The sequence below is a fragment of the Equus przewalskii genome, chromosome 25 (genome assembly GCF_037783145.1).
Source record: "Equus przewalskii isolate Varuska chromosome 25, EquPr2, whole genome shotgun sequence".
NCBI lineage: Eukaryota > Metazoa > Chordata > Mammalia > Perissodactyla > Equidae > Equus > Equus przewalskii.
In genome coordinates, this window is record NC_091855.1 from 43,263,329 (window position 1) to 43,378,158 (window position 114,830).

At 44.6% G+C, this 114,830-nt stretch overlaps 2 protein-coding genes across 3 annotated transcripts; one reads left to right on the top strand and one right to left on the bottom strand.

The window, feature by feature from the left end:
- Positions 1-9,046: 9,046 nt before the first annotated feature.
- On the bottom strand, positions 9,047-59,258 carry HSP90AA1 (heat shock protein 90 alpha family class A member 1). 2 transcript variants are annotated; one of them, XM_070593304.1, is made up of 11 exons: positions 59,004-59,258; positions 13,875-14,036; positions 13,417-13,783; positions 12,924-13,057; positions 12,288-12,608; positions 11,913-12,078; positions 11,536-11,726; positions 11,279-11,426; positions 10,815-11,083; positions 10,138-10,471; positions 9,047-9,859 (listed from the first exon to the last, which is right to left on the bottom strand). In XM_070593304.1, exons 2-11 carry the CDS (start codon positions 14,034-14,036, stop codon positions 9,750-9,752), a joined length of 2,202 nt encoding a protein of 733 aa, XP_070449405.1. In that variant the 5' UTR covers positions 59,004-59,258; the 3' UTR covers positions 9,047-9,749. The 2 variants fall into 2 exon arrangements, with proteins under 2 accessions (XP_070449405.1, XP_070449404.1); XM_070593303.1 differs by lacking the exon at positions 59,004-59,258 and adding an exon at positions 14,622-14,878.
- Positions 59,194-113,292, top strand: WDR20 (WD repeat domain 20). Its single transcript, XM_070593305.1, is given in 6 exon segments — positions 59,194-59,604; positions 94,359-94,541; positions 97,224-97,263; positions 97,266-97,312; positions 106,923-108,182; positions 110,812-113,292. Coding segments are annotated over 6 exon segments (1,845 nt in total). The 5' UTR covers positions 59,194-59,355; the 3' UTR covers positions 110,878-113,292.
- The last annotated feature ends 1,538 nt before the right edge of the window (positions 113,293-114,830 follow it).

A 114,830-nucleotide genomic window follows, 5' to 3' on the forward strand; every position in this document is an offset into this window, starting at 1 on the left:
CGGTTTTCTATCATGTCATGTACAAATAGAGATAATTTTTACTCCTTCCTGTCTAATCAGGATGGCTTTTTTTCTTCATCTTGACTAACTGCCCTGGCTCGAACCTCCTGGACAGTGTTGAATAGAAGTGACAAGAATGAACATCCTGTCTTGGCTTTAATTGCGCATTTAATTGTTGTACCAAGTCCCTTGAGTATATTTGGAAAGGAAAAGATGAAATGCGCACAGATGAACTGATATGATAAAATCCAGGAATTGCTTCAGAAAGCCTGGGGGAAGGGCGGGCATTACACGGGGTGTGGATGTCCCGACAGGCCATGACCGGTTGGCTGGGGACAATGATGGGCACACGGGGTTCTATACTATTCTTTCTGCTTTTGTGTACCTTTGAAATTCGCATAATGGAAAATGAAAAAGTAAAATAAGGAAAATGGAGAGCCAAAAAGAAAGAGCTAAGGAAATAAAAGGTAGGATATTGAGGGAAATGAAAGGTCCATTGAGGAATTGGAGCCCCAGACAAGAATGCTGGAGTGCCTGCTACCAACCGGGTGGAACGCCTTTCCCAGACCCAGCCACGCTCCCCCCGTCCCATAATGCCCCATGATGCCTGGTGATGCCCCATGATGCCCCATGCTTTAGGCTAAGACATTGTTTTGTCCCTTACGTCTCTTTTCACCTACAACTGCCTTGTTTTATTTTAATTGCACTGATTTGGGGAAGAGGCCAAGCCAAATATCCTGCAGAATCTTCTGGATTTGTCCAGCTGCTTCCTCAAGCTTGTTTAGCTTGTCCCTCTATCCCCTTCCCTTGTATTTCCTATGCACTAGAATTACCAGGATATTCTCCTGTTTGGGGACACCTGGGCTATTTTCAAATTTTCCGTTCTACAGTCTTGCAGAGAACATTGTTGCACATTCTCCTCGGGCAAGTGGGCAAGACTTTCTCTAGTCTGCGCCAGGAAGGGGAAGTCCTTCATGAGATGTGTCAAACTGCCCCCCAGAGGAAGTGTATCAACTCACATCCCACCAGGGGGACGCAAGAGTTCCCGTTTGCCAGACTCTAGCCAAAATTTGTATTGTCAGACTTAGATTTCTGCCCTTCTGATAGGTGTAATTGTATCTCCTTGTGCTTGGTTTCTCTTTCATGAGCACCAGTGAGGCTGGGCATCTTCTCAAAGTTCTGCTCACTTTCAGGCCATAGGCTTTAGGGACTGCTTACAGGTGGTACAAATCAGTTTTATCAAAAGGAGAAGTGCAAAATAGCATAATTTTCTACATCCACAGTGAATGGTATTCAAGTGTGAAATTTTTTATTGGTTTCATCCATTCAACTATTTAAAAAGTGGGTAGTAGAGGCCAGCCCGGTGGTGTAGTGGTTAAGTTTGCACGCTGTGCTTTGGCAGCCTGGGTTTTGCAGGTTTCAATTCCAGGTGTGGACTTACACGCAGCCCATCAGGCCATGCTGTGGTGGCGTCCCACATTCAAAAAATAGAGGAAGACTGGCACAGATGTTAGTTCAGGGACAATTTTCCTCAGCAAAAAGAGGAAGACTGGCAACAGATTTAGCTCAGGGCCAATCTTCCTCACCCCACCACCTCCTCAAAAAAAGTGGGTAGCTGATTTATCATTTTTTTCTTTCTGATTTGTTAGAGTTTTTTTTTAATCTGGAATTTAAAAAAACAACCACAGTGCTTCTTTTTGGACCACATTTCTAGCTCTAGAACTTTCGCTGGTCAAGTGTTGAGGCCCTAAGGTGCTGTCATAAGAAGATGACGTCTGTTCCAAGCAGACAGATACACTTGGCAGACAATGTGCTCAGCTAGTTGGCTCTGCAATTTCATCGTGGAATCTTTGTTCAGATTTTGATGGTGCTATTAATATACCATGACTCACGAAAAGCCCTGCTTCCTGGAATGTTCTTCCCAGGGAGGTGAAACGATGTTCCTTCCTATGGAAGAATAATCTGTAATCACACTTTCAAATGTTTGAGCAGATCTTGAAGGCTTAGAAAAGGGAACAAAAGCTTCCTAAATGATACAAAATTATTATTATTATTATTGTTATTGAGGAAGTTTAGCCCTGAGCTAACATCCGCTGCCAATCCTCCTCTTTTTTGCTGAGGAAGATTGGCCCTTAGCTAACATCCACATCCATCTTCTTCTATTTTATATGTGCGACTTCTGCCACAGCATGGCTTGATAAGTGGTGCGTAGGTCCCCACCTGGGATCCGAACGGGCGAACCCCAGGCTGCTGAAGTGGAGTGCACAAACTTAACCACTAAGCCACTGGGCCGGCTCAATACAAAATTATTTAAACAAATTTCCATCCCCACAGGAAGGGGAAAAATATCAGTTGTATGTACCAGGTACTCATTCAATCCACAAATATGTATCAGGTGCACCGGGCTGGCAGCGAGCAAACCAGACACATGCCTTCCTTCAGGGGGAGAGGCAGCAGAGAGGCAGGAAGACGGACCATAAACTTGTCACTGCTGGACAATGGTGAGAAACGTCATGCAGAAAGGGAGAGGACGCAGGGAGTGTAGCCTGGGCTTTTCTGAAGAAAGCAACATGTAAACTGAGGCCAGACAGTGAGAGGATTTGGCCTGGTGCAGAGGGCATGAAGACCATCCCAGGCAAGTTACTGCCTAATGGGTACCGGGTTTCTGTTTGGGATGTAAAAAGAGTTTTGGAACTAGATAGTGGTGATGGTTGCATCTTTTTGTTTTTTGTTTTGTTTTGTTTTTTTGAGGAAGTTTAGCCCTGAGCTAACTGCTGTCAATCTCCCTCTTTTTGCTGAGGAAGACTGGCCCTGAGCGAACATTCGTGCCCATCTTCCTCTACTTTATACGTGGGACACCTACCACAGCATGGCCTGCCAAGCGGTGCCATGTCCGCACCCGGGATCTGAACCGGCGAACCCCGGGCCGCCAAAGCCGAACGTGCGACACTTAACCGCTGCACCACTGGGCCAGCCCTGCACAACATTTTGAATGTGGTTCATGCCACTAAACTATACACTTAAAATGGTAAATTTGGGGCCTGGTGGCGCAGTGGTTAAGTGCACACGTTCCGCTTCAGCGGCCCGGGGTTCACTGGTTTGGATCTGGGGTGTGGACACGGCACCGCTTGGCACGCCATGCTGTGGCAGGTGTCCCACATATAAAGCAGAGGAAGATGGGCACGGATGTTAGCTCAGGGCCAGTCTTCCTCAGCAAAAAGAGGAGAATTGGTGGCAGATGTTAGCTCAGGACTAATATTCCTCAAAAAAAAAAAAAAAAAGGTAAATTGGATGTTATGTATATTTTACCATGATTAAAAAACAAAGAGAGAGACCATCCCAGGCAGAGGTGCTCTGGCACGAGGAGGCCTTGTGAGGGGCATCTGTCAGTTCTGAGTTGCCAACCTGTGTTCTAAGGTCACCCCTACCTCAGGAGGCCAGATGGGAGGCAAAAGGAATGAAAGGACTGGAGAGTTGGTTTCCCAGCCTTCCTTGCAGCTGGGACACAGCTGTATGACATAGATTCAGCCAGTCACACGCTTTGAATGGGGAAGCTGGTGGGAGAAGCCAGGGTCCATGGACATTCAATCTGGGGACTGGAAGATAGCTTCCGTTCATGGTTTCACCTCTTGCCATGTGACCGCTCTGAGCTTCAGTTTCCTCCTCTGTCAAAAGGGATTGATAATGTGACCTTCCTCAGAAGACGCCAAACTAAAATGAGATCCCATAATGATCACCGTTGAAGCTGGCTGATGTGTATGTGGCTCATAAAACAATTCCCTTCTTTGTGTGTGTGTTAAAAGATCCATAACATGAAATTTATCATTTAAACCACTTTTCAGTGTTCAGCTGAGTGGCGTTAACTACATTTACACTGTTGGGCAGCCATCACCACCATCTGTCTCCAGAACTTTTTCATCTTCCCAAAAGAAAACTCTGTCTTCGTTGAACAGTAACTCCCCATTGTCCCTCCCTGCAGCCCTGGCCCCTGCCACTCTTTCTGTCTCTGTGGAGTTGGCCACTCTAGGGACCTCATATAAGTGGAATCATTTGTCCTTCTGTGACTTATTTTACTCAGCATAACGTCTTCGAGCTTCATCCATGTTGAGCATGTCAGAACTTCCTTCCTTCCTAATACTGAATAAGATTCCATCGTGTGAATATACCACATGTAGTCTATCCTTTCATTTGTCAGTGAAAACTTGGGTTATCTCTACCTTCTGGCTGTTGTAAATAATGCTGCTATGAACATGGGGACACAGACATCTTTCAAGTCCATGGTTTCACTTCTTCTGAGTAAATATACACAAGTGGGATTGCTGGATCATGTGGTGATTCTGTTTAATTTTTTGAGGGACCACTATAATCCTTCTGCAATTTTTAAATAACAGCTTTATTGAGATATGAATCATATGCTATACAATTCATCCATTTAAAGAGTACAGGTCGGGGCCAGCCCTGGGGTGTAGTGGTTAAGTTCGCATGTTCTGCTTCAGCAGCCCAGTTCACAGGTTCAGATCCTGGGTGTGGACTTACACACCACTCATCAAGCCAGGCTGTGGTGGCGTCCCACATACAAAATAGAGGAAGACTGGCACAGATGTTAGCTCAGGGACAATCTTCCTCACCAAAAAGTAAGTAAACAAGTAAATAAATAAAAGAATACAGGTCAGTGATTTTTAGTGTAACCACAGTAACTCAACCATCACCACAACCAATTTTAGAGCACTGTGATCACCTCAAAAAGAAACTCTATTCTCGTGATTAAGTGGTCATTGCCCATCCCCTGTCCCCGCAGCCAATGGCAACCACACATCTACTTTCTGTCTCTATCTATTTGCCTATTCTGGACATTTCATATAAATGGGATCATACAGTAAATATGTGGCCTTTTGTGACTGGCTTCTTTCACTTGGCATAATGTTTTCAAGGTTTGTCCATATTGGAGTATGAATCAGTACTTCATTCCTCTTTTTTTTTGAGGAAGATTAGTCCCAAGCTAACATCTGCTGCCAATCCTCCTCTTTTTGCTGAGGAAGACTGGCCCTGAGCTAACATCTATGCCCATCTTCCTCTACTTTATGTGAGACGCCTGCCACAGCATGGCTTGCCAAGCGGTGCCATGTCTGCACCTGGGATCTGAACCGGTGAACCCCGGGCTGCCGAAGCAGAACACGCGAACTTAACCGCTGTGCCACCAGGCCAGCCCCGGTACTTCATTCCTTTCTCTGGCAATACTACAATATTCCAAATACTATCCCATGGTGTGGATTGCCACGTTGTGTTTATCTGTTCATCTGTTGATGGACATTTGGGTTGTTTCCACCTTTTGGCTTTTATGAATGCTGCTGCTATGAAAATGTCTGTACACCTTTTTGGGGACATGCGTGTCGTTTGTCTTGAGTAGGTACCTAGAGTGGAATCGCTGGATCCTGGGTAACTCCGTTCAACTTCTCGAGGAACTGCCAGCCTATTTTCCACAGTGGCACCATTTCACATTCCCGCCAACAGTGTCTGAAGGTTCCAATTTCTCCACATCCTCGTCAACACTTATTATTTGTCTCCCTCTACTTTTGCATGTGTTTTGGAAATCTCCAAAATAAATGTTAAAAAAATAAAAGAAGAAATGAGAAACTGTAAGTTACAGTGTTTGTAAACTGTCAAGTACTTAGTCTAACTTACTAACAAACATTTGAGTACCTGCCACGTGCCAGACACTGTTACAAACGTTTGGTGAACAAACATCTCTATTCTCAACACTCAGGACAGGTCATCCCGGCTCCTCCTAAACTGTCTTTGCAAGCAGAGCCGAGGGGAGGGCGGACATCCGTCCTTAGACCCCAGCCCGGGGGTGCAGGGGAGATGGCCTGCGGAAGCTGATGTGCACATGTCCTCGTACTGGCCTCCCTCAGTCCAGATGGCCCCCCGTCCACCCCCCTGGGGCTTGCTTTTCCCATCTGTAAGATGAGATGGCGTGGGCCACAATGGAATAAGGGGGCACCTGGCATGAAGATGAGACAATTTCATGGAACAAGATGGTGGAACTGACTTAGAAATTGCCTCAGTATTCCTGATACTAAGGACATTTCTCAAGGGGTGGGCACAGGCTCCAGTATTTTGAAGAGGCCACCCACAGCAGACCATGGGCTACTGCCTCCCCACCAGGTAAGTTTGCAGAGCAGAGGCCCAATCCAGCTCAGAGGCTGTGGCTAACACTCAAGGCACATGGAGTTTTTTTTTTTTTTTTTTGAGGAAGACTAGCACTGAGCTGTCTACTGCCACTCTTCCTCTTTTTGCTGAGGAAGACTGGCCTTGAGCTAACACCCATGCCCATCTTCCTCTACTTTCTATGTGGGATGCCTACCACAGCACGGCTTGCCAAGCGGGGCCATGTCCACACCCAGGATCCGAACTGGCGAACCCTGGGCCACCGAAGTGGAACATGCGCACTTAACCGCTGCGCCACCGGGCTGGCCCCAGGCACATGGAGTTAACAATTTCCACCCTCCAGCTTCCTCCGTTGTCACTCACACTGCCCACATGTCCCTTCCCAAGACCCAGCACGTCCTGGCTGGCAACGCCCTCTCCCTCGTCCTGGGAAGCCTCCCCACTTCCCTCTTTGGTGGACTCAGGTCAGCAGCCAAGCTTCCCCAAACCCTGCCCGCCAGCAGCGAGCCCCTCCACAGCCTTCACTGTGGCTACTGTTGCTTCATTTTGCTCTGCCAACCTTCCCCAATGAGGCCGATTTCATCTGTGTGGCCCCACTGAACTGTACTGGGCTGCCTCTTAGTAGGTGTGCAATAAAAACGTGATGACTATATGCCTGGTAGGAATTACTACAAGTTCAGAGGACCAAGAGACAATGAGGGCAGTGGTCTAGGAAAGCTTCCTGGAGGAGGCGAGGCTTAGGCTAGGGCTTCAGGGTATCACACTGAAGAAGAACATATGTGGTGGAAGTGACTCTGTGTAAGGGAAGTTCACAGGACAGGGAAGAAAGGTCTCTCGGAGCAGACATCAGAGTCCTCGGGAGTAAATGCTATCGATTGGTGAGCACTTGTTAAATGCCAGGTACCTGCTAAGCCCACCACCTAGAAAACGTCAGACCTGCAATTATACAAATGCAGTGACGAGGTGCAGGAGGTGCACCGACTCCCACCAGGACTCGCGGCCCCAGGCCACCCACTGATCCACCTTCTGAGAGTCTTGCCTGTTCTAGTTTTACGACGACGAAATCAGACAGCACATAGCCTTGCGTCTGGCTTCCTAACACGAAGCTTCTGAGGAGAACCCACACATTGGATGAGCTGTCTTCCAACAGCGAGCCTTGCGTCTCCCCTTTATCTAGGTCTCTGATTTCTGTCAGCAACGTTTTCTAGTTCAGTGTACAGGGCTTGCAAAACCTTTAGTCACACTCACTTTTAGTGTGATCGTGAATGAATTTCTACAGATTTCATTCACGATTGTGTGTTGCTAACACAAACCCTATTGGTTTTCTACACTGATCTCAAGTTCACTATCTCCCACCCTCCTCGGCAGGACAGGACTAGACTACGGAAGGTGTGAAGCAGCACTGGTCTCTCAGTAGGCCACGGACTCCCGGAGCCGTGGGAGGACACCCCGAGCACGGTGTTCACGCGTGTTCCAGCCCAACTTCTCAGCCACTGCCCTGGGCATCCCTCTTCTTGGTGGTCTTCTCTAGCCTAGGGGTTACTGGGTGACAGTTCCAGATACACAGTAAGGACCCTTCTGTTTGCCATAAATGCTTTCCCAGCTACGCGGGCAGGCCGTGTTCAGTCAGGAGATGGTTCATAGGGAGGTCGTCAGTTTGTTGGGTCCCTCAAACGCCTGTTCTTGATTGGAATAGAATCTTCAATGTCCTTACTAGACACTGGAAACATGAAAGAAAATCCCCCTTTGTCTTCTTGCCATTCAATCCCTAGTTCTACCAGGCAAACAGCACACTTCCTCCCAGTGGGGAATGTCTTTCAGAAAGCAGCACAAGAGGAGAAAGACAATTCGCAGTGAAACTTGGATTCAAATGTTGACACCTCAATTTAATTCCTCTCACTTGTCTAAGGGGACTAACAACTCTGCCTCAGAGGATTTTTGGGATTAAATGTGTCCGGCATTTACGAGGCACTCAGCACCTACTGAGCACCAGGGTACTCACCCTTTATGGTACATAGGATCCCAAGTCCTCTCCCTGCCCTCCCATTAAGCCGTCAGGCTCAGGATCCAGACCCTGTATGGACATACCATCCACTTTAAAAATCACCTGGGGCTGGCCTGGTGGTGTACTGGTTAAGTTCTGTGAACTCTGCTTTAGCAGCCCAGGGTTTGCAGATTCAGATCCTGGGTGTGGATCCAGCACTGCCGTCACGCCACGCTGTGGTGGCGTCCCACATAAAACAGAGACAGGCACAGGTGGCAGCTGAGGGCCAATCTTCCTCATACACAAAACCACAATTTTAGGATCGGAAGGCTGATTTAGCCGTCACTGCGCCTGGCAGGGTCCTTGCCTATTCAGCTGTTTATCTTGTAAGGCCTAGGCTCACCCTCCCCCATCAGCTGTTACCTACTGCTCACAGCAACCACCTCCAACATCGCCTTGCCTGAGCAGGAACAAGGAAAGATGATTCCACGTGGGATAGCACTAAGTAGATATGGTATTGAACTGCGAGATGGAATGCCAAGATATCACAGAATTCTACTTAGAGCATAACGCACGCTTTACAAATACCATCCAAAAGCAGCTTGACACGAAAATCCTACGGGAACGATGGACGGTTGTCTATTAGTACATGTAACGTGGATATAGGGAACGCACGTTGTCTGACACACCCATTCTCATCATCTTCTAGAACCTGCTTATCACCACCCCACCTGCGTGCACCCTGGGAAGGGCACATTGAGACTTAGGGCAGTCAAAGTTAACCACCTCCGTCCCTGAACCTCATACTAGGCAACATGTGTCTGCCTAACATTTTTACATTCTGGGGCCACCCTGTCATCTGTAACCCCTTCCCCCAAAGACAACATTTCCACATTTTCTTTTTTATTTCGTCTGTATTTGTTACAATCTTTTAAAGCAGGATGTGACTTGGGCACCACACTGCCATTCACAAAACTTGCCGAGTCACTTTCCGACAGCTTCACCACAAGCCCAGGGCAGCTCACACTTGTGCTACTACTCTACACAGTACTCTTCTTTGGAAAACAAGCCCTATGGGTAGTTAACTCACATCAAGTTGGTTCAGCTTAACATACTAATTTCTAGAGGCCTTGCACATGCAATTGGTAACTACCGGGGATGGAAAGTTTAAAAAGTAGATTCTAGAAGACGAAATTGTTTTAACAAATATTTTTCTTTTAAACATCAGTCTATCTCAGAACACCTAAATGACAAAAGATTTGGTGTACTAATAAGGAATCTGCCTGATTAAGCTCAACATTTCAGACCACCAAGTTAACATCAGGTTACACACATCTTACAACAAACGTTACCTTATCTGTTAAAATAAGCCAACATCAAACTAGAAAAGAAAAACTAGCTCTGCTTTAGTGCCTAAAGAATCACAGTTTCACACTGAGAAGCACAAAGAATCTTATCCCCTTATGTAGTTATTGCCATGCCATACAGATTTTTAAAATCTTAACAAAAATAAAGAACAGAATCCTTGAAAATATATTATCAGAGGGAATGGAGAGAGAGTACTGAACACGCGTACAAGGAATTCGTCAGGCAGAGCTTAATCCACTTCCTCCATGCGTGACGTGTCGTCATCTCCTTCAAGGGGCGGCATCTCCTCAGTTACAGCAGCACTGCTGTCGTCAGCGGTGGGGTCATCTTCATCAATACCTTTTAAGAAATAAAACCCTTGTATTAGATTTCTTGAGGGGCAGCTAATTACCCTAACATTGCTGGTTTACAGCCACTTTCAAAGCTGAGCAATCCCAGGGTATGTGGATCTCAAATTTTTAGCCCTTATTATCAGAAGGCTTGTTTACCCCTTTGACACATGACTTGAATGTTTCTGGGGGACATAACCCAATCTTGTTCAAAGAGCTGAGCACCCCTTTCAACAGTCACATGTTTAAGGTTCTTTTCCTGGTAACATGGTACTGTACAAGGCTTACCAAGACCAAGTTTGATCATCCTGTAGATCCTGTTAGCATGTGTCTGGGGATCTTCCAGACTGAAGCCGGAAGACAGGAGTGCAGTTTCGTAGAGCAGGATGACCAGATCCTTCACAGACTTGTCATTCTTGTCAGCCTCTGCCTTCTGCCGTAAAGTCTCGATGATGGAATGGTCAGGGTTAATCTCCAGGTGTTTCTTTGCAGCCATGTAACCCATTGTTGAGTTGTCTCTTAGGGCTTGAGCCTTCATGATTCTTTCCATGTTTGCTGTCCAGCCATATGTACTTGTGACAATGCAGCATGGGGATGTCACCAATCGGTTTGACACAACCACCTATGATCAAATCATTAAGTGATGACTAGGCCTAGAAAGTTTCTACTATTTTAAGACTTTTCAGCACCACCTGAATCAGGTTTACTATGAACTGAAATCGAAAGAACCCAAGTCCTCAGGGATCAGAGATACTACTTCCGAATTTAAGTATGCAAACACTTTCCAGATCTGTAACGATCTCAGGAGCTTTGTGTGCACCACAAAACTGAAAGGCTGAAGTTTTCCATTTGAGACGCTATGAGGAGAAAGGGACTGTACATGTCGAGTCTGGAGAAACACCTAACAACAGAGCTGCTAAAAGAGTTAACTAGGAAATGGAGGTGAAAACAGTGTGTTTACATACCTTTTCTACTTTTTTCTCCAAAACGTCCTTCATGATCTTGCAGAGGTTTTCAAATTTTGTTTTTTTCTCCTCCTGTTTCTTTTTCTCTTCTTCATCTTCTGGAAGTTCCAAGCCCTCCTTGGTGACTGACACTAAAGTCTTCCCCTCGAATTCCTTCAGCTGTTGCACGCAGTACTCGTCGATCGGCTCGATCATGTAGATCACCTCTAGGCCGTGCTTCCGGAGGCGCTCCACGAACGCCGAGTTAGCCACCTGGTCCTTGGTCTCACCTGAGACAGTGCAAAGTTACAGGAAGTGCTTTCACTTCAACTTTTCCTGTCGAGTCAGATCTAACCAGATACAGGCTAGCTCTCGTTAACTACCTTGCCAACGCCAACACTTAACTTATATAGCCAGAAAACACACCCACAGTTCCTATAAGGTTATAAGAAAGCAATATGATTGTAACATGTACTGTCCGTTACCTGTGATATAATAGATGTGTTTCTGGTTTTCCTTCATTCTTGTGCAATAGTCCTTAAGAGAAACCATCTCGTCACCAGAAGCAGATGTGTAGTATCTTAATAGCTCTGAAAGCTTCTTGCGGTTTTGAGAGTCTTCATGGATTCCAAGCTGAAAGATAACATGACTTTTAGGAAGACTACTTCTGCATTAAAAATCATTTGAAATTGAGAAGCCAATCTGACTACCCCTACTAATGGTCAAATGTGTCTATACCAACCTTAATGTTTTTAGAAAACTGCTCATAAAACTTTTTGTAGTTCTCTTTATCTTCTGCCAGTTCAGTGAAGAGTTCTAAGCATTTTTTGACCAAGTTCTTTCTGATAACTTTCAAAATCTTGCTTTGTTGCAACATCTCACGGGAAATATTTAGAGGAAGATCCTCAGAGTCCACCACACCTCTAATGAAATCTGAAAAAACAAAGACCAAATGCACTCAAAGTCCTTCTAAAGACAAAAATCGACAAACAGGTAAACCCCCAAAATCGAAGACAGATGATTCCCCCCCCCGATATGCTTCAATTAAGAATCTGGAGTTGACAGAATCAATTTCTTTAGCCAGAGCCAGTGCCCACTTTTACACCCAGCAGTACTCACTCAGGTATTCAGGAATTAGCTCCTCGCAGTTGTCCATGATGAAAACTCTGCGAACGTACAACTTAATGTTGTTCTTTTTCTTTCTGTTCTCAAACAGATCAAAGGGAGCACGTCTTGGGACAAAAAGAAGGGCTCTGAATTCCAATTGTCCTTCAACTGAAAAGTGCTGCAATAAAACACACACACGCTAAGTCATAATCACCAGACTGCAAGCACCTTTCACTGAAAGCTGCTTAACCTGACAGATCAGCACACTCTGGGAGAATGAAGAGTAACCGGATGAAAAAGCTGCCAGCGACACCCCTCACATTTAGCAACTTGAGATACACAACCTGCAGAGGCAGACTAGCCTTCCGGCACTCAGCAGTCGCTCACCTTCACTGCCAAGTGATCTTCCCAGTCATTGGTCAAGCTCTTGTAGAATTCGCCATATTCTTCGTTAGTAATATCATCAGGATTTCTGGTCCAAATAGGCTTTGTTTTGTTCAATTCTTCCTGATCAATGTACTTCTCCTTGATTTTCTTCTTCTTCTTCTTGTCACCATCTTTCTTTTCTTCTTCTTCTTCATCAGAGCCAACATCTTCTATTTCAGGCTTGTCGTCGGACTCCTTTTCTTCTTTTTCTTTTTCCTCCTCTTTGTCTTCCTTTTCTTCAGCCTCATCATCACTGACTTCTTTATCACGTTCCTTCTCCACCTTCAAAAGACATGAAATCACATCACCTCTGCATTCTAGAACTAAAAAAAGCTCAGTGGTGTGGGCACACTTACACTCTTACACTAAAGCCTAAATTAAGTCAGCCAAGCTAAGAGACATTAATTAGCCAGGAAGCTTCTCATCAATATTTGATGGCTCTAAGTAAACCAGCTTTGGGTACCCTGAGAGACTAAAAATTTAGACTAGTCCAATAAATACACACTTGTGTCTTCTCCTCATCAACAAATCCAAAGACTAAGGATTTCAGTTAAGTCACTTAACAGTTTTCTACATATAGGATACTTAGAAACTTACAAAAAGAGTAATGGGATAGCCAATAAACTGAGAGTGCTTCTTCACAATCTCTTTTATTCTTCTTTCCTCCAAGTACTCAGTTTGGTCTTCTTTCAGATGCAGGATAACCTTTGTTCCACGACCCATAGGTTCACCTAAAAAGGAAGTAGGGAAATTGACTCAAATCCAATCTCAATGTCCAAACCAAGGGGAAAAAAGTATAATCAATTCAGCTCTCCACACCACACCTAACCGTTTCTGACCAAGTCTAGGAAGCACGGTCTACCATTACTACAGAAGAGAAGACTTCCAGAGTAGCTAACTGCTCCGCCCACGATCGATCACCACAAGGTCATGCTGTTACTCTACCACGTGCGCACTAGCTTGCTCCCTAACATGTCGGGCAAACACAAGTTTCCGCAAGTTTCACAGCATCTTCAGGGGTCCAGCGCCTACAGCACCCCACCCTCCACGTGAGTGAGCGGCCCAGGAAATTCTGCGATCAGGTGCCTACCCGTGTCAGTCCTAACGGTGAAGGATCCGCCCGCGGAGGACTCCCAGGCGTACTGCTCATCGTCGTTATGTTTGGTGATCACCGTCACCTTCTCAGCAACCAGATAAGCAGAATAAAACCCGACACCAAACTGGCCGATCATGGAGATATCTGCACCAGCCTGCAAAGCTTCCATGAACGCTTTGGTCCCAGACTTGGCGATAGTACCAAGGTTATTGATCAAATCGGCCTTGGTCATTCCGATGCCGGTGTCCACGATGGTGAGCGTTCGGTCTTGCTTGTTGGGAATGAGGTTGATGTGCAGCTCCTTCCCAGAGTCTAATTTGCTGGGATCCGTCAAGCTCTCATATCTGATTTTGTCCAAAGCCTATTACGAAACGCACATTGTTAAGCAGAGCCCCTCGGCGGTAAATCAATACCGAAACCAAAACCCAAACCTACATTAGCGACAGACTTACATCTGACGAATTCGAAATAAGCTCCCTCAGAAAAATCTCTTTATTTGAGTAGAAAGTGTTGATGATCAATGACATCAACTGGGCGATCTCCGCCTGGAAGGCGAACGTCTCCACCTCCTCCTCCTCCATCGGCTGGTCTTGGGTATGGGTTTCCTCGGGCATCTGGAAAGGACACCGCGCCACGTTAGTGACCGCAGGACGGCGACAGCGGCACGACACGACCCAACCGCGTCCCGCAAGTATTTTTAGAGCGGCATTTAAGAAAACCGAAAGCAGCAGGCCGGCTGACAAAGGGATGACCTCATTTCGCGCCGCGATCATCCGAGGAGCGTGCGCGCGCCTCGAGGCGGCCTCAGGCCGGCAACCCGGCCGCCCCGCCGCCCCGGGGACCGGCCGCTCCGCCATGACGCCGACGCCCCCTCCCCGCGGGCCGGCCGCAGGCGGCCTGGGCGAGACGCCTTCCCGGCGGCCAGGACGCTCCGCCGCCCCGGGCGGGCCCCCGCGCCGCCCCCGGCCCCTGCGCCCCTCCGGCGCATCCGGGACGCCCGCTCCCGGGGAGGGAGGGTCGGGGCCGCCGCAGGCCCGAGGCCTGCCGGGGGTGGGGGGGGAGGAGGACGACCATGGCTGCCCCCACGCTGCGGGCCGGGGTCTCCGAGGGCTGGCCCGGACCCTAGCCGCCCACGGACTATGCCGGGCCGCCCCCTGAACCCCACTTCCCCCCCAAGAGCCCCCCCACCGCCCCCTCACCTCGGCTAAGGGACCGCACGGGCTCCGCGACGACGCAGCACCAGGACGCAGGAGCAACTGGCGCGCCGCCCCCGCGCCTCCCTTATATAGAGGCGGGCCCGCCCAGCGCGCGGCGCCTTTTCCAGAAGCCTCCCGAACCTTCCGGAAGCACCCTCCCCAACCGCCGCCGCGGCCGCGCGCCTGCGCCTGCGCCCTGGCCGCCGCCCGCCCCTCCCGCGGGCGCGCGCGGACCCCACGCAGGAACGGCCCGAGCGCCCGTCCCCCAACGGCCGCCGCGCGCGCCGCCGCGCCCGCCTCTCCGCGCATGCGCGGCCCGGAATTCTCGGGAAAGTCTTACGTATTTGTGGCGTCCAGCCTTATCCCCGCCCCGGCTGTCCGAGTTGCCAGCCCCGCCGGCGCGGACCGGCTCAATGGCGCTCCTGGTGGCCCGTCGCCGTGCAGGCCTGGGGAGTGCGGCCGCGGGCTGAGTGCCCCTGCTCGTGTTTTTATGAAATCCGCAAAAGTCAACTTCTTATAAAGCAAATCTTTTTTTTAAAGATTTTATTTTTCCTTTTTTTCCCCAAAGTCCCCCGGGGTACATAGTTAAGTATTCTCAGTTGTGGGTCCTTCCAGTTGTGGCATGTGGGACGCCGCCTCAGCATGGCCTGATGGGCGGTGCCGTGTCCGCGCCCACGATCTGAACTGGCCCAGACCCTGGGCCGTGGAAGTGGGGTGCGCGAGCTTAACCGGTCGGCCACAGGGCTGCCCCCCAACTTCTAATTTTTGGAGAGTGCCCGTGTTGTGTAAGCTTGGGTCCCCCAGCACCAGGGCCCGCGGGAGCAGTGCTAGGAACCAGGGCCAGCGAGCCGGGCCAGGGCCGGGGTTAGAGCTGTGAGGCCGTGTTGAGGGGTCTGGTGCTCCATTCACACGTAGCCCCAGAGGCTCAGGGCCGGGTTTAGGGGTACGGGGAGGGGCATCTGTTCCCCTGGGACAGCGGTTATGGCTTCAGAGCCCTGGAATTTGGGCAACAGGTCCCGGCCAGAGCCTCGTTACGCAGAGGCCCAGGGCACGTGGCCCAGTTAGCAGGTGCAGACGTGCCCGGCCACGTCGGGGTGTAAGCGAGGTGTGACTGGGGCATGTGGATGGGGAGGCGAGGCCGACCCCTGGTTTCTGCCTTCGTGAGAAGGGCGACCTCCCTGGGAGGTAGGGGTCGTGTTTGGCGAAGGGGAGCCCCCAGGCCCTCATGGGGCTCCAGGGGGCTGGTTCTCAGGCTAAGGTGGGGCAGACAGTGAGCAGCGCCAGCAGGTACTTCCAAGGGCCTGCCCCCAACCTCCGCCACCCCGAACGCTGGCCACTGCCTACACTTCAGGGCTGGTCCTGTGCTTATGGCCCACCGTATGCAGAAGGAAATGCTGAAATGGACACTTACACAGTCTCGAATTCTCCAAACCCATGTGCAATCCCTTGGGGATTTCTGTTTACCTTTGGTTTACGTAAAACTGCATCCTTCACACTGAGGGGCCCTTAGTCTGGAGTTCTGAGATTTGGTGAACAAATGCGTGTTCACCCAGGTACAACCATCATGATTTTGTAAAGTCCGTCTTTTGTACTTACTATTTTACGTAACATGAGGGCTCTATATGAAGTAGCTAATTCAAGGGTTGGGTGATTAACTTTCCCCCAAAGCCAACTTCTAAATGAGAATTCTAAAAGCGTTTCCAACAATGCCAGATGAAGTTGTAAAACTCTTGAAGGGATAGCGGTCCTTAGACATCGCCCAGCTCCACAGCCAGGGTATTTCACGTTTGAGGAAACTGAGGCCCAGCGCGTAGAGAACCCCTGCCCCGCCCACGGCCTCGCCCTCGGAAACCGGCCACCTCTTCTCGGCTCCTTTGTCTCTAGCTCCTCCCGCCGTTGCCCCTCCCCTCTCCTCCCTTCACTCTAGGCCCTCGGGAGCAATCTGGAAGCTCCTTACGGTGTAAACAAGCTTGACTGAACGCTCCCTCCACTTCCTTGTCTCCAGGGAAACCCAGCTTTTCCAGGAAGGAGGTTTTCGAACTGGGGCTTGAGACCCATTGGGACTGTGTCAAATAACGCAGGGCGTCCTGACTAGCGTTAAAATAGGGAAAATTGAATGGGAACTAGAAGCCATGCGGTAAGGGTAGATGGGGGTTCTTATGCATCTGTTGGGGCACGTTGTACACTGTTCTTCTGACCCCAGCTGTGTCTGCACGCCTGGGCCCGGGTTTTCCCTGCAGCCTGGGCTGGGCTGGGGGTGGAGGGTGGGGGCTGGCGGAGGAAGGGGAGGGGCAGTAGTGCTCTGGTTCCTTTTCGCCACCATCGCTGTCAGGTCTCCACCGCTGCGAGCGCCTCCTCCACTTGTAGCCCACCAGCCACCCTCCCGTTTTCCTGACTTGGAGGCCTGGCCCACTTCTTCCTTTCTACCCACTTTTGCCGTTGCCCAGGAGGTTTAAGATTCCTTGTAGATGAGCTATTCAAAGCCCCAGCTGTGAAATTCTCACTTTCTAGGGCCTTCACCTCCCCTGTTCCCCCGAGAACTTGCCCCAAGGCCACTCCTGGAACCTTTGTTTTTTTGGGAAGCTCTACCTATAATAGCCCTCAGTTATTTCAAATCCTCCTGTCCTCCAGCTCTCCCCTGCCTGCCTGCTTCAGTTACTAAATACAAGGAGGTGTTTGGTCCTGTCCCCTTTGACCTCTGGGTAACATTCCCCACTAACCACCACTGCTCTCCTGGAGACCATCAGGGTGCTGTGGTTTCCCTCGGGGCCCTGGCTGCTGCTTCTCTGTCTCCTCTACTGGCTCGTGCTCTCTCCCTGGCCTGTTGCTGGAGCTCCTGGAAGAGTACCTATGTGCAGATGATTCACAGCAAAGCCCCAGCCAGGACGCGTACCTCCAGACCTGGTGGCTGAGATCACACCCCCGGCCCCCCCACCACCCCCAGCATCCCCCCATTGTGACTATCCCACCACCTTCTAGAGCCCCCCTGCCCCCCAGCATCCCCACAGGGGATCTGGCATGAGCCTTGCTGCTTCTGCCTGGTAAAGACTTCTTGAATCCATCCACTTCTCAGTCCTCATCCTGCACCCCCTCCCCCAGTCCCTCGCAGCTGCCCACACACCCATCAGCTCACCTGCAAGACCTCCATGGCACCTGACTGCTTTCCGATTCTGCTCGGGTCTGCCTCCCCCTGTGAGCTTTGAGAACACAGATCTTACCCTGTCAGTCCCCTCGTCCACACACTCCTGAAACCCTTGCTAACACCCCATCACTGCTAGGAGAAAGGCGGTTCCTTAACCAGGCCTGCCAGGCCCTGCAGGGTGCCCGTACCTGCCCTTTCCCCTCGGTTCCCACCGTGCTCCCTGTCACTCTCCTATTTTTTTTTTATTTTTTATTTTTTTTAAAGATTGGCACCTGAGCTAACAACTGTTGCCAATCTTCTTTTTTTTTTCCTGCTTTTTTCCCCAAATACCCCCAGTACATAGTTGTATATTTTAGTTGTGGGTCCTTCTAGTTGTGGCATGTGGGATGCCGCCTCAGCATGGCCTGACAAGCGGTGCCATGGCCCTGCCCAGGGTCTGAACTGGTGAAACCCTGGGCCACCGAAGTGGGACTTAACCACTTGGCCACAGGGCAGGCCCAACACTCTCCTCTTTAAATCACACACCATGATTTACTGCTACAGGGCTGTGCAAATGCTGTTCCTTCGGCCTGGGACACTATTCTCTCTCTTTTTCTCTAATTCATGTCCTAGTGGAGCTTCAGCTCACAAATTTCCTCAGGGACCTCTTCCCACCAGGCCCAAGTGGATCCCCGGATATAAACAGGCTCTCAGAATGTGGGCACCTCTCCCTCCGGATGTGAGCCACACATGCTCATCCGCGGCATTGAGCCCTTCAAACCCTGCTCTCCCACTCCCACCTCTCTTCCTTTTCTACTTAGCCTCCTCCTGCTTCCTCAACTCTGTACTTCTAATATATCTCCAAGTTCTGCAGATTTAGCTCCTAAGTATTTGTTGAACTCGTCCCAAAGTGATCTTGCTGTCAGGGGAATCTGACCATTTTCCTCCTCCATCTGAAACCTTTCAGTGTCCTATTAAGCTGGGATGCAAGGCATGGACTCTGGGTCCAGGGCCTGGATTCAAATCCCAGCTCTGCCACAGCCTGCCTTTGTGACCCAGCAAGTCAATTCCTCTCTCTGTGCCTCCCGTTCAGCATCTGTAAAATGGGTATGATAATGTCTTCCTTATACGGTTGTTATGAGGCTTAAATGAGCTCATTCTGGTTTTGGAACTTTCCCGGGACAGGGCCTGGCACACAGTAACTGCTATGAACATGTTTATTAAAGTAAATAAATAACTTTCTGATTTCCCTTTTGATTTCTTCTTTGACCCACGGATAATTTATTGGTGTGTTAGTTTCCAAATATGTGGAGGCTTTCCAGATATCTTTTTGTTATAGATTTCTAACATTTAATTCCATCGTGGTTAGAAAACATACTTTGCATGATTTGAAATTTGAAATCCTTTCAAATTTATCGAGACTTGTTTTATTGCCCTGAATATAATCTATCATGGTAAATGTTCTATATGCAAAATAATTACACTGAAGGAAAGGTGCCAGTTACTTATATAAAATCTTAGAAAATGCAAATGAATTTATAGTGACAGAGGTGGATTGGTGGTTGCCTGTGGGGGGCGGGGCCGACGGGAGCAGAAGGGAGGGGTGCAGAGGGGCACGTGGAAACTTTGGGCGACGAGTCTGTTCACTGTCTCGAGGGCAGTGATGGTCTCACAGGTATAAACGTGTGTCGAAACATACCAAGTTGTACTTTAAACGTGTGCAGCTCATTGCATGTCAGTTATACCTCATAAGCTGTTTTTAAAAGCGGTGATGTTTAGGGGCCAGCCTGGTGGCACAGAGGTTAAGTTTCACGCTCTACTTTGGCGGCCTGGGGTTTGCCAGTTCGGATCTTGGGTGCGGACCTACGCACCACTTGGCGCGCCATGCTGTGGCAGGTGTCCCACATATAAAGTAGAGGAAGATGGGCATGGATGTTCACTCAGGGCCAGTCTTCCTCAGCAAAAAGAGGAAGATTGGCAGCAGATGTTAGCTCAGGGCTAATCTTCCTCAAAAACTAAAATAAAATAAAAAAAATTAAAACATCGATGTTTAGCAAAGAGCTTGGAGAAATATTCAGAATCAAATTATAACTATATAGCAAGTGGTGCATACTTTGGAAAGAGGCACAGTTGACTCCAAGGAGGATGGTGTGCAGCTGGGTTGTGACTGAGCAAGCTACTCCGCCTCTCTGTGGTTCGGCCTTCTCATCTTCACAGTAGGGATGATAAGAGGAAGGCGGTGGGAGGATGCCATGAACTAATCCCAGTGAAGCTCTTAGTGCCTGGCACACAGTGAGCGCTCAGAGGATGGACTCGCCGTTGTTCTCCTGACAGAGAATAGGAAATAGGGTGACTTGTGCTGGCAGCCATCGAACCACCATGATGCTATCCTGTACTCGTGTCCATCTGCTGTTTTTGGGCTCCCTGCCTGAGGGGAAGGCGGAGGGCGAAGAGCCGGGCCCCAAAGGAAATGATGGACTCTGCGCGAGGGAAAGTGGAGTGACGTGGCCAGGCCCCTATTTCTGGCCATATGTGTTTTAGAGTTGCTCCAAAAGTGGATTTCCACAGAGCAAACCAGTTTTCCCACTGACTAACTGTAAAACTGGGGATACTTAAGTACCAAAATTGTTCTTCATGTGGCAAGTTTTAACCCATCCTTTGAGTCTCAGCTTGGGCGGCCGCTCCTGGAAGTCGAGGATGGGGTGGTCACTTCCTCATCAGCTTGCCACACGCTGTCACCAGAAGGGAGTACAGTGAGCACTCCCCCCCTTCTCTCCCACTGTTGTCAGCACTGAGTATGGCTGAAAAAAAGTTTGGCCATTTTGATAAGGGAAATGGTCTCATTGTTTAATGAGCACCATTCATGTAATGCCTGTTGACTGAAAGCCAGTGTCCAGGCCCCAGGACACAAGGGCATGAAATCAGGCCACTGCCCTCATGGTGGAGACAGATGTGAAGCCAACACCACACAAATACATGGACTTATAAACTGAGGAGTGCTGGGAGGGCGTGGGGCACTACTCCAGTTGGGTCTCCTGGAAGCTCCTCTGAGAGCTGAGGAGGGTCGGTGTTAGCCATTGGTGCCATGCCGGGTGGGGTGTGTGTAGGGAAGGGCATCTGGGACAAGGAACAGTGTTTGCAAAGGGAAAATCTAGAAGGAATACTAGGAGTCAGTTGGGAAGAGTGAGAAGGTGATGCAGAAAGGAAATAGAGGCTGGAAGATGCCTTTGGTGTGATGGGGGCTGGGGAACACAGAGCCTGCATGGGGCAGTGGGTAGGCAGCAGAGCTGAAGCAAGCAGCAGGTAGGTGCCAGATGGTGCAGTGCACTGGGCCAGGGGACTCGAAATGTGGCCCGAGGATCCTAGGAGGCATCGGAGGCCTTCCCAGGAGCCCCAGTCAGACCTGTGTCCACTCTGGCCGTGGAGCGGATGAAGGTGGAGACTAGTGAGACCCAAGGAGGGCCCATAGCTGCAGAGTTGGCGGGTGGAGAGGGGGCAGGCTTGGGAGAGACCAAGGAGAGTGAGAGAACAGGCTGGGTGAGGTGAAGGAGCCCTGCAGATCCTGTGTGGGTGGGGCTGCGGTCACCATGGGGCAGCAGGTGACCGGTTCAGTGTCACCCGTGTTGGGTCTAAATGTCTGTGGGGCATCCAAGTGGTTGGGCGTCCAGTAAACGGGTGCTGTGGATGTGAGCAAGGACACGATGGACGCACTTAGGCATAGGACGTCCTGAGGACAATGGCAGTCTCAGTACAGCCCAAGAGCTGGGAACTGAGAGGGAACTGGGGACAGGAGGCTGTGCCTGCCAGGGGTGTCCAGTGTGCCGTGGGAGAGGGGGTGGGGGACTCTCCCACTGCCCCTTCCAGCCCCCTCTAGTCTCTTTCTTGCGGAAGCCCCCATCTGTGTTTTCTGCACCTGCTCTGAGTTGGTGGTCACTGTCATTTCCCTTGAACTCACCTTCAAACCTTCTGAGTCATCTTTGACTCATCCCTCAGCCCCCACGTTCTGACAGCTGCAAGTCTGGTAAATTTTTCCTTTAAAATGTCCTTTCTCTCCATGCTCAGGGTACCACCCCAATCCAGGCCCTCGGCCCCCATGTCTTGGCCACCTTCAGCTGGCTCTTGCTGGATTTATCTGTTCTGCATACCTGTTTTCATCTGCCCACCTCCCAGTGCAGAAGTGCCCCAGGGCTCCTGGGAGCAGGCCAGCAGTCCCTCTCTAGGCATTCAAACCCCAGGGCCCAGCTGACCAGCTCACTCCACCTCTGGGCCCCTCGCTCCTGCTCCTCTGACCACTCACTCTGTGACGGCAACCCACATTCTCCCCATCTCCACGCCTGACCTCTCAGACCTGGAACTCAGGCTGGGGACACCCACATGTCACCCAGGCCCTGCTGGCCCTGCCCACAAGCACACTGACTGTTTGAGGAGGAGGCACCAGTGTCGGCCCTAACCAAATGACCTGGAATATAGCTGAGAAATGCATACAGAGGGAGGAAGAACCAATCATGAAAGTGTAGTGGGGGCGGGGGGTGGGCGCACTGTGTTCGGGTTTTGATCTAGCCTCCCTCCTCCCCTCTCTCAGCCCCCTCCCAGCCTCCACGGGCAGTGGGACTGATCCCACTACGTGCACATCAGGGCCGATCCCCCTCAGATGAAACTTTTTCACGACACCCTTTCATTCATGCACTGACCAAAGATTATTGCAGCAACCCAAGAACTTTACCGTCTGGCCCTGATCTTCTCTGCCTTCTCTGTCCACTCTCAGTTGTTCCCCAAACGCACCTAGAACCTCAGGGCAGTTCCTCCTCCTGGAGCATTCTTCTCCTCTTCTCCAGGCCGACCTTGTCTACCAGGCTCAGCTCAGCTCGGAAATCACCTCTGGCCAAATTCTCTCTAGGTGCCTCCTTCACAGCAATTAGCCCATGGGCTGAATTGATATCAGACTTTGTCTTTCTCATCTCATCTATATCCCTCAAACCCGGCTCAAGACCCGGCACATGGCAGGCAGCCATCTAGGAGCAGAATGAAGACCTGAGTAGTGTTTGAAGGCGCCAGACTGGACATTCAGCCCAAAGGCAGTGGTTAACCTTTGGCACCATCTACTGGCCAGTGGGTTGGTTGTGTTTGGGGCCTCCAACTGGCAATAGCTTTTATTTATTTATTTTTTTAAAGATTTTATTTTTCCTTTTTCTCCTCAAAGCCCCCCAGTACATAGTTGTGTATTTTTTTTTTTTTAAGGAAGATTAGCCCTGAGCTAACAACTGCTGCCAATCTTCCTCTTTTTGCTGAGGAAGATTGGCCCTGAGCTCACATCCAGGCCCATCTTCCTCTACTTTATATGTGGGACGTCTACCACAGCATGGCTTGCCAAGTGGTGCCATGTCCGTACCCGAGATCTGAACTGGCGAACTCCAAGTCACTGAAGCGGAACGTGGGCACTTAACCGCTGCGCCACCGGGCCGGCCCCATAGTTGTGTATTTTTTGTTGTGGGTCCTTCCAATTGTGGCATGTGGGATGCTGCCTCAGTGTGGCTTGATGAGCGGTGCCACGTCCGTGCCCAGGATTCGAACCCGTGAAACCCTGGGCCGCTGAAGCTGAGCCCTCTTAATCACTCAGCCACAGGGCCGGCCCCAAGGCAATAGCTTTGATGTTTAGGAATTTCATGTTTTCCTTATTTCTAATGAACTGGAGAATTAGGAAAGAGAGAATTATGTGAGATCCAGTCTAGATCACTATTATAATGTCTCACCCTGAAAAGTTCCTGGCAAAGCTTCCAGCCTTGCACTGAGTCGGAATGAAACTAGGAGAACGGGAGACGATTTTTTGAAATTAAGAAAAAATTATATATACACACACATATATATTACTTATATAATGTATAAAATTATATAATGTATATAATATATAAAATTATATATAATAAACATATCATATATATGTATAATATATATATGTATTTCACTACTAAAACCCCACACGCATGAGGAAAAACTGGAGGATAAAAAAAGCAAAATTCAAATTGTCTCACTGTTAAGATAGAGGGTTAGGGGTGTATCCAGCCCTTCCTGTTCTTCTCCTAAACTTTGCTAGGGTCTCTTGGGATCTCAGGGTGGTGGCCATGAAGCTGGGGGCCGGTGGAGCCAGCTCTGCCCTCCCTGCTCCCTTCTTTGTCTCTGCCAACACAAGCAAGAGGCCTCTAGGCCGAGACCCACCCAAATGCAGCCTCTTGTTCAGCCAGTGGAAGAACAGGCCCAGCTGGCCCCGACAGGTGCCCAGAGGAGCTTCGGTGCTCAGATACCCTGGAGATGGGGTGAGGTGGGTCAGAAACTGAAACTGATAGGGTGGGGGTGATGAGCAGGTGTGGTGTCCCTGGCTGGCCCAGGAGCTGACAGTTCCTTCTCATCTGCCCTGAACCAGGGCTCAGCTGTCAGTTAGGACTCTGCCCGTGTGGCCAGTTGACCATGTGATGGACACCTTGGTCTGGCCACCCTGCCACGAATGGAGTTGTCATTTTGGCGCTGACTCCATTATCAGCTTTTCAGCTGGGCCTCCCAGGTCCTCAGCCCTCTCCACCTCACCTCCAAACCCTGCAGTAAATCCTGCCAGTTCTCGCCTTTGTGCCCATGAGATTGCTCCTGCCTTTCCTTTCTAGTCCTGCCTGGAAAATGCCCACTCCTCCTTTAAGAGCCACATCAACATTACCCGCTCCCTGCCATCCCAGGGAGAGGTGGTGTCTGCATCTTCGTCCCTCTTTTGTTGTTCCTCTGTTGACTTTGGGGCAAGTCTTGTCTCTTTAAGCCTCGGTTTCCTCATTTGGAAATGGGGGTAGGGATAGTTGGACAAGGTTCCATCTGTCTTGATGTGGTTCTAAATTCTTTTACTTGAGGACAAATCAACTAGGGTAGAAGTGCATTATGAAATAGAACTGAGCCATGAGTGAGCTACTGGAAACCTCCACACTTTGCAAACACCCTGGCCCTTCTCTGAAGTTAGGGCAGACAAGCACTGTGTAAATGTTTTACTTTAATGACTGTGTACCAGTGAATATGTTGTGGCAAATCAGAATGGCAAGTTCATAGTTCAACTTGCTAATGGATATAGAAGAACCAATTTTAATTTCTCAGCTCCTTCACAATGCAGTATTCAGAGCAGCACTACAGCCCCAGACAACAGGCCGCCTGTAAATTCAGAACCCTTTCAACAACTTCACATTTCATTAAAAAATACAGGATAAGTAACTCCACCCAACACTGCATTTCAGTCAACATTCAATCTTGTTATCCAGATTAAAACAACTAGGGAATTAAACCCAGCAAGTGCATGAAGGGGCTGGTGAGGAATAACGTGCTGTATGAATCTCGGGGTTATCCTGATGGGTGAGGGGCTGGGCTCTTCACAGTGACTGCTGTGCCTGCCACCCAGCCGTGGATCCCCGGCCTGTGCTTCAGTTCTCACAGGGACCTTGGTGTTCCTGTTGTGAATGGTATCTCTTCTAATATCTATTTTTTTAAATCTATAAATGAAATGATCATTTTAAAATTCCCCCCTTAAAACAGAAGAGTTGGCGAGCCTCCCAACTTGCTTCCTTTTTGAAGGAGGGCAGCAGCAGGCAGGGGGTCAGGCTCACAGTGGATTCTCTCGGGATTCAGATCTACTGTGTATTTCAACCAAAAAGTGTGGGGATAATGTTCGCAGCCGTGTACTGGCCACCCTGCTTAATGTTCTTAATATTACCAGTAATGTGCAAGCGCTCTGGTGTGTCCTTAAATGATGGATGTGTTTGAACTTTGCTGTGGATATTCTAGTAATGTTTCCTAGTTTCACTGGGTATTAAACTCTTCAATTTTAGCAGATACAGCCAAATTGTTTTTATTTGTTTTTGAGGAAGATTAGCCCTGAGCTAACATCTGCTGCCAATCCTCCTCTTTTTGCTGAGGAAGACTGGCCCTGAGCTAACATCGTGCCCATCTTCCTCTACTTTACATGTGGGACGCCTGCCACAGCATGGCCTGACAAGCGGTGCATAGGTCCTTGCCCGGGATCTGAACCCTGGGCCACTGAAGCAGAACGTGTGAACTTAACCGCTGTGCCACCAGGCTGGCCCTGCCAAATTATTTTTAAAACGGTGTTATCAATTGGTACTCCCTGCAGAGAATGAGTCCCTCTTGCTTCATGTTGTCACTAACATTCGGTATGACATATTAAAATTTTTTTCCAATCTGGTGGGTGTGCAATAGTATCTCATTGTGATTTTAATGTGCATCTCCTTGATTAGTAATCATATCTTTTCATGTCTTTGCTGGTCATGGGTTTGAATCCCTGCTCCATCCTTAGGCTCTGTGACCTGGGGGAGATATAACTTGTGTGTGCCTCAGTTTCCTCACCTATAAAGTTCCTCTCTAGAGAAACTGACCAGCTTCAAAGACCTATAGACTTTAACATTTGGATAGAGGGGTCCTCCAAGAAACTGTTGGGTCCTTACCTACAATCACAAAAGTTCCATCAGTATTTTAGCACCTCCCTTTCTTGTTCAAACTACCATGTGCCAGGCCCTGCACCGGCTGGGGGCCGTGCATACAGAGATGATCAAGGAGAGGCAGCCACTGCCTGTCTGTCCTCTTCCCAGCATCCACAGTGAGGTCCACTCCTCTCTCCTGCTGCTTTCTCCTCCCTCATTCTTTTGTTCTGTGGCTGCATGAGATACACGTGTCCAGTCTTTACTGCTGTATGTGGGACCCGGAAGGAGTAGAGGTGAATGCAAATGTCTAACCCACCCACCGTGTCTAATCAGAGGCCAGAGGGACACTCCCAAGGCACCAAGTGTGACTGTCCCTCCACAGCTCAACCCTTTCTGTGCTTCATTTTGACCTTAGGGTCACGTCCAAACCCTGCAGCACAGCCTGCCTGGGCCCTGCTTACATTTCCCCGCTCATCTCCTGCCACCAACACTCTCCCACGGTCCGGTCACTCCAAACTCCTCCTGCCCCCTCCCACCTGAGTTCTTTCACGCTTTTGCTTACATTTTCCTCCACAAGCACGTGCTCAAGGTGCAGCTTGGGAGCAACCTCTTTGGGGACCCTGGGAATTGATGTCTTTCTCCTCTTTTCTCCCACAGCACTTTTTCATGCCTGCATTAGAGCCCTGTATCTTGACTATGGGCCAGGTGCACTCCTTGCAGGGACCTAGTACCCTCTTGACCTTGCTGGGGCCTGCAGTGGGCCCTGAGGAGATGCTTGTGTGATGAAGGAAGAATGGGCAGACAAGGGAGTGAGCAGTAAGGTAACGATGTTGTTTGCTATCCTGTGACCCTCACCAAGGCTGGGCTGGATCGCAGGTTAACCTTAACTAGAAACATTTAGGATACTAATTTTAAACCTCAGTCTGCTTACCATTAGCAATATAAACATTATAAATAATACAGATGGTTGCTGATGCTCGTAGAGCTCTTCCCTGCGCCTCAGCTCCGGCTGAAGCCCAATGACACAGTGACGCAGAATGCGGAGACCTGCAGGACTGTTTCCAGAGACAGACTGAAGCGGTGGGTCCAGACACATACATTTGACACTTGGGGCACACCCTTTTTTGGGTACGAGTGAACAAGTGCCCTGCTGGCAACACACACACAGTCTTCCGGACTTCCACACCAAACACAACAGAGCCATGAAATCATGTTGGCAAAGGTGGGGCAGATCCCAGTGAGGGTGGTGCCAGGACTTCAGGCATTAGTAAGAAAAGTGTTCGAGCCCAAACAACGGTAACAACAACCGGAAGCCTACCTTGGGATCGTGGCCAGCAATCACCCAGACACAAGCTGGCGGTAGAAGGAACGATACTGGCTTGAAGAAAGGGCTGCAAGAAGCTTTGTGGGAGGGAACCCTCCTGCATCAGGCAGAAACACATTTAACATACATGTACTGAGCACCTGCCATGTGCCAGACCCTGTGGTGGCACAGGATGAAGTCGACCCACCCCAGCAGGACATGCCCGGCTTCCTTAGACTTTCCTTGTAACTGTCAAGCAGATTAAAACACATGCCATCTTCCCTTCCTGCTTGGAGAGCCACCTTGGGGCTCTGAATGAGGATCTGAAAGGTGGACAGAGTCAGAGTCAAAGGCAGCCGGGTGACTTCAAGGACGTGGCTCATCCCCGACTCCTCCGTGACTGAGGAAGGCGGCGCTTCTGCAGCCAGTGGGGTGCTTTCTCCTGGACTGGGCTGGAGGGCCCACAGCAAAAACCAGAAGTTAGTGCTTATTCTGCCAGGCTCTGTGCAGAACTCTCTTCCAAGGATGCGGGTGAGATGATCTGAAGGGTCTAAAGTTCTGGTTGGGTTCCAAAGGAAGTGGCTCGGGGGTAAGCACCCTGGAAAGCCCCATCGGAAGGCGTCTCACTGGGGCATGACAGGTTGGCTCTTTGTGTGAAATGGATTTCCCTCCAGCCTGGAACTGGTGTTGGTTCTTCTCTCAGCACCGGATTGGGTGGGTAACTTGATTTTAGGGGCCAAGTTGTATGAAAAACAAGGCTGTTTGCTCATTGGAATCACATGAGGGCATGGCTGATGAGGACCAGGGCATATGCGCATAGCAGTGGGCACAATTCCTGCATAGTTAGATGGCTGTGTGTGCATGTGTGGACTTCAGTACATGACATGCATCAATGACTCGAGTCCACCGTGAATGACAAACTTCTCTACTCTGTTGATGGACCCTGGTACCAAAAAACCTGGGCTCACATTGAGGCTCTGTCACATAGTTGTCTTGTGAGAATTTCTCCTCATCAGTCAAATGGGAATAATGATACCTACTTCCTGCAATTATTTTGGGGATTAAATTAGATGAGGTATGAGAAAAACCCTGTACATAATAAGAACTCAAGAAGTGGGAGTTGATTTTGAATTGTTAATGTGCCAGCCTTGGTTTGGTCTGAGGTTCATCCTAGTTTCAGAAGCAACCCAATTACAAACAACCTCTTAGGAGGGGCTATCGTTTCTCATCATGAAGGAAGTTGTTCCTGTGAACAAGCCTCTGTAACAAGGTGGGGTTTTCCCAAAGGGAGTGAAAAGCCACCTGGATTAGGAAATGGAGCTGAGCTCGGGACTAGGAAAGGAAGGTATGGCTTCTGCTCTGGGGATCCGAGGAGGGAATTCTGGGCAAGGGCTGGCTCTTGGCCTTAGGGGAAAGGATGGCATGTGCATGGGCCAAAAGAACTGTCGGGGTCCCAGGGAAATTGTGTGGGGTGTGAGTGGGCCCCAGGCTGAGCACAGCCTGGTGGAGTGTGGCCTGCTGGAGTGGTGCCTTTGCCACATCCTGAGGAATCACTGCTCAGAGAGAGCTGTGACGACAGAGCCTCACTTAGCAGCCCTGAACAGTTCTAAAGTCTGCAGCACGCTGTGTCCCACTTCTGCAATAGCTTTGGCAAATGGGTCCTCCCACCATTCACAGGCTGTGAGGGTTTCAGTGACAGTGGTGAGGCAGCGGAGGAAATGAGACTGGCAGGACAGCAGCCTGGAGGACGGCCACCTACCCGCGTGTGGATGCTGCTGTTTCTGTCTGCCCAGCATTCCTTCCTCCCCCTTTCCTCCTGGTGTCAGTACCTTTGTTCCTTTAGAGCATGCTCCTTACCCATCCTAACCTGTGACTCTGGCTGTGGTGATTGGTTCAGGATAGGATCAGACTGAAATTGGACCAATCAGACTCCTTCCCTGGGATTTTTCTAACTTAAGAGTTGGTGGGAAATAGTTTACTTTCCTTTCTAGACTCAAGGTTATGAGGATGTGAGCCTGGAGCTATCGAGGCCATAAGTCTGGTGTCACAGGGAATGAAGCCACCAGGGAGAATCAGAGATGAGAGATGGACTATGAGAAGCTTTCAAAATCCAGGCATGGAAGCCAAGCTCCTTCCCCTACACCTCCCATGGTTTAGCTGCGGGGGCCAATAATCCTTTTTTCATTTAGGCTACTGAGACTTGGGTTCCTACTACTTAGAACCAAAGGAGTTCTGACTCCCACACCAGGTAAGCATCCTTCGGCATTCCTAGGAATTTGTTGTTGAGTAGGTGGGGGAAGACCTCAAAGAAGAATGAATTTCCTTTCTTAGGTAGAGTTCAGAGTGTCTTACAAATTGAAGAGATGGAACCTTATTTGCTAGTGAGGCAGGACTCCTGGGTCATATAAGAAAAGGACCTAATTAATGCTATTTACATTCAGTGGCGGACACTCTTGGTTGTCTGTTCAGTCATTTCCAACAGCCTCTCCCACTATGAAGCCTGGAAAGCTGAACCAACACTGTACTTGCTTTCCAGCCTCTAAGAAGTCACAGGGGCACGTGACCCACTCCTGGCCAGTAAGACATAAGCAGACGTCTGTTAGTGGTGGGAGTGGGGATGGAGGGGTGTGGTTTCATGATTTGGTATTTTTTCTTTTAAGTGGCCTTAAAGAATTTTTGGAAGTTGGCGGAGATATAAAAATAATGAAAAAGTTAAAAATGGGTTTTTTATCATAAAAATGTCTTTCTTTCCTTTCTGGATTAAAATAAAGAAAGTATTTCAAACATTCCAAAATAATTTATAAGGTAGATGAAAGAATAGAGAATAGTCATCGCTAAAGGCCTGAGGTTCCTTCTAAGAGGAAAGAGATTTCATTCAACACACACTGATCTAGGTCTGGAGATTCAAGGATCCACAAGACCCAGTTCCTGGTCTCGGGAGCTCACCACTGGGGAGACAGACAAGAATAGGTAACTGTATACCCTGACATAAGTGTAATGATAAAAATAGGCTCAGGGTGTTATGGGAGCACAGTGATGGGCCAGAGAAGGCTTCCGATGGCAAATGACACCTGAGCTGAGTCTAAGGAAGAGTCGGGTCAGGGTGGAGGGAGGTCATGTGGGATGGAGGGGACTGCAAGTGCAAAGGTGTAAAAGGTGAGAGGCAGTGTGGCAAGAACACGGCGTGGAGCTGTGCAGGCAGAGGGCCTACGGAAGAGGCAGGGCTGCATCTAGAAGGCTTGGGAGGATGGTCTCTATCCCACAGCAGAGAGCACGGAGCAGGGAAGGCCATTCAGAGATCCGTGTCCCAGGGAGATCTTGGTGGCTTGGTGGAATTGGCATTTGACAGTCACAGCCTGGGCACAGGGAGACAATTGGAAAGCTGCTGCAGGGTCTAGGTGGAGAAGGGGAGAGTTTGGTGAAGAGGTGCCGGGCGTATGAGTCACTTACATCACATGCGTGCGCTGGTGCGAGCCGAGTCTGGCTTCTCCAGGTCCTCGTTCACAAACAGACCTCCCGATCAATGATTCTTGACCTCTCAAAGCATCTGCTCACATGACTATTCACTTGCTCCTGGAAGTTTTTTGCTATTTTCATAGCAATGGATATCAAAATTAATGCTAATCAAAGTGTTTCATTAGCTTTTGACTTTCGGTGAGCAGAAAAGAGGCACCGTTTAAGCAAGAACCTTTTGTTCTGTCAGCTAATATCAAGTAGGGAGCTTCTTTAAAAAGAAACCCTGATTATACAATCATGAATAATCATGATGAAGATGAAAAGAGAGAAGCAGTAGTGGAGACCAGCGTGCTAAGCCGAGTTCCCTGTTGAGCTAATTTTTTGAGAGCCTGGACAAAACAGATGGAGGAAAGCATAATCAGAGAGGGCTCCTGGAAAATGACACAATCCTGAAAACCAATGTCAGGAAGACTGTGCTGTGGTTGGCCAGAAATCCTAAGGAAAACGAAAAAAAGGTCTTTAAAGTCATTCTTGGAGCAAGAACAAAGAAGGGATAGATCCACTGCTCAGGGGACAGTACAAAGTAGAGTGATACTGAGAGAAGGCAGAAATACCTTCAGAGACAGAAGAGCTGCTGCCACACACTGTGGTTTCAGCACAGTACAGGCCATTGCTCCTGATAAGCTCAGCCCCTAGGAGGACCTGGGACGGGGACTCTGGAAACTACAGTGATGCAGATGGGGGCAGGGGAAGAATCAGTCATGGTACACTCTCATATTTCCACGTGGAAGACTTCAGCTTCAAGAACCACAAGGAATTCTCAACCTTTTGGCAGTATCAGCTTCCTGTGGCTGCTGTAACAAGTGATCACAAACTGAGGGGCTTAAAACAATAGAAACTTATTCTCTCCCAGTTCTGGAAGCCAGGAGTCCAAGATCAAGGTGTTGGCAGGACCTGGCTCCCTCCAAAGACTCTCGGGGAGGATCCTTCCTGGCCTCTTCCAGCTTCCGGTGGCTACAGGTGTTCCCTGGCTTGTGGAGGCATTACCCCAATATCTGCCTCCTCTACATGGCCTCCTCCTCTGTCTGCGTGTCTCTCCTCTGTGTGTCTCTTTAAGGACACCTGTCATTGGATTTAGGGTCCACCTGGCTAATCCAGGATGATCTCATCTTGAGATCCTTAATTACATCTGCAAAGATCCTTTTTCCAAATAAGGTCACATTCACAGGTTTCAGGGATTAGGCTGTGGGCATATTTTTGGAGGGTCACCAATCCATTACAGGATCATAAACCACTTTGAGAATCTGATGAGAGCTAATGAACCATGAATTGTGTCAAGTTCCTGGAAGCAGAGTCTGAGACAGGGGTTCTTGTACAAGTGATTTATGGAGGAAGTGTTCTAGGGAAAAAGGGAGTGAGGGAAGCAGGCTGGGGCAGGGGAGAAAAGCTAAGCAAGAAGTGGTCTCATCAGGAGATGAGCTTAGCTTGATCTCATGAGATGCCTGGAGCATGAATTGCAAGAGAGAGTTGCTCCCACCTCGAGGCAGGAGGGCAGCCTTTGTACCCCCAAGCCAGTCAATGTCCCCCGGTGGGGGGCAGGTATAGCCTCTCTGCTAGGGGCTTCCTTTTGGCCAAGGAGAATTCATCCAAGAAGGGGGCAGCTGTTAGTTATCAGCCAACACACACAGCAGCCCTGAGGGGGTGACTCACAATATCTACAGCAGACTTTCTAGAGAAATCACACACACACACACACATCACATTCAATTTCAGGGACTTCACAGATCCTCAGAAGCCCTGGAGTGAAGGTTAAGGACCTATGACTGCTGGCCTAACACTTGTGGTCCCTCATCCCACCTTGCACCTTTCCCTCCTCTCTTAGAAGAAATGATTAGTAATGTTTGGGAGGAGGATTGAGCACCCTCAAATCAATCTTATTTTGATCGCCTACGTGCAGACAGCATGCATTCTGGGCTATCCTCTGCCCTAAGGAGGGGCCGCCATTGTCCCACCAGACAGGGTGGGTGAAATGAACTCAGAATCTGAATTAAAAGGGGAGTCCCTTTGGCCACATATGTATAACCCTTCTTTCTAATCAGCTTTTCAGTAAGAAAGCTAATAGCTTAATCTCCACCTGTCCACGTCTTATGTCTCTCAAGTAGTTCTGAACTCAGGCAGGGAAGAGAGAGGATATTTACAAACTTCCTAAGACCCCAAAATCATCTCATAAAAGACAGTGCTGCTCCAACTATGATCTGTGGACTGGCCACCAATTCACAAACTCTTTCCTGACTGCTTGCCCCAGGATATAATCAACATAAAGCTTGGTACAAAAAAATAAGTCAGCTGAACTCAACAGTATGCGCAGTGATGGCGATGACTTGCACTCTGTTGCAAGCTCACCTCCTTGCAGACCGGCACTTTGAGCAACACTGACATAAGTAACTGGTGACAAACCTGGATGGTTGAACCCAGACGGACTAATAAGACAGGTGGAAAATATTTGAAGGGCTCTCATCTGAAACAGGGAAGATAGGACAATGAGCATAAGTTAAAAAGAGGCAATATTTGACCCAAAATAATGTAATGGGAACACAAATTATTAATGGCTAAGGGTTCAGAGCCTTCACCATTGCTGCCATGTTGCCAGCTTGGATCCTGCAGGCTGGATCAAGGCAATGGAGAGGCATGGCTTGGGCAAGCAAGGACTGCATGGGGAGGGACCGAGAGGTACTTGTGGGGAAGAATAGCACAGAAAGAAGGGGAGCTGGTTGAAAGAGAGGTCCTGTGGGCTACTCCTGGATGTGCGTTCTTGGTTGGGAGTTGAGTGGGGGGTTGGTATGTTTTGGAGGGCAGCTGCCATTCATGGGGGGAGAAATTAAGCAGACGTGGATCTACCATGAAGGGTCCCTCACTTGCACAGGCCCCTTAGAAGGTCCTTCTGCATGAAGCAGTGTGCTCATGTTTTTGTAAATTTTGAAACATTAAGCTATTTCACCACTTAACAAATAGTTAAAAGACCACTGTCTCTTTCTGCTCCATTTCCACGGCCACCCTTCTCTTCCTGTCAGATGGCTACATTTGGCTTGGGTTTAGTGGGCTGTGTTGATGTGGTTCAGTCGCTTCTCTGTGTAGTCAAGGTGTCGCTAGCTTGCCCAGCGAGTCAAAGGTGCAGGGCCAGAGGTTTCAAGGAGATGTGAATGTGTCCTGCTGTGACTGCAGACAGAAGCATGTGAGAAGTGGGGGAGAAGCAAGGTTTAAAATACACAAAGCCAGGAGTCAGCTGGTGGAAAATTCTTCCAGTTACCAGAGGTGTGAGAAGTAAGTGGAGGATTCAGTTCTCATCAATGCCTAATCAAAACAGAGATCTCTTCTGGTAGGAATATACTCAATAATGCAGTGAACAAACACATCCCGCATCTTTTTCTTTTTTCCTAGGAATTACATGAAATAGACTTGATCGGATTCCTGTGTCCTTTGCAAGAACCAGTAGCAATACTGCAAATGGCCAAATATATCTGTGTTTCGTGAAGTCATGTGTTTTCTATATCCCAGTCTACGGGAGTACAAATTTGCGTATCTGATGCATCTTATCCTGATGAAGTCTGGCATGCAACACTGTCCCAGAAGCAGCGAAACAGCCTCAGAAACAAGTGTTCCTGTGACAAAGCTCCCACGCATTTTCATCAGTGAGTCAACGTATGAAGCATAAGAACAATTTGATTACAATAATGTGGCGCAACACAACATACAGCTTGTTGTTCAAACACATTTGAATTGTTATTTTTGTGTCCATGTCAGATTAGTTTTTTGTATATTCATTCCAAATTATTGATCACACCAAAATTCACGTATGATGAGGAGGTAACAGTGGAAGCAAAACACATAAAAGTGAGAGAAAGAAGATGGACAGAAAGTTTAAAACATTAAAAATTATCTCTATATCATAATGGACACTGAAAATTCTTACTGTCAAAATCATGAAGAAAAAGAATGATAATAGCCAAGAAAAACAGATAATGAAACTTAGCACAGCAGATAAAGAAGATTGTAAGACTCAGGAACACCCCCAGACAGGAAACCAGAAGCAGAAGGAAGATGATATAAGAAAGAAAAAGTCTGTATGTTCAACAGATATACACAAAGGTCAGCAGGAGCTACCTTTTGATGAATTTGTTGACTTCAATAAATATCATAATGTTTCATTACAGCCTGTTACAATGAGCAATCATATTTTTAAATTTGGCAGTTATACCTTTTAATTTCCAAAAGCTCTTCCTTATACCTAGGTTTTTGACCTAAGCGATTATGTGGGTGATGGTGCTATCATTTATGGAGATGCAAAGGATGGGGAAGAAAAAATTTAGGAGTATAAATCAAGCGTTCTGTGTTGTTTTACACCTGGAAAAGGAACTGGTAGCATAATTGAATTGTACATCATTTATACACTCCTGGGTCGTCAAACAGTGCACTATCTTTCTATGCCTTTCAATACCTTTTATACTTCTACTGTCTTAAAGCTATCTCTGGAAGACGTGAGCTGTGCTGCTTACACCCCCTTCAAGAAAGGACTAGCTGCCCAGATGCAAGAAGTGTAGTGAGGGGCCGGCCCCAGGGCCAAGTGGTTAAGTTCATGCGTTCCGCTTTGTGGGGTCCAGGGTTTTGCTGGTTCAGATCCTGGGCACAGACATGGCACCGCTCATCAGGCCATGTTGAGGCAGCATCCCACATGCCACAACTAGAAGGATCCACAACTAAAATATACAACTATGTACTGGGGGGATTTGGGGAGAAAAAGCAATACAAAAAAATAAATTAAAAAAAAAAAGGAAGTGTAGTGAGCTGGCAGGCTCCAGCTGTTATCTCCTTCAGGGTCCATCTCAGCTTTCAAACTGAGGTCATGCTCTTTCAGGGGCATCTCTCAGCCATTGACTGACAGGGCATGGTGGCTAAGAGCACTGTTTTCCAGGCGGTCCCTAGTCATTGACCTAGCTGGCAGCAGCACAAGGGTCTAGCCATCTCCCCCGATGCAGGACTCCTCTATCAAGCAGTCTTGGCTCTGGAGCTCCCTGTTGGGCTGGCAGAGACTTTGCCAGGTCTGCACTGTCTTCTGATGATGCCCTCTTTCCTTCACAGGTGTTATTCTTCAATAAACCTTTTGTACTCATTACTCCATCTCAGTATCTGCTTCCTGGAGAACCGAATCTGTGACACTATCTATAAAAGACCAAAATACAATCTCAGTTTTTAGCTCTGTGCCATGTGTTAGTACGACCAAAGGAAAGATTAACTTGGAGTATACATTAGTCAGTTATTGACATGATCATGCTGGGTAACAAACAATCACAGAAGCTCAGAAGGATACAACAATAAGCATTTATTTCTTGCCCAGGCATATGAGTTAGTGGGGGCAGCTCTGCTTCAGGCTGCAGGTCTATGGAGACAGCTGTGTTCCACATGTCTCACTCTGGGACCTGGGCTGAAGTTATCACAGGGAAGCTCTTTCCATGGCAGAGTACTGGAGTGTAAGAGAGCAAGCCCAAATGCCCATGCACAAGCACATTTCGAGCCTCTGCTCACAACACGTTCACTAGCATTGACCAAAGCAAGTCACCTGGCCCAATCTGAAATGAAAGGGGTAAAGAAGAACTTGGCCATCTTGAGGCCATTGCAGAAGGTTTGGACGTATATGAGTACAACAGGGACCAATAATTCACCTACTGCCAGTAATGGTTATATCAAGTTGGTATAAGACTTGACATAACCTTACATAGTCAGCTCATACTTTCAGGTTACATATCCATTGTGTAAGACTGTTAATGCTTACTTGCAGGGTTTTCTCAGGGTTTACGGCATATATAGGGAGATCTGGATAACTGAAGATTTCTGGGGGAGTCCTGAAGATTACTCAGATTAAAATGTTTTCTGCATGTGCAAAGGCAAAAATCTAATGCTCCTCTATTATCAATGTCATACAAAGACTGAGAATGCTGCCTAGTTCACTGAAATCTGACTGACATTTTTGGTGGAATATATACTGTGAATCTGTATTGCTGGTAAGTAGCTGCTTCAGAATATATATATTTAAATCACTTTATTGAGGCGTGTTTGACATAACAGAACGCTGCACTTATTTAATGTACACAACCTGATGAGTTTGTTTCAGGATCCTGATGCACATTTTTCTAATGGTAGGCTTAATCTATTGTCACTGTGAAAAAGGCAGACCTTTAAGCTCCCATCTTCTAATGTTCCTGGATCTGATCTGCTACATGGATCACAAACTCCTTTCTTGAATCCTTGTTCTCCAAATTTATAGATTAGGGTTATTAGTATATAACAGAATTTCAGAACTTGTTATTGGTTTCATAAACCTAAAATTATTTTTAAATTAATTTTTTCAAAGTAATATATACATAGTTTAAAGACAAAATTGGTCTAAAAAGCTTATAATGAAAAAAAGCAGTCTCCTGTCCCACGACTCCCCTTTCCTCTACCCTGCTACACACAGGCAACCACTTTCAACTCTTAGCAGTTTCCAAATAACGGGCCTATACAGCTATTTTAAACATTACAAATTACCAGTAGACACTACTGCCTTCCTGTTACGGTGGAGACTTAGCTCTTTCCCCACCGGCCCTGGTTCCGCCTCCCTACCTCATCACTAGAGTGTACGATGAAGTTTGCTTAAATCAATCATCAGTGTTTGCTTTATTAAGGATACGTAAGAATTGTTCAATGATCAGCCAAGAACCACTACATGCTCCCCCCTTTTTGGAAAACTTTTAGTTATTCTGTTAATAATTGCCTTGTATTTATATTTGAATTGTTTTTTTTTTAAAGATTGGCACCTGAGCTAACATCTGTTGCCAATCTTGTTTTTTTCCCTTTTCTTCTCCCCAAAGCCCCCCCAAGTACATAGTTGTCTATTCTAGTTGTAGGTCTTTTTGGGTCTGCTACGTGGGATGCCATCTCAGCATGGCCTGGTGAGCGGTACAAGGTCCGCGCCCAGGATCCGAACAAGTGAAACCCTGGGCTGCTGAAGTGGAGCATGCGAACTTAACCACTCGGCCACTCGGCCGGCCCCTGCACTGTTTTTGTTTTATAAAAAATTTTCCTGGGGCTGGCCTGGTGGCGCAGCAGTTAAGTTTGCACATCCCGCTTGGACAGCCCAGGGTTTGCCAGTTCGGATCCCCTGTGCGGACCCATGTACCATTTGTTAAGCCAGGCTGTGGTAGGCGTCCCACAAATAAAGTAGAGGAAGATGGGCATGGATGTTAGCTCAGGGCCAGTCTTCCTCAGCAAAAAGAGGAGGATTGGCAGCAGATGTTAGCTCAGGCCTAATCTTCCTCAATAAAAAAAAAGAAAGAAAAAATTTTCTTAAAGTCTCCAACAGATCCTTCAAACACCTATCAAGATAATATTTTCAAAACACTTAAATGCAGCGGATCACCCGTTCACTTCCTGGAATCCTCCCTTCCGCAGCCCTTCATCCTTCTGCTCCAGCCTAGGCCTGCCGCACATCCTGGGGATTCCTTTCACTGACTTTCCTCAACTAGAATCCTTATTTTCTAGATCCCAGGTCTGTCTCCTTCTTGGTTTAGCCCTAGTTTTGAGACGCACATTCTCTAGGGGGGACATGGCAAATACTGGCAAAGGTGGGTGTGTCTACTGGTGCAGCTGCTCTGGAGAGGCATCTGGTGGTTTCAGTCAAATGAAGAACACGTGAGCCCTCTGACCCAGCAAGGCTGCTCCTGAGCACACACCGAAGGGAAAGGCTCACATGGATCCGTAAGACGCACACATGAGGACGTTCACTGTAATGCTGTTTGTGCATTCATGTGCATGAAGGCTTCTGATTTCTGTAGATAACGTTAGACCCTATTGCTTCACTGAATTCTCAGCAGTTTTTTTAGGTTGATTCTCTCGGGTTTTCTAAGTGTTTGATCATATCATCAACAAGTAGGAAGAGTTTCACTTCCTCTTTTCTAATATTTATACATCTAATTTCTTCCTCTTATCTGATTGCTTTAGTTAATACCTTCAGTACTATGTTAAACGGTAGCAGAGACAATGGCCATTCTTGTCTTGACTTTAGTAGGGCTATGGGCATCACACTTCATTTAACTTTTATTAGATAATTGGATTTTCTCCTTTTTTATTGAGGTGTAACATATAAAGTATGAAAATCCTGAGTGTAGAGATTGATATAATTTTATATATGTACGCACACAGATAAAAATATAGAATTTCCAGCACCCGAGAAGACTCCGTACGTCCTCTCTCAATCATTATCTCCTTCAAAGATAACCACTAGTCTGATGCCGCTGATTAGTTCTGTCTGTTTTCGAACTTCATATAAATGGAATTACACATTAGGTACTCTTGTGTCTGGCTACTTCCATTCAACATTATGCCTGTGGGATTCATCCATGTTGTTGTGTGTAGCAGTAGTTATTTTTCATTGCTATGTAGTGTTCCACAGAAATGTATGAATATACCACAATCTATTTAACCATTCTACTGCTGATAGACATTTGGGTTGTTTCCAGTTTTTGGCTATTACAAGTAAAGCTATTAGGAACATTTTTGTATATATTTTTTGATGAACATAGTATGTATTTCAGTTAGATATAGACCCAAGAGTGGAATTGCTGGGTCATAGGGTATATGTGTTTTAGCTTGTATTTGTGCTTAGTTTTAGATCCTGCAAAACCATTTTCCAAAGTGGCTGTACCAGTTTACATTTTCAGCTGCTCCATTTCCTCACCAACACTTGGTTTTTCAGTACTTTTAATTTTAGCCATTCTGGTGGGAGTGCAAGAGTACTATTGTGCTTTAATTTTGTGTTTCTCTGATGAGTGATGACATTGAGCACCTTTCCATATGATTATTGGCCATTTGAATGTTATCTTTTGTGAAGTGTCTGTTCCAGTCTTTTGCCCATTTTAGAAACTGGGTTGTCTTTTTCTTGTTGATTTGCTCTGTGCATGTACATTTTCCATAGATAAGGTAAAATTATACTTCAGCAAGTTTACATCAACTTACATTCCTATTGAAACTTATGAAGATGCTAGTTTTGCCATGCACTCTCCAGTGTTGCATATTATCAAACTTTTTAATGTTTGCCAATATGGCAAGGGTCAAATACTATTTCATTATTACCGTATTTTTAACTTTTTTAAAAATGATTCATACACACATATTTACATATAAAAGAGTGTATGTAAAATATATACGTATGATTAAAAGAATAAGAATAAAATCACTACCAGTGGACTCATCACTCAGGTTAGGAAACAGAACGTTACCAGATCTTAGAAGTTCCCTGTGTTCCTCTCCCTGAGGTAGCTACCACCCTGTCCTTTGTGTTATCATTTTGTACGTAATGAATTTCTTGCCCTCCCTTCTAGCCCCTGCCACCTGAATTAACTGAGAGCATTCATTTCATTCCATAGAAATATTCTGCTCTGCCCTACTCCTGAACTAAGCAGCAGAAAATACAGGAACTCCCCCTCATCTTGACACTATTCCTGAGAGACATGCTGAACCTGACCCACACTGTAGTCCAGCCAGGTGCTCCACCTGTGCTGACTCATATGTTTCCCAGCATACTTTCATGAACTTGCTGTGTAAGGTTGCCCAAGGCCACTCCCAGGTTCGGTGACCCGCTGGGAGGACTCACCGAACTCAGCATGTAGTTGTACTCACAGCTTTGCTTTATTACAGCAAAAGGACACAAAGCAAAATCAGCAAAGGAAAAAGGTGATGGGCAAAATCTAGAGGAAACCAGGCGTGAGCCAGGAGTCCTCTCCCATTGGAGTCACACAGGACATGCTTAATTCCTCCAGCATTGAATTCATGACAACGCATGTGAAGTGTGTCAACCAGGGAAGCTCCTTAGAGACTTAGCACCCAGGGTTTTTACTGGAGGCTCGTCACATAGGTACCCACTGCTTAGCACGTACCAAACTTCCAGAGTCCCAGAAGGAAAGCCGGTCTCAACATTAACCATATTGTCTGCACAGTTTATGCACAAAGCGTCACTCTTATCATTTAGAGAACAGCAGGAGCCCTCTTGAAATCCAGGTTCCCAGATGGCAGCCAAGGTCCAACCTTGCAAGCAGACCTTTCTAAGGAGAGCAGTCTTGGGCCTGCTTGTGAACTCTTTTTTGCAGTGGCCCACTGATCTTACCAGAAGGGGCTCCTGTAAACAACTTAGGAAGCTGAAGCCAGACTATGATGTAGAACCTCTATTTAGTTTGTTTTCCTGGAAACCTTCAATCAGATAGTGGTAATAGTGCCCTTTCCTTACACAGCTAAGTATTTGCTTGCCATTTAGTTTTTGTTTTATTTACTGAAAGATATTGTTGAGAGGTGCACACCAAGGTGGTAAAACCACAAAGGAAAGTGAGGGAATGTGTGGTGGATTTTGTCTACCAAAACCCATTCTCCCCTTCTCCCACAGTAACAGGGTTGTAATGGGGCACATGACTGTCCAGATGGACTGTATTTCTCACCCTCCCCGGAGGTTAAGTATGGCCATGTGACTGTGACTCGCCTTTGGAGCCTAAGGACAAGCGATGTGCTGCTCCTGGGTCTGGGTCTCAGACTGCAGGGTGCCTTCCCCATCATTTCTTTCCCATCCCTGCTGGCTGGCATCCAGAAGTGCCAGTGACAGAGCTTCAACCACACAGATAGTGAAATGTCCTAGCGACCGTGGAAAACAAAGATGTACAGAATCAGGATCCCTGAAGGACCACACAGAGCAAGAGCTGCCCCACCGACACGGACTGTTCATTCAGACTGGGAAAAAGTCTTCATTTCTTCATGTGAAATCAAATATCTTTGTTACAGCACTTCTCTTTTTCTTCCACGATTCCTCTTTGTCTTGTTGCTCTTTCTGGGAGATTTTCTCAACTTTCTTTTCCAAGTTCTAGGGTTTTTATTCCTGCTATCATGTTTTTAATATCCAAGAGATCTTTATTTCTTACAAAAATGTCATCCTGTTTTTGTTTCATGGATGCACTATCCACTTACCTGAGAATATTGGCATTTGTTTTGAAATTTTCATCTCTCTGCATAGCCTGTTTTCTCCAACATTGCTTTTTTTCTGTTCATTTGTTTTGATCTCTAAAACTCACATTTAGAAGCTTTTCGCAGATGTATGGATAAGCCTTGGTTATCTGCTTATGATTAAAAGCCAGGGACTAAAAAGCTGTTTGGAAGATCTGAGCATATGGCTTTCAGGATTTTCAGACTTTGGGGTTCACTGTAGGGTAATGTGCATGGGCCATTTGTTGGGGAAACTTTTATGCCTATATTTTGGGAATTGTCAGATTTTCCAGAAAAGAATCTTCTAAAATTTCTGCATGGAAAAGTTGGTTGTCAGTGTTCTGGGGGCCCAGTGGGGAGAAAAGGATGAGGATCCCAGTGTTCAGGAATCACATGCTCACTTAATTCTCATTTTCAAGATACTACTTGTGACGTTAATTTGGTTTTGTATCCCCTGTACAGAAACTGTTTTGCCTTTTCCAGAGAAAAAACCTTCAGACTTCTGCTAGGATGGGGCATCTGGATTTGCAAGGATATATGTAGGATAAACTCCAAGAAGTGGGATTGCTGGATAGAAGAGTTTTAGATTTGTATTAGTTATTGCCAAATTCTTCTCCATTGAGCTTGTACCAATTTATACCACCACCAGCAATATATGAGAGTGTCTGTTTCTTCCTATCTTGTAAAGTCAGCAAACTTTCTGACTTTGGAAAAAAAGGTGGAAAATACTTTATGCTATTTTAATTTACATTTTTCTGAAGTTTCTCAGCTTTTCATGGTTGAGAGACATGTTTCCATTTTTTCCCTCTTAAGTGTTTGCTCACATCCTTGACCCACTGGGTTGTTAGTCTTTTTTATTATTATTGATTTCTAGGAGCTCTTTACTTTTGCCAGTTTCTTTCTTTTTTTTTTTTTTTAAGATTTTGTTTTTCCCTTTTCTCCCCAAAGCCCCCTGGTACATAGTTGTGTATTTTAAGTTGTGGGTCCTTCTAGTTGTGCCATGTGGGATGCTGCCTCAGCATGGCCTGATGAACGGTGCCATGTCTGCACCCAGGATTTGAACTGGTGAAACCCTGGCCCACTGAAGTAGACAGCGTGAACTTAACCACTTGGCCATGGGGCTAGCCCCTCCAGTTTCTTCTTTGTTGATTTTGCTTACAGTGAGTGGTTTATGAGAAAGGAAAGTTGTGGGGGTTTTTTTGAACAAAGCAAACATTTTTATTTTCTATGCTGCAAAGGTGTTTCAGAGATTTCTACAAAGGCAGGAGCAGGGCAGCTGGGCAGGGAGCTTTCAGTGAGGCTTGGGCAACAGCTGTGGGAGTGAGCCAGGGCCTCCCACTCCACAGGCAGCCTGCTGGGCCTTCCTTCCCTGACCGGACATGGCTGACTGCTCAGGAGGGAGAACGAAGGAGGCAACCCCAGCCTCCAGTGTGCCTGTCCCCGGCCCCAGGTGCTTAGTGGAAACTTGGGCCTAGCCTGAGCTCCACTGCATCTGAGTTTGGGGGTGTTGAAGACGGGAGGCAGACTAGTAGAAGACTGCTGATGCTGAAATTACATTTCTGTGTTTTTTCTTTTGTTTTGTTTTGGAGGGAGCAGTCCCTGCAACGCCCCTTCTCAGGCTGGGGAGGGACCACGATGACATCATAGTAGTTGGGACTATAGCAGCTACAGGTACTGGGGGGAAAACTTTTTTTTTTTTATTGATATCATAATAGTTTACAACATTGTGAAATTTCAGTTGTACATTATTTGTCCGTCACCATATAAATGCTCCCCTTCACCCTTTGTGCCCACTCCAGCCTCCTTCCCCTGGTAACCGTTTAACTGTTCCCTTTGTCCGTGTATTTATCTATCTTCCATATATGAGTGAAATCACATGGTGTTTCTCTTTCTCTGTCTGGCTTATTTTGCTTAACATAATACTCTCAAGGTCCACCCGTATTGTTGCAAATGGGACGATTTTGTCTTTTTTATGGCTGAGTAGTATTCCATTGTGTATATATACCACATCTTCTTTATCTGTTCATCAGTCGTTGGGCACTTGGGTTGCTTCCACGTCTTGGCTATTAGGAATAATGCTGCAATGAACATAGGGGTGCATAAGTCACTTTGAATTGTTGATTTCAAGTTCTTTGGATAGATATCCAGTTGTGGGATAGCTGGGGGAACACATTTTTTAACATGGTCAAATTTCTTCTATGGCTTCTGAGTCTTGTGTCATATTGAGGAAGACCTTCTACATTCTGAGGTTATTAAAAATGTCTCCTCTCATTGCTTCTATTATTTTTTTTTTTTGAGGGAGTTTAGCCCTTAGCTAACTGCTGCCAATCCTCCTCTTTTTGCTGAGGAAGACTGGCCCTGAGCTAACATCCATGTCCATCTTCCTCTACTTTATATGTGGGACACCTGCCACAGCATGGCTTGCCAAGCGGTGCCATGTCTGCACCTGGGATTGGAACCAGTGAACCCCGGGCTGCCAAAGTGGAACGTGTGCACTTAACTGCTGCGCCACCAGGCTGGCCCCAATATTTTTTCTTTTTTATATTTTAATCTTTCATCCATTTGGAATTTTTTTCCCCAGATAGCTACCCAGGTGTCCTAATCCTATTTACTAAAGATTCATCTTTTACTTACAGATTTTAAATAACATTTTAAAAAGCATATACAAAATTCTTATGTGTATTTGGGTTTATTTCTGGAATTCTTTTTTTTTTCCTTTTTAAAGATTTTTTTTCTTTTTAAAGATTTTTTATTTTTTTCCTTTTTCTCCCCAAAGCCCCCCAGTACATAGTTGTATATTCTTCGTTGTGGGTCCTTCTAGTTGTGGCATGTGGGATGCTGCCTCAGCGTGGTTTGATGAGCAGTGCCATGTCCGCGCCCAAGATTTGAACCAACGAAACACTGAGCCGCCTGCAGCGGAGCGCATGAACTTAACCACTCAGCCACGGGGCCAGCCCCTGGAATTCTTGTTCTAGTCTGTTGATCAGTCTACTCATGTGCCTGTGCTACACTGTTTTATTTATCATAGTTTTGTCATATCTTTTAATATTTGATAGAGCCAATTACCCATTTATTCTTCTTTTTGGATTTTTCATGGCTCTTTTTGCTTTTTCCATTTAAAGTTGGAAATCATCTTGTCTAGCTTCCAAACACAGTTTGGAATTGAATGGAATCATTAAGTTTATAGGTTAATTTAGGAAGAACTAATACCTTTATGATGTTGAGTCTTTCTATTCAAAAACATGGTGCTTTTTTCCACTTGTGTAGCTGTTCCTCTAAGCCCTGTAGCATTTGACAGTTTTTACCACAGAGATCTTGCAGTTCTTATTAAGTATATTCCTAGGTCTTCTAGCTTATTCACAGCTATTATAAGTGGAGCCTTCCATATATCTGCTAGCTAGTTGTAGCTTGTCTATATATTTTGATTTCTGCACAGTAATTTTGCAGCTAGCCACCTTTCTGAGTTCTCTTATTGTAAGTTTCTCCGTTCATTCTGTTGCATTTTCCAAGCAAACGGTATCATTTGTAAATAATGAAAATTTTACCTTTCCCCCCAATCTACATGATTTTCATATCTAAAATTCACTTTTCTTAAGATATCCTAATTACCCATAGCATCTGTATTCATTTTGTAGGGCTGCTACAAAATGTACCAACTTGTACAAAATGTAGCAAGTACCACAAATTGGGTATCTTAAACAGATATTTACTGTCTCACAGTTCTAGAAGCCAGAAGTCTGAAATCGTGGTGAAGGCAAGCCCACGTTCTCTGAATCTTCTTGGGGAGAATCCTTCCTTGCCTCTTCCTAGCTTCTGGTGGGGTGCTGGCTGGCAGTCTGAGTGCTCCTCAGCTCTTCAATCACTGCCTCTACCTCCTATGGTGTTCTCTCCTCATGAGTCTGTGTGTGTCTCTTTCTGCTTATAAGGACATCAGTCACACTGAATTAGGGCCTACCCTAATGATGTCATCTTAATTTAAGTACATTTGCAAAGACCATATTTCCAAACAAGATTACATTCACAGGTAGTGGGGGTTAGAACTTTAACATATCTTTGGGGGGGGGGGGGGTGGGACACAAGTCAATCCATAGCAGCAATGAAATGTTTTCCTCTTCTTTATGCATCTTGAAGACTAGAATTTACAGCAGGAATCTGTGGAATTATTTTTCTGTTTTGAGGAAGTATCTATGAAACATTTAAAGTTATACATAAAATTTGGTATGTGTATGCATTAGGTCAGGGAATAGGATTCAGAGCTTTCACGAGGTCTTCAGAGGGGTCTTTTAGCTCTTAAAAACTTACACCTTGCTTACGCAGATCAAAAAGATAATAAGCATTATTAAATCAAGTTCAAAAAGAATAATTATAAGTCTATTAGCTTTATTAGACTATAGATGATAATGAAAATCATCTACATTAATGACTTTTGTTTGGTTACCATATATTTATATAGTGTATTACCATTTACAAAGAGCTTTTATATACATTTTGTCTTTCAAGCCTTTTCACATACATAAGAAGTATATAACACTTAAATTTTAGGCACAAGAAAATAGATTAAGAGAGGTTACTCTCTGAGTGAAAAAGTAAGTAATGAAGTCAGTTCTCAGACTCAGGGCTTAAAAAAACCCTCTACGTAAATATAAGTTTACCCTTTCAGAAATGGGATCATATTACACATACTCACCTGCAACTTATTGTTTTTCACTTAATATATTTTGGACATCTTTCCATGTTAGTACTTATGGGTTTATGTATTTATTTCTTAAACAGCTGCAACATATGGCATTTCCTTAATCTATTTATCTAATTCCTTACTGATGGGTATGTACGTAACTTCCAGTTTTTCACTATTAAGAACAACACTTCAGTGAAAATCCTTATGTGAATAAACTTGGTACATTTGTGAGGGTAAACTCCTAGAACTGGAGTTATTGAGTCAAATCACATAGCTACAATAAATATTTTGACAGTGATTAACAAATTGCCCTCTAAATAATAGCAATTTACACTCCTACCAATGGGGGGAAAAGCGCCTGTTTCTTAATACTTTTGCCAACACAAAAATCTATGGCAACACTATTATCAATTTTATATTGGTAATTGATATTTTCCAATGCAATAGTAAAAAAATTTTGTTTTAATTTGCATTTCTTTCATTATTAGAAGAGCTGAGCATCTTGGAGTGGGGAAGTTCTTTCTAGACATAACAGGAAACTCAGAAGTTACAAACAAAAAGTCTGATGAATGTAGCTTTTGTGAATTGCTTGCTTATGTTGTCTATTTTTTTCTACTGGGTTTCTTTTCCTTTCTAATTGATTTAAAGAAGTGTTTTTATTTTTAGAGATGTTATCCCCTTACCATATGTGTTACAAACATTTTTTCCAAGTTTGTTGTCTTTTTCTTTTTCTTCTTTCTTTTTCCAAGAACACTAGCCCTGAGCTAACATCTGCTGCCAAGCTTCCTTTTTTTTTTGCTGAAGAAGACTGGCCCTGAGCTAACATCCATGCCCATCTTCCTCTACTTATGTGGGACGCCTGCCACAGCATGGCTTGACAAGCAATGTATAGGTCTGCCACTGGGATCTGAACCGCCAATCCCTGGGCCACCGAAGTGGAATGTGCAAACTTAACCACCGCGCCACCAGGCTGTCCCCCTGTTGTCTTTTTAAATGGTCTTTTGTGCCACGCAAGATATAGAATAAAAATATCCTGTGGCTTCTTTGTTTTGGGCTATGTTTAGAAAAGCCTTCCCCATTTCAAGGTTACAAATACATTTATTCAAGCTGTTTCTTTTTGGACTCTTACAGTTAATTTTTATATTTAAATCTTTGATCCATCTGGAGTTTATTTTGGAATGCAGAAGGAAGTAGGACTTCATATTTATTATTATAAATGGCTAGTTGGTTGTTCTAATACCTATTATTCAATTAACCCTGCCATCTTTATCATTTGCTCATTTTTATTGGGGTCTAATTCTGTATTCTACTGTATTCCACTGATGTTTTAATTAAAGAAGTTTTATAATACATATTAATATTTGGGAGGCACATCCTCCCCCTACATTATTCTGCTTTTCATAATTTTCCATGGTGCTTTTTTTTTTTGAGGAGGAAGATTAGCCCTGAGTAACATCTGCCACCAATCCTCCCCTTTTTACTGAGGAAGACTGACCCTGAGCTAACAGCTGTGCCCATCTTCCTCTACTTTATATGTGGGACGCCTGCCACAGCATGGCTTGATAAATGGTGCATAGCTCCACACCCAGGATCTGAACCGACCATCCCCAGGCTGCCGAAGCAGAATGCGTGAACTTAACTGCTGCGCCACCAGGCCAGCCACATCCATAGTGATTCTTAAATATATTCTTCCAAATGAAATTTAGAATAATTTCGACAAGTTCTAAAGAAAATTCTGTTGATTTGGATTGCATTCAGTTTACACATTGATTCAGAAAGAACTGGTATTTTTACAATGCTGAGTCTTCTTACCCAAGAACAAGGTGTTTTAATGACTTTATTTAGTTTCTTCATAGAGTTTTATAGTATTCTTGAAGTAGTTTCTGAAAACTTTCTTTTTTTTGTTTTTTTTAAAGATTTTATTTTTTTCCTTTTTTTCCCCAAGGTCCCCCGGTACATAGTTGTATATTCTTAGTTGTGGGTCCTTCTAGTTGTGGCATGTGGGACGCTGCCTCAGCATGGCTCGATGAGTGGTGCCCTGTCTGCGCCCAGGATTCAAACTGACGAAACACTGGGCCGCCTACAGCGGAGCGCTTGAACTTAACCACTCGGCCACGGGGCCGGCCCCTGAAAACTTTCTAAGTATATTCAGAGACATTGTGCAGCTCAACCCCAAGGGGCACCATTTACACTGTGGTCAGTGAAATTAAGGGCCCCTACTTCTCTGTGTGATGGGTACTAGCAACCACGAGTTTATTCCAATATTTAATTTGGTTATTGTGACTGTGATATTTTCTTTTGTTATATTTAGATTAGTTACTATGTTGACATGAGAAAGTTACTGATGCTTGAATATTAATTTTATAACCTGCTACCCTATTATACTCTCTTATTGTTTCTTAAGAGTTTTTCAGTTGATCCTCTTAGCTTTTCCAACTTATAGTCACAGATAAATAATGGTAATTTATTTTGAACATTTACCTACTGCACCGGCTAGCACTTGCAACAGAACATTAAACAACGAGATCATGAGTAGAACTCATGTCACATCTTTTGACTTTAAGTCCGATGCTCTTTTTTAGGTAAATATTCAATCCACTAAACAGTTACTGAGCACCAATTACCTATAAAGCATTCTTCTATATGAGAAAGACATGGTAACAAGAAAAATAAATAGTTCAATGCCCAAGTTTATAATCTTTTCTTAGTCAAAAAACAGATCTAGAACCACAATAAATATTCAGCTGATAATTCTTATGCTCTTAAAACCTCTCCAGGAAATTCAGTATTCTATCCTACTATATCGAAATGTGACCCTAAAGAAAGATTATTCTCCAAGGACAGGAGGGTTTTTGTTTTCTTGGGGAGAGGGGAGTGGACCGAGCTGGGGCGAAGGCAGTGACTGGACAATGGGTACGCTTAATAGATATTTACCTGAAAGCCAAATATATAAAATAAACAAGGGGCTGAACACCACTCCCTGCCCTCACCCCCACTCCCCCCCGAAAACAGCTAGAAGCAGAGCTATGTGACAGCGCAAGCGATGTGACCTACAGCAGAGTTTAACCTCAGGGGTGAGGTATGAGAAAAAGCAGGAATGAGCATGTTTTCAAGCATGTGAACTGCAGTCATGTGTAGCTACAATCTAGTGAGATGAGACAGCAATGTAATAAATGTCATAATAAAGTTAAGTATTAACACAAAGTGCTAAAAGTGAGAGAATGTTTCTCAAAAGAGGTGAGTCATTCATTTGGCAAATATATTTGCGCGCCTACTGCATGTCAGGCCCCAATCTAGATACAAATGCTGAATAAAGACAGGGTCCCTGTTCTCAAACAGCTTCCCGTCCACTGGGGGAGGCGGATGTTAGTCACGTGAACATAAATACGTGTGCGTATATGCTATTAGAAATTGTGACAAGTGCTATGAAGGAAATACCAACACTGAGAAAATAACGAGGTGACATAACTCAGATGTGGGGTGTCCGGGAAAGGCTCTCTGAGGAAGCAGCCTTTCTGAAGGAACCTGAGGGAGGAAGAGGCAGAGTAAGGGGCATACCAGGCAGAGGCGACTTTCAGTTTTGGATTAGAGGACAAGGCAGCATTCTCTCCCCTCTGATGAACACGGGGGACAGAGAATCCGGCTCATGCAAAGGCACGGAAGCACGGGGTGACAGGTGTGAGGAACTGGAGCACGGTAAGGGAGCAAAAACGGGAACACCAGGGAGAAAAAGAAAAAAACGACACAGATATGAGGAAGGCGGAAAAGGAGAGAACGAGAAATTCGGTACGTGTTGAGCGTTCACTACATGCTTCCTGATATACTGAGGATTCTTCTAATTCTAAAGAGTAAAAAGGATGGTTCCTCCTCAGTAAACTCAGAGTCTGACCGGATTGATAACAGAAACATTCTCCTTTTAAGATCATCTTTCGGAGAATCCTCCCGACCCTGTCCTAGACTAGATCTTAGTATTACAACCCGTATTTTTACTTTCCCAGACAGTAACTCTTATAATGGACTTTTAAATTAACAAATGCATCTTACTTCCTGTCACAGGCCTCCAACCACTACTTGACAGAAGCCTCGGGCTAGAAATCACTCAGCTTTACTGGCTGCTTCTCAACAGCCCAATAATGTTGATGAGGCTCTCCAGAAGGTAATGAGAAGTATTTTTCCTTATGCATAAGCAGCACATTAATTTTTTCTTTACATACAGCATACCAACTCTTTTTTTCAATTTCCTTTTCTCTCTTTCCTGTTTCAGGTTCTCAGATAGAAAAAGCTGAAACTGTTCCTGAGGCTATTAAGTTGGAATGCCCTTGCTCTAATCTCTAAAGAGTCAAACCCACGAGGCTTACTGGGCTGCTTGGACCGGCAGTGACTGAACCTCTAACTGGAGGAGCCGAACAATGAAAAACAAAGCTGGCACAAGTCCTGGCTACGAAAAGCGATGTCCTAATTTGGGTGCAGTTCTAAGAATACTCTAAGTAATAATCCAGCTGGCTCTGTGTCTATGAGTGACAGAGCATCACAGCCTTGTGATAACGGATTCTCTCATTTCTCCCTAGATTTTTTCCCTTATTACCATGGTTTGGAACCCACATAGAGTCTTAGACAATTAAAACAGCACACATGAGTGTGTTTATATGAGGAGGTGGGAGACAGCTGTGAGTCTTTTAAGGGTGGGGCCGGAGGGATTGGGCAATAGGCAGAGGTATTTATTTTTAAGTGGAAAAAGAGAGCAAGTCTCTCGATACCACCAGCCCACTGCCAAACTCAGGCAGAACCGACCACCGTTTCTTCTTGGCTGCTACCATTCCTTGCTCAGCATGTCAGCTGCGTGGAAGGAGGCAGTAGAGGCTGTGCGGTGTGGGAGCGTGCCCAGGAGACAGGGTAAATCGCTGCTGGAGCATGGGGTCCCAGAGGAGACAGGAGGGACTGACTGCAACAGCATGGGAGAGAAATTAGTTTTGAAAAGAAGAGATACTGTTCCTTTGATTCTAGAAGAAAAGAGTAATAACGGCTTCAGACAGAGATAAAAATGCAGGTATAATTTGGAAATTGAGGGAGGTTCATGCCTAACGGCAGAGATTCCCAAACTTCCTTGGTTCTTAGAGCCCTTAGCGTCTCAGTAATAAGTCGAAACAACCTAATAACTATCTGTTCGAAAAATAAATTGGGCACTGTACAGAGTCTGCTCTAGTTTTAACAGCACATACAATTCATCCATTTAAAGCGTATAATTCAGTAATTTTTAGTATATGCAGAACTGTGCAACTATCACCACAATCAATATCAGAACATTTTCATCACCCCAAAAAGAAACCCCATACCTATTAGCAGTCACTCCTCTCCCATCTCTAATAGGCAACCACCAACGTATTTTCTGTCTCTATAGATCGGCCTGTTCTTGACATTTCACATACAATCATGCACCGCTTATGTTCTGAGAAACGCATCATTAGGCAAGTTCGTCGTGTGAATGCCTTAAGAGTGAACTTACACAACCCTACACGGTATAGCCTACTACACACCTAGACTATACGGAACTAATCTTACGGGACCACTGTCAAATATGGGGCCAGTTGTTGACCAAAGTGTTGTTATTTGGCACTTGAATGTAAATGGAATCATACAATATGTGGCCTTTTTTATTTGCCTTCTTTCACTTGGGATAACATTTTCAAGGTTTATTCACATTGTAGAATGCAACAGTACGTCATTCTTTTTTTTAATGGTTGAATAATATTCGATCGTGTGGCTATACCACATTTACTTTATCCATTCATCAGTTAAGGGACATCTGGGTTGTTTCTACTTTTTGGCTATTATGACTAATGCTGCTACGAACATTTGTCTCCAAGTTTTTGAGCGGACATATTTTCACTTCTCTTGGGTATGTAACTAAGAGTGGAACTGCTGAGTCATATGGCAACTGTTTAAACTTTTGAGGAATGCCAGACTATTTTCCAAAGTGGCTACACTATTTTACATTCCTACCAGCAATATATGAGGGTTTGAATTTCTCCACATAGACACTACTCGTTATCATCTATCTCTTTTTGTGTGTGTGAGGAATATTGGCCCTGAGCTAATATCTATTGCCAATCTTCCTCTTTTGGGTTGAAGATTTGCACTGAGCTAACATCTGTGCCAATCTTCCTCTATTTTGTATGTGGGATGCTGCTAGAGCATGACTTGATGAACAGTGTTTAGGTCTGCACCCGGGGATCGGAACCCATGAACCCCGGGCTGCTGAAGCAGGCTGCGTCAACTTAACTGCTATGCAACCAGGCTGGCCCCTATTATGTCTTTTTGATTACAGCCATCCTAGTGAGTGTGAAGTAGCATCTCATTGTGGCTTTGATTTGCATTTCTTTGATGACATTGATGGTAAACATCTTTTCATGTGCTTATTAGCTATTTGCATATCTTTTTTGGAGAAATGTCTATTCAGATCCTTTGCCCATTTTACAATTAGGTTATTTCTTTCTTGAGTTGTAGGAGTTCTTTACATATTCTACATCCAAGTACCTTATCAGATATATGATTTACAAATATTTTCTCCCATTCTGTGGGTTGTCTTTTCTAGTTTTGAATTTTAAAAACACCTTTGGGGGCTGGCCCTGTGGCTGAATGGTTAAGTTCTCCCACTCTGCTTCAGCGGCCCAGGGTTTCGCCGGTTCGAATCCTGGGCACGGACATGGCACTGCTCATCAAGCCACACTGTGGCGGCATCCCACATGCCACAATTGGAAGGATCCACAACTGAAAATACACAACTATGTACTGGGGGGCTTTGGGGAGAAAAAGGAAAAATAAAATCTTAAAAAAAAAGCAACCCTTTAAATTTTAAAAAATACATGTTTTCTTCACTTGAATTGCTATTCTTCCCCTTTTAGTAATGTATATTTTAAAAATGAGTACAGGGGCTGGCCCTGTGGCATAGTGTTCAAGTTTGTGTGCTCTGCTTTGGCAGCCCAGGTTCGGTTCCTGGGCTCGGAGCTACACTGCTCTGTTAGTGGCCATGCTGTGCTGGCAGCCCACAGACTAAAAAATAGAACAAGATTGGCATGGATGTTAGCTCAGGGTGAATCTTCCTCAGCAAAAAAAACCTCCCAAAAAACAAAAAAACACACTTTAAAAACCACTTACATTTCAGGGTATGTGTGAAATATTAAGTATCGCATCCATTTAATAATGGCTATTTAAGAAAGAATAAGATGTTTTGTATAAGATAAATTTCTATCTAAAAACACCCTAATTTAGCAATCCTGGTGGTGTATCAGTTTTACCATTCTGCAAATTTGAGGCAGAAAGCAGGAGTGCTGTATTATGGACACAATGTCATATGATGTTTTCATATCCCATAACGGTCTTAAAAGGAAGGACCGAGTCATAATGTAATAGAATAAGCTCATCCAACAAGATAAATCTGAGAGATTGGTTACTTTACATAGTCAGTAAAGATTTCAAATGTGGTTCCTAAAGACACCCGTCTATGCCTATTTCTCTTTATGAGGTCACTGCGGCAAACACTCGCTCTCCTCAAATTTTTTTTAAAAAACATGCTTTTCAGCATCTTAATGGATTAATCTTCGAAAATGGAAAACAATGTTTGGCCTACAGTGAATACTCTAGATGAATTAAGTTGCAAAACGAAGGTATGCTCTAAGGCATCCACAAATATTCCTCTTCTCCTCTGCAACTTCCTGGATTGTCCCACTGTTCACACTCACTCCCTTGGTCGGGTATCCAGGCTTTAAATACCACCTATCAGCTAATGACTGCCAAATACTTGTGGGCAGCTCACATCTCTCTCCTGATTTGATTATTCAACGTGCCTCCTGGACATTTCTCACACCCAACATGTTCAAAACTGAACTGCTGATCTTCCTTTCAAAATCTGCTCTCCCCAGCTTTCTCATCTCAGGTAACGGCATTTCCATCCTCCAATTGCTTATGCCTACTTTAGTCTTTCTTGACTCCTCCACTTCTCCCACAAGTCACATCTGATCCACTGGGAAATCCTATTGGCTTGGCCTTCTGAATATATCTAGGGTTCTCTCACCCCTCTCAATATCAACCATGACCACCCCTGGTCCCAGCCTCCACTGTCTCTGGCCTGGATTACCACAGTTAGCCTCCAAAGTGGCCTGCCTCTGCCACTCTGGCTTCCCTTAGTCTACTCTCAAACCAGCAAACAAATGGGCTCTGCAATGGCTTCTCTGCTCACTCTGCCCCAGCCAGCCAGGCCATTTTGCTATTTCTTGAACATGCTAGGCACACTCCTGCCTTGGGGGCTCTGCCATGACTTTTTCCTCTGCTTGGTCAGCTCTTTCCCCAGATCTTGCCATGGCCCACTCCCTCACCTCTTTCAAGTCTTTGCTGAAGTGTCACCTTCTCAATGAGGCCTACCTTGACTGCCATATTTTAAACTGCAAATTACCCAACAGACGCCCAATCCCCCTTATTTTCTTTTTTAAAGATTGGCACCTGAGCTAACAACTGTTGCCAATCTTTTTTTTTTTTCTCCCGCTTTTTCTCCCCAAATCCCCCTAGCACATAGTTGTATATTTTAGTTGTGGGTCCTTCTAGTTGTGGCATGTGGGATGCCACCTCAGCGTGGCCTGACAAGCAGTGCCACGTCTGCGTCCAGGATCTGAACTGGCGAAACCCTGGGCCGCCGCAGCGGAGTGTGCGAACTTAACCACTCAGCCACGGGGCTGGCCCCCAATCCCCCTTATCTCGCTCTGCTGCTTTTTCCTAGCACAATCACTACAGTACACAATTTACCTGTTTGTGTTTATTGTTTATCCTGTCTTCTCCTTGCAAGAATATCAACTCCGCAAGTGAGGGATTTTTGTTTACTGATGCATCCTAAAAGCTAGAACAGAGTGGCACATGTGGGTATTCAAATAAATGTTGGAGGATACAAAGAATTCTAATAAGGTCCCTCATATCCTTGAGTATGCATGCAATCTGGTTGAAAGGGAGCATGTACATACTAAAAGGTAAATATCAATACAAGATAATTAGCATTTGCTGAAAAATACCAAAAGAAGATAATGCTTTTAGGATATTATGCATGTCAAATAAAAGCTCAGGGAAGTGCCACAGAAGTTTGGAGAAGTAATTTTTCCATTTTGGGGGAAGGTAGTCACACCTCTTTGAATATCTGATGAAAGGTATAGACTTGGATGATATAGTGAACATGTACACAAAATTTTGAACACAATTACAAGGAGTTCCAACACTCCCTGAAGTCAGCCATGAACCTGAATTTGAGAACCCTTGGTTTCAAGTATGGTTTTATCACCCAAGGCGTGGGAAAGGCTTGGTGAAGATGGGGCTTAAACTAGTTCTTGAAGAACAGGCTTCGAAGGAGAAAGAGGAGGAATGTCTTTTCAAGCAAGAGGAAGAGCTAAGGGTGAAGGGAGAACAGTTTGACCGGAACGGAGGATTTATGCAATACGTAAGAACAGGCTGAGGACTGCTTGGTGTATAACTTAATATGGATACTGCAAGTCATTGAAAGTTTTTGGGCAAGAGAATGTAAGATCCAAAGCACTGTTTTAAGAAAATTAATCTGGTAGTTGTTTATAGGAAGAAAGTTGAGAAAAAAGTGAAATTAATAAAATCATTCATGAAGCCATTATATAGTGCTTCAAGTTTGAAGAAACGGGAAGGGAACTGATAAGGTTTAGAGACTGATGAATTTGAGGTATGAATCTATTTTTGTTTTTGTAATGCAGATCTGCTGGTGATGAATTTTTTCAGCTTTTGTTTGTCTGAATTCATACTTTTTGCTGTTATAGAATTCTAGGTCAACAGTTTTTTCTTTCACTTCTTCTAAATAAGTTGTTCTATTGTTTTCTTTTTTTTAAAAGATTGGCACCTGAGCTAACAACTGTTGCCAAGCTTTTTCTTTCTGCTTTTTTTTTTTCTTCCCCAAATCCCCCCCAGTACATAGTTGTATATTTTAGTTGTGGGTCCTTCTAGTTGTGGCATGTGGGACGCCACTTCAACATGGCCTAATGAGCGGTGTCATGTCCTCGCCCAGGATCCAAACCCTGGGCTGCTGAAGCAGAGCGCATGAACTTAGCCACTTGGCCATGGGGCCGGCCCATGTTCCATTGTTTTCAATCAGAAGTCTGAGGTCATCTTTGTTTCTCTGTATGTAACATGTCTTTTTTCTCTGGCTGCTTTTAAGATTTTCTTTTTATTACTGATTTTGAGAAATCTGATTATGATGTCCCTTGGTGTACTTTTCATGTTTCTTGTCCTTGAGGTTTGTTGAGCTTCTTGGATCTTTGAGTTTACAGTCTTCCTCAAATCTGGAATGTTTTTGGCCATTATTTCTTCAAATAGTTCTCCCACACTCTCTCTCCTTTGAGGGCCTCCAGTTACCCCTTTATTAGCCATCTTGAATTGTCCCACAGCTTTTTTTTTTTGTTTTTTTGCTGAGGAAGATTGCCTCTGAGCTAACATCTGTTGCCAATCTTCCTCTATTTTATATGTGGGTTGCTGCCACAGCATGGCTGACAGGTGGTGTAGGTACGTACCTGGGATCCAAAGCCGTGAACCTGGGCTGCTGAAGTGGAGCACACTAAAGTTAACCACTACGCCATGGGGCCAGTCCCTTTGAATACATTTAGAAATGCCTGGTTTGAAACTGAAAATCAGAAATGAACTTTAGGTCAGGCTCAGTTATATAAATTTGGGTGTTATTTATTGAATCCTTGAGTGTGGAGGGAAAAAAACTACAAGAGAAAAAGTATTAAGAATAGAGATTATTTAAAGGCTTTGGATGGGACAAAGTAAACAGCCTATCATTATTGTGATCACAATAAAATATGCTGAATTTATACAGAATAAACCTTAATAGAATGCCCGAGGCATACAGGTATTATGGGTAATTTAAAGTTGTGGTTAATTGAGGGCTAATAAAATATTTTTGTTTTAATTTTTGCTTGCTGAGTTTTTTTTCTCCAGAAAGTATTATTATGCTTTCTTCCCCGCTGACAACTAGGAAACACAGCTGAATTATTTTTAGGTGATTCAGGATGTCACTATCCTTCAAGCTGATCATTATAAATACATATTTTCAATGTAAAATAACAGTTATAGGAAATTGGGGTAAATCCATGGTGACCATATAACACATCCTGGTATTTTAAACGACTTCTGATATCTATTTGCCTTTTAGGGATAGGCAGATAACATCAAGACAACTGTAACAAAAAACTTTAATTATTTTAAGGATCTATGAATTAAGTAGGATTCTCCTCCAGTGGTTTTCTGCCAACATGTATAAAACATACAGGATGTTAGTGTCAAATGCATTATTACATCACTGGCACAGTTTCCACTGGCATCTACTTCTTTCTAATACATAGACACTTATGATTCAGACTCCTCTTACTTTAGAGCGTACCTCCATCCACTTCTTTTGTGAGCCTCCAGCTATGATCAGAACTTAAAGGAATAGCTCATTCTTGGTGCAACAAATGTTGGTTTTCCCCTCCTGGAATTCTATCACAATGTTTCTGTCACTTTAGACACCTTCTTATTCTAGTGCAACATGCCAAGAAACCCAGGTATAAAATGGTGATGGTTTAACCTTACTTCAACACGCGGGCCGGTCCTTACACATCCAGACCTAGTACAGTATATGCACACAACTATGCCTGGTAAACAATTTCGCAGATTTCACTTGAGCCTTTTTTTTTTTTTTCTAATCAATGGCCTCTAACTTTGTCAAGAGCTCAAACTATTGAGCAAGACAAGTGAATCCTGCTGAGATTCACTCTCCGGTTCCCAAAGCCATTCCCTGCCCCGCCCCTCCCCTTTTCTCTAAACACCTGGTAAAGACAAACAAGAAACAGAAGTGCCAACAAACCTACTTTCCTTAAAATTAGCCAACGCTCACTATAGACAGGTATTCAGTCAGATACGCGACTCGCAAATACATATGCTACACACCCCTCTTCCACACCCCGCCTAAAAAATCGACGGTGAGGCGGAAAATTGGGGTTCTTCGGTACCGTCTCAGAAACCGACTCGGGGGACGCAGAGGGGCTTCCCGACCCGGGCATCCGGACGGTGGTGCAGGGAGGCCGAGGGGAGGTCCCGGGGGCGGGGAACCGCCCTCTCCCGAAGGCAGAACCCTGGGGCTCCGGCGCTCCACTCGCAGTACCCCACGTGCTCGCCCGAATGGGGTGGCGGCCACGGCCACTCTCTCCGCTCCCTAGTGTCCCGGGGTCCCTCAGGGCAGAGCCAGAGGCAGCTGATGAGGCCGCCCCGAACTCACCTCGGCGCTCCGCACCGCAGCCCCGCCGCGGCGTCCCCTTTCCCTCTCGGCCTGGTAGCCCACCTTCAGGCCGCGCGGGGATCACTGGCGCCGCAGCGGGGCCGCCCCGAGGCCTCGCCCGGGGGAGGAGCCTGCGGACGCCCCTCCACGCGGAGCGCGCCAGGTGAGCACGCGTGCGCAGTCGGGCCGTAAACAAGCCCGCCCCGTCCCCTCGGCCGGCCCCCGCCGGGCCGGCTCGCGGGTGGGAGGGGCCAGGAAGAAGAGGCGGGGGGGGAGAGCGAGAGCCCGGGACAGCGCCTGCGCGGTGGGCGTGATCCGGGCACTTAGGGCAGGATGAACGCTGCTTTCCAAGATGGCGACGGAGGGAGGAGGGAAGGAGATGAACGAGATTAAGACCCAATTCACCACCCGGGAAGGTCTGTACAAGCTGCTGCCGCACTCAGAGTACAGCCGGCCCAACCGGGTGCCCTTCAACTCGCAGGGATCCAACCCTGTCCGCGTCTCCTTCGTAAACCTCAACGACCAGTCTGGCAACGGCGACCGCCTCTGCTTCAATGTGGGCCGGGAGCTCTACTTCTATATCTACAAGGGGGTCCGCAAGGTACCGACCCGGGCGTCACCGGGGCCCGCCAGCGGCGCTGGCAGAGGCCGGGAGCAGGGCGGTGACAGCGGGGGCCAGGGTGACCGATGGGGGTGGCCGTCGCTCTTACTTTTGAGTGGGCCGGTAACTCCACTGGGGTGCTCCTGAGGAAGGGGGATTCAGGAGTGAGGAGGGTGGTGGCGGTGATGTTTCGAAGGGGTGGGGGCGGTGGGAAGGGACCGTGGAGTGCGGGGTTCCGGCTGGGAGGCCCTGGCAGGGGCTGGCTGCTTCGTCTCCGGCAGGGTCCTTCAGGCTCTGACACGGCCAGGGAGCGGGCCTGCGAGTCCCCGGAAGAGGTGGGGTGGCCGTCTTGTCTGCGGAGACAGCCTCGCCTCCCGGGAGGGTTGAGAGTCTCGCTCTGGGTTGGAGAACAGGGGCGCGGGGCGGCTTGGGAAGGTCTATAAGGCGGAACCGGGGCTGGGAAGCGGAGGACCTGAGACTAGGTCAGAAAGGACCTGGTCGGCACCAAGGGCTACTCCACCTGCTGCCGCACTGACACTTCTAGGAGCCTCTCCTCTGGTCTTAACACTTTCTATTTCCAAAAACATCCGAGGGAGAATGGCTGTCACTGTTTCCGCCGAGGGAACCTTCTCCTGAGAGATTGTTAAAGAGGGTCATCTTGTCCCTTATAGTATGGGAAGGGCTGTGTGCTACAGTTGGGAGGTCGAAATGATGCTTTCACTGATCTAAGCTGGTTTCAGAGAGGGGTTTTCTGTGAGCGTGCCCAGGTCAGTCTTGTCCAACAAGTCTGACTGTGTCCCGAACAGGGAGGGATATGCCTTAAAAGCTGCTTTACAAGAACCATCCTTCTTTGCGGGCGACTTAACAGCAATTCTGTGAAGCATGTAATCATCCTTTAAAAATATCTCTTTAAAAGCAGCAATTTGTTAGAGTTTTCTTTCGTTGGCTACGTAACTTAGTTCTCATTGAGAACTGCTTACTTTTGAGATAAGTGGTCCTTGACTTGACTGTTGGAAGAGTCAGGAAATTAATGCACCCCACAGCACCTGGGCATGGGAAGAGGCGGTAACAAATTAACTTATAAATGTCTGATTAGTGTGAAAATAGTTGTATGTAGTGAAGAGTGAACATTCTCTAGGATTTCATATATCCAGTTCCAGTAGAGTTGCTTGGTTACAAGAACTAAGGGTGTGGCAGTGGTATCTAAATGTAGCAAGTTGTCTCATTTGTTCAAGGTGAATGTTTTTTGTTAGTGTTTATGCTAAGTGTGCTACTGTGTTTGAGGTATGCTCTTACTGAAAGTAAATCGCTTGACTTTATTTTTTTTCCTTCGGAATTGGGAAAGTGTGAAGTGGTTAGTAGTCTAGGAGCTGAAGTTTTAGACTACTCCCACTTTGTCACTGGCTTGTTGGGTGACCTTGGACGGATTATTTAACTTCCATCTGCACCTCTTTATTTTTATGTATTTATTTTTTCCTCTGCCCATGATTTTTTCTTTTTATTTATTTTTTGAAGAAGATTAGCCCTAAGCTAACAAATTCTAATACTCCTCTTTTTGCTGAGGAAGATTGGCCCTGCGCTAACATCCGTGCCCATCTTCCCCTGTTTTTATATGTGGGACGCCTGCCTCAGCATGGCTTGGTAAGCAGTGTGTAGGTCCGCACCTGGGATCCCGGTGGGCGAACCGGGCGGGCCCGCTGAAGTGGAATGTGTGAACTTAACCACTGAGCCACCGGGCAGGCCCCTGCACCTCTTTAAAAAGAGACTATTGCAGTGTACACTTTGTAATTTATGGTATAATGACCGTAATGGACTTTAACGTCCTGAAACACTCAGTAGATGTAAAATATAGTTAAAATAAGCACTAAGAGTAAGTGTCAAACAGGAAGCTGCTATCTTGACATTCATACTAGGACTGAAAGGATTAGCTTTTTCTCTGGAAATAAGTTTAGAATTTTAAGCTATTAATATTTATTTATATAAAAATTTGAAAAGTGCTTAAAAACCAAATTTATTAGCAATTACTAGCGTAGGCATTACCTTTTTTTAAAAAAGGGCTCCTTGAAAGCATATTACTTTGAAGCATTCTAGTGGCAAACCTTATGTGGATCTGGTAGCCCTGGTATGTATCCTAAAAACCTGTCTCTTGCCTGGAAGTATCATAATAGTGTTCTCTTTTAGTAGGCTACTATTCAGTGAAGGGTAAAACTAGGAGAGCTTTTCAGAACTGCACTAAAAAAATTATTTTAAACAAGACAAATTAAACATGTAAATTTGCCTTTAGCTGCATCGTTTATTTGAACACTTTAACTTTTTTGGTAAAATTTCATTTTCATGTGGTAATATCTTGTAAATACATTTGCATCATATGGTGGACATTTCAACTCTTCTAGCCAATGTAATTTTTAAAAAATGTTCTTTTACATGAATGAGTTTGCATTTATTTATTGTTATTTCTGAGTAATGGTGATTGTTTTTGTGACTCTATTTACTGATTTTAAAATACAGCAAATAATTTTTCTTAATCTGAAAAGGATTAGGAATCTGAAAGGGATTAGGAATTATAAATCTGTTTTTGATTGTTGGTCATTTTGACTGTTTTTTTTCTTTCCATTTTTTCTTTGGGACATAAAGTTTTACAATTATTCGGATCATTTAGAAGGTCTAATTTGGATGAATACATTCAACTTAAATCTGCGTGTAAATTGAGTGGAATATAGGTCTGTTAAAAAATTTAAATCATGAACTGTGTGCTGCCATTCCTGAAAGAAGTCCTGAGGAAATGGAGCGGATGAGGAGGTAGTCTAAAATCTAAGTTGAGGAGTGTAATCTTGGCCCTTTTATAGCATTTACAGGTCAGTTTCTAGAGCTGGAAGGGACCTTAGAGTTTATGCAGTTTCCCTCCCTGGGAGAAAACCAAGCTGGAGAGGCTGTGCAAACCTCTGTTACAGTGTTTTTCTTGTGGTAAGGAAAATGAAACACAGCTGAATCTAAAGTAGCTGTCTTAGTGAGAAGAGGCTGATCAAGCTTTTTGGTCACACTGATACCATGTACTTGCAAGCACTTCAGAATTTACCCCGGCCTTTAGTAATATATTATCTCATTGAATCTTGATAGCAATCCTGTGAAGTAGATGAAAGCGTCTTTTCATAATTGAAGTTCAGAATGGGGTTTCTTGTGTGAGGAGACAGTTTTGTGAATTTATTTTGCTTAACTAAAGATAATATGAACTTTGATTTAATGCTGACACCAATCATTTCAACAAAGATTGGAGTGACTGCCGTGGTGATAATTATGCTGGGCAAGGCGATGTGCACTGTGCAAAGATGAGTGAGACCCTGTCCCCCCCCCAAAGAACCTGGAACTGCGAGTTCTCAAACCTCCTTTTAGCATGCTGTGTTTCCCTCTTTTTAAACAAGAGGCTATTTTAGGATAAAGATTCTAAAGCTAACTGGGCTTATTGGATCAACCCTTCCATTTTATGGAAATCTGTTTTTACGTAAATGTGAATTGCCACCATTCATGTCTCGGCTTAAACGTTACTCCCTCAGCAAATCCTTCTTTGAATCCCCAGGCTAGATCAGTTTTCCCCATTACACGTTCTCATAGCATCCTGTACTTTGCCTTTCTAGCACTTTTCTCAATTTGTAATTCTCTGGGTGATAATCTGTCTCTTCTATAAAGAAAACTCCCTTAGGATAGGAACTTTTCTTTTCTGCTTTCTCTGTCTTCCTAGTGTCCAGCACAGTGTCCAGCATGGAGTAGGCCCTTACTCTTTATTTGTTGTGTGAATGACCAAATAAAGCGTCCACGTCCCTCTATGTCATACTTTAAAAGATCTTTAGAAGCTGAAAAACATACTCAATTTTGGGCCCAAAAGTAACCGGTACTTTTAGTAGCTCACATCTTTTTAAAGGCATTTAAAATTATTTTTAGAAGGTACCAAAGTTAGCATTCTAACAATTGGGAAATTGTGTAGCAAGAGACAATGAGGTAATGGAAAGTAACCAAATGGTGCAGTTTACTTTTGATCTGCTTCTCTTAACCAATGTTACCTCCCGGACCTATGTACTAACGAACAGCTTTTTAAAACTGTGCTCAGAGTTACTTAACATTCAAGCTAAAGAACTCTCCACCCCCCATCTTAAGATTCCAGGTCATAAATATACTGCCCAGAGATGTTATTGAAGTAATTCATACAATAGGTGGGAAGTAGATGTAGATGGCTTCCAAGGCCTTTTCAAGGTTATGTGATTGTGTGTCAATAACAGTTTTTTTTAAATTAACTATTTTGAGAGGGTTTTTTTTTTCTTTTTTGCAGGGGAAGATTCACCCTAAGCTAAAATTGCCAAACTTCCTCCTTTTTTCTTCTCCCCCCGCCCCCCCAAAGCCCCAGTACATAGCTGTGTATAGTTGTAAGTTCTTCTGGTTCTTCTGTGTGAGCCACTGCCACAGCATGGCTGTGACAGACAAGTGGTATAGTTCTGCGTCCAGGAATCAAACGCGGGCCACCAAAGTGGAGTGTGCTAAACTTTAACCACTAGGCCATCAGGGCTGGCTCTCGATAATTTTTTAATGAAAATAAATGTATCTTTCTATTGGGAAGATGTATTCTTGTCCTGGACTTACTTCCTGCTTCTTGAGTGGCAATTGGGAAGAGTGGGGTGTGTTGTGAAAGCAAGCTGAAAAGATTGTGATTCTAGGTCTTTATGCTAGAAAAAGCTTTGTACTCACCATGTTGAGATGAAGCTGGGGCCAGAAGAAGAGTCAGTTAGTAACAGCTAAAATATTTTTAGAGCCAGAGTTATCTGGGAAAGTAGTGGATTGACTCGGGAGAGGATGAGCATGCTGGACGGGAAATGTTCTGTCTCTTTGTCAGACTGTCGGACTACCTGTTGGTGACTGAGGGACTCATGCTTTGTGTGGAGAGGGTAGCGAGATGCTCTTTAATGATTTTTTCCTTCAGACTAATTTCAGATACTGGACTTCTCCAGAGAAGGTCGTGTTTACACCCTTCTCCCCATTTGTGATTTTCACACCTCTGTGCTTCCCATTTATAGTTTAGAAAGAGGCTTGGAAGTCTAGAAGTTTTTATATCAAATTTACTTTGAGAACTTTTGTACTTAATTTAGTAGGGCACATGTGGAATTGAGTGGAAACCTGTATTTTTTTTCCATTGAGGGATACCTAATGGCTTAGGAAATATTGATAAAGGTTTATTTATTTAACTATAGAATCTTATATACTGAGGGGAAAGCATCTTAATTTATCACTTAAAGCAGGCCCGAGAAACTTTCATATAACACCTTTGTTCTCTTGACCTTGAAGAGGAGAATGGTGATGAGATTTTCAAAGGCTCTGCCAGTGGATATGAGCAATGGTAAGAAACTCCCAGAATATGTCAGTGAAATCCATGAGATAGTCATGAATGTCATTCTTTCAGCAAGTATTTATGGGACATACCTGCCAGATATGAGGTACTGTTCTAGATGCTTAGTGCAGACAGAGTGTCTGCCTTCAAGAAACTTATCACCTATATTTATCATCATTGAGTTATTCTAATGACTTAATTTATTTAAGTATTTATTGTGCTTTGGTAGAAAACTTGAGCAATAATCAAAACATAGTGGATTTTGTCACTAACTAGTTTGGCTATATGCCTAAAGAACCTTGTTTTAAAAATAAATGTGAAGATTTTTCTAGTCTGGTATTTGATGTCTTAGAGAACAATTTTATTTATATTTCAGTGAGACTTATTTGTGCAGAAATATGAAATGTGGTTTTCCTTGGTTATTTAGGAGTAGACATCAAAAATAGAAATCTAATTGGTAGACATTCTCACTTTTCATTTTCAGGACATTTAAAATTATCTGAGAATATCAGTGACAAGTTATCTTATTCTCTGAACATTTGGCATCTATTTTTTATAATAGAATATGAGGTATGTCTTACTTTTAAAAAAATAATCTTCATTCATCAAGTGTTTATTGCAGAACTGTTCTGTGCAAGGCATTGCTGTCTATTGTGGGTGATGGGAAGGTGCATTAGGACGCTTCCTGGTTGTAAGGAGCTGTATTTTTGTTCTGATAATTGTAATAGAAGGTAGAAGCTGTGTGCTCTGCACACAGCATTAAACTATACAAGTATCAAGTGGAATTAAGGAGTGAAGGTGAAGTAGAGGATTATTTCTCTGCCTAGTAGGAAAAGAATATTGAGTTGGATTTCAAATAGATGATTTGACCCAAAATATGTACAAATCACAGTTTTATAAATTTTAAAACATGTAGCCTTATATTTCTAATTTCAGAAATGCTTTATCTTCATTTCTGATTGAGCTTTATTTGGCATTTGCTCTTTTAGCATTTTTCTCAACTTCACAGCTTCTCTGGCAATTGGTAATTTTTAAGTTGAATAATGTTTTGCATTGTTAGTTCTATTTTGTAATATGGATTTTTAAAAAGTAGGGTATATTGTACTAAAAGCAGCCAAGTCAATCTGTACTACACTTTATCTTATTTTGTAGCAGTTGGAAAATGTACTTGAAACTATAGATGTTATATGAAAGAAGCAAGAATCATTCATGAGGAAGGAATTTATAAGGTTTTTATATTTTAAAAGTAAGAATAGGAATACTTTAACATATTCTCAAGTGACCACACTGTAGATTATCCCTGTGACCTGAAGCTCTTTCTCCTTTGGTTGGTTCACAACCAGCTCACTGCTGTGCTGTGCTTTTTTTTCCTGCTACAGCATAACCGATACAGGTGCTCGTTCTCTACTTTGATCTTCTTTTCAGAGGCTCTGTCTTATCTTAATGTTTCATTTAATAAATATTTGAGTGGTTTTGTGTGAAAAGCAGTGTACTAGACTATGGGAAATCAAAAAGTATGAGATATGATCCCTGACCTTGAGAGGATTATCATCTAACCATGGAGGCAAGATATTCACACACTCATTCATTCTATCAAGATTTATTGAGGGCCTGCTCTATGTTGTTGTTGAGACAGAATCTCTACCATCAAGGAGTTCACAGTCCAGTGGAATCATAAATGGCTTATTCATCCAATTAACTTTTATTGGACCTGTAGACCCAAAGAGAAATAAGATATAGTCCCTGGCTAAAGTGCCTATACTCTAGCAATGAGATGGACGAGTAAATAGTGGTGAGATGTACAGACAGTGTCTGCTGTTTTAGACAGTATTCGCTCATTAGGGCTTCTTAATCTGAATAGAATTTAGGGGGTATGTCAACCTAGATGGGGAAAAGTAGTTTACATCTTTATTTTTACAACCTCTAACTGAATTTTAACATGTCCTTTATTGATGAATATTGGCAACAAATCACAGTAGTAACAGACCTGTGACTTTACCAGTGAAAATCACAGATGTTTGCCTGTCATGTTATGGTTGTTGCAGCCATATCAGTTATCATTTACACTCATCACTACTTTGAGATTACAGTAGTTAGTGGATCTGCTATTAGAGCTTGTTATTCAATGTGAGATAAACTTTTAAAAATCCTGAATTTGTTTTAGTACAACTATTTTAATATAACTGATCTCTTTTGTAATCTTTTGTATTTAAAAATATTGTGAGAAGGAGTCCATGGCACAGAAAGTATAAGTGCCCTGATTTAAGTAAGTCTTGGCTTGCCTTCTTTAGTGGCATATGTGTGGCTGAATGTAAGGAGGGTAACTGGTTTCTTCTGTCCTGTTAAGTGAAACTTTGAGTTTCTTGAAGAGGTCTCTGGTACTTGTGGTGGTTTTTTACTCAGCAGTTAATTACCTAGAATTCTAAGTTGGCCATGCCGTGCGCTTCTTTTCCTTTTCTTCCCGATCATTGTTTTGCCCTTGCTCCCCGATAGAGGGAGGGATGCGAGAACTACTCCGCAAGATCGACTTTGCCCATGAAGTCTGGATAGTAGATGACTGCGATGGAACGTTTGTCTCGATTGCAGTGAGAACGTAGGGAGGCTTTCACAAGGTCACATCTGAACTGAATCCTGATGAGTGAGGGGCTAAGCGGGAGGGGATTCTAAACAAGAGAAGCAGAACCCAAGGCCTAAGGATATGGCATTGGATGGCTGCTTCTGGACTCATGAGCTGCATTGTGAGGGTTGAAGCTTCTGCGAGGTTTGGGAGGATAGGGTTATCTTCCTTAGTGGTGATCATTTAAATGTTGGTTATATCCTAGCTTCCAGAACTCTTAGTGTGATTTTTAAAAAGATTTTTTTTTAAGGCATTTTCTTTCTTTTGGTGCTACTTCTGAGGTAATGTACTGCATTAGTACTTTATCCTCCTTTGGGACTCTTAGTGTATTACCCTCTTTCAGGACTCAGTCATCAGATTGAATCAAAAGCACCCCTCTTTGGGCCCTCGTCACCTCCGTTTCTCAGTGATTTAGCTCCTGCCACACTGCCACTCTCTCCAGCATACCCTTGTCTTAAATGCTGTGGTTAATCAGCATAACCCCCGGCACACGTTCTCAGTTCTAACCCGGGCTAAATTGCATCCTACAGCAAATGTGTTATTTTCTGTTTTAAAAAAAGGAGGGAAAAAATCCTTTCTGGCTCCCACCCACTCCCTGTGGGTCTTTTGCCTGGGGCAGCTACTGCCCTATTTCTCAGCTACTCCTTAGAGCAAAGCTCCTCTAGTTGTCTAAGATGTCTGGACCCTCAAAGTGTGGTCTGCAGACCAGCACCATCAGTGTAGTCATCCGGGAGCTTGTTGGAAGTGCAGAATTGAGCCCCACTCCACACTTACAGAATCAGAATCTACATTCTAAGAGGGTCCCCGGTGATTCACATGCTTACGAATGTTGGAGAAGCATTGGACTTCGCCAGCTTTCTCTGATTCTTTCACTGCCTCTTCAGACTTACTCCAGTCAAATTATTGTACTTTCTGGCCATCTATTTTAAGTGTACAATTCAATGATTTTTAGTAAATTTACCAAGTTGCACAACTATTACCATAATCCAGTTTTAGAACATGAGGGATTGTTTTTAAATTTAAGTTTGTGTAAGTTTCAGTTATGCTAGATGAATAAATCTAGAGATCTGCTGTATGACATAGTGCCTATAGTTAACAATACAGTATTGTGCACCTCAAAATTTGTTAAGAGGGAAGATCTCATGTGAAGTGTTCTTACCACAAAAAAACAAAACAAAGGGATACAAGGAAGCTCTGGGAGGTGATGGATCTGTCTGTTACCTTGATTGTGGTGATGGTATCATGGATGTTTGCATGTGTCCACATCATCAAATTGTACACGTTTAATATGTGGAGTTCTTTTATACTTCAAAATTTAATTTTGTGTTTAATTATGTAAATGTTTAATTATGTAAAACATTTATGCGGTTCCAACATCAGAACTATAAAATAGGGTTTATATTCAGAGAGGTCTAGCTTCCATTTCTGTCCTCCCCCCTCAGTTCCCTTCCTCTCTATAATCATTTTATTTGTGTTTGACTCATCCTTTTGTTGTTATGAGAATAAGATGACATTGGAGCAGAAATTTGAAGGAATTGAGGGAGTTTACTATGTATGGTATTTTGCATTTTGTTTTTTTCTGTTTAATGAAATATATTGGAGATCTTTCCATATTAGTAAATAGAGAGCATCTTCATTTTTTCTTACAATTGCTTTATACTCTATGCTGTGGATGTACCATAATTTATTTATTTTTATTTTTTTGAGGAAGATTAGCCCTGAGCTAACATCTGCCGCCAATCCTCCTCTTTTTTGCTGAGGAAGACTGGCCCTGAGCTAACATCTGTGCCCATCTTCCTCTACTTTACATGTGAGACGCCTACCACAGCATGGCTTGACAAGTGGTACCATGTCCACACCCGAGATCCGAACCTGCAAACCCCGGGCCACTGAAGCAGAACGTGCGAACTTAACTGCTGCACCACCAGGCCAGCCCCTACCATAATTTATTTAACCAGATGACTTTATCATTCTGTTTTGTTTTTTAAATTACAAATAATGGTGCAGTGAATAACTTTGCATGTATATTAATTTGCACATAGGGAGGTTTATCTAGAACTATTTCCATAGGAGGTGCTACTGGGTCATATGGTAAATTCATGTACATTTTTGATAAATATTAATCAAGTTGCCCTCCATAGGGAGAGTTGTACTGTTTTGTATTCCCGCTTGAGAGTGCCTGTTTCACCACAGCCTCACCAGTAGAGTGTGTCGTCACACTTTTGCATTTGCTCTGATAGGTGAGAAATTAGTGTAATTTTTTTATTGTTTTTCCCTTGTGACAAGTGAGGTTGAACATCTTTCTCTATATTAAGAGCAAATTGTCTTTCTTTTTCTGTGAACTGTCTATTTCATATCCCCTGCCCATTTTTCTTTTGGGTTGTTGGACATGTTCATTTTTTTTTTAAAAAAGGAGCTCTTTATGTAATAGGGAGATTAGCCCTCTGTCTGTGATATGAATTACAGATTTTTTTTCTTGCCAGGTTGTCATCTGTCTTGTAAGTTTGCTTAGGAGTATGTGTGTTTGTTTTTGCCCTGAAGAATGTTCATATTTTTTGTAGTTAAATTTATAAAATTTGTAAATTTTCTTTTATACATTTTTATAGGTAATTTTGAGCCCCAGTTTTATTGTGTGTTAACGAGTTGCCATTCTCCAAGGCTTAAATAAGAACTAAAAGATTTACGTCTTAATATTTGAGAATTAAGTTTAACAAAGTTTAAAAACAAAGTTTTAAACCTTTAAAACAAGTTTAACAAAGTTAAGCAAGAGATAAACATTGGAATGTGTGTAAAAGGAGCTAGTGGACAGTGATTCACTAGTGGTTTTTAGGATTTAGCATAACTTGAATATATTATAATATTAGGGATGTTTTGTTTTGCAGCTAACAGGAACCCCCCAACTCAAACTAGTTTAAAAGGGGATGCATTGAGTTATGTCATTGAAAATTCCAGCAGTAATGTGGGCTTCAGGCATGGTTTGATCAGGGTGCGAGCTCTGTTTTGCCAAGATTCTCTTGGTTCTGCTTTCCATCTTTGTCAGTCTGGCATAGGTGGCAAAATGGTGATAAAGGTTCTAGGCTTCACATTTCTGTAGCACAGGGACCAGAATGAGAGTCAGTATCCAGGATAATAATGAACAACTCTTCTAGTTACTTTCTCAGAAGAATAAGGAAGATTGTTTCACAGAATCCCCCAGGAAACCTTCTTTCATTGCCCCAAATTGGATTACCAGCCTATTCCTGTGGCCAAGGAAATATTATACACTGGTTGACCTGAGTTTTGGCTAACCCACGCCTTTAGCAAGGGGATTGGATTATCCAATACCCTTATTGCTCTGGAGCCCAGTCTGGAGCTGCAGTGTGAGTAGATTCCAAACAGGAGAATAGATATAGATAGACACTAGGCAATCGAGACATGCACACTACACTGAGAGTCTTAGACTGGGTTAGGTATTGGGGACCCAGACTTAATAGACACAGTTTTGCGCTCTGGAGAAGAACTCACGGTGAGATGGATCAGTATAGCATGCAATACACTGTAGTAGGCACATTGAGCATGGCTTGGGCGGCATTGCACTCCTGCGTGGTTTAAAAACCCCTCTTTCCTTTGCTCTTGCTCTTTGTCTACTATGAATGTCCTCCCGCCTTTTCACACAACGTTGAAATTTTTTGTTTGAATCTCCAGCTCCTCCACTAGGCTATGAATCTTGGGGGCAGAAACCATCTTACTCATCCATATCTATCACGGTGCCTGTACGTAGTAGGCACATTGTGTTCAATTGCAAATAAATGAATTGGTTGAGTTTATAGTCCTCTAAGGATTTACTTGAGTAAATTAGATAATCTTTCAGAATCCCTGTCACAAGCCAAATATGGTGAGTGTTACTTAGCAAAGCTTACAGAGGTAGGCTTGCCAGCCCCTTTTGCATTGATTGAGAGGCTCTTAGAAATTAGTCACAACCTCAAATCTTGTGCTGTTAGAGTTCTTCGGGACTAACCCAGCAGGAGGCTGTCTAGTGTCTTGACTGCCTAGAGTGAGCTTTGTTTGGAAGCTACATTTTCCTTATTCTGGTGTCTTGGAAAAAAGTGCTCACGCTCTTCCCTTCCCATCCCTTCGTCCTTCTTTTTGCTTAATTCTAGGCATTGCACAGGTCCTTACATTGGTCTATTTTCCCCTCTGGATTTTGGAATAGGTGTACATGTAGCTAGCAAGACTGGGGGTAATATTAGCTCAGCTAATTAAAAATGGTGGGTGTTATGCTCAGGGCTTTCCGTGATGCGGCAGCAGTTTGCGTTTCGCAGGGAGCTCAGAGAGAGGGGTGCAGGTGGAGCTGGAAAGGCTTTGCAGTGTCCTGACTGCTACTCTGCAAAGTACAGCACTAGACTAGGCATAGGTCCATTTGCCACTCCTCCTTTGGAGCGTTTGTCCTTAGACTCATGCTGTCTTTCTCTTTCTTTCTCACGGCCATATTATGACTTCCTGGCTGCCTCTGCCCGTTGAAGACTTTGGCACTGGCCTCACAGCCTTCCTTTCCCCTCCAGTTCCTGCCATCATCTTGGGTAGTTGCATGTCCACCACATGACCCATCAGGCACCTTGGCTCCTTGGTTTCTAAGCTTCCATGTTCACCCCCAGTGACCTTCTTTGGTCCACCTCTGGCATGCTCTCCGTAGTGACACTCTGGGTCTTGTCATCAGCTGTAACAGCTTCAGCTCCAAAATTACTAATTCAGATAGAAACAGTTATCCTTCTGCTCCAATGTGACCTTGGCTCCCACTGGTCTATTTTCTCCAGGATACTGGTTACTCCACTTCTTTGTGCCACATCCATTGGACATCGTGCAGCACACAACTTCCTTGACCTGTCAGCAGCATTTGACACAGTTGATTATCTTCTCTTTATTGAAACACTCTTTGTCATGAAACTTTTTTTTTTTTTTTTTTTTGAGGACGATTAGCCCTGAGCTGATATCTGCCACCAGTCCTTCTCTTTTTGCTGAGGAAGCCTGGTCCTGAGCTAACGTCCATGCCCATCTTCCTCTACTTTATATGTAGGATGCCTACCACAGCATGGCTTGCCAAGCGGTGCCATGTCTGCACCCGGGATCCGAACCGGGGAACTCTGGACTGCCAAAGTGGAACGTGCGCTCTTAACCCCTATGCCACTGGGCCAGCCCCTCTCATGACACTTTAATCTTGACTTACTTTCTCCCTTTCTGGCCCACATCTTTCTCACTACCTCACCTCCTTTGCCAGGTCCTTCTACTCTACCTAGTCTTTAACTGGATTTGCTTTTGACTCAATCCTATTCCCTTTTCTTTTCTCACTCCCATTATAGGTCTCTTACTGTATCTGTATCTTTTGTTCCTAAAATTATTTGTTTATGCCTTTTCTCCCCCCTCAAAAGGAAAAAGTAATTATTGCAACAAATTAATCCGGTGGATATTCCCTTGAAAGCACAATCCCTTTGTTAGGGCAATTAAAATTATATTACGTGTGCTCCAGCAGAGTTCTATCTCTGTCACTGTCAACTCTGCATCTTCCTTCTTGATAGTGACTTTTGCCGTTTCCTTCTCCTGCTCCTGTTGTCTTTTGCTTTCTGGACCATCTGTCTGCTGTCATGGCTGTAGCCATCTCCTGGTTGGAACTGTGGCTCCCCTCTTCTGCAGAGCTGTGACCTGCTGCAGAGTGCTGGGGCTCAGGTTTCTCCTGCTCTCAAGCAGCTGCTGGGCTCAGTCACCAATTTGAGCTTCATCCCCTCATTCATATTTTACTTTTTTTCTTGAATAGACTTAGAAGAATTTGTCAATTAAAATTTTATTTCAAAGAATTAACTTCTGTTTCTTTGTTTTCTGTTTTGGTAATATCTGTTGTCATCTTTATTTCCTTTCTGTTTTCTTTAGGTTTAGTATATTCTTTTTCTAGCTTTCTCAGTTGAAAACAGATTTGTCAGCATTTCTTACTTTTTTTTTCTTGGTGAGGAACATTGGCTCTGAACTAACATCTGTGCCAAACTTTCTCTATTTTGTATGTGGGGCACCGTCACAGCATGGCTTGATGAGTGGAGTGTGGGTCTGTGCCTGGGATCCAAACCCACGAACCCTGGGCCACCAGAGCAGAGCATGTCAACTTAATCACTACACCACCAGGCCAGCCTCTTACTTTTTAATGATGTGCTCAAGGCTGTGGAGTTCTCTCCAAGTATTGCTTTAACAGTCTCCTATATATTGGATATATGGTAATATCAGTGTCGTTAAGATGTAAATATTTTGTTATTTCCATTTTTATTCCCTCTTTAACCTTTGTATTTCTAAGGCATTTTTTAGTTTCTATTCATGGTGTTTAATTTTGTTATTGATTAACTTATTGGCATTGTATGGTGATAGAGTGTTTTTTGATATCAGTTATTCGAAATGTTGATGAGCCTGTTTCTTTGTGATCTAATTAAAATGTCCCATGTATTTTTAAAAGAATGTATATCCTCTGTTTGTCAGGCTCACAGTGACATATCTCTGTGTGTTCGATCAAGTTTTTAATGCTGCTCACATTGTCCTTTTCTTTACAAGTTTTATGACTGCCTTATTTGTCAATTTCTGATAGATATATTAAATATCTCACTGTGCTGCTGGACTCTTCAGTTTCTCTTTGTCACTTTTTGCTTTGTGTTACATTCAGAGTTGTTCATCTTTGTGGATTGTTCTTTGTATTGGGATACTGTGCTCTTCCTTAGCTCTATTTTTTGCCCTAAAGTCTCTTTTGAGGATTGGAAAATCAATTTATTTTTGTTAGAATTTGCATGGGATGTCTTTCTCTTCCCTATTTTCAACTTATTTATGAAGTTTTGTTTTTGATGTGTCTTTTTGGTCCTCTGGAATGTTTTCTCTTTCATTGGTGTCCTGGACACTTATTCTCCTTACCTCCCTCCCTCCCCCACCTACTTTCCTTCTATTAGGAATTCCTCTTGATTTTATCTCCAAAGGAAATCTTGAATACATTTACGTTTGCTTTCATTGCCCTCACTCATCTCACCAATGCCTTCTGATTTCTTTCTCCTTTGCTCTTGCTCCTATCTAATTTATTTTCTATACAATAGCCAGAGTGATCTTTAGAGATGTGAATCTGATTGTCACTCCCAGGCTTAAAATCTTTCAGTGGTTCTTGTTTTTAGCATTAAAAACAAGATTATTGATATGGCCTACTAGGCCCTGCATGAGCTGGCCCTTTGCTCACCTTATTATCCTCTCTCCCTTTTACTATATCTTTCTGACTCACTGGCTTCCTTTTAATTTTTCCAGCAAGCCTTACCCTTATTGCCACAGATTCTTCTTAGATGCTGTTTCCGTTGCCTGGAATGTACTTCCACTCCGCACCCTTTCACCTCTTTAATTCCTCTTCCTTCAAATCTTAACATATGTCATTTTTGTCCAAGCCTCTTACCCTGACTCCTAGACTAGGTCGAGTCTCCTCTTACCCTCTGCCAGGTCATCCCTCTAGCACAGGTCATGATGATAATGTCCCTCTTCTCCCTGCCCCCTAAACTAGAGTGCACTCAGGAGGGCTGGTTTTATCTAATTCATTGCTGAATTCCCTTTGTCTAGCTCAGTGCCTTTGATGCATTATAGGCATCTATAAATATTTGAGTGAATGAATAAATTATGTGGCTGTTGTCTGTTTATTGACAATGGATAGATTACTGTAGTAAGCATATTATCTTGTATGCAGTTGGTATTTGATTAAATATTTTAAATGAATTAATCTCTCTGATCTTTGTCATTTGTGTTTTATGAGATAATGTATTTAAAGAAGAGCAAGCTGTTATGTGTACCCCATTTCTCTCCACCTTAATCCTCTCTTCCCCCTTCTCTCATACGTACTTCTTACCTTAGCACCGGCAACAGGTGGAGGCTTGAAAGAAAGCTGAGAAATCTGTTCAGGTTAAAAGGTTTTCTTAGAGAGGAAGTCTGCTAACCATTCAGATCACTAAAATAAGTTTGCCCTGTGGGAACTTGTCCTTCATTGGCAATAGTAAAAGAGAAACATTTTTCCTCCTTAAAGTTAAAAGTAGGGTATGTTCATGGTAGAAAATTTGGAAAATTCAAGGACAAAAAAAATCCCATATCCCACACTGTTAATATTTTGATATTTTTCCTGCCAGTCCTTTTTTGGTGCTCAGTTATATATTTTAGGCATACTTTAGGTCGCTAATACCTAATATTGTGCCTGGTGCAGTTTAGATGCTCATTAAGTATTTAGAGAATGAACTCAGGTCTGTGTTCTTTTCCACCGTAAAATCTTCTGCAGCTTCCTAATTTTGTGTATAGATAAGCATTGCTTTTTGTTGGTGGTGTTCATAACCTGTTTTAGAGTAGTGGAGCTTTATATGCAAGTGTGATTTTTTTTTTTTAATGAACCTATTAGATCATTGTAAAAGTTGCTTGGCTCAATACTTTGGAGTCACCCGTGGCTTCTTTCTTTTTCTCAGTCTACTTCCTATCCTTCAGTAAAGCCTGTTGGCTCTGCCTTAAAATAATATCCAGAATCTGATCACTTCCTACCTCTACCACTACTCGCCTAGTTGAAGGGAGCATCATCTCTCACTTGGATTATTACAGTGGCCTCCAAGTGGGCTCCCTCACTCTACCCTTGCATCTTACAGTCTCTTCTGATGGCAACCAGAGTGATCTTTTCAACAAGATAGGTGAGATCATATTTCTCCACTGCTTAAAACTTTCTAATGCTTTTCCATATCATTTAGAATAAGGTCTGTATTCCTTATTATGATCTGGTGCTTTCCCTTTCCCCAAACCCCCAGTGTGATTTGCTTCCTCACTCCCTCCTCCTCCGTCCATTCTGTTCCTTGAAGAGGAGCCCACCAAGCACATTCCACCCTCACAGCCAGTGCACGTGCTGGTCCCTCTGATGAGAATCCTTTCCTGGGGTTGCCACAGGATTGGCTTCCTCACGTCTTCATATGTCTGCTCAAATGTGATCCTGTCAAAGAAATTTTCTATTACTCCTACTCAGAAAAGTACTACAATCACCCTTCCACCTCAGTCCCTCGACTCTGTTTTCCGAACTGATTTTTCTTCCTAGTGCTGACCACTCTGATACTCGTTTGCTGGCTATATCCCTCCTGAAGTCCGCAAGAGGAGGGATTTCTGTTTTCACTGTGGAGACTCCAGTGCCTAAAACAGCACGTGGCACATACAGTAAAACTCAGTGAATATTGGTTGACTGGATACTGAGAGGAGTTCCTTATCGCAAGTAACTTAGTGAGAAACTCTTCATTTAGGACATAGATATTATGATTTCTCATAGGCATATTTTATTTTTTAAATAGGCAATAAATTCACATCGTTCAAAACTCAAAGGGCACGCAGTGAAAAGTCTCTCAGACCTTCTTCCGTAGCCACCCTGTCCCCCTAGTCATTCTCTTCCCTCCCCAGAAGCAATCAGTGCTAAGTTCTTGTGTACGTTTCCAGAGGTGGCCTATGGTTCTACGTACGAAATCATAGATGGATTCCTCTCTCCTTTAAAAAAATAGAAATTTTAGGGGCCGGCCTGGGGTGGCACAGCGGTTAAGTTCACATGTTCCGCTTCTTAGTGGCTTGGGGTTCGCCGGTTCGGATCCTGGGTGCGGAATGGCACCACTTGGCAAAGCCATGCTGTGGTAGGCGTCCCACATAGAAAGTAGAGGAAGATGGGCACGGATGTTAGCTCAGGGCCAGTCTTCCTCAGCAAAAAGAGGAGGATTGGCAGTAGTTACCTCAGGGCTAATCTTCCTCAGGGAAAAAAAAAAATTAAGATTAGTAATAAAAAGTGCAGTGGTAGCTAATTAACATTGTGTACTACACTTAAAGAACATGTTTAGTACATTATACGAAACTAAAGAAGTAAGAAGTTTTCCTCTCTCATTTGAGTGACGTGTTTGAGGTCTTGTAGCTCCCTTAATTAATGCTTTGTAATGCCAAATTAATAAATAGTAGAGTTTAGTTGGGCTTGAGTCTCATGAGCCATATTTCTTATATCTAGGAGACTCCCTTTGTGGGCCATGATCTTGCAGAATGAAAGTGCTGAAGTTCTTGGCTATACTGATAGAGGGTGTTTTGGGGTCACCTGATGGTCCCTCACTGCTTTTGCTCTTTTCTTCCTATTTTCATGCCACTAGCCTGGCCTTACTTATTGTCCCATCTCTGCCTGCAGTTGCCGTTTTCACCGTGTGGCTGACTTTCCCAAGATATGTAATCGCTCACTTTATGGAACCCGTCAAATCCAAGCTGAGCTTAGTAAGCAAGTTAGCTTTCCAGTGGCCTCTTCAAAATCTCTCACCATTTTTCATGATGAGGTTTTCCCACACAGATACTTAACTGGCCAAGCTAACACCTTGTTGTCCCTGCACGCTTGTGGGTTTTTTTGATGAGGAAGATTGGCCCTAAGCTAACATCTATGCCAGTCTTCTTCTTCTTCTTCTTCTTCTTCTTTTTTCGTATGTGGGATGCCACCACAGCATGGCTTGGTGAGTGGCCTGCACACTTGTTTTGTCTGACTGTTTTTCTCAGTTTCTTAAGTGCCATCCCACATGCTTGCCTATACCATTGTCTAAATATTTGACTTACATGTACAAAAACCGTCAGGCTCCTCTTCCTTCCTCTCTTTCCTTGTAGCAGTGGTTCTCTTATGTGTGATCCTCAGCCAGCAGCATCAGCATCTCCTCAGAACTTGTGGAAAGCAGATTCTGGGGGCCCCACTCTTGACCAGCTGAATCATAAACTCTGGGGGTGGGGCCCAGCAATCTGCATTCAATTAGCTGGGCACGTGATTTTGACGTGCTAAACTTTGAGAACCACTGCCTTATAGGATCTAATTCAGGGCTCTCCTCACAGTAAACACTCAGTAAAAGCTTATTGGCTATTTAATTTGTAGATTTTATTAATAGCCATTGATTAATTTGTATATCATCACAGCTATCTTTTATTCAACGCCTACTCTATGTGGGGCCCTAAGCTAGGTGCTTTCCCCTCATTGTCTCATCCTCACAAACACTTTGCAAAATAGGGTGTGGTGTTTCCCACTTCATGTGTAGATGAGCAGGGGGAGGCTGTGAGGAATGGAGTGACTTGCCAAAGCTACCCTGGTAAGTGGCAGTGTGAGATTTTATCGAGGTCTGTCAGACTCAAAGCCCTTGTCCTTTCTAGGGTACACACTGCCTTTCGTATAAATCCTTGTTCCCAAAGAGTACATGTGGCTGTCGTGTGGTCGTGTAACAAATGGTTGTAATATCCATATCGCTGAATTTCCCCCATTGTGTTCTTAACCCCACCTACTAAGCAGCAACATTTCAGCTTTTTTAAAAACAGAAATGTAGGCTATTTTATTTCTTTTTCTTAATATTCATTTATTTACAGTATGTCAGAGAAGTGGAATGTAAAAGAGTAGTCCAAATTTTTACATACAAGCCATCACATTATATGTGCTGCTCAGTATTTTTGTCTCAGAAATTAACTTGCACTTTCATTGAGCTATAAATTGGTATACTAGACAGCTCTGGCCTCTGAACTGACAGTATTTTCACAACTTTGAAAGTTGTGCTACACTGAATTTAGTAAAATCTTAAGTGGCCGGAAAAAGTAATTTTGCTGGCTTTGCTTTTTAGTCCAGCTGTGTTATAAAAGTGAAGTGAACACGTATCTGCAGACCGAGCACTGCTTTGACCTAGGGGACAGTTGTCATCTCCGGTGACGGGAAAGGGCTTCTCATTTAGGCTCTATGGACATCCTCTTACCTCTTTGACCTTCCCCCTTCTCACTTTTAAGCCACCCCTCCCACACATATTTATATACACGTACATTTTTGGACAGATAACTAAATAGAAAAATTATTTTATTTTTAAAATGCCTATGAGGAATCAAATGCTTGTTTCCATGCTAACTCACTGTAGTTCTTGGTTTGAATACATTTAATAAATGTAAATTGATTTTATTTACTTAATGATAATAGCTAATGCATAGTGCTTTGTGCTGGCAGTATTCGAATCATTTTACATATTTTAACTCTTAATCTTCAAGCACTGTATATGCTAGGAACTATTTTATTATCCTCATTTGCCCATTTTGTGGAAAGGCAACTTGTCCAGACGCCCAGGGCTAGGTACTGTAGAACCCAAATGAGAGCCAGGCGTCCTGGCCCCATGGTCTGTGCTCTAACCACTCCTCAAAGTGAAAAGTAGATTTTCAATCGGAGCTTTCTTTGTAACGTGTCACTTTACCAGTTTGAAGTGGTACACTATTCACTGTTTTTGTTTTCCTGGGTTGGACCTGTGTGGAGGGTGGGATTGACATGTGAGTTCACACAGAGAAATGATTCAGGTCCTTTAAGAATGTTAAATAATTGAGTTGTTTGCCAGGGACTCAGGCAGAAGAAGCATATCCTGTGATGAAGGCAGGTGGCCTTCTGGAATGGGACAGTGCTGGGCTTGAATACCAGCCTCACAGTGCCTTTCTCAGCATCATCTTGCACCCAGACAGTCCTGGCTGGTTCTCTGGGCTTTGCCATGCTCTTCCTCCTTTGGGTCCTTGAATGTGCCATGGTTTCTTGCTGCCCAGTGTGCATGCATGTGGCTTGAGGTGCAAGAACTTTGTGAGAACAGCACGAGTACTCGGACTTTCTGTGGACAAGAAAATTTGGGGACATTGTATTATTGAGTGTCTCTTCAAATTTAATGACAAATCTACTTACAGTACTCTACATGAAGGAGAGATCTTTCTGTATCACCCTAAAGACTGCACTTTGGTTTGTAGCCAATGCTGCTTATGGGACCTGCTGGTATTTGGAGCTTCAGCTTTTGTCGTAACCATATGTACCTCCAAGCTGAGCTGCTGGCCTGCGTTTCTTAGCTTTACGTATCATTGCACCCTTGCTTAAAATTGCTGCCTGTTTCTGCTGTCCTTCTTGTATTTGCATACAAAATTTGCAAACATTTCTGTTGGTCAGAATTTTATTAGTGGGCATTTGGCTCTGCTGCAGAGGGAAGATTTTCCAGAAGGGAATCAGGAGCTTTGGAAGGAGCTGTGGGAGCGGGCTTTGGCCTTAGTTGCTCAGGACACAGCCGGCTTGAGAAATTTGAAGTATCAAGAGGCAAGCGACTCCCTCCCCCTACGCAGTTCTTCCTACTCCCTTCTTAGCCTGGAGAAGGCTGGCAGCAGTTGGAATGTACCTGCGAACTTCGTGCCACTAAATGAGTGTCATTTGGTTTATGCTAAGCTTAATGAGTTTTGCACAGTCTTCTGTATTTCTTTACTCTGTGTTATAAATAGTATAATTTCAAGTTCTGACAACTAGTTATTGTCTGATGGAGAAGCAAGAAGACCACAGATTAATGGAATGGAGACTGAGAAGTGAGGGCTTTAGGTCAGGTTACTCTAGTGCATTTCCTGAGTTTACTGGGTATAGTGCACTTAGAGGGAATAAGACCAGAGTTCCAAGTTTAGCTGCAGTGTCAATTGATTGTATGATTTTAGGCAGTTTACTTCTTTGGTCTTGAGTTGTAGCATCTTGAGAGCAAATGTGACTTTTTTTTAAAGCTCCTCTCCAACTCCGTCTTCTGATTATATGAATATAAGACTTATGTTGCCTGCGTTCATATAGGACCATTGTATATAGATATTTATTATAGAATTATTCACACTGGGAAGTGAGTTGCTTCTTCAATCCACTTCTTTGTGAATAGCTTTATATTTAGCTTTTTAAGCTAGTAGTCCCAAGTTTTTAATTGTGTATGTTTTATTACATAAGGTAACGAATGGTAAATGCGTAGAGTGAAGCAAATGTGCAGTTGTTGCCAGTTGTTAACTTTCAGATTATGGTTGATTTCAGCCTTCAGTGTGGAGCTTCTTATTCAGTTCCAAGCTGGTTGGCCTGCTAACCTACATTTAAAATACAGTTCTGTTCCCACTGAAACTATGAATACAATACTGTCTCTCTTGAGCCTAATATTTTTATTTCAGGCCTCAAGATTTTAACTTTTAAATGCTAAAATATTACTGAATATAGAAAAACAAATTCCATTGTGTAACCCTTTTAGCTATTTCTTCTGTATTGAGGATAATTTAGGATTGAGTTTTCCTAGAATTTCTAGAAAAGCATGTGATTGATGATAAATTCTCAGTTCAGTTCTTGTGAGAAAGATGGAGATTCAATTTTAGATCTACATTAGAGGAAAATTGGGAGGTAAACTTGGAACAAATTGGATTTCCCAAAGAGGACTCAGGGGGTGGGGGAGTTATCTCTGTTTGCCACTGTAGCAAATTAGGAGCACACAGTGAACCCTTCTAACACTGTAGAACTATTTGAAGAGTGACGCAGTAGAATCGGCCATGGCCTCCTTATCTGTCCCCTGAATGGTTGGCTTCTTTAAAGAATTTTCTTGGCCTTTCTCATCTCATTGAGTGACATCACTGGTGCCACAGAAACATTAATAACAGACTCCAGCAGTCCTAATTGGTGTGAAACTTATAATTTGGCCAGTTAAAAATATAGTATCACCTGTTGGTGATATATCATTCTGCTCGTGCATTCACTTGATATAACAGTAAGCTTCCTTTTATGGTGAATTTTACTGTTCACACGGGACATATTTTTCCATGACCCTGTGCTAGGCTGTGGCACGCTTTTAGATGACAAGAATAATTTTGAAACAGATTCAGTAGTTTTTTTGCCCTGTTTTTTTTTCTTTTCCTATTTAAAAAATTACACAAGTAATATATATAATTATTCACAAAAAGTTATAAATTAAGATAGGCAAAAAATTGTCACCTAAATACTACCACCCCCCCTTTAATAACCACTTTTAATATTTTGGTGAATGTCTTTTCAAATTGTTTTCTTTGCAAATATATACATAAAAATAAATATATGGCCCAAACAGAATCATACTTTTTTTTTTTCCTGCTTTTTCTCCCCAAATCTCCCCAGTACATAGTTGTATATTTTAGTTGTGGGTCCTTCTAACTGTGGCATGCGGGATGCTGCCTCAACGTGGCCAGATGAGCAGTGCCATGTCCATGCCCGGGATCCGAACCAGCAAAATCCCGGGCCACTGAAGCAGAGCACGCGAACTTAACCACTTGGCCACGGGGCTGGCCCCTATACTTTTTTTAAGTTATGGAAAATTTCCAACTTACACAAAAGTAGGGAGAATGGTATAGTGAACTTCCAGATACCTGTCCCCCAGCTTCATCAGTTGTCAACCTATGGCTAGTTTCATTTCACCTATTATTTCACCCTTCCTGCATTATTTTGAAGCAAATCCCAAACATTATATCTTTTCTTCTGTATTTTTTCTGTGATACATGAACTGTTTGGGGAAATAAAACCACATTTTCACACATACAAAATTTACATTTGAACAGTCTGTTCTTTGACAGATTTATAAGGATCTTCTTCTTTTTTTGCTGAGGAAGATTAGCCCTGAGCTAACATCTGTGCCATTCTTCCTCTATTTTTGTGAGTGAGTTGCTGCCACAGCATGGCTGATGAGTGATGTAGGTCTGGGTCTGGGATTTGAACCTGCAAACTCGGGGCTCTGGAGTGGAGCATGCCAAACTTAACCATTACACTACAGAGCTGGCCCCATATAAGGACCTTTTTATTAACTTTCTTGCTTTATTCTGTAAGACATTCAAAATAACAATATACTGTTATTACTAACAATCTGATTACATTATGAATACAGTTTTAAAATTTCTTTGTAGTTGTTTTTGTCTTTAGAATCCTGTTTTTTTAATTGTTGCATTTCTCACCTAATGATATAGCATATAACATCCTTCTTTGCTACTAAGTAAATAGCCTCATTTTAAATGGCTACATGATATAGTTCCCCATTTCCTTTTTGGAACACGTAGGAAGTTAATGTTTTGTTATAAACAAAGCTGAGTTGACTGTCTTTGTACGTGTGCTTGCTTGTTAAAAATTTTTTTTCTTTTTTCTTTTGAAGAAAATTAGCTCTGAGCTAACGTCCACCACCAATCCTCCTCTTTTTGTTGAGGAAGACTGGCTCTGAGCTAACATCCATGCCCATCTTCCTGCATTTTATATGTGGGACGCCTTTCACAGCATGGCCTGACAAGTAGTGCGTAGGTCCACAGCCGGGATCTGAACCGGCGAACCCTGGGCCCCTGAAGTGGAGTGCGAGAACTTAACCACTGCACCACTGGACCAGCCCCTGCTTATTAAAAATTTTTGAAATTTAAGGATAGTATACAAAAAGGAATGTATCTAAGTGTAAAACTCTATTAGTAGTTTTTTACGAAATAGAATCAACCCCAGATTAAGAAACAGCATTCCTGGCCACCGAGAACCTCTCCTTGCTGCCCCTTCCCCACACTCCTCACAGGTAATCACTGTCTTCATGACCAACATCACAGATTAGTTTTGCTTATTTTTAAACTTTATATAAATAGAATTATTTAGTATATGCTTCTTTTATACCTGGCGTCTTTTACTCAAGATTATTTTTTGAAATTCATCCATGTTTATTCTCCGTGCATGTGTTCCATGAGTAGTACCCGTGTACAGCCCGTTATTTATCTAGCCTGCTGTAGGTGGACTTTTGTGTTGGGCCAGTTTTTGGCTATTATAAATAGTTTACACACTTGAAAAATATTTTCTAAAGATAAATTGCTAGGAGTTGAATTTGTTTTTAAAGAAAAGGAGGCTTTTGCTACGTGTTGCCAAATTGCCCTGCATAAGGGCTGTGCCAGTTTATACTCCGTATTATACTCCTGTTTATACTCCTGTGGTAGTTAGGTGAGACCTACCTCTCTGCGTTCCTCTAGGTGCCAATCTTACGGTCCACATTTTGAAACTGGTTCCTATTGCGTTATGAGAGCTATACCAGTGCCTGATATGTTTCAGGTACCTAAAAACACTTTTTTAACCTGGTAGGGAAAAAAACATCAGAAATGTTTGAGTGGCTGTTACTGAGGTGGCCTATAAGACAATTATGCCCTAAAAAGTTTTGGATTACTTGGGGAGGTGAGATATATGTGGCAGATGACTAACAGCACGAGTGCCGAGTGAGTAGTTCCAGTGATGCTGTAAAACTTTAGATGAAGGAGAGAGAAAAGCCTTTGCTCGTGGTGGTATTCAGAGGGTCACCTCTCTGTTTCTCTCATTGATTTGCACCTCCTTCTTCAGCTTAGGCTTGGCTGGTCAGAGACTGTTTGAATAACAGAGGCCAAGCCTGTTCTAGCCACCGGTTGTAGTGGCTGATCTTCCTTCATTGTGTAAGACGTGTTTAATGTTCTCTCTAGCTCTCTTGCTTCCCGTTTGAAAACATAGCAATATACTGGCTCGGAAATGCTGTAATTTGATGTAAAATTACTGGTACACATCAGTGACATGTTTTTAAATTTTGTATTTGACAGATTCAGTAGATCATTGTTCCGCCCAAAGTTGGGTGACTAGAAAGATAACCATAGCTTGATGTGGTTAAAAGCACAGTTCTAAGCTCTATGAAAGCTTGGGCAGATTGCTACCCCTCCCTGGGCCTCAGTTTCTCTGTAGGATGAGGAAATGAAGGCTGGAAAATTGGCATGCCTCTCCACAATGGGATTTAGGGCATTTCTCTCTTAGAACGGGAACTCCTCTGCAGAACACTGCTTATGTTACTCAGCAACTTGAATCGGAAAATTTAAAAATCATCTGAGTGCTGTGCCAAACATAATAAGCTCAGGGATCGTCTAAGTGTCAGGTAAACAATAGTATAGTGTTGAAACAGCATCTAGGAACTCCTCACTGCCTTGAAATGGTCTTTAATTTACCTATGTTGTCGCAACACTTTTAGAAGGTTGTAGAATTCACTCCCCCACCCCTTTCAGGGGGAACTTTAAAAAAAATTATTTTCTAGGAATTTGAATGAGTATCTTTGGAGAATGAAAGCATGTTTCCTTTTCTTCCATTTGAGATACTAGTATTCCCTTAGGAATAGGAACACATATTTCTGTGCACATTTAACAAAAATGGTTTGAATATGTCAGCATTTTAATGTGATGAGATCTGGTGTTAGAATGTGTGCAAATTGAATTTATCTAATGTTTATTCATAGGTTTTCTTTAATGAAGAAATCAGTATTTCATTAGCTTAAGCGAAGCACCGTGACAGCCATTTGTAGCATTTCGAATTGTGATGAGACTTAACCTAAACATGGAGTGCAACATAAGAAAATGAAGAGATGGTGAAGATGTTGCAATTTGGCAGCTTATTAAGTTCATTTTTAAAAAACTTCTCTGAAGGAAGAGAAGTAGATTTTACATAGCTAACAGTTTTTGAGTGACAGGCTGCCTTGGGAAAAAAGGACATGTGATAACAGCAGAAGCTTTTATTTCAGCAGATACTTGACTGACGGTGCTGGGCTAGGGGAGAAGATGCTTCACATAATCTCAGCCCTGCTTCCTCTGGGCGGCCACCCCCACCCTGTCCAAAGCAGATCTCCAAAGGCAGAGCCTTCCCTGACTCCTGTGAGAAGTCTTTCTTTGGTGAACAACAAGCAATTCCACAGATTGCTGCTGTGAAAATTTCACTGAACACATTTTACGCATTTTGTGACCATGCATCTCTTCCCATTTTGGAGTGACATAAAGGTGTTGCACTTTGCATTTTACATCTCATTATTTGCCTGTATCCTGAGGGTGTCTGGCTCATTGTCCTTCCATTCTCTCTGTCCATGAGTTCCCTGCCTTGCTTCTTAAGGCCTTGCTCCTGCCTTGCACATGAGAGGAGCTCTGGAATGTGAGTGGTGGGTGCTCCTTTCAGGGTCAGAGCCCATTAGAAGCATGTGAGCAGGCGACACGCCAACGGTTTGGTTTTAGTAAAGGAAATGGGTCTAGTGTGCCAGTGCAAGTGTGGGTCTGTGCTAGTATGTCTGAGAATGAAGGAGGAATGGAAACTAAGAAAGGGAAGGTGCTGTCTTGTTTTGGAAAATTATATTGGAAGGAAAAGCACGCCCTAAACTTGGCTTCTGCTTTGTCTTTCTCCAGGAGATTTAGGGTGGAAAGAAATAACCCTCTTTTTCCTTATTTGTATTTCTTTGAAGGTATAAATGAATGATGAGCCTGTATGACAAGCAACAGGTCCTTATGTGTTCAGAAGGAGAAATATGAGTTTAAGAGAGGGGTGCTAACATTTTTTAAATACCTTTTAAGTGCCAGGCATTATGCTTGGGACTTTAGTATATTACTCCATTTAATAAAACAGCCCTGAGAGATAAATGCATTGAGAAGGTAGATCTACGGAATCTGGGCCAAACTGAGCAAAACTGGAATATTTGATTCCCTCTTCAGCAAGCATAGGAACCTGGAATCACACAGTGATAGAATTTTAGAACTAGGTGCTACCTCAGATGTTATCTTGTCAGCTACCATCGTAGCAACATGGTGCTGTAGAAGGAGCATAGGGGCTGGAATATAGACAGCCTGGACTCCACCACTTGCTTCCTTTTGACAGCTGATTCTGTTTCTGTGTTTATAAGATAGGAGTGGCAGTAGTACTTACGGCACAGATTTCTGTCGAGGGTTAAAAGAACTGATGCACCAAGGTGCTTAGTCAATGGTAAAGTGACTTACAAATGTTTGCTATGGAGGTTGTTTTCTTTCATAGGTGGGCAGAAGGCATTAGTTATTAATTAGGATTTTGGTAAGCAAAAGGATTATGTATTTGCTTTTATATTTGTCTGGCTGTGGGTCTTTTCTGGGTTCCCATCGCTCTACTTTCCTTCCCCTCCATTTTCAGGATTGTTTCATTTCTACAATAGAAATTTAATGATCCCTTCTATATGCCAGGCCCTCTATTAGGTGTTGGAGAGTAAGACAGATAAGTCTGTTGTTTTTGAACCACTGAAACTGAACAATTGATTGACATTTTTTTCTACTAGGATAAGTGATCCCAAACCTGACTTTTTAATACCCCTGATACCTTTTTTAAAATAAGTGTTAGACTCTAAATACCATTGATGCCAATTGTGCAGATATTTTGGATGTAGCTATTGAACTGAAGAAACTGAGAAAGATGGCCTGTGTGCTTGTTTCACAAGAGTAGCCTGTTTTTGTTTCTGCTTCAAGGGCAGGTGAGTTGGACTGTAGAATTGGCATCTGTACAGTGCCTCACAGCTGATTGTTACCTGCACTGAAGTGTGGGCAGTGCAGATGTTTGCAAATTACTGTTTGGTATTTTTGTCTTTAGAGCCAGGTTATTTTCCACTATGTTGAAGGAAATTTTGGTTAACTAGTACATTGAACTTTGTTACAAAGTGAATATATCTCAGCTCTCAGTGGTCAGTCTCATTTCATTCATGCCTGTACTTGGAAGGCTTCAGCGTTTCCCCAGGTTTCAGTCAGGATGACCAGCTAGGTGTGGTCCAGCCCCAGACTGTGTAATCCCTCGCAGGCGCTGGAAACCCCAAGCCTCACTAGGTTAAAAGTCTCCCCCAAGAAAAACTGTGGAAGAGTCTTTGTAATGTGGTTTATTTTGGATCCTAAGTCTTAAGATAGGACTCCAGTTGTTCCTCTTATTTCCAAGTAGATGATCCTTTGTGGCCCTGGGAAGTAAGCCCTGTTCGTTTTTGGCTCCTATTTTGGTTGTCTGAGATGTGGTCAAAAGGACTGATAATAGAAAGCACTACCTTAATTCTCTTCTGATTTTCAAATGGCATAATGGAGACTTTTGATGCCACTGGGTCTGCTCCAGCTGTTTTTAATTGATCCATTCAGGCTATCAGTGACTCAGCAGCCTCGTGACTTTTTTGGTGTTTTTAAAAGGAGCTGGCCTTTCACAAAGTATGGAATACAGTTAATATATTACAGCTAATAAATGTGGCACATAGTGCTAGGTACTTCGTGAAGGTCAGGCGAAAGAATGCCTCCCAGGAGTGAGGTCAGGAGAAAGATATTTGTGCTGCCGGTGAGCAGAATTTGTATGTATATTGGGGTTAGGGAACGTATTTTAAGTGAAGGTGAATGTGAGGAAAGGCAAGAAGGTGTAAAGAGCACAGGCAGCGTGTGAACAAGTGCCTTTGGGGTAATGTGTGTGAAGGGGAAGGGGGTGACAAGGCCCGTGTTAGGAATGCGAAGCTAAGGGGTTCAGCCGTCGTTATCCTGGGCGCAGAGCCGAGGAGAGTTGAGTGGGAGAGTGACCTAAGGCTTCGTGAAGATTATTCTAGCAAAGTGTGTGTGATGAATTGGATGTGGGTGGAAATGGGTGGAAGGAGCCTGATGCCAAGCCAAGGAGGCTGACCTAGGGTGGGTGGGGGGCTGGGGAAGGACAGGCCAGACGAAGGCTCTGAAGTTGTCATTGGGTAGGGGGTGCCGTGCAGGTGACCTCACTGAGGCAGCAGGCTTAAAGCTTGGGAAAGGGCTTAAGTATGGGAGGAGTGGCCTTAGAAGGAAAGAGAGTGATTTCTAGTGTAGATGGGGTGAGCTTCTGGTCTGCGTTGGGTGTTTGGCAGCTGTTAGTTATGCCTGAAAAAGGACTCTTTTTCTGGCAAGTTCTGTGGGAGTGTTTCTCTCTGAGGTGATTCTCAGATGAGGAGGAAAAATGTGAAATTTAGGGAAAATAAAGCCCACTATTATTACCCATCGTGCCCTCCATATATCATAATCTGACATGCATTTTTCAAAAGGTCTTTCTGAGATATTTTCCATATCATGTCAAATACTTCTAGGCACTCAGGAGTATCAGGTAGCAAGCTCCCATGAAGGGGGCTCAGCACAGGCCTTCTCTAAGCTCCTGTAATGGCTGTAACAGGGCACCAGGGCCCTAGAGTGTGAGCAGGCCCACTGAGCCCAGGAGTCCTTTCCCTATGGTGGGCTAGACCCTGCCAGGTTGAGGCCCCTCCTCCACCTTCCTGGAGGCCAGGTGGGGACCTGGGATGAGTTTGTGAGCTGGAACAGGAGAATTTCTTTTCTTTTGTGATGATGGAAAGTGAAACATGATATTTTCAAGTTTGTGCATACTGATCAAGGATTTTGGTAACCAGCTCTGTTTCTGTAGTAGGAATATTTAAACCATCGTTTAAAATTTTTCTGTTGAGAATGAGACCCTGACAAATTATTTGTAACCAGTAATTCCTTATGCAGAAAGCAGTGAGCATAATGGTGAAACGTAATCTTACCATTGGAAAAATTTGGAACAATTGCATTTACATTCATTCAGCAGATATTGAGCATTTGTAATGTACTGGATACTCTACTGGGGCTGAATAACCAAATATGATCTAATTCTTAAAACTGGTAAGACTTTTAAATAAATTGGTTCTGCTATAAATTCATGTTTAAGAATTCAGGTAATTGGCAATAATTAGGATGCAGAAGCATTAAAAAATCCCAAAGTGTCTGTAAGCCATCTATGCAGAGGCCACCAGAAAGCTGAAAAACAAAAGCTAATTTTGTGGAACAATGCAATGGTAACTGTTTAATAAAGAAGTTCTGCTCCCTAAAGGAGTTTTTATTGTAATTGATAACAGACCTAAAGCAATACTGTAATAATATAAGTGATTAAATACTAAATTTTGTGGAACGAATTAATAAGTACTTGAGAATTGAGATAAAGGATCCGGCCCAAAGAAACCTGGTTGGGGAACTGCTTACTGGAGTTGGTGGGACTTGACCTGATGGATAAAATTCCTGGGAACAGGGGCAAAGGAGACTATCCCAACCAAGAGGGTGACCTAGTGAAGCCAGGAAAGAGGGGCTGTCTGCTTGCACCAAACTGAGGACATCTGGTGTAGAGGGCAAGTGAAGGGTGGAGCAGCAAGACAGTGTAGAGTGATTGAGCACAGGCCCTTGACTCCTCATTTCCTTCCCAGGCTCCTGGGCTATAAAATGTGAATAGTATTAGTGCCGACTTTCGGGGGTAACTGTGAAATTAAATGAGATGATGTAAAGTTCCTGGTGCGTAGAAAGTGTTCAATAGATGCAAGTTGATGTTGCTATTAGGGAGAATGGATGAGGCCAAACCACAGAGGGCAGGACTGCTGGGTACGTGTCCTGCTCCGATGTGATGGAAATTAGGAAGCCACTGACGCTTTTGACCATGGGTAGGATGTGACGGGAATTAATTAATAATGGTAGATATCATTTGAGTGCTCTGTGTGCTCTATGCTTTATATCCGTTATCTGTGGGCCTCATCACCCCTCTGTGGGGGACCTAGGGGGGCTTTGTTCTCTGAGGCTGAGAGAGAGAAGACAAGCACCTTGCCCGAGGCCATCTAGCTATCAAGAGGGAAGGCTAGGTTTGAACCTAGGCCTGCCTGGCTCCACTGTCTGGGCTCTTTCTCCTTCTACCAGACTGCCTCTACCTGGGAAGCCATCTGTCAGGGGCTGATGACCCCATGGAAAAGAGGAGTAGCTGGCTCTGGTAGTTATTACTGCTACTAAAAAGGTACGTGAGTTCAGAGTACATGTTGCTCCCCACCCCCCTACCCCCCAAAAAAAGAGGAGGAGGAGGAAATAGGATAGCAACGTATCATTGGAAAGAGAAAACTTGGTGATTGGCTGAGGAGGAAAGAGGACGAGATGAGAATGCTGTTTGAAATGAAGGCAGGCACTGGTAGGCCTGACTCCTCCATCGAGGGGTGGTCTCCAAAAAGTTCTGGCACCAAGCTAGAGTCCATGGGTTTCTCAGAAGTATAATTTCTTATGGACACACACCTAGTGGTCACTACAGGCTTCATAGTAATTCTTGACTAGTGTAGGTCATGCTGCCTGGGTGGACTTCTGCTGTTCTAGTCGGATCAGTGCTGTTGAAGGCGGGGCGGGGGGATGACGATGGACAAACTTAGGTAAGAGAGAATCCAGTGTTCCTTGGCTTAGGTCTACTTTTGTGCCCTCAAGGACAGTGCCCCTACCACCAGTGCTAAAGGACTTATTTTTTAAATTTCCAGTTTATCTGGACTGATAATTTTGTAAAATAAAAAAAGAATTACTAGAAAAAGAAACTGAAAAAGTCATACAGAATGCAAACTCATTTTTTATCATTAGATTTGACAGATCTAAAAGTACTTTGTAAACTTGCCATGAAAATTTCTAAATGCTTATTCTCAATTTCTGTACTTAATTTTGACTGCGGACTAGAAAACTATTCATGGACTGGTACAGTTTGAGAGCAGTGATCTAGGAAGAGAGTTTATTAAGCAAATTAGTAAACAGGATGTTTTTGGAAAATTTACATGATTGAGTAAAAACAGTCTTTCAGTTAGCATTTAAAATACTTTAGATGTTTGTTCATGTATGATCTGATTACAGATGACATCTTCTCAGTAAAGTTCCATATTGGGGGGTAGGGATGTAAAATAAATATACCAAGAACCAAGGCTAATGAAATTATTGTAAGGGAACTGTAAGTTTAAACTAGTAGCAATACTTGGAAAAATAGGCGCTTTTACTTCCTCTGTTGTTTCTGAGAACCATTGTATATTCTTTTGCTCGTTTGATTTATATCGCATTTGAATTAATTTTTATATTTCGGTGCATAATTTTAAGTATACTCTTTTTTTTTTTTTTTTGGAAGAAAATTAGCTCTGAGCTAACATCTGCGGCCAATCCTCCTCTTTTTGCTGAGGAAGACTGGCCCTGAGCTAACCTCCATGCCCATCTTCCTCTACTTTATGTTTGGGACGCCTACCACAGCATGGCTTGCTGAGTGGTGCCAGATCCGCACCCGGGATCCGACAACCCCAGGCTGCTGAAGCGGAATGTGCGCACTTAACTGCTGTGCCACTGGGCTGGCCCTAAGTATACTCTTTTAGGGGGACATTCCCTAAGCAAACTTTTTTTAAGTCTCAGGAGTTATATATGCTGATAGAGAGGTCATATAATACTTTGTTTAGATTTCAAATTTGATTTTTTTTCTCTAGCTACCAGTGTATTTTGTATTTTGAGCTATTTTTTACTTTGCTGATATCTTACTTGCCCTGATTTACTACGTTGTTCCCTTAGCCTAGAATTCTCTTTCCCTGCCTTTAGGGCCCAACCCAGGAGCTGCTTCTCTCAGGTGGCCTGGGGTCCCATCGGTGCTTCCTGCTCCTTTCTCTGCCTTCCACAGCTCTCTCCAACCTCTGCTGAGCTCGCCTTTAGCCTGCCTCATTGCACAGCGCTTACTCCTCTCCCTGCTGGCCGCTTTTCTCCCTGCTCTGAAGTCAGGACTTGCTTTTGTTGTGTATCATACTTTATATTACATTTTTCAAGACTCTTTCATATATATTTATTCTCTTATTTCATCCTCCAGACAATCCCATGAGGTTGATAGAATGGAGATTCTCATCTCTGTTTTAATTGAGGTGAGGCTGGGAGAGTGTGTCTGCATGGCAGACACCTTCATTCCTTTGTCCTGGGGCTCCCAGAATTATTTGTACCACTCAGATCCAGACTTCCAATACTGAGATTTTGAGTTTGCTCAAAGATGCCTGTAATTTTGAGGTTCTCTTTTCTACTCAGTTTTTATATTTGTTATTAAAAAAATCAAACATTAGAATATGTGCTATAGTGTCACAGGCCTCTTTGGAAGAAAGAAGTCTTCAGAACCTAGTGCAAGGGGTGGTCAGTAGAACTAGAGCTGTGGGCCCCAGGATGGCGCGTAGGGCTGAAGTGGACGTTTAAGGGACATGCTCAACAAGAGTAGTGGTCTCTACTGTGATTTTCAAATACTTGTGGGAGTGGGTGGGTTTCCTTTATTTCAGCAGTAACAGCCTAGCGTATTGGATTGCACAGAACATTTCTCATGAAGAAAAGAATCCTGCCTTAAAAGGGAGAAGGGGGAGGTACATTGAAGAATCACTTTTAGCCCGAGTCAGAAGTCATTTGCTTTTTGACTTTGAGGTGTGTGGGTGTGTGTTTTCTCCCTGTCCCATTTGTGATCAAATAGACTTGGGTTCCAAATCTAGCCCTGCCACTTAGTAGGTAGGTATGATGACCTTGGCTGAGTTATTTAACTTCCCTAAACTTGTTTTCTCATCTGTAAAATGAAAGAAGTATTAGCTACTTTGAAGGATCGTTATAAGGATTAAAGATGATGTGTGTACTACACTTTGAGTCTGGGCTCGATAAATGAAAGTTACCTGAAAGCTAATGCAGAAGAGGGACTGACCCAGTAAGGGATTGCCTGCTTATGATTGGCTCTCACAGTGCTTCTCAAACCTGAGTGGGCATCAGGATCGCCTGGAAGACTTTGTAAACTACAGCTTGCTGGGCCTACCCCTGGAGTTTCCTGTTTTTGGTCTGAGGTGAGGCTTGAGAATTTGCATTTCTGAGTTTCCAGGTGATGCTGCTGCTGCCACTGCTGGTCTGGGGACCACATTTTGAGAACCACTGGGCTTCAGGTAACTCACCAATGAGCGTTTAGGTGCTGTAGATATGTTTGAAAGCTGAGCTTTTACGTAGTTAGTTACTCTGTTTGAAAATGCTTGGAATGCATTTTGCAAATACTGAATTTAGTGTCTCAAGAGTTTTTCCTCCTAAAGTCCAGGAGTCTTTGGTAAATATACTTGAAGAAGAATAATTTGTGAAAGTAACAGTTATAAACATTTTATGGATAGTCTAACAATATAAAATTGGCTAAGATATGTGAAAGTGCTTTTATAAAAATGCTGATAAATTGAAAAAAATATTTTAAATACCTTTGTTTTTAAGATTGAACATCATAATGGAGTATAAAATAGTCTAACTTAGATTTCTCATCTCAATATGCTGTTTACCGTATGTATTTTTCTCTTTCTCCTCCAGGCTGCTGACTTGAGTAAACCAATAGATAAAAGGATATACAAAGGAACACAGCCTACTTGTCATGACTTCAACCACCTAACAGCCACAGCAGAAAGTGTCTCTCTCCTAGTGGGCTTTTCCGCAGGCCAAGTCCAGCTTATAGACCCAATCAAAAAAGAAACTAGCAAACTATTTAATGAGGAAGTAAGTAGCACCCTGTCTTAGCTGTTAAGAATCCCTTTAAGAATTTATACGTTCTTACTAAGGGTAGCGGGCCTTAGTTTACACTTCGAACTAAGCCCATTTTTCATTCTCTCAGCTGTTCTACCTAGTAATACCCAAATTTAAATGTGGTGAATTAACTTGTTGACTTTTACGTGTTCTTCCTTGGGGTAACTGTTTTGTGCATTTTTTATGGATCATGCTCAGGTGTCTATAGCAGGTACTTGAAAAGTTTTTTATAATGGAAATAGGGACAAGACTCTAACTTGTTATTTATAATTTAAATAAGAAAATATAGAATTACAGACTTTGTTCACATCACCAGAAAATGTCATGTAAATCAAAGAACTTGATAATATTTCCTTAGGCTGCTTAAATTGTAATTAAAGCTTATATGTATCTATTTGACAGGCGTTTGGCTAAGTTCTCTTGCACTTGAAAATATTTGCTGTAAAATCACCTTTGACATAGTTAGAAATCCTGGCACTTAAAATTGGATCACATGACATGGCTTTTGCCAATATTGTAGTATGTACTGGGGTTTTCTAGTATCTTCAGTTTCATTCTGGAAGGAGTCTGAGATATCTGAGCTATCTGTTTAGGAATGTGTCAGAACTGTTAAACGTGGCAGATAGAAGTTGCCAAATAGATTGTATTTGTTAAAGCTATTCGGAATGGCTTTTCAGCCCCAAGTATTGCCATTACGTGTCTGATACTCTCCCTCCTCTGTTTCAGTATGACTTTCCAGCAAGTGGAAGAGATGAGGTAGGCTTGCTGAGTTAGAAGCCCTGGGTTCCAGTCTCTACTTGTGCCCTCAACCCTGATGTGCCAAGGGTCTGGTCACGTGGGATCCCTCTCAGGAAGGACAAGTGGTTTTGCATTGTTGCGTGGTTTGAACATCATTAACTTTGAACAGAAGTGCATTAGATTCTGGTTTTTAAGAAATAGTTTTATTTGGAGAACAATATTCAACTTGAAGAATTGCAGTTAAAATTCTGATTGCAGTTGTTATGGTATATGCTGTCCATGCATATCCAGTACCCACGCACGGCGCTCCTGTTTGATTTTTCCAGTGGATTTGGTGAAATCTTTTGGACCATGTCATCTGCTCTTCTAGTTTCATCTGTGTTGACTAGAAAATAAAAAACAACAATTTGTCCTTTGGATTGACAAACTGTAGAGGAAAAGTATTTAATCCCATTTTCTGTTTAAAAAAACTTAAGCAGAAAATTATGCTGTTTACCTAGATGTTTTATTACTGTCATCTGAGGAAGTGATTTCTAAGTAGCTGTATGATTTCTTTTTTTGTGAGGGAATGTGGGGGCACAAAACCAGCCTCTCTGCCCTGTTAATAGAAATTGTGAATTTGGAGTCATTGTTGGGTTTTGTTTGAGTGTAGGTAGGGGGCATGTCTTTGAGAGGGAAGGGATTGGAATCATGTAAAGGGCTGTTGGTAAACAAGATGGGGAAGCTGCTCTGGCTGAGGCTGGCACAGAATGCCACTTAGAGAACAAGAAGGCTTTGTGTGTGGTCACTGCGGGAGGGCGGGATTCAGAGACCACAGGTCCCTAGAGTGTCAGGGCCCTGAGAGCACCTCGGATACATCTGCCAGACCTATCCCTTACTCTGGATAAGTAGGAATTACAGGCTAGAAAGCAACTCCTCACTCTTCATGATTTAAGCATGAGTTATCTTAGACTCTTTTTACGTTCTATTTGAAAAATGGCTGTTCAGAACGCTAGGACTGTGTATGGTTTAATGCCAACTTGGCATTTCTAGCTTGTGGCTGAAATTGATTGCCCTTCACAGTAAGGAAATTCTTTGGCTGTATGGATGGCATTTTCGTCAGAGTTTGGTCAGGATGTCTAAGAGCAAGGCTCGTTAGAAGTTTGTTTCTCAGAGAGCGCCAGGAATGGTGGTTGAAACAATAGTCATGCCATGCTCTGCTTTGATATGAGATTTAGAGGTTTCAAGATGTTTTATATATTTCCTCTGCATGGGACAGTAAGCAGCTGTCCCATTTTACAGATGAGGAAACAGAGAAGGTAAGTGAATTGTCCAGATTAGGCAGCAAATTGATAATAGAGTTGAAGCTAGAAATTAATTCCACAAGCTCTTATTGATCATAGACTGTAAGCCCCACCATGTGTGGTTGCCGGATGGGTGGGCCCTTGTCTTCCCAGGAGCTCATCGTTTAGGAAGATGGGCAGAGAGGGTACTGGGGCATGTGTTATCACAGTGTTTTGAATAAAGTACCAAGGGATGTGTGTTAACTGTGTTAACTGTATTCTTCAGTGTGTATCAAATGTCACAAAATAAATAAAAACAGAAGTTCAGTTCAGTGGGGGTGAGTTGGAGAAGGCTTCCAAAAAGTAACATTTGATCTGGGTCTTGAAAGATGCATAGGAGTTGGAGGAGGGTGAGAAAGGCCTTCAAAGCTAGAGAAAACAACTTGGCATTTGGAGGAACATCAAGTAAGCAAGTGAGGCCAAATTATAGCGTGTGGGCCTCAGGGGGCAGGAGTAAAAGCAGACAGATAAATCGGAACCAGATATAAAAGCCCTTTCGTGACGTGCAAAGAAATTTAGATCTGACGTTGGAGGCTGTGGAGGAACCTTTGGGCTTTTAATCAAGGGAGTGACAGGATCAAATGTGTTTTTCTAGACCTCTTGTCAGCACTTGTGGAAGGTGGATTGGAATGAAGAGAGAATGAAGGTAGCAAGACCAGTGAGAAGGCTCTGGTAACTGTCCAGGTGAGAGCTGAGGGCTTAAACTAGAGTTGTGGCCATTTTTCCATTCATTTGACAGACGTTGATTACCTACCACGTGCCTGGCACTGGGTCTGCGGTGGCAGATAGCACTTGCCCTGCTGTTACTCCTCTCATTCAAAGGGGAGAGAGGTGTAAACAGTAGCACCCCCCACACACACTTATGGTGTAAGAGGAGACAGCAGGCCTCAGAGAGAGAGAGAGAGAGAAACACAGAGGTTAAAGGAGGAGGTGGAGAATGTCTCTCAGAGGAAGTGGTGTGCTTTAAGCTGAGCCTTGCATGAGAAGGAGGCTGACCAGGGAAGGAACTGGAGACAGAGCGTTCCTGCAGAAGGGAGAGTGGGTGAAGGCCCCAGGGTAGGAAAAAACTTGGGACCAAGAGAGCTGAGAGAGGACGGTGTACCTGGGGAGGGTGGTGTGAAGTGAGGGCATGCAGTTGGAGGGCCGTGCCACTCAGGGTCTGGCCATGGTTTGCTTCTTTGCCTGAGATATGGGATCCCATAGAAGGGAGCAAGAGCGTGGGGTGGTCAGATTGGTGTTTTTGAAAATTACCTGACTGCTTCTTGGAGACTGAATTGCAAAGAAGTATGAATAAATCTTGGGTTTCTGGCTGTCATTTACTATACTAAGCCTGGTAAGGAGCAGGTGTTGGGAAATGGAGGGAAAGATCAGAGTTCTATTCTGTACTTGTTAAGCGTGAGGGGCCAGGTATGTGGTTGGATACAGGATCTGGAGCTCAAAACTAGAGGTAAAAATTTGGGAGTTGTCTGCATATAAATAGTAATCACATCCCTGAGATTACATGATAGGTCTGTGGAGAAAGTTTAAGAGCGAAGAAGAGTGCCTAGGACTAAGCCCTGATTGTACTCCGAGATTCTGGCCGTCTTGTCGCATTGCCTCCAAAGGAGCCCTTACAGTAGTCGGTTTATTGCTGTGAAGTTTGTAGACTCACAGCCCAATGGCTGAGAGCCGACCCCTGAGCCCAAACACCGAGCGTTCAGACTCAGCTCTGTCACTTATTGCTTATGGGATGTGGGTCTGCGACTTCCCTCCTCGTCAGCTGGGAAATGGGTGAGAACAAGACCCACCTGAAAGTCTTCTGAGGATGAGATGTTTAGCAAAGGCCTGGAGAGTGAGCCCTGGTGAATGCTCAGTCAAGTTGCAGGGAGCGGGGAAACCCAGAGGGTTCTTCACTGGGGATTGGAAGGAAAGGGTTCTTGGGAGGTGAGATACTAGCAGTTTTGAAGGAAAAACAGCAATATTTGTCCAGGACAAGAGAGTGAGAGCAGGCCAACTCAGGCAGGGGATCAACCTGTGTGAGGCCGAGGGTATGGCTGCTTATCATAGCTGTGATGCTCACCTGCCCCCCTGTGATGCTCACCTGCCACCGTTCCATGCCGTCGTATGTGCACACACCCCAGCCCCAGTATCTATTTCTGTGACCTTTGCCTCCTTTCTAGAGATGCCTGGTACGTGAAAATAGAGTAAAATGTTTGGATGGATGGGTATACAGATAGAATGGAATTATAAATTCCAGAAATCCACCTGAGATTTAAAGATAGAGGAAAATTGCTATCTAGGAATCGAGTATATCTTAAAAGGTGATTTTTTCCTATTAATTAAAAAGAAAAAAGTTTAAAATGCTTGTTTGTAGGAAAATTGGGACATAGAGAAGTACAAAGAAGATGGCAAAATATCACCCATAAATCCCAGTGCTCACTGTTAACTTTACTTGTAATTTTTAATTTTTAAATGAGGCAAGGTTATCAGATTCACACCTTCCATTAGAGATGCCGGCAACCTTCACCTCCCAGTTTGGCCCTAATCTGTTGAGTTCACTTAGCAGAGGCGAGCCCTGCTCCCCGGGCCATCCCAGTCGGAGACCCTGGCTGCTGTACCTGTGCCAGCCCAGGAGGAAGGAAAATACCTCGTCCTTTCTAGCCCCCCTTGGGAGTGATATCGTCAGATTCCCCCATGTCTCTGCTTTCTCTAGTCTTGTAGAATAGATTTTAACTTTCTGTTTGTGGCATTCTGTATATATTATGCCGTTGAAAGTGTCTAACAGGCCTCTGTTGAGAGTATTTTGGCACATCCAGTAATCTGTGGACCATGGAACCTACCTCCATAATAAGAGCTACTTGGAAAGGGGAGTCGCCCCTGTCAGCAGTCAGCCTGTGGGAAGCCCCCTGAAGGGATGCGGAGTTCCATTCTTATTACTAGTGGTTATGATGCACTGGGGAGGAGGAACTGCAAAGGGATCTACATGTCTGTATGATGATGAACTCAGCCTTGTTCATGTCTTTGTAAAAATTTAGGTCTATTTACAACTGTGGGTTGTATCCACAGAACAGGGTTTTCAAGTATGTTTTGATTATTGGGTAAGATGTAAAATCTAAAAAGAACTTGTCATCTTGGCTTCTCTCATTGACATGTTCTTGACTTTCTCCTCTCTCACAGAGTTGGAGGCCAGGGCTAGCACGCTGGGTAGGTCTAGTCTCCTTTTGGTCTTTAGATCAAGTCTGACTGCAGGTCACATCAGAGGAATGGGCCTGGCTCTTGGACCCTGTTGCTAGCCCAAGGCTTTGTCTTCTCTTTCATCCCACCAGCTGCAGGCTCCTCCTGTGCCCACTGCCCCCAGGAGTGGGGACTGAGAGTGAGGTCCAACTTCGCAATGTTCTGTCTAGTTCTTTAACAAAAGAGTGGTTCTGTGCATTTTGTTAGTTTTGTTTTCTCATTGTTGCTTTTTTTAATCAAAGGAAGGAAATGAGCACATAATCTACTCCTTAAAGTTTTAACATTGATAAAAATGACATCTGATCCTCTTTTACGTGGCTTTGAAATACCCTTTCCTAATACCTCCTGAGGGAAGCAGCTCTCTTTAATGCGTTTATATAATCAAAGCCCTTAGTTGCCGTTTTTGCCTGTGGCTACATTATGGTTTTTCCAGCAGCTGCTGTGGTTTTTGAATTGTTTGGTTTAGCATTTTTGTTATAAATTAATATCTGTATTGTTAAATGCGTATCCTCTCCCCCCAAAATAATTTTTTCCTGCTTGTCATGTTGATAGCAGTGAAAAAAAGAAAATTAAAAAAAACTAAGTGCTTTCGAAAGCTTCATTTTAGCAATGACTCTTTAATGTGGTTACGGATTTATTTTATTCTTGCTTCCTTTTAACTGGTTTAGTATAGTTAGAAAACCTTGTCTGTTAATGTCATTAATGATGGTAGTTTTGGTGTGTGTTTGATTTTCCCTGAATTAGTATCGCAAATGGGACAGTTTCTTGGGCATTCGGAATGGGGAATGTGGGAGGCCACGGTTGAATACTGCGGAGAGGCATGGGTGTGGGATCCCACTTGTAGGGTGGGTGTCTTGACATACAGAAGTGATATATCGAAATCCAGATGTTGTTTTTGGTTTTTACGAAAGTGATAAAAATAGGGCTTGGAGCGTTTTGACTCTCTTTAGGGAAAAGCTCAGTGGCTGTGCCAGCTGACCTGATAGGGTCTGTCTTAGCTGCTGAATCTCACCCGCGGCTTCGCTGCCCTCTCTCCCCCTCCCTCCCTGAGCACCTGTCCTGCTCTCCTCGCTCTGGAGGTTTGCTGGTAGTGGGATTCACACTCTGTTCAACTCCTGCCCACCAGAGCGTCCTCACCTCTGCCTATTGGTGTTTCCCCTCAGCTTCTCCTCTCCAGCCCTGGAGCAGGGGCTTTCTTCTCCTTGGTCTCTCTGCATGCCTCTCCCTGATCCCCCAAACTTGCTTCCCTGTGTCTTCCCAAGGAAGCCCCCCTGCGCCCGCTTCACCTGCCCTGCGCCCTGCTGGAAGCCACACTCCTTCCAAGCCGCATTTCCTGGTCTGTAGGACGTTGCTGACCTCAAAGACCCAGTCGCATGATGGAGGGAAATTATGAGGCCAAGAGCAGAGCTCCTGGCCTGTTGTGATCACTCACTCAGCATCAGTTCCTCCCTTTCCTCATGGGATTTCTTGATCCTTCTCTCTGCTTTTCCTTCTGCTTTCCTGATTTTTGTCTTGCTCCCTAATAAGTAGGCTTTTTCCAGAGTTTCACACTCTCCTCCTCTTCCTTGCTGTACCTTTGTCCTTGGAGATCTTAGGATGTCGCAGATCTGCCTCTCACTGTTCACAGCTGACTTCCTTATCTTCTCTGGTCATTTCCATTAGCCGCCTGCTAGGTGAGGATGCTTGGATTTCTCCCCAGCACAGTCACCCCCTACTCTTTTCTATCACCGCTTTCCCCATCACTCAGGCTCAAAACCTAAGAGTCTTCACACACCCCCTTCAGCACCCCTCCTACTCCACCCAGCCCAATCCGTTGTTAAGCAGTCCATCCTGCCATGTGCCGCTGGTCAAGATTAAGACATTTTTGTCCACAGACAACTGCCATAGCCTCCTAACTGCTTCCTCCCCACCTCAACCCCATCTTTTATTCTGTACCTACTGCCGGGGGATTTCACGGTATTCTGTCACTTCCCTTTTCAGAAACCTTCGGTGCCCCCACTGTCTGCAGCAGCACTGCCAGTAGAAATATAGTGTGAGCTACATAGGCAATTTTAAATTTTCTATAGCAATAGCCACATTAAATAAGCAAAAAATAGGTGAAATTAAGATATTTTATGTAATATATCCAAAATATTGTTTCAACATATAATCAGTTTAAAAATTATGAATGAGATAGTTTCCATGATTTTTCAAGTCTTCGGAATCCAGTGTGGGGGCCAGCCCCATGGCCGAGTGGTTAAGTTCACACACTTCGCTTCAGTGTCCCGGGCTTTTGCCAGTTCAGATCCTGGGCGTGGACATGGCACCGCTCATCAAGCCACTCTGAAGCAGTGTCCCACATAGCAGAGCCAGAAGGACCTACAACTGGAATATACAACTATGTACTGGGGGGCTTTGGGGAGAAGAAGAAAAAAAAAAGATGATTGGCAACAGATGTTAGGTCAGGTGCCAGTCTTTAAGGAAAAAAAAATCCAGTGTGTATTTTACGCCCAGAGCACATCTCACTTCAGACCAGTCACAGTTCAAGGGGGCTATATGGGATTGGGCAGTGCCCGGCTTCAGGGTCCCAGTCCCATTAACCTGGGACTTCAGGGCTCTTAACCTGAGACTTCAGGGCTCTGAGTCCCAGCTCACGATTCCAGACCTAATTCCCTGCCGCTACTCAGGTGCTGCGCACGTCCCCAGATCTGCCCTGACTCTTCTATCCTGAGCCCTGGTTTGGCTGCCTCCCCGCCCCCAGCATAGGTCCCTTTATGCCCCTGCCTCTCTCTCAACTTCCCTGCCCCAGCTCTGCCCAGGAGCTCCTCACAGCAACGAGGGTTTTACCAAGGGGGTTTTTTCAACATACTCAGCCAGATCAAGGCCCCATTGATGTTAGAGTTGAGCCCAACAGGGAAATCCCATTACTTAACATTGAGCACTGAGTAAGACTGTGTACTGTTTTTACTAGACATTTTCTGGAACAAAAATGTGCCCTTATGGTGCGTAATCTAGGCTGCATTCTTTGTTTTTATTGACTACAATGTTGCAGGTATTTGATTTAATTTGAAAGACAGGAGTAAAATGCTTTCTGTCCTCTTCCTTATTGGTAGACCCGAACCAGCTAATAACCTAGAGAAATTTAAATTCAATGATACTCTCCTTACTACGCCTCGAGTGTGCCTCCCACCCTGGCCTTGAGGTCTGAGGTTGGCTGATGCCATTCCTGGGAGCCTGTGTGAGTGGCCCTGGGCCTCATTGACGTCATTTGTCGGTGGCCCAGAAGACGGCAGGCTGGCTTTGGGGTCCCATGGGCCTCCGTGGGCATTTCATCTTGCCCCATCTGTTCCATGAGCGCTAGCCCCCTGATGTTTCTCTGGGTTGTCTAAGGCTTGCTTTGCTCCTGCCTCAGTGTCCTTGCTTGTTCCCTCTGCAAGGACGCTCTCCCCACATCCTCTTGGCCTGCTGTCTGCTGCCCTTTCAGTCTTTGCTCAGCTAGCTCTTGCTGCCTGAGAAGGAGGCCTTTCCAGGCCCTCCTATTTGAGATTGAAATGGCCATGTTGCCCTCCCTTGCAGCACTTGGTCTTCTCTCCCTGGTTTGTTTTCCTCCAGAGGATTCATTACCATCAGATCTTCTAAATTTCACTATCTTCTCATCCTGCTTGAATGTAAATCCCCTACAAGAAGGGATGTCTGTCTGTTTTAATCAGTGCTATCTATGTCAGTGCCTAGCATGTGGTGTGCATTCAATAAAGAATGAGTGGAGAGTGAGTGAGTGAATGGGAGTTCAGGCAAGTTTCTTGACCTCTCTGAGCCTCTGTTTCCTAGTGCGTAATGTGGCAATAATACTTCCCTTCCTATGGGGACTTGGGCACTCTTAGGTTGCTGATGGGAATATAAAGTGCTGTCTCCTTCATGAGAGGTAATATGGCAATATCTATCAAGATTATAAATGTGTATACTTCTGACCCAGCTATTCCACTGGGAACCCATCCTGCGAGTGTATTCAGACATGTGAAAACTGCTACATGTGCTGCAGGGTTAATCATAGCTATAGAAATGTCCATCTCTGGGGCACTTTTAAAATAAACTACAGTGTATCCATATAATTAAATACTCTGCAGCTTTTGAACAGAGTGAGGAATTTGTCTTTGTACCAATACAGACAGATGTACAAGATGTGTTACCAAATGAGAGAGCAGAGGTGCAAACAATGCCTGGTGTGCTCTTTGGTATGAAGACAGGAGGGTGGATCGATTTATATCCGTATTTGCCTTGTCCATGCACGAAGACACCCTGGGGAGATAAATGGGAGGCTAATAATAGGGCTCTGTGGATCTCAAGGGATCTGGGATGGAGGAAAGGGCTATGAGTGGGCCTCTCGACTTTTATATGAGATACGAATGTATTACCTATTCAAAGAAGTAAAGCCTTACCTTGCAGGGTTATTTTGAGGATTAGAGTGTGTGTGCAGACCGTCTTGCCCAGTGTCTGGCACACAGAGGAGATCCTCAGATTGGAAGTTAGTACTGCTGTCCTCATGTGCCTGCCACACACCCCAGACCCAGCTGAGGCCCAGGTGCCCCCAGGTGCAGCGTATATTTTCCTTGCACGTGAGCACGGGACCTGGTGGGGAAACTGATGGTGCAGAACAAGTGAGAGAGCCTTTCCACATTCGAGTTGGATCCCTGGTCCTTTTATTCTTTCAGTTTGCAGTTACTTAAACTGGTGTGCCCAATTCACAGGTGCTGGAGTGTGACTGTGGTGTCTGCTTAGGTGCCTGGAAGGGGCACAGAGGATGGGTTCGGGTTTTTGTCCGTAAGTTACATCCACGTGTCTACCTATAGTAGTCTCAGTGCACCTTTTTAGGAATGGTCTTTAAGTGTGTTTTGTCATCCCAGTAACATTTATTTTAATAATGGTGCTATAATTATTTGTCTTCATACCTTACAGTTGCAGAGCAATACTATTTTTATTTGACAGTATTAAAATTTTGAGTTCTAATGGAATTATTTTTGTTGTATCTTTTTAAGCCAAAAATAAAATTTCTCCTAACAGTAGTGCTGGAAGTTTTTATGTCTGTCCTTAAAGTTTTCCACGTGTGATAGAATAACAGTGGAGTGACCTTGGAGGAACTGAGCTTGGTTTGGTTGTGGTGAGGTGTGAGGTGCAGGAGTGGAGAGTCCAGTGCCAGGAGAAGTGCAGACCCTGGCTGCTGGCCTCAGTTAGCTTTTGCAGCCGCCTGACAAGGCCACCAATGGTGGGTGAGCCAGGGCGACTCCTAGACATTGGGCCAGCAGGCCAGTCGCGTAGGTGGGATCGGGAATGCGGGAACAGCCTGGGCCCAGTGGGTGCAGCAAGGTCTGATGGTTGGGGGTGGGCCCCCAAAAACAGAAGTCCTGATCTGGCCTTGCAAGTTATCTGTGTAACCTCTTGCAGAAGAAATGGTTGAAGGTCTGATGGAAACCCTGCCTGAGTAGCACTGGGCTCTTAGGTTGTTGGCGTTGGCATAGATCAGGTCCCTTTCAAAGGTAGGTCACCAGCCAGGAAGAGAAAGAGTCAGGGAAAGAAACCATTGGCTGTGTCCCCAAAGCCAGCTTGCCGCATCTCTGTTAATTTAAGAGGGCTAGCTATGCCATCCTGTGGCTGTGAAATTGTGGAGCAATGAGCAGTGACACCTGCTGCTGAGTAACCTTTGCCCAGCCCATCGTCTGGAGCCCTGGGCCCTGCATGCTGTGCAGGATGAGGCTTCCTCTCTCCTCCCCAATTGAAGTCATTTGTTAGCCACCTGCCTTCTGGGGTCTTAATTTTCTGCAACAGCTTGCATGGTTCATTAATCTCTTCTTTGAAAAACCAAGTTTTCTCATTTTCTGTGAAGACGCACTGTGCACAGCGGAGACTCAGCAGCGCAAAGCTGACTAGGCAGAAGGCAGCCTGGTTCTCGGCGAGGTCCTCATCAGTGTGCCCCGTGCCCCTCTGAGGCTCTCGTCAGGGAGTCCCAGCCAGTTAAGTGAGGTGTTAGTCTGCCGGGCTCCTGAGGCACCCGCTTACTCAGGGGATGCTAGCGGGGGCTGTTGGGCAGTAGAAGTTTCTAAGAAGAACTTGGGAGTCTTGGGAACTTCTGGATGGTTTCTGGTGATGTGATTTTAGGAGCAGGCAGCTGGGAGAGGGGCACCCTTGTGGAAGCCACTGCGCCAGTGAGCCCGCGGCGAAGTCTGCAAGCAGGGAAGCGTGCTTGTTGTGCTTTTGGGTGGTTTTATTTGGGCCTTTGGTTCTTTTCATTTTAACGGCAAGACTCCTAATCTGTGCCTGTTAAAGAAACAGTTGGTCAGTGAACCAAAAATTAGCATGGAGTAAAGTGACGGTGATTAGGCACATGCTCCCAAGTTAATCATCTGTTTATTTCTTTAAACACCACATTGTTCCAAAGAAGATTTGGAAGAATTGCTTCTAAAGATACACACAGGACAGCGAATGTGAGTGAGGAAGTTTCAGTGAATCCAGGGCTGAGGTAGAGCCGGGGAAGTACGCGAAGTACGCGACGACGTCCTGTGTGCTGCGGCCAGTGGCTGCACGTTGAGTCCTGACCTTGGAGCAGCCAAAGCAGAGGGGCAGGTGTAGTTGGCACGTGACTTACAGTGACGATGAAATGCAGATAATCTGGGAGGCGTAGTGCTCCTGGCTGTGAGGACTGCGAGATTTTCCTGGGGTGCTCACAGAGAGGGTTCTGTGGGGAGGGCAGTGAATCACAGATTCAGACACTCCTAGCGTGAGAAATGAAGGTGCCCAAGGGCTGCCGCTCTCACCTCTGTGTCCCAGTGCCTGGCACAGTGTCAGGCACACAGTGAGCTCTCAGCAGTGTCTGTTGAATGACTGATTCCCTCAGTGAAAGCCAGTGGCCTGACACCCAGATGCCATTCTAGAAAGTAATTCTACAAGGGGCCAGAATGCTCTTCACTGGCTTGTCTGACCACGGGCTAGGACGTGGAGTGCCTGGATGGACTCTTCCCTTCTCACCGAGAAGCAGACAAGTTTTCTTACTGGAAACGTAGACCTTTAAAACTTCTCCATTGTGATAACTTGTTCTCCTTTGTCTTCACAGAGACTAATAGACAAGTCACGAGTAACCTGTGTCAAATGGGTCCCCGGTTCGGAAAGCCTTTTTCTAGTAGCCCATTCAAGTGGGAACATGTACTTGTATAATGTGGAGCACACTTGTGGCACCACAGCCCCCCACTACCAGCTTCTGAAGCAGGGAGAGAGCTTTGCCGTGCACACTTGCAAGAGCAAATCCACGAGGAACCCTCTCCTTAAGTGGACGGTGGGCGAGGGGGCCCTCAACGAGTTTGCTTTCTCCCCAGATGGCAAGTTCTTGGCGTGCGTGAGCCAGGACGGGTTTCTGCGGGTGTTCAACTTTGACTCGGTGGAGCTGCATGGCACGATGAAAAGCTACTTTGGAGGCTTGCTGTGTGTGTGCTGGAGCCCGGACGGCAAGTACATTGTGACAGGTGGAGAGGACGACCTGGTAACAGTCTGGTCCTTTGCAGACTGCCGAGTGATAGCTAGAGGCCATGGGCACAAATCCTGGGTCAGTGTTGTGGCGTTTGACCCCTATACCACTAGTGTAGAAGAGAGCGACCCTGTGGAGTTCAGCGGCAGTGACGAGGACTTCCAGGACCTTCTTCACTTTGGCAGAGATCGAGCGAACAGTACACAGTCCAGGCTGTCCAAACGGAACTCTACAGAGAGCCGCCCTGTCAGTGTTACATATCGGTTTGGCTCGGTGGGTCAGGACACGCAGCTCTGCTTATGGGACCTTACAGAAGACATCCTCTTCCCTCACCAACCCCTCTCGAGAGCAAGGACACACACAAATGTCATGAACGCCACGAGTCCTCCGGCCGGAAGCACTGGGAACAGTGTCACAACGCCCGGCAACTCTGCGCCCCCTCCTCTGCCACGGTCCAACAGTCTCCCACATTCCGCCGTCTCAAATGCCGGCAGCAAAAGCAGCGTCGCGGATGGGGCCATTGCTTCTGGGGTCAGCAAATTCGCAACACTCTCACTACATGACCGGAAGGACAGGCACCATGAGAAAGACCACAAGCGAAACCATAGCATGGGACACATTTCTAGCAAGAGCAGTGACAAACTGAACCTAGTTACTAAAACCAAAACGGACCCAGCTAAAACTTTGGGGACACCCCTGTGTCCTCGAATGGAAGACGTCCCCTTGTTAGAACCGCTCATCTGTAAAAAGATAGCACATGAACGGCTGACTGTGTTAATTTTTCTTGAAGACTGTATAGTCACTGCTTGTCAGGAGGGATTTGTTTGCACATGGGGAAGGCCTGGTAAAGTGGTAAGTTTTAACCCTTAATGCTGCACCAGATCTAGAACTTGAATAGGTAGAGATTTTTTTTCTTGCGGGAGGGGTGGGGTGTACAATGAATGTGAATGACACTTCTTATTCTTAATGTAAATTGAAATGCATCAGAGCCATAATTTTGGATACTGCATGCCATGTAATTCTGAATCATTTGATAATTCACCTTAGAACGTTTAAAAAAATATAATCAAACTAATTGCCAGCCAAGTCAGTCACCCTCCTGGGAGTATATAGAGTCCCAAGGTTAGTGTTCCTGTATTAGACTATTTCGATTTTAGGAAAATCATGACAGTGGGGAAACAATGACTTTAAAATGCTAAAATTAAAATTTCTGCTTTAACTGGAATATTTTTGCTTAACTACTCAATTAGAATATTGTACACCTGATCTGAGTGTGTGTTCAGTATGGACAGCCATTAATTGTCATTTATAGTCCAATTTTTTATCTTAATCATAAAATGTTTAGGAATCTATGAAATTTAACTTTAGGAACAAAGCATTCAGCAGGGTTGATTGATATTATTTTTACATTGTTCTGGCAATCCACAGAAAGAGAAGAGCCTTAATTTTTAAAACCCATTTTAGTCATTTTATGACAATTAAAATTGTTTAATAAACATCTTTTTTCAAAGAAGCAGTTTGTAGCACTTTGATTGAGATTCTCTGCACTAAATGAACTATTTGTGTTACTCAGAGCCTGGACAGTTAACGTGAACTGCGGGCTGAGGACGCCAACAGCAGTTGTCAGAAGTGCCTCTTGCCACATAAGCCAAGATCTTTTATGTCCGATGCGCTTTGCTTATGTTTTTTTCCAACAAGGGAAAGGAGGTTTGGTTTTCTTTTGTTTTTTGTTTCTTGGGTTTTTTGGTCATAAAAGCACATGACTGTAGGCCCTGGGTGGACTCCTCTGCTTTGTTTTGTAAGGATTGATGGACTCCTCAGGGTTCAGAGTGCCTCCTGACCTTCTCTTGTTTGGGTTTTGATTTCCCGCCCAGAAGGGGAGCACAGGTGCAGGTGGCCCCCTTTCTCACCGTTGGGTCACAGTCATGATTCCGGGATCATTCTTGGGCCAGGGATGCTGGCCTAGCCCTTGGGCTCTGTCCTCAGTGGCTCCCACTCAGAGCACCTCAGCCTGGGGCTCTGGTGGCCTGTGGCTGCCCAGGAGAGGTGCTGTGGGAACTCCCTCTGCGCGGGGACACCGGCTGCTGCCGTGGAAAACTGTGGTGTTTGATTCTGATTCCTCATGATCCTTACCAGCTGTGGGAGAAGTTTCAAATTCCAGTTTTCACAATGCATGAGATGGTTCCTTGAGCTGTACATTTTATGTCAAGATAATGATTATCTTATTTGTTAACTTATTTTGGTCATTTAGATTTGTTTTTCTGTTTTGCACACCTTTGTAATTAAATATAGACGTACTTATCATTTACACTGGTTTGAGTAGTGAATGTGATTCAGCAAAGTGAAGACCTGGAGCCTTTCACTTCTCTGCAGGGTAAGATTGGTTGATGGAGCACCAGCTCTGGGTGCTCTTAATGCAGCCCTCCTAGGAAGGCCAGGCCACATCCCAGGCCTGCTTCGCGCTTCTGCACGTGTCATGGCTGGATCCCTTCACTCCGTACCCACCGTGCTCCGTAATGCGAGCAGTTTCTGTTAGCTGTGATAGCAGTGGCAGTGTTCTACAATGTGAGAACCAGGCGGCCTTCCAGGTGCACCTCCCACCCCCCTACCCCGGCATTGTGGTCCATGGGAATGTTAATGTCCTGTTTACCTTTAAGATATGATCCTTTGTTCCTAAATGTTAACTGATCTAAGGTAGCCAACACAGCCATCCTTGTGGACTGTTTCAAGTTTGGAGGCTAAATTGGGCTGTCAGATGGAGAGATTAGTAACCAACACTCCATGTGCATTTTGATGTCCCTGCATAGTTTTAGCAATTCCGTTTCAAATGCTTCTGAGGCAGTGAGTATGCAGTTTCAAAATTCAGGATTTTGTGTTTGGCTTAAGCCAAGAGTGGCTAATTCCAGGTAAGTAACCTTTGTGGGGAAGCTTACCTGACCTTTCAGTTCTGAGTGCATTGCTCATTGCATTGCCGTGGACTCGCTCCTGTGGGGCTGGCACTTGAGCAACTGGGCGCTTCCTGGTTCCTTCCACCCTTTAGCATCCTCAGCTGCGCTGGCTGTGATAAAGGAGGGATTGCTCTGGTGCACTCACAGGGTGACTTACCTAGAAGGCAGCCTGTTGATGGGAAGGTGGGGGTGGAGAGGCAGAAGGAGGATATTAATTGTTTCCTTAAAAAGCAAGTTCTGAAATGTGCTAATAGAAGCCTGTGGTGTCTCTCCTCTACCACCCCTACCCCCGCCCCCACCTCCCATTTTAAAAACCATAGTCATGTCACAGTTTAGGATTTGGGGCTTGGTCACCATCTTGTTCTTCCAGTATCTACTGGTGAGTGTATCCTTAATGTCTGTCTAGTACCCTGTCTGAGGTCCCCTTGCTGGGGGTCAGGTGCTGGGGAGGGGCAGCATGGCCTGGCCCCTGGCTCGGCCCAGGCTGCTCCCGTCCGCTGTGCCCTCTGACGCCTGCCCCCTTTCTTTGACAGCCAGCAGAGCACTTCTCCTGCAGTCAGGAGGACAGAATGCAAGGTGTTCTCCAAGACCAGGACTAAAGTTGCCGGCAGCTTGAGAAGAGGGCACTGGAGAGGGGCGGGCGGGCTCTTCGCCTCCTCCCGCCGATTGGCTTCTGACCAGTGGCTCCTGCAGACCTGGGATGGGGGGGAGGTGGGGAGCCTCAGGGGGCCCTGAATTCAGCTGTGTGAGGCACGGTGCCACCGAGGGACATCAGGGGAGCGTTTTTATAGTTTTCTCACCAAACTTTGAGCTTCCTCATTGAAATTTTTTGAAGTTTTTCAGCTTAAACATTATCCTGAGCAAGAATATCTTTTCTAACCTAACTTCTGGAATAAAACAGCTGTTGGCAGGAGGAGGCAGTTACTACTCGGTCAGCACAACTTTTCTGTCATGCACTGAAGTGCATTGATGAAAAGCACAGACAGAAATAAAGTACAAACGTGGTGGCACTCAAGTCCCACTCCCTCCCAGCGAGAGCACCTTGGCCTGTGGCCTGCGTGCAGCGACGGACGCCCTCAGAAGGCACAGCCAAGCACTGACGGTCCTCTCTGCCTGCCCTGCTCTGGCTTGCCTCTCTTAAACCTTCCGGGAAGTCCGGAAGCCGGGATTGTGCTGTGACTTTGGTGAGCAGCTTCTCGGCGCGCTGCCCCGCTCCAGTCCTACTCTGAGCCCTCCTCTTACTTGGGCAGGGGAATTAACAGTCCCCCAGAGGGCTGGAGAAGAAGCCTTTGGAAAACCTTGCCTTTGCAAAAGCAAATGTGTAAGAGGGAGTAGGCAGACTCTTTAAAAATAACCAGTAACTTTGGGTTCTAAATTTACTTAAACAGTGGTAAAGAATCTTAATTTTGGTTTTTGTGCTGATTGAACCTTCCAGCATTTTTGAAGTGTTCTCTGAGCCATTGGCTTGGGACTAGGGATAAATGCCTTATGATAGAGAAATGGAGGAGTGGAGGATAAACAGAAATAAGCTATAACAAAAATTATTGTCTCAGACATTCAGAAACTATGAAGAACAAAATGTGGTGAAACTTTACCAGTTTTTATGGGTGTGTACACATGTCCCAGGTGGGACTCAATATTCTGCTCCACTGTTTGCCTTAACACCCACATCCTGGCTGGCCGATAGCCAGGCAGCCACTTCTCGATTCCTCCACTTCCTGTGGTGCATCTTGAATTTTTAAGATATGGTCAAGTATTGAATTTGTGCTGACGTTGGTGAAGCTGTTTTACCTGATGTCTGCACCTGTGTACAAGGTTCTCGCCACCTCTTGCCCGGGAGGGAGATGTTTGATTTCTTTGTTGAGGAAGCTCAAAGTGTGAGGGGGAAAAGCCAGAGGGGCGGCGGCGGTGGGGCAGGGGGGCTGAAGGGGGAATCCTTGGGAAACCCGAACGCCACGTTTGGTGTGTCTGCCCGTCTGAGGAAGAACTAGAAGCGGAGTCCGACTGTGGCTTTTGCAGGGCAGATGCGCAGAGCGCAGCATCCCATCTGGTGCGTGAGGGCCTGGCGCAGGGCACCCGCCGCCCGCGTGGGTGCGCGAGGAGAAGCGTCTGGCCTCTGATCGACTGTCCCGTTGTCCGTTGTTCTGGGCGTGTCCACTGATGGCTTTCCTTCTGCAGCTGGGAGCCTCTGCATGCGTTGTAGGCCTGAAAAGGAACCCGGAGATGCTCCCGTCCTGGGAGCACGGCGGGGAGCAATCGGCAAGACCCTCTCCTTGTCCGGAGCCTGCCCGTCACATGGGGCTGCTCGGGACTGTCCTCTGTTCAGGTCACCGGGGGCTCAGCTCCACGACCCCAGTGATGGCCAACAGGAGCAGACAGCAGTCTGGGGAAAGTGAAGCCCAGGGCTCACAGTGGAAAAGCACTTGTATTGAGCTGTTACCCTTGAAACCCAAAGCGCAAGTTCAAAGCTGTATGAAATGCCCCTCCAGGGGAGGGAACTGTCCCACTGGTGGTCACTCTTTATTCATTGCTGCATCTGTTACATGAACTTCGTGTCATAGTTAAATTGCTGTCTCAAAAGTATAACAAAAATTTTCTGCGTTTTTAATTTCTGTATTCCTAAGTTTATTAAAGGTTGCTATATTAGGTGACACTGTATAAAATTGTATGAATATTTACCTTTAGTGAAAATCAAAAGTAAAATTCATATGTATTTCCTTTTTTACATTTTCAGCTAATTTCTTGATAACTTGAATAAATTTCAAAAGAGCCTTCCTAACATGAAATGTTGGTAAATTAAGTTCTTAACTGTTGCAATAATTATGGGAGCTTTAATAGCAGGATTGTTACTTTATAATTTTAAGAAAATCATATTTCTGTTTCACTGCCTTGGTTTTTAGTTGTTCCCTCGTCACTGTCACAGCCAGAGACTTACTACACACCTGATATTGAAGTACTTTGGGGCTGTCCTCTGTATACTGACATTAAATAAACATGTGTGAATGAATTGTAAATGTAGATAATTTTCAATCTCAGCTTTAAAAAATCTCAGTGAACTAAAAAAGAAAAGCTTTTAAATGCTGTACAATTAAGGGCCTCGTTATTGTTTATAGAACAGATAGCCACAGGAATTGCTACCTCTTATTACCGATTCTGAGTTTCTCCTAATTAGAAATCTACTAAATGTGATGTCTGTTCTGAGTATCAAAGGTATTAATTGTTTTCGGTGTGGAGAAGGGCTGCTGACTGACAGTGCAGCGAGCTGTGTAAAGGTTCTGTTTAACGAGAATGCTGACATTCTGAAGTTGTCCTGGGCTGGGTGCTGGCTTTGGTGAGCACAGACTCAGTATCCTGGCTGCTGGGCATCCAGCATCCTGTCCAGCCACCAGCCAGCAGCTGGGAGAGTGGAGGAGAAGCTGGCAGGCTGCTATAGGAGCTCTTTTCCTGGGGAGATTCATTGTTTTCCTAGTCATAATCTTAAACAGTTTGCTTGAGGCTTTGCAATTGCTCTTGAGGTTGTCCTGCCTTAGACACCAGGCCCTCGGGCTCCAGGGCAGAAAGGTCAGTGGGAGACAGTCCGTTTAGGGTGGGAAGAGTTAGTGATTTATATTGTCCTACAGCTGCATCCCGGAGTGCTTCAAGGCAAGAATTCCGGGCCTAGACCTCAGACCCCGCAGAGGCCTCATGTGAGGGTAAACGTGAGCTGGCCCAGGGAGAGCCCCTTGTCAGGCCCTGCTGCCCCCAGTTAACTGTCATCTCCGTGCTGTTTTGTGAGACATGTGGGCCTGGAGCCTGGGGCTAGCAAGGCCTCTGGAAGCTGCCTCCTGGCTGTCTCTCCTTGGTGGTCGGCCTGCCACACAACCATCTCCGGAGGGTGGTCTCCAGACCGCCCCCCGACCGTGCTGTCCTGATCCTCCGGGGCTGAGGCGGGTGCGATCTTGCTTTCGGCTCGGAGCTGCCAAAGCGGAAAAGACAGTCAGATGTTCTGCCCTCAGTGACCTGCTGCCTCAGGAGCAGTACATGCTTTTTCCTCAGTATTGAGTAGATTTTAAGCCCCACCCCAGGTGGACAGCAGGTTTAAAACAAACACAATATTTTCCTCTTTTAAAAATAGCTAGTCACTCTTGGAAAATAGTTCAGTCTTCCACGTGTGGCTGTCTGTGGAAAGAAACAGTCGCTTTTGGACCAGTGGGTCTCTTGAAAGGGACAGAACGTTTAGGGACACTCGGCCCCCACCTTGAGTGTTGGTGGTCTCTAAATGAGCCTTTTGTTTTGAGTGGGGCTAATGTGGGTAAAATCCTCCGCCAGTGGCTCATGCTGGAAAGAGGGGTCCCCTCCTCCTGTCGCACAGAGCAGGGGGCAGATCTCAGAGCCGCAGTCGGTCACCCGGAAGTGAGAGGGCCTGAAGGTGCGGGCGGGCGCTTCTTTCCGTGCACGGTTCTCAGAGGAGCCCTCACCTGGTTGTGCCCTAAGAAGTCTTGATCCCAGATACCTGAAAAGAGCATGATGGTTTTCTCTGGGTGGCTTTTCTCTTTAGAGACCAGGTTGAGTG

What these genes read in the sequence shown, in the direction of transcription:
- HSP90AA1 (XM_070593304.1), bottom strand. Translation starts at nt 14,036, where the DNA reads ATGCCCGAGGAAACCCATACCCAAGACCAGCCGATGGAGGAGGAGGAG. An exon ending in TTATTTCGAATTCGTCAGAT is followed by an intron (nt 13,784 to 13,874) that starts GTAAGTCTGTCG and finishes GTTTCGTAATAG; the next exon opens with GCTTTGGACAAAATCAGATA. An exon ending in AAGATCACTTGGCAGTGAAG is followed by an intron (nt 12,079 to 12,287) that starts GTGAGCGACTGC and finishes GTTTTATTGCAG; the next exon opens with CACTTTTCAGTTGAAGGACA.